This window comes from Coregonus lavaretus, assembly GCF_964263955.1.
Source record: "Coregonus lavaretus genome assembly, contig: HAP1_SCAFFOLD_1449, whole genome shotgun sequence".
Classification (NCBI taxonomy): Eukaryota; Metazoa; Chordata; class Actinopteri; order Salmoniformes; family Salmonidae; genus Coregonus; species Coregonus lavaretus.
Genome location: NW_028160959.1, coordinates 1 through 121,000, shown reverse-complemented (window position 1 = coordinate 121,000; position 121,000 = coordinate 1). Strand labels below are relative to the sequence as shown.

Genomic DNA, 121,000 nt, shown 5'->3' with positions numbered 1-121,000 from the left:
AGGAGACTGGAAAGAATATGGGCTGAACTATAAACTGAGAAGACTATGGGGAGAATATGGGCTGAACTATAAACTGAGAAGACTATGGGGAGAATATGGGCTGAACTATAAACTGAGGAGACTATGGGGAGAATATGGGCTGAACTATAAACTGAGGAGACTATGGGGAGAATATGGGCTGAACTATAAACTGAGGAGACTGGAAAGAATATGGGCTGAACTATAAACTGAGAAGACTATGGGGAGAATATGGGCTGAACTATAAACTGAGAAGACTATGGGGAGAATATGGGCTGAACTATAAACTGAGGAGACTATGGGGAGAATATGGGCTGAACTATAAACTGAGGAGACTATGGGGAGAATATGGGCTGAACTATAAACTGAGGAGACTGGAAAGAATATGGGCTGAACTATAAACTGAGAAGACTATGGGGAGAATATGGGCTGAACTATAAACTGAGAAGACTATGGGGAGAATATGGGCTGAACTATAAACTGAGGAGACTATGGGGAGAATATGGTCTGAACTATAAACTGAGGAGACTGGGGAGAATATGGGCTGAACTATAAACTGATGAGACTATGGGGAGAATATGGGCTGAACTATAAACTGAGAAAACTATGGGGAGAATATGGGCTGAACTATAAACTGAGGAGACTGGGGAGAATATGGGCTGAACTATAAACTGAGGAGACTGGGGAGAATATGGGCTGAACTATAAACTGAGGAGACTGGGGAGAATATGGGCTGAACTATAAACTGAGGAGACTGGGGAGAATATGGGCTGAACTATAAACTGAGGAGACTGGGGAGAATATGGGCTGAACTATAAACTGAGGAGACTGGGGAGAATATGGGCTGAACTATAAACTGAGGAGACTGGGGAGAATATGGGCTGAACTATAAACTGATGAGTCTATGGGGAGAATATGGGCTGAACTATAAACTGAGGAGACTGGGGAGAATATGGGCTGAACTATAAACTGAGGAGTCTATGGGGAGAATATGGGCTGAACTATAAACTGAGGAGACTGGGGAGAATATGGGCTGAACTATAAACTGAGGAGACTGGGGAGAATATGGGCTGAACTATAAACTGAGGAGACTGGGGAGAATATGGGCTGAACTATAAACTGAGGAGACTGGGGAGAATATGGGCTGAACTATAAACTGAGGAGACTGGGGAGAATATGGGCTGAACTATAAACTGAGGAGACTGGGGAGAATATGGGCTGAACTATAAACTGAGGAGACTATGGGGAGAATATGGGCTGAACTATAAACTGAGGAGACTATGGGGAGAATATGGGCTGAACTATAAACTGAGGACACTATGGGGAGAATATGGGCTGAACTATAAACTGAGGAGACTATGGGGAGAATATGGGCTGAACTATAAACTGATGAGACTGGGGAGAATATGGACTGAACTATAAACTGAGGAGACTATGGGGAGAATATGGGCTGAACTATAAACTGAGGAGACTGGGGAGAATATGGGCTGAACTATAAACTGAGGAGACTATGGGGAGAATATGGGCTGAACTATAAACTGAGGAGACTATGGGGAGAATATGGGCTGAACTATAAACTGAGGAGACTATGGGGAGAATATGGGCTGAACTATAAACTGAGGAGACTGGGGAGAATATGGGCTGAACTATAAACTGAGGAGACTGGGGAGAATATGGGCTGAACTATAAACTGAGGAGACTGGGGAGAATATGGGCTGAACTATAAACTGAGGAGACTGGGGAGAATATGGGCTGAACTATAAACTGAGGAGACTGGGGAGAATATGGGCTGAACTATAAACTGAGGAGACTGGGGAGAATATGGGCTGAACTATAAACTGATGAGTCTATGGGGAGAATATGGGCTGAACTATAAACTGAGGAGACTGGGGAGAATATGGGCTGAACTATAAACTGAGGAGTCTATGGGGAGAATATGGGCTGAACTATAAACTGAGGAGACTGGGGAGAATATGGGCTGAACTATAAACTGAGGAGACTGGGGAGAATATGGGCTGAACTATAAACTGAGGAGACTGGGGAGAATATGGGCTGAACTATAAACTGAGGAGACTGGGGAGAATATGGGCTGAACTATAAACTGAGGAGACTGGGGAGAATATGGGCTGAACTATAAACTGAGGAGACTGGGGAGAATATGGGCTGAACTATAAACTGAGGAGACTATGGGGAGAATATGGGCTGAACTATAAACTGAGGAGACTATGGGGAGAATATGGGCTGAACTATAAACTGAGGACACTATGGGGAGAATATGGGCTGAACTATAAACTGAGGAGACTATGGGGAGAATATGGGCTGAACTATAAACTGATGAGACTGGGGAGAATATGGACTGAACTATAAACTGAGGAGACTATGGGGAGAATATGGGCTGAACTATAAACTGAGGAGACTGGGGAGAATATGGGCTGAACTATAAACTGAGGAGACTATGGGGAGAATATGGGCTGAACTATAAACTGAGGAGACTATGGGGAGAATATGGGCTGAACTATAAACTGAGGAGACTATGGGGAGAATATGGGCTGAACTATAAACTGAGGAGACTGGGGAGAATATGGGCTGAACTATAAACTGATGAGACTGGGGAGAATATGGACTGAACTATAAACTGAGGAGACTGGGGAGAATATGGGCTGAACTATAAACTGAGGAGACTATGGGGAGAATATGGGCTAAACTATAAACTGAGGAGACTATGGGGAGAATATGGGCTGAACTATAAACTGAGGAGACTGGGGAGAATATGGGCTGAACTATAAACTGAGGAGACTGGGGAGAATATGGGCTGAACTATAAACTGAGGAGACTATGGGGAGAATATTTGGGTGAACTATAAACTGAGAAGACTATGGGGAGAATATGGGCTGAACTATAAACTGAGGAGACTATGGGGAGAATATGGGCTGAACTATAAACTGAGGAGACTATGGGGAGAATATGGGCTGAACTATAAACTGAGGAGACTGGAAAGAATATGGGCTGAACTATAAACTGAGAAGACTATGGGGAGAATATGGGCTGAACTATAAACTGAGAAGACTATGGGGAGAATATGGGCTGAACTATAAACGGAGGAGACTATGGGGAGAATATGGGCTGAACTATAAACTGAGGAGACTATGGGGAGAATATGGGCTGAACTATAAACTGAGGAGACTGGAAAGAATATGGGCTGAACTATAAACTGAGAAGACTATGGGGAGAATATGGGCTGAACTATAAACTGAGAAGACTATGGGGAGAATATGGGCTGAACTATAAACTGAGGAGACTATGGGGAGAATATGGGCTGAACTATAAACTGAGGAGACTGGGGAGAATATGGGCTGAACTATAAACTGATGAGACTATGGGGAGAATATGGGCTGAACTATAAACTGAGAAAACTATGGGGAGAATATGGGCTGAACTATAAACTGAGGAGACTGGGGAGAATATGGGCTGAACTATAAACTGAGGAGACTGGGGAGAATATGGGCTGAACTATAAACTGAGGAGACTGGGGAGAATATGGGCTGAACTATAAACTGAGGAGACTGGGGAGAATATGGGCTGAACTATAAACTGAGGAGACTGGGGAGAATATGGGCTGAACTATAAACTGAGGAGACTGGGGAGAATATGGGCTGAACTATAAACTGAGGAGACTGGGGAGAATATGGGCTGAACTATAAACTGATGAGTCTATGGGGAGAATATGGGCTGAACTATAAACTGAGGAGACTGGGGAGAATATGGGCTGAACTATAAACTGAGGAGTCTATGGGGAGAATATGGGCTGAACTATAAACTGAGGAGACTGGGGAGAATATGGGCTGAACTATAAACTGAGGAGACTGGGGAGAATATGGGCTGAACTATAAACTGAGGAGACTGGGGAGAATATGGGCTGAACTATAAACTGAGGAGACTGGGGAGAATATGGGCTGAACTATAAACTGAGGAGACTGGGGAGAATATGGGCTGAACTATAAACTGAGGAGACTGGGGAGAATATGGGCTGAACTATAAACTGAGGAGACTATGGGGAGAATATGGGCTGAACTATAAACTGAGGAGACTATGGGGAGAATATGGGCTGAACTATAAACTGAGGACACTATGGGGAGAATATGGGCTGAACTATAAACTGAGGAGACTATGGGGAGAATATGGGCTGAACTATAAACTGATGAGACTGGGGAGAATATGGACTGAACTATAAACTGAGGAGACTATGGGGAGAATATGGGCTGAACTATAAACTGAGGAGACTGGGGAGAATATGGGCTGAACTATAAACTGAGGAGACTATGGGGAGAATATGGGCTGAACTATAAACTGAGGAGACTGGGGAGAATATGGGCTGAACTATAAACTGAGGAGACTGGGGAGAATATGGGCTGAACTATAAACTGATGAGTCTATGGGGAGAATATGGGCTGAACTATAAACTGAGGAGACTGGGGAGAATATGGGCTGAACTATAAACTGATGAGACTGGGGAGAATATGGACTGAACTATAAACTGAGGAGACTGGGGAGAATATGGGCTGAACTATAAACTGAGGAGACTATGGGGAGAATATGGGCTAAACTATAAACTGAGGAGACTATGGGGAGAATATGGGCTGAACTATAAACTGAGGAGACTGGGGAGAATATGGGCTGAACTATAAACTGAGGAGACTGGGGAGAATATGGGCTGAACTATAAACTGAGGAGACTATGGGGAGAATATGGGCTGAACTATAAACTGAGAAGACTATGGGGAGAATATGGGCTGAACTATAAACTGAGGAGACTATGGGGAGAATATGGGCTGAACTATAAACTGAGGAGACTATGGGGAGAATATGGGCTGAACTATAAACTGAGGAGACTGGAAAGAATATGGGCTGAACTATAAACTGAGAAGACTATGGGGAGAATATGGGCTGAACTATAAACTGAGAAGACTATGGGGAGAATATGGGCTGAACTATAAACTGAGGAGACTATGGGGAGAATATGGGCTGAACTATAAACTGAGGAGACTATGGGGAGAATATGGGCTGAACTATAAACTGAGGAGACTGGAAAGAATATGGGCTGAACTATAAACTGAGAAGACTATGGGGAGAATATGGGCTGAACTATAAACTGAGAAGACTATGGGGAGAATATGGGCTGAACTATAAACTGAGGAGACTATGGGGAGAATATGGGCTGAACTATAAACTGAGGAGACTGGGGAGAATATGGGCTGAACTATAAACTGATGATACTATGGGGAGAATATGGGCTGAACTATAAACTGAGAAAACTATGGGGAGAATATGGGCTGAACTATAAACTGAGGAGACTGGGGAGAATATGGGCTGAACTATAAACTGAGGAGACTGGGGAGAATATGGGCTGAACTATAAACTGAGGAGACTGGGGAGAATATGGGCTGAACTATAAACTGAGGAGACTGGGGAGAATATGGGCTGAACTATAAACTGAGGAGACTGGGGAGAATATGGGCTGAACTATAAACTGAGGAGACTGGGGAGAATATGGGCTGAACTATAAACTGAGGAGACTGGGGAGAATATGGGCTGAACTATAAACTGATGAGTCTATGGGGAGAATATGGGCTGAACTATAAACTGAGGAGACTGGGGAGAATATGGGCTGAACTATAAACTGAGGAGTCTATGGGGAGAATATGGGCTGAACTATAAACTGAGGAGACTGGGGAGAATATGGGCTGAACTATAAACTGAGGAGACTGGGGAGAATATGGGCTGAACTATAAACTGAGGAGACTGGGGAGAATATGGGCTGAACTATAAACTGAGGAGACTGGGGAGAATATGGGCTGAACTATAAACTGAGGAGACTATGGGGAGAATATGGGCTGAACTATAAACTGAGGAGACTATGGGGAGAATATGGGCTGAACTATAAACTGAGGACACTATGGGGAGAATATGGGCTGAACTATAAACTGAGGAGACTATGGGGAGAATATGGGCTGAACTATAAACTGATGAGACTGGGGAGAATATGGACTGAACTATAAACTGAGGAGACTATGGGGAGAATATGGGCTGAACTATAAACTGAGGAGACTGGGGAGAATATGGGCTGAACTATAAACTGAGGAGACTATGGGGAGAATATGGGCTGAACTATAAACTGAGGAGACTGGGGAGAATATGGGCTGAACTATAAACTGAGGAGACTGGGGAGAATATGGGCTGAACTATAAACTGATGAGTCTATGGGGAGAATATGGGCTGAACTATAAACTGAGGAGACTGGGGAGAATATGGGCTGAACTATAAACTGAGGAGACTGGGGAGAATATGGGCTGAACTATAAACTGAGGAGACTGGGGAGAATATGGGCTGAACTATAAACTGAGGAGACTGGGGAGAATATGGGCTGAACTATAAACTGAGGAGACTGGGGAGAATATGGGCTGAACTATAAACTGAGGAGACTGGGGAGAATATGGGCTGAACTATAAACTGAGGAGACTGGGGAGAATATGGGCTGAACTATAAACTGAGGAGACTATGGGGAGAATATGGGCTGAACTATAAACTGAGGAGACTATGGGGAGAATATGGGCTGAACTATAAACTGAGGACACTATGGGGAGAATATGGGCTGAACTATAAACTGAGGAGACTATGGGGAGAATATGGGCTGAACTATAAACTGATGAGACTGGGGAGAATATGGACTGAACTATAAACTGAGGAGACTATGGGGAGAATATGGGCTGAACTATAAACTGAGGAGACTGGAAAGAATATGGGCTGAACTATAAACTGAGAAGACTATGGGGAGAATATGGGCTGAACTATAAACTGAGGAGACTGGAAAGAATATGGGCTGAACTATAAACTGAGAAGACTATGGGGAGAATATGGGCTGAACTATAAACTGAGAAGACTATGGGGAGAATATGGGCTGAACTATAAACTGAGGAGTCTATGGGGAGAATATGGGCTGAACTATAAACTGAGGAGACTGGGGAGAATATGGGCTGAACTATAAACTGAGGAGACTATGGGGAGAATATGGGCTGAACTATAAACTGAGGAGACTGGGGAGAATATGGGCTGAACTATAAACTGAGGAGACTATGGGGAGAATATGGGCTGAACTATAAACTGAGGAGACTGGGGAGAATATGGGCTGAACTATAAACTGAGGAGACTGGGGAGAATATGGGCTGAACTATAAACTGATGAGTCTATGGGGAGAATATGGGCTGAACTATAAACTGAGGAGACTGGGGAGAATATGGGCTGAACTATAAACTGATGAGACTGGGGAGAATATGGACTGAACTATAAACTGAGGAGACTGGGGAGAATATGGGCTGAACTATAAACTGAGGAGACTATGGGGAGAATATGGGCTAAACTATAAACTGAGGAGACTATGGGGAGAATATGGGCTGAACTATAAACTGAGGAGACTGGGGAGAATATGGGCTGAACTATAAACTGAGGAGACTGGGGAGAATATGGGCTGAACTATAAACTGAGGAGACTATGGGGAGAATATGGGCTGAACTATAAACTGAGAAGACTATGGGGAGAATATGGGCTGAACTATAAACTGAGGAGACTATGGGGAGAATATGGGCTGAACTATAAACTGAGGAGACTATGGGGAGAATATGGGCTGAACTATAAACTGAGGAGACTGGAAAGAATATGGGCTGAACTATAAACTGAGAAGACTATGGGGAGAATATGGGCTGAACTATAAACTGAGAAGACTATGGGGAGAATATGGGCTGAACTATAAACTGAGGAGACTATGGGGAGAATATGGGCTGAACTATAAACTGAGGAGACTATGGGGGGAATATGGGCTGAACTATAAACTGAGGAGACTGGAAAGAATATGGGCTGAACTATAAACTGAGAAGACTATGGGGAGAATATGGGCTGAACTATAAACTGAGAAGACTATGGGGAGAATATGGGCTGAACTATAAACTGAGGAGACTATGGGGAGAATATGGGCTGAACTATAAACTGAGGAGACTGGGGAGAATATGGGCTGAACTATAAACTGATGAGACTATGGGGAGAATATGGGCTGAACTATAAACTGAGAAAACTATGGGGAGAATATGGGCTGAACTATAAACTGAGGAGACTGGGGAGAATATGGGCTGAACTATAAACTGAGGAGACTGGGGAGAATATGGGCTGAACTATAAACTGAGGAGACTGGGGAGAATATGGGCTGAACTATAAACTGAGGAGACTGGGGAGAATATGGGCTGAACTATAAACTGAGGAGACTGGGGAGAATATGGGCTGAACTATAAACTGAGGAGACTGGGGAGAATATGGGCTGAACTATAAACTGAGGAGACTGGGGAGAATATGGGCTGAACTATAAACTGATGAGTCTATGGGGAGAATATGGGCTGAATTATAAACTGAGGAGACTGGGGAGAATATGGGCTGAACTATAAACTGAGGAGTCTATGGGGAGAATATGGGCTGAACTATAAACTGAGGAGACTGGGGAGAATATGGGCTGAACTATAAACTGAGGAGACTGGGGAGAATATGGGCTGAACTATAAACTGAGGAGACTGGGGAGAATATGGGCTGAACTATAAACTGAGGAGACTGGGGAGAATATGGGCTGAACTATAAACTGAGGAGACTGGGGAGAATATGGGCTGAACTATAAACTGAGGAGACTGGGGAGAATATGGGCTGAACTATAAACTGAGGAGACTATGGGGAGAATATGGGCTGAACTATAAACTGAGGAGACTATGGGGAGAATATGGGCTGAACTATAAACTGAGGACACTATGGGGAGAATATGGGCTGAACTATAAACTGAGGAGACTATGGGGAGAATATGGGCTGAACTATAAACTGATGAGACTGGGGAGAATATGGACTGAACTATAAACTGAGGAGACTATGGGGAGAATATGGGCTGAACTATAAACTGAGGAGACTGGGGAGAATATGGGCTGAACTATAAACTGAGGAGACTATGGGGAGAATATGGGCTGAACTATAAACTGAGGAGACTGGGGAGAATATGGGCTGAACTATAAACTGAGGAGACTGGGGAGAATATGGGCTGAACTATAAACTGATGAGTCTATGGGGAGAATATGGGCTGAACTATAAACTGAGGAGACTGGGGAAAATATGGGCTGAACTATAAACTGAGGAGTCTATGGGGAGAATATGGGCTGAACTATAAACTGAGGAGACTGGGGAGAATATGGGCTGAACTATAAACTGAGGAGACTGGGGAGAATATGGGCTGAACTATAAACTGAGGAGACTGGGGAGAATATGGGCTGAACTATAAACTGAGGAGACTGGGGAGAATATGGGCTGAACTATAAACTGAGGAGACTGGGGAGAATATGGGCTGAACTATAAACTGAGGAGACTGGGGAGAATATGGGCTGAACTATAAACTGAGGAGACTGGGGAGAATATGGGCTGAACTATAAACTGAGGAGACTATGGGGAGAATATGGGCTGAACTATAAACTGAGGAGACTATGGGGAGAATATGGGCTGAACTATAAACTGAGGACACTATGGGGAGAATATGGGCTGAACTATAAACTGAGGAGACTATGGGGAGAATATGGGCTGAACTATAAACTGATGAGACTGGGGAGAATATGGACTGAACTATAAACTGAGGAGACTATGGGGAGAATATGGGCTGAACTATAAACTGAGGAGACTGGAAAGAATATGGGCTGAACTATAAACTGAGAAGACTATGGGGAGAATATGGGCTGAACTATAAACTGAGGAGACTGGAAAGAATATGGGCTGAACTATAAACTGAGAAGACTATGGGGAGAATATGGGCTGAACTATAAACTGAGAAGACTATGGGGAGAATATGGGCTGAACTATAAACTGAGGAGTCTATGGGGAGAATATGGGCTGAACTATAAACTGAGGAGACTGGGGAGAATATGGGCTGAACTATAAACTGAGGAGACTGGGGAGAATATGGGCTGAACTATAAACTGAGGAGACTGGGGAGAATACGGGCTGAACTATAAACTGAGGAGACTGGGGAGAATATGGGCTGAACTATAAACTGAGGAGACTGGGGAGAATATGGGCTGAACTATAAACTGAGGAGACTGGGGAGAATATGGGCTGAACTATAAACTGAGGAGACTATGGGGAGAATATGGGCTGAACTATAAACTGATGAGACTGGGGAGAATATGGACTGAACTATAAACTGAGGAGACTATGGGGAGAATATGGGCTGAACTATAAACTGAGGAGACTGGGGAGAATATGGGCTGAACTATAAACTGAGGAGACTATGGGGAGAATATGGGCTGAACTATAAACTGAGGAGACTATGGGGAGAATATGGGCTGAACTATAAACTGAGGAGACTATGGGGAGAATATGGGCTGAACTATAAACTGAGGAGACTGGGGAGAATATGGGCTGAACTATAAACTGATGAGACTGGGGAGAATATGGACTGAACTATAAACTGAGGAGACTGGGGAGAATATGGGCTGAACTATAAACTGAGGAGACTGGGGAGAATATGGGCTGAACTATAAACTGAGGAGACTATGGGGAGAATATGGGCTGAACTATAAACTGAGAAGACTATGGGGAGAATATGGGCTGAACTATAAACTGAGGCGACTGGAAAGAATATGGGCTGAACTATAAACTGAGAAGACTATGGGGAGAATATGGGCTGAACTATAAACTGAGGAGACTGGAAAGAATATGGGCTGAACTATAAACTGAGAAGACTATGGGGAGAATATGGGCTGAACTATAAACTGAGAAGACTATGGGGAGAATATGGGCTGAACTATAAACTGAGGAGACTATGGGGAGAATATGGGCTGAACTATAAACTGAGGAGACTATGGGGAGAATATGGGCTGAACTATAAACTGAGGAGACTGGAAAGAATATGGGCTGAACTATAAACTGAGAAGACTATGGGGAGAATATGGGCTGAACTATAAACTGAGAAAACTATGGGGAGAATATGGGCTGAACTATAAACTGAGGAGACTATGGGGAGAATATGGTCTGAACTATAAACTGAGGAGACTGGGGAGAATATGGGCTGAACTATAAACTGATGAGACTATGGGGAGAATATGGGATGAACTATAAACTGAGAAAACTATGGGGAGAATATGGGCTGAACTATAAACTGAGGAGACTGGGGAGAATATGGGCTGAACTATAAACTGAGGAGACTGGGGAGAATATGGGCTGAACTATAAACTGAGGAGACTGGGGAGAATATGGGCTGAACTATAAACTGAGGAGACTGGGGAGAATATGGGCTGAACTATAAACTGAGGAGACTGGGGAGAATATGGGCTGAACTATAAACTGAGGAGACTGGGGAGAATATGGGCTGAACTATAAACTGAGGAGACTGGGGAGAATATGGGCTGAACTATAAACTGATGAGTCTATGGGGAGAATATGGGCTGAACTATAAACTGAGGAGACTGGGGAGAATATGGGCTGAACTATAAACTGAGGAGTCTATGGGGAGAATATGGGCTGAACTATAAACTGAGGAGACTGGGGAGAATATGGGCTGAACTATAAACTGAGGAGACTGGGGAGAATATGGGCTGAACTATAAACTGAGGAGACTGGGGAGAATATGGGCTGAACTATAAACTGAGGAGACTGGGGAGAATATGGGCTGAACTATAAACTGAGGAGACTGGGGAGAATATGGGCTGAACTATAAACTGAGGAGACTGGGGAGAATATGGGCTGAACTATAAACTGAGGAGACTATGGGGAGAATATGGGCTGAACTATAAACTGAGGAGACTATGGGGAGAATATGGGCTGAACTATAAACTGAGGACACTATGGGGAGAATATGGGCTGAACTATAAACTGAGGAGACTATGGGGAGAATATGGGCTGAACTATAAACTGATGAGACTGGGGAGAATATGGACTGAACTATAAACTGAGGAGACTATGGGGAGAATATGGGCTGAACTATAAACTGAGGAGACTGGGGAGAATATGGGCTGAACTATAAACTGAGGAGACTATGGGGAGAATATGGGCTGAACTATAAACTGAGGAGACTATGGGGAGAATATGGGCTGAACTATAAACTGAGGAGACTATGGGGAGAATATGGGCTGAACTATAAACTGAGGAGACTGGGGAGAATATGGGCTGAACTATAAACTGATGAGACTGGGGAGAATATGGACTGAACTATAAACTGAGGAGACTGGGGAGAATATGGGCTGAACTATAAACTGAGGAGACTATGGGGAGAATATGGGCTAAACTATAAACTGAGGAGACTATGGGGAGAATATGGGCTGAACTATAAACTGAGGAGACTGGGGAGAATATGGGCTGAACTATAAACTGAGGAGACTGGGGAGAATATGGGCTGAACTATAAACTGAGGAGACTATGGGGAGAATATGGGCTGAACTATAAACTGAGGAGACTATGGGGAGAATATGGGCTGAACTATAAACTGAGGAGACTGGGGAGAATATGGGCTGAACTATAAACTGAGGAGACTATGGGGAGAATATGGGCTAAACTATAAACTGAGGAGACTATGGGGAGAATATGGGCTGAACTATAAACTGAGGAGACTGGGGAGAATATGGGCTGAACTATAAACTGAGGAGACTGGGGAGAATATGGGCTGAACTATAAACTGAGGAGACTGGGGAGAATATGGGCTGAACTATAAACTGAGGAGACTATGGGGAGAATATGGGCTGAACTATAAACTGAGGAGACTGGGGAGAATATGGGCTGAACTATAAACTGAGGAGACTGGGGAGAATATGGGCTGAACTATAAACTGAGGAGACTGGGGAGAATATGGGCTGAACTATAAACTGAGGAGACTGGGGAGAATATGGGCTGAACTATAAACTGAGGAGACTGGGGAGAATATGGGCTGAACTATAAACTGAGGAGACTATGGGGAGAATATGGGCTGAACTATAAACTGAGGAGACTATGGGGAGAATATGGGCTGAACTATAAACTGAGGACACTATGGGGAGAATATGGGCTGAACTATAAACTGAGGAGACTATGGGGAGAATATGGGCTGAACTATAAACTGATGAGACTGGGGAGAATATGGACTGAACTATAAACTGAGGAGACTATGGGGAGAATATGGGCTGAACTATAAACTGAGGAGACTGGAAAGAATATGGGCTGAACTATAAACTGAGAAGACTATGGGAAAATATGGGCTGAACTATAAACTGAGGAGACTGGAAAGAATATGGGCTGAACTATAAACGGAGAAGACTATGGGGAGAATATGGGCTGAACTATAAACTGAGGAGTCTATGGGGAGAATATGGGCTGAACTATAAACTGAGGAGACTGGGGAGAATATGGGCTGAACTATAAACTGAGGAGACTGGGGAGAATATGGGCTGAACTATAAACTGAGGAGACTGGGGAGAATATGGGCTGAACTATAAACTGAGGAGACTGGGGAGAATATGGGCTGAACTATAAACTGAGGAGACTGGGGAGAATATGGGCTGAACTATAAACTGAGGAGACTGGGGAGAATATGGGCTGAACTATAAACTGAGGAGACTATGGGGAGAATATGGGCTGAACTATAAACTGATGAGACTGGGGAGAATATGGACTGAACTATAAACTGAGGAGACTATGGGGAGAATATGGGCTGAACTATAAAGTGAGGAGACTGGGGAGAATATGGGCTGAACTATAAACTGAGGAGACTATGGGGAGAATATGGGCTGAACTATAAATTGAGGAGACTATGGGGAGAATATGGGCTGAACTATAAACTGAGGAGACTATGGGGAGAATATGGGCTGAACTATAAACTGAGGAGACTGGGGAGAATATGGGCTGAACTATAAACTGATGAGACTGGGGAGAATATGGACTGAACTATAAACTGAGGAGACTGGGGAGAATATGGGCTGAACTATAAACTGAGGAGACTGGGGAGAATATGGGCTGAACTATAAACTGAGGAGACTATGGGGAGAATATGGGCTGAACTATAAACTGAGAAGACTATGGGGAGAATATGGGCTGAACTATAAACTGAGGAGACTGGAAAGAATATGGGCTGAACTATAAACTGAGAAGACTATGGGGAGAATATGGGCTGAACTATAAACTGAGGAGACTGGAAAGAATATGGGCTGAACTATAAACTGAGAAGACTATGGGGAGAATATGGGCTGAACTATAAACTGAGAAGACTATGGGGAGAATATGGGCTGAACTATAAACTGAGGAGACTATGGGGAGAATATGGGCTGAACTATAAACTGAGGAGACTGGGGAGAATATGGGCTGAACTATAAACTGAGGAGACTGGGGAGAATATGGGCTGAACTATAAACTGATGAGTCTATGGGGAGAATATGGGCTGAACTATAAACTGAGGAGACTGGGGAGAATATGGGCTGAACTATAAACTGAGGAGTCTATGGGGAGAATATGGGCTGAACTATAAACTGAGGAGACTGGGGAGAATATGGGCTGAACTATAAATTGAGGAGACTATGGGGAGAATATGGGCTGAACTATAAACTGAGGAGACTATGGGGAGAATATGGGCTGAACTATAAACTGAGGAGACTGGGGAGAATATGGGCTGAACTATAAACTGATGAGACTGGGGAGAATATGGACTGAACTATAAACTGAGGAGACTGGGGAGAATATGGGCTGAACTATAAACTGAGGAGACTGGGGAGAATATGGGCTGAACTATAAACTGAGGAGACTATGGGGAGAATATGGGCTGAACTATAAACTGAGAAGACTATGGGGAGAATATGGGCTGAACTATAAACTGAGGAGACTGGAAAGAATATGGGCTGAACTATAAACTGAGAAGACTATGGGGAGAATATGGGCTGAACTATAAACTGAGGAGACTGGAAAGAATATGGGCTGAACTATAAACTGAGAAGACTATGGGGAGAATATGGGCTGAACTATAAACTGAGAAGACTATGGGGAGAATATGGGCTGAACTATAAACTGAGGAGACTATGGGGAGAATATGGGCTGAACTATAAACTGAGGAGACTGGGGAGAATATGGGCTGAACTATAAACTGAGGAGACTGGGGAGAATATGGGCTGAACTATAAACTGATGAGTCTATGGGGAGAATATGGGCTGAACTATAAACTGAGGAGACTGGGGAGAATATGGGCTGAACTATAAACTGAGGAGTCTATGGGGAGAATATGGGCTGAACTATAAACTGAGGAGACTGGGGAGAATATGGGCTGAACTATAAACTGAGGAGACTGGGGAGAATATGGGCTGAACTATAAACTGAGGAGACTGGGGAGAATATGGGCTGAACTATAAACTGAGGAGACTATGGGGAGAATATGGGCTGAACTATAAACTGAGGAGACTGGGGAGAATATGGGCTGAACTATAAACTGAGGAGACTGGGGAGAATATGGGCTGAACTATAAACTGAGGAGACTATGGGGAGAATATGGGCTGAAATATAAACTGAAGAGACTATGGGGAGAATATGGGCTGAACTATAAACTGAGGACACTATGGGGAGAATATGGGCTGAACTATAAACTGAGGAGACTATGGGGAGAATATGGGCTGAACTATAAACTGATGAGACTGGGGAGAATATGGACTGAACTATAAACTGAGGAGACTATGGGGAGAATATGGGCTGAACTATAAACTGAGGAGACTGGGGAGAATATGGGCTGAACTATAAACTGAGGAGACTATGGGGAGAATATGGGCTGAACTATAAACTGAGGAGACTATGGGGAGAATATGGGCTGAACTATAAACTGAGGAGACTATGGGGAGAATATGGGCTGAACTATAAACTGAGGAGACTGGGGAGAATATGGGCTGAACTATAAACTGATGAGACTGGGGAGAATATGGACTGAACTATAAACTGAGGAGACTGGGGAGAATATGGGCTGAACTATAAACTGAGGAGACTATGGGGAGAATATGGGCTAAACTATAAACTGAGGAGACTATGGGGAGAATATGGGCTGAACTATAAACTGAGGAGACTGGGGAGAATATGGGCTGAACTATAAACTGAGGAGACTGGGGAGAATATGGGCTGAACTATAAACTGAGGAGACTATGGGGAGAATATGGGCTGAACTATAAACTGAGGAGACTATGGGGAGAATATGGGCTGAACTATAAACTGAGGAGACTGGGGAGAATATGGGCTGAACTATAAACTGAGGAGACTATGGGGAGAATATGGGCTAAACTATTAACTGAGGAGACTATGGGGAGAATATGGGCTGAACTATAAACTGAGGAGACTGGGGAGAATATGGGCTGAACTATAAACTGAGGAGACTGGGGAGAATATGGGCTGAACTATAAACTGAGGAGACTGGGGAGAATATGGGCTGAACTATAAACTGAGGAGACTATGGGGAGAATATGGGCTGAACTATAAACTGAGGAGACTATGGGGAGAATATGGGCTGAACTATAAACTGAGGAGACTATGGGGAGAATATGGGCTGAACTATAAACTGAGGAGACTGGGGAGAATATGGGCTGAACTATAAACTGAGGAGACTATGGGGAGAATATGGGCTGAACTATAAACTGAGGAGACTGGGGAGAATATGGGCTGAACTATAAACTGAGGAGACTGGGGAGAATATGGGCTGAACTATAAACTGAGGAGACTATGGGGAGAATATGGGCTGAACTATAAACTGAGGAGACTATGGGGAGAATATGGGCTGAACTATAAACTGAGGACACTATGGGGGGAATATGGGCTGAACTATAAACTGAGGAGACTATGGGGAGAATATGGGCTGAACTATAAACTGATGAGACTGGGGAGAATATGGACTGAACTATAAACTGAGGAGACTATGGGGAGAATATGGGCTGAACTATAAACTGAGGAGACTGGGGAGAATATGGGCTGAACTATAAACTGAGGAGACTATGGGGAGAATATGGGCTGAACTATAAACTGAGGAGACTATGGGGAGAATATGGGCTGAACTATAAACTGAGGAGACTATGGGGAGAATATGGGCTGAACTATAAACTGAGGAGACTGGGGAGAATATGGGCTGAACTATAAACTGATGAGACTGGGGAGAATATGGACTGAACTATAAACTGAGGAGACTGGGGAGAATATGGGCTGAACTATAAACTGAGGAGACTATGGGGAGAATATGGGCTAAACTATAAACTGAGGAGACTATGGGGAGAATATGGGCTGAACTATAAACTGAGGAGACTGGGGAGAATATGGGCTGAACTATAAACTGAGGAGACTGGGGAGAATATGGGCTGAACTATAAACTGAGGAGACTATGGGGAGAATATGGGCTGAACTATAAACTGAGGAGACTATGGGGAGAATATGGGCTGAACTATAAACTGAGGAGACTGGGGAGAATATGGGCTGAACTATAAACTGAGGAGACTATGGGGAGAATATGGGCTAAACTATAAACTGAGGAGACTATGGGGAGAATATGGGCTGAACTATAAACTGAGGAGACTGGGGAGAATATGGGCTGAACTATAAACTGAGGAGACTGGGGAGAATATGGGCTGAACTATAAACTGAGGAGACTGGGGAGAATATGGGCTGAACTATAAACTGAGGAGACTGGGGAGAATATGGGCTGAACTATAAACTGAGGAGACTGGGGAGAATATGGGCTGAACTATAAACTGAGGAGACTATGGGGAGAATATGGGCTGAACTATAAACTGAGGAGACTATGGGGAGAATATGGGCTGAACTATAAACTGAGGAGACTATGGGGAGAATATGGGCTAAACTATAAACTGAGGAGACTGGGGAGAATATGGGCTGAACTATAAACTGAGGAGACTGGGGAGAATATGGGCTGAACTATAAACTGAGGAGACTATGGGGAGAATATGGGCTGAACTATAAACTGAGGAGACTATGGGGAGAATATGGGCTGAACTATAAACTGAGGAGACTGGGGAGAATATGGGCTGAACTATAAACTGAGGAGACTATGGGGAGAATATGGGCTGAACTATAAACTGAGGAGACTGGGGAGAATATGGGCTGAACTATAAACTGAGGAGACTGGGGAGAATATGGGCTGAACTATAAACTGAGGAGACTGGGGAGAATATGGGCTGAACTATAAACTGAGGAGACTATGGGGAGAATATGGGCTGAACTATAAACTGAGGAGACTATGGGGAGAATATGGGCTGAACTATAAACTGAGGAGACTGGGGAGAATATGGGCTGAACTATAAACTGAGGAGACTATGGGGAGAATATGGGCTGAACTATAAACTGAGGAGACTATGGGGAGAATATGGGCTGAACTATAAACTGAGGAGACTGGGGAGAATATGGGCTGAACTATAAACTGAGGAGACTATGGGGAGAAAATGGAAGGATACGGCCGCCCCGTGGCATCACCAAGCAACCTAGACTGGTAGGGAGGAAGGATACGGCCGCCCCGTGGCATCACCAAGCAAACTAGACTGGTAGGGAGGAAGGATAGGGACGCTCCGTGGCATCACCAAGTATGTGGCTGCACATCGGACTGGCTGACTTACTGCAAATTGAGAAATTATGTGACTAAACTCAACAAAAAGAAGAAACTGTATTATGAAGCCAAGATCAATGATCTAAAGAATGATGGAAAAAAACTTGAGTACTTTAAATGAAATTATGGGCAGAAAGACTAATTCAACTCCATCTTTCATCGAATCAGAAGGCTTATTCATCACAAAACCATTTGATGTTGCCAATTATTTTAATGATTACTTCATTGGCAAAGTGGGCAAACTTAGGCAGGAAATGCCACCAATGAACAGTGAACCAACGTACTCATGTATAGAAAAACAATGAAAGAAAAGCATTGCAAGTTTGAATTTTGTAAAGTTAGTGTGTGAGGTGGAAAAATTATTGTTATCGATCAATAATGACAAACTTAGATGGAAAGCTACTGAGGATGGTAGCTGACTCTATAGCCACTCCTATCTATCATATCTTTAATCTGAGTCTAGAGGAAAGTCTTTGTCCTCAGGCCTGGAGGGAAGCCAAAGTAATTCTGCTACCCAAGAATAGTAAAGCTGCCTTTACTGGTTCTAACAGCAGACCTATCAGCTTGCTGCCAGCTCTTAGCAAACTGTTGGAAAAAATGGTGTTTGACCAAATACAATGCTATTTCTCTGTAAGCAAATTAACAACAGACTTTCAGCATGCTTATAGGGAAGGGCACTCAACATGTACTGCACTGACACAAATGACTGATGATTGGTTGAAATAAATTGATAATAAGAAGATTGTGGGAGCTGTACTGTTAGATTTCAGCGCAGCCTTTGATATTATTGACCATAACCTGTCCTGCAGGCTCTCGTTTAGTCTAATCTTGATTATTGTCCAGTCGTGTGATCCAGTGCTGCAAGGAAAGACCTAGTTAAGCTGCAGCTGGCCCAGAACAGAGCAACACGTCTTGCTCTTCATTGTAATCAGAGGGCTGATATAAATACTATGCATGCCAGTCTCTCTTGGCTAAGAGTTGAGGAGAGACTGACTGCATCACTTCTTCTTATAAGAAACATGAATGTGTTGAAAATCCCAAATTGTTTGCATAGTCAACTTACACACACACTTACCCCACCAGACATTACATTTCACATTTTCGTCATTTAGCAGATGCTCTTATCCAGAGCAACTTACAGTTAGTGAGTGCATACATTTTTATACTGGCCCCCCGTGGGAATTGAACCCACAACCATGGCGTTGCAAACCAAGTAAACTAAACTGGTGGGGAGGAGGACCCATACAGAATGGATGGTGTGTTATCCATAGAAGACCCAATGTATAATGATCCAGAATATGGTGATTAGCTAGATCCCCCAATGACCACCCAGCAGGGGGGGGTTAGGGATAGTGGGGGGCGCAAACCTCAGCCTGACCTTTCACCTCACAGAGAAGAGTTCATTCAGGGACAGAACATTGGGGGCATGATGTCACCTGACTAAACTGACAGATTGAAATAACAGACTTCTTTCAAAGGGTGGATGACAGAAATCCTAAATTGACCCAAATGGTCTTGAATGATCAGTCAACATTAAGACATATCCCCTTTATCAGACTGACAGACAATAGGAACAATCTACTATAGGCACTAGAACATCACTGCTCTTTATTCAGGTTTTCACACAAAAAGCCCATCTACTTTCTCCAGTACATTTATATAATTATACATATTACATTACTGCTGGACATTTACATGTTTGGTCATTTAGCAGGACATGAAAGTGGATTTGTACAACAAGCCCAACCAGTGTTCTAGTCTAACAAACTTTACATGACATCATGCAACATGGGCACTGATCTGACCAATAACAAGGAAATACAATACCTAACCCATGGGAATATCAACATGTAATACCTAACCCATGTGAATATCAACATGTAATACCTAACCCATGGGAATATCAACATGTAATACCTAACCCATGTGAATATCAACATGTAATACCTAACCCATGTGAATATCAACATGTAATACCTAACCCATGTGAATATCAACATGTAATACCTAACCCATGTGAATATCAACATGTAATACCTAACCCATGTGAATATCAACATGTAATACCTAACCCATGTGAATATCAACATGTAATACCTAACCCATGTGAATATCAACATGTAATACCTAACCCATGTGAATATCAACATGTAATACCTAACCCATGTGAATATCAACATGTAATACCTAACCCATGTGAATATCAACATGTAATACCTAACCCATGTGAATATCAACATGTAATACCTAACCCATGTGAATATAAACATGTAATACCTAACCCATGTGAATATCAACATGTAATACCTAACCCATGTGAATATAAACATGTAATACCTAACCCATGTGAATATAAACATGTAATACCTAACCCATGTGAATATAAACATGTAATACCTAACCCATGTGAATATAAACATGTAATACCTAACCCATGTGAATATAAACATGTAATACCTAACCCATGTGAATATCAACATGTAATACCTAACCCATGTGAATATAAACATGTAATACCTAACCCATGTGAATATCAACATGTAATACCTAACCCATGTGAATATAAACATGTAATACCTAACCCATGTGAATATAAACATGTAATACCTAACCCATGTGAATATCAACATGTAATACCTAACCCATGTGAATATCAACATGTAATACCTAACCCATGTGAATATCAACATGTAATACCTAACCCATGTGAATATCAACATGTAATACCTAACCCATGTGAATATAAACATGTAATACCTAACCCATGTGAATATCAACATGTAATACCTAACCCATGTGAATATAAACATGTAATACCTAACCCATGTGAATATAAACATGTAATACCTAACCCATGTGAATATCAACATGTAATACCTAACCCATGTGAATATCAACATGTACGTGGAGCCCTCAACACAGACCATTGTCAGACATACAATCTTTAATCTAAAACATAGTTGTTAGACAATCCAAAGATACCATAACATGCTTTTAAGTAAAGGTAGAAAATATCAATAGGATGTCCTCAGCTTCTTCAGACCAGCTTTATTCAAAACGCAAAAGGCTGTGATCAATGTAGTATTATACAACGGGTGGGTCGAATCCTGAATGCTGATTGGTTAAAACGGTCTACTCCACAAGTTACCACCGGCTAAATCTATTATGTTAAAATGCCTGTTTACTCGGTTCCATCTGACAACCCAATCCACTGCCTCCTCAGCCCAGCCAGGCAATTTATAAACTTCATCTCCACTATAAAAAGCATCTAGACATGATCTCAACAGCGGAGATTTGTATAAAACTGTCGGTCTCTCCGACATTTATTCAAATTCGATCTCCAGCTGTCCCATAGTAATGAACGTGTTGGGAGACGGGACGAGACAGGCAGGCAGCGTTTCTCAGCCAGTCGAAATCATGAATCAGCTGGCATACTTTTTATGGATATATTCAAACAAATGTCAAATCAAAACAGGTAAAAAGAAACAAAGTGCAGCTGGTTTGCATCTTTCCAGTGATTGTGTTAGCTGGGTAGTTGGTATACCAGGTGAAATCGCGCCTCATTAGCTAATTGTTATGGATGTATCCAAATAAATGTCACTAGAAAACAGTTTAAACAAACGCAAATGCAGCTACTGTTGTTATTCTGGCTGCACTGTTTGACGTGACTGTCAGTTAGCCGTAGTTGGCTAGCTAGCAAGCGAGGGATTAAATGTTGCCAGCCAGTATGGCAATGGAACATTTAGAATGAACGCCTGGGACGCATCCCATAGATACAGAACAAAAAGACTGAACGACTGGGTCGCGTCTCTGGTGACCGAACCGATAGAACGACCAGCCGGCTTTGGGTAGCAACTCTAGATTTGTGTCGGGACATTATCTTGTGGAAGGATGAAATAGTATGAATAAATTCATCAAAATAACATTTTTAATGAAAATACGCCAATGATTATTTGAATATGATGGTAACCCGTTGTATAAAAGTGACAATGCCCTCGAAGCCGGTGTTTGGAGGATATATTAGCATGGTTTGGCAGGCCTGAGAAGACACCCATGCCAATATATGAACCAAACACCGGCTTCGAGGGCATTTATCACATAAATGTAGTACTGTCATGTTTCCATTCACACAAATAGGACTCTTCAGTCAAGAACTACAATTATAGCCAGCCAGTCTTCAACATACTGTCACTGAAAAGGAGCTTGATGTTCCTGACGGTTCTCTGATGTGCTTATATTTAGAAAGATCTCTACTTTCAATAAAACATACAAAAAGGGCTATTAAGGACAAAGTCTAATATTAATATAATTTGTAATAACTTATCTTTAGGTAGGTGTGTGTGTTTTGTTCTTGGCGCAACCTTCAAAATGATTGAACCACCCAAGTAAAGAGTATTTTTGAGAAAAGGTCATTTTATAGCAATAGATATACCTGGACAATGTGCATCTAGTTTTAGTCAGAAGCCTTTCAAATCCTGATATAGATGGAGATATATACACAAATCCTTAATATAAAACACCTACCTACACCTCCCAATGATATGGAAGAACTAGTTAAAAATGTATTCAAATCAACATCAAGGCATCCATCTTCCTACAGAAAACGCAGTCAGAAATACTCAAATATCTCAGGCCGCGTCCCAAATGGCACCCTATTCCCTATATAGTGCACTACTTTAGACCAGAGAATGGCTCCTTATTCCCTATATAGTGCACTACTTTGACCACAGCCCATAGTGTACTATAACTATATAGTGCACTACTTTGACCACTGCCCATAGTGTACTATAACTATATAGTGCACTACTTTGACCAGAGCTCACAGGAAATAGGTTGGCATTTGGGACAGAACTTTACATTTTAGTCATTTAGCAGACGCTCTTATCCAGAGAGACTTACAGTTAAGTGAGTGCATACATTTTTCATACTGGCCCCCCGTGGGAATCGAACCCACAACCCTGGCGTGGCAAGCGCCATGCTCTACCAACTGAGCTACACGATCTTCAGAATGAAACAGACTCATGTTGATCAGTAATGTTCTAACAACACGATGTCATCATATACAACACGATGCCATCATATACAACATGATGTCATCATATCCAACATGCCATCATATACAAGGTCTCTTATGCATGGTTTGGGCTGAGGATTGGCAGACGAACGTTGCCACTCTGTAGACATGAGCCAATGGCAGACAGCCTTGCTCCTCAGTCTCCTCTTCGGCCACCAATCGCCTTCTCAGGAAGAGCAGGGGGAGGGGCAGCCCGCCGGGAGTGGGTTACAGGGTTTGGCGTGGCAGGGGTGAGATGGAGAGAGATGTAGGTATACCCTCCCCTGAGTGCAGGCTGTGAAGGAAGGAGGGAGGGAGGGAGGGAGGACAAGTATTGAAGCAGGTGGGGAAGAGGTGGCCTCCTGTCCTTGTCTCTCCTCAACAGGAGCAGTTCCCACAGCCCTTGACACTGTTCATGATCTCCTCCTGTAGTTTCTTCCTCTCCTGCTCCTTCTGGCTGAGTCTCTCTGGCTGCAGCGCCACTGGGCTGTTCCTACTGTTCAGTATCTTACTGTTCTGAGTGTTCCACAGGTCAGCGTACAGAGACCCTGGAGTAGCCAGCAGAGAGTGGTGGTCCCCTCGCTCTGCTATCTTCCCCTGGAGGGGAGAGGGGAGAGGGGAGAGGGGGGACAGATGGGGAGAGAGGGAGAAGGATGGGGGGGGGGGGGGGGGAGGAGGAGGAGGATTATGCTACTATAAAGTCTAGTTGAGTCAGACTAAAGTCCATGTAAAAAGGACTGACACAGAATTAAGTATTGAATGGGAGACATGGTAATATAAACTCTACAGTGATGAGGCAACGCTCCCTCTATGAAACCCCCCCTACCTCCCTGATGCGTCTACAGTGATGAGGCAACGCTCCCTCTATGAAACCCCCCCTACCTCCCTGATGCCTCTAGTGATGAGGCAACGCTCCCTCTATGAAACCCCCCCTACCTCCCTGATGCCTCTACAGTGATGAGGCAACGCTCCCTCTATGAAACCCCCCCTACCTCCCTGATGGCTCTACAGTGATGAGGCAACGCTCCCTCTATGAAACCCCCCCTACCTCCCTGATGCCTCTAGTGATGAGGCAACGCTCCCTCTATGAAACCCCCCCTACCTCCCTGATGGCTCTACAGTGATGAGGCAACGCTCCCTCTATGAAACCCCCCCTACCTCCCTGATGGCTCTACAGTGATGAGGCAACGCTCCCTCTATGAAACCCCCCCTACCTCCCTGATGCCTCTAGTGATGAGGCAACGCTCCCTCTATGAAACCCCCCCTACCTCCCTGATGGCTCTACAGTGATGAGGCAACGCTCCCTCTATGAAACCCCCCCTACCTCCCTGATGCCTCTACAGTGATGAGGCAACGCTCCCTCTATGAAACCCCCCCTACCTCCCTGATGGCTCTACAGTGATGAGGCAACGCTCCCTCTATGAAACCCCCCCTACCTCCCTGATGCCTCTACAGTGATGAGGCAACGCTCCCTCTATGAAACCCCCCCTACCTCCCTGATGCCTCTAGTGATGAGGCAACGCTCCCTCTATGAAACCCCCCCTACCTCCCTGATGCCTCTAGTGATGAGGCAACGCTCCCTCTATGAAACCCCCCCTACCTCCCTGATGGCTCTACAGTGATGAGGCAACGCTCCCTCTATGAAACCCCCCCTACCTCCCTGATGGCTCTACAGTGATGAGGCAACGCTCCCTCTATGAAACCCCCCCTACCTCCCCGATGCGTCTCGCACTACTGTTACTGTTCCCTACTGACACCCCCCCACTAATAAAAGTATCCCAACCCCCAGGGAGCTAGGCAGGCATGCACGTAACTATACCACGCCTATACCAGGCACGTAACTATACCACGCCTATACCAGGCACGTAACTATACCACGCCTATACCAGGCACGTAACTATACCACGCCTATACCAGGCACGTAACTATACCACGCCTATACCAGGCACGTAACTATACCACGCCTATACCAGGCACGTAACTATACCACACCTATACCAGGCACGTAACTATACCACGCCTATACCAGGCACGTAACTATACCACGCCTATACCAGGCACGTAACTATACCACGCCTATACCAGGCACGTAACTATACCACGCCTATACCAGGCACGTAACTATACCACGCCTATACCAGGCACGTAACTATACCACGCCTATACCAGGCACGTAACTATACCACGCCTATACCAGGCACGTAACTATACCACGCCTATACCAGGCACGTAACTATACCACGCCTATACCAGGCACGTAACTATACCACGCCTATACCAGGCACGTAACTATACCACGCCTATACCAGGCACGTAACTATACCACGCCTATACCAGGCACGTAACTATACCACGCCTATACCAGGCACGTAACTATACCACGCCTATACCAGGCACGTAACTATACCACGCCTATACCAGGCACGTAACTATACCACGCCTATACCAGGCACGTAACTATACCACGCCTATACCAGGCACGTAACTATACCACGCCTATACCAGGCACGTAACTATACCACGCCTATACCAGGCACGTAACTATACCACGCCTATACCAGGCACGTAACTATACCACGCCTATACCAGGCACGTAACTATACCACGCCTATACCAGGCACGTAACTATACCACGCCTATACCAGGCACGTAACTATACCACACCTATACCAGGCACGTAACTATACCACGCCTATACCAGGCACGTAACTATACCACGCCTATACCAGGCACGTAACTATACCACGCCTATACCAGGCACGTAACTATACCACGCCTATACCAGGCACGTAACTATACCACGCCTATACCAGGCACGTAACTATACCACGCCTATACCAGGCACGTAACTATACCACACCTATACCAGGCACGTAACTATACCACGCCTATACCAGGCACGTAACTGACTGTTTCTAACTCTGTGACTTAATGAGCCGACACCATGACAACACGGCATAACAGGCCTCCTCGCCACAACGACCTTCTGATCTCTCCATCTGACGCTCTGCCTACGTTCCTGGGGGAACATAGGAAACACCACCAACAGCTTTCAGAGCACTAAGACGCACCACACGTCAAGCAAACCAAACCCCCTCTCCTCTCTATCTATTCCTCAGTCCTCGCTCCTCTCCCTCAGTCCTCTCTCCTCTCCCTCAGTCCTCTCTCCTCTCCCTCTCTCCTCTCCATCTCTTTCTATTCCTCTCTCCATCTCCTTCTATTCCTCTCTCCATCTCCTATTCCTCAGTCCTCTCCATCTATTCCTCAGTCCTCTCCATCTAATCCTCAGTCCTCTCCATCTAATCCTCAGTCCTCTCCATCTAATCCTCAGTCCTCTCCATCTATTCCTCAGTCCTCTCCATCTAATCCTCAGTCCTCTCCATCTAATCCTCAGTCCTCTCCATCTAATCCTCAGTCCTCTCCATCTAATCCTCAGTCCTCTCCATCTAATCCTCAGTCCTCTCCATCTAATCCTCAGTCCTCTCCATCTATTCCTCAGTCCTCTCCATCTATTCCTCAGTCCTCTCCATCTATTCCTCAGTCTTCTCTATTCCTCAGTCTTCTCTATTCCTCAGTCCTCTCTATTCCTCAGTCCTCTCTATTCCTCAGTCCTCTCTATTCCTCAGTCCTCTCTACTCCTACCTAACTAGATTAATGTTGTAAGTGAGAACTCTTCCTCAATAGACGTAAGAGCCTAAAGGAGGTACATAACTAAACAGGGCCCGTTTCCCCATAGCCATGGTATTTAGGCTAAACAGGGCCCGGTTTCCCCATAGCCATGGTATTTAGGCTAAACAGGGCCCGGTTTCCCCATAGCCATGGTAATTAGGCTAAACAGGGCCCGGTTTCCCCATAGCCATGGTATTTAGGCTAAACAGGGCCCGGTTTCCCCATAGCCATGGTATTTAGGCTAAACAGGGCCCGGTTTCCCCATAGCCATGGTATTTAGGCTAAACAGGGCCCGGTTTCCCCATAGCCATGGTATTTAGGCTAAACAGGGCCCGGTTTCCCCATAGCCATGGCATTTAGGCTAAACAGGGCCCGGTTTCCCCATAGCCATGGCATTTAGGCTAAACAGGGCCCGGTTTCCCCATAGCCATGGCATTTAGGCTAAACAGGGCCCGGTTTCCCCATAGCCATGGCATTTAGGCTAAACAGGGCCCGGTTTCCCCATAGCCATGGCATTTAGGCTAAACAGGGCCCGGTTTCCCCATAGCCATGGTATTTAGGCTAAACAGGGCCCGGTTTCCCCATAGCCATGGTATTTAGGCTAAACAGGGCCCGGTTTCCCCATAGCCATGGTATTTAGGCTAAAAAGGGCCCGGTTTCCCCATAGCCATGGTATTTAGACTAAACAGGGCCCGGTTTCCCCATAGCCATGGTATTTAGACTAAACAGGGCCCGGTTTCCCCATAGCCATGATATTTAGGCTAAACAGGGCCCGGTTTCCCCATAGCCATGGTATTTAGACTAAACAGGGCCCTGTTTCCCCATAGCCATGGTATTTAGGCTAAACAGGGCCCGGTTTCCCCATAGCCATGGCATTTAGGCTAAACAGGGCCCGGTTTCCCCATAGCCATGGCATTTAGGCTAAACAGGGCCCGGTTTCCCCATAGCCATGGCATTTAGGCAAAACAGGGCCCGGTTTCCCCATAGCCATGGCATTTAGGCAAAACAGGGCCCGGTTTCCCCATAGCCATGGTATTTAGACTAAACAGGGCCCGGTTTCCCCATAGCCATGGTATTTAGACTAAACAGGGCCCGGTTTCCCCATAGCCATGGTATTTAGACTAAACAGGGCCCGGTTTCCCCATAGCCATGGTATTTAGACTAAACAGGGCCCAGTTTCCCCATAGCCATGGTATTTAGACTAAACAGGGCCCGGTTTCCCCATAGCCATGGTATTTAGACTAAACAGGGCCCGGTTTCCCCATAGCCATGGTATTTAAGCTTAGAAGTGTTTTAACGATGAATCTTTCCTAACGGCCAAAGATGTAACGTGTTTCCCAAAACACCACGCAGAGAGAAAGTTCGCCATATGCGTTGTGGCATTTTTCGATAGGATAGAGAGAAAAGGAACCACTGATCTCGGATCAGATTTCGCCATTCAAATCTTTCCATAACATAATTATTCCACAATACTGACGACAGATCAGGTCCTAGAGAGACATTAGGCCTACCACCGATAGCAGCTAATATTGAGGCAGCTTATTCTAATACCTAGCCTACCCTATAGGTATGTCCTAAATCATTGTGCACGTTACACATCATGAAATATATTTAGGCATAAAATGTATTTCAATATGATTTAAATATATAGGCCTATATAGCTATCCTTCAATCATCCTACAGTCATCTTGGTTTCCATTTCAAGCAGATTTTATTCCTCCGCTTGTTTGTAACAACTGCAAAGACATTGGGACTTTGTACGTAGACCTATTTGTAGTCAACTTTGTTCTGAAGTTATCAGCGGTCACATGGAGACAGATAAACATCTTGATTGTGTGTAAAGTGACACGAAGGGGCAAAAAAGCATCTAACGAGGCACTTAGCTGTTCTAGTGGTCTGAGACAGTCAGTAAATAACGAGTGTTTTCAGGTGCAACTTTACTAACGATGGTTTTAACGATGCTCCTACGATGGTTCTAAAGATGAACATAACATGCTTCTGGGAAACTACCACAGTATGTAGCCATTACACATCTCAGGCTGATACTGTGGAGGTCTCAGGCTGATACTGTGGAGGTCTCAGGCTGATACTGTGGAGGTCTCAGGCTGATACTGTGGAGGTCTCAGGCTGATACTGTGGAGGTCTCAGGCTGATACTGTGGAGGTCTCAGGCTGATACTGTGGAGGTCTCAGGCTGAAACTGTGGAGGTCTCAGGGTGATACTGTGGAGGTCTCAGGGTCTGTTCTGGTGGAGGGAAATTAAGCTAGTGCGCTAGACAAATGCACCAGGCCAGGGACATTTTGGCATGGCCCAGATTTGGGACCTGAATGTTATCCGAGGTAGAAGAAATCGTGGTCTGCTAGCCGAAATCCTTAAACACGTCTTCCAGTGATTTTTGAACTTTTCCTGTTGACAAGTGATATTCCAAAGTATGGAATTACAGTAAAGTAATACTCCTTGAAGTTTGCAGTTGTATCTAAAAAAACACTATTTTGCCACTTTATTTTACTTTTTACCTTTAGTGTGTGTACTTTACTGTATTTATACTTGGCATATTGCTTTTCAACAGGAAAAGTTTTAAAAAGACAAAAAGATCGCTGGAGGACATCTTTAAGCTCCCTCCCTGGACATATCACTATGAGAAGGTCTTCTTACCCTGGACATATCACTATGAGAAGATCTTCTTACCCTGGACATATCACTATGAGAAGGTCTTCTTACCCTGGACATATCACTATGAGAAGGTCTTCTTACCCTGGACATATCACTATGAGAAGGTCTTCTTACCCTGGACATATCACTATGAGAAGATCTTGTTACCCTGGACATATCACTATGAGAAGGTCTTGTTACCCTGGACATATCACTATGAGAAGATCTTGTTACCCTGGACATATCACTATGAGAAGGTCTTCTTACCCTGGACATATCACTATGAGAAGGTCTTCTTACCCTGGACATATCACTATGAGAAGGTCTTCTTACCCTGGACATATCACTATGAGAAGGTCTTCTTACCCTGGACATATCACTATGAGAAGGTCTTCTTACCCTGGACATATCACTATGAGAAGGTCTTCTTACCCTGGACATATCACTATGAGAAGGTCTTCTTACCTTGTTGAGTACGATGATCTCGTCTGCGTCTACGATGGTGGACAGTCTGTGAGCGATGAACACCGACGTCCGGTCCTGAACCAGACCCTTCATGGAACTAAGAATGTTCTAGAAGTACACAGAATCACCATGAAGTATTCAAAATAGTTCTAAACGTTTTACAACACAGGAACATCAAGTGTTAGAAATAGTTCTAGAATGTTGTAGATAAACAACACAGGAACATCAAGTGTTAGAAATAGTTCTAGAATGTTGTAGAGAAACAACACAGGAACATCAAGTGTTAGAAATAGTTCTAGAATGTTGTAGAGAAACAACACAGGAACATCAAGTGTTAGAAATAGTTCTAGAATGTTGTAGAGAAACAACACAGGAACATCAAGTGTTAGAAATAGTTCTAGAATGTTGTAGAGAAACAACACAGGAACATCAAGTGTTAGAAATAGTTCTAGAATGTTGTAGAGAAACAACACAGGAACATCAAGTGTTAGAAATAGTTCTAGAATGTTGTAGAGAAACAACACAGGAACATCAAGTATAGATGCGGTTCAGGAGTTAATGGAACACAGACATTCCATTGACTAGATTGGCGCGCATTCAACAAATCTGACCTAACAAAGTCGATATGTCAAATCCGTTATGATTTATGTATATAACAGGCCCACAATTTCGTTAATTAAGTCCGATGTGGATATATTTGGCTGTTACCGAGCATAACACGTAGAAGTGGTCCCTTTTCAGGTTTAGAAGAAGTGGCTGCTAAATGCTAACTCCCATTCGTATAAGCTGGTTAGCATAGCTAGCATACAGAAATCGGTGGTGGTAGTCAGTCTTTTTTAACTGTAATGCGGTTGATTGTTAACAATGGCTGAACATGTGTTGGTGTTGACATCCATACAAGCATTATACTCAGATTTTGACTTCAACAGTGTGAAATTCACAAACAATATCCTAATTTTGCTGAGGGCAATGAGGAGATTTGGGACCTTTCCGCCACACGTTTCCATGGCAATTCCATTGTATTGGTCGAGTTCGATTGACCTCTTTACCGCATGTATTAGAAATAGTTATAGAATGCTGTAGAGAAACAACACAGGAACATGAAGTATAAAAAACTTTACAATAAGAACGCAATAAAAATCGACATGTATAATATGACATGTGGTCTATTCTCTCCAAGTTCAGGGCAGTTACTCTTTCCATCCCCCTAACATCTACTGAGCTGACAGGTTGGTTGGTACACTGAGTTGAGCTGCAGAAGAGACAACAGGAGATTCTGAAGTGTGTGGGTTACCTCCTCAGTGATCGAGTCCAGTGAGGACGTAGCTTCATCATACAGCAGGATAGGAGGGTTCTTCAGTATGGCCCTGGCTATGGCCACACGCTGCTTCTCCCCACCTGAAACACACCAAGTACATCATGCAGTCTTGACACACCCGGCAACAGAGACAGCACAGGAAGTCAATAATGCAGTCTTGACACACCCGGCAACAGAGACAGCACAGGAAGTCAATAATGCAGTCTTGACACACCCGGCAACAGAGACAGCACAGGAAGTCAATAATGCAGTCTTGACACACCCGGCAACAGAGACAGAACAGGAAGTCAATAATGCAGTCTTGACACACCCGGCAACAGAGACAGCACAGGAAGTACATAATGGAGTCTTGACACACCCGGCAACAGAGACAGAACAGGAAGTCAATAATGCAGTCTTGACACACCCGGCAACAGACAGGACAGGAAGTCAATAATGCAGTCTTGACACACCCGGCAACAGACAGGACAGGAAGCATACACATATCTAGAGGCAGGTCAGACTGGTTGATATAAAACACCCCAGTAGTAACAGTAGAACAACAACTAGCTTCAGTCACGTCCTCATCAACACTAGATACCAGGCTGGAGCCCTCTCCTGGCCCTTCTCCACTAGACAACTAGCTTCAGTCACGTCATCATCAACACTAGATACCAGGCTGAAGCCCTCTCCTGGCCCTTCTCCACTAGACAACTAGCTTCAGTCACGTCATCATCAACACTAGATACCAGGCTGAAGCCCTCTCCTGGCCCTTCTCCACTAGATACCAGGTTGGAGCCCTCTCCTGGCCCTTCTCCACTAGATACCAGGCTGAAGCCCTCTCCTGGCCCTTCTCCACTAGATACCAGGTTGGAGCCCTCTCCTGGCCCTTCTCCACTAGATACCAGGCTGAAGCCCTCTCCTGGCCCTTCTCCACTAGATACCAGGTTGGAGCCCTCTCCTGGCCCTTCTCCACTAGATACCAGGCTGGAGCCCTCTCCTGGCCCTTCTCCACTAGATACCAGGCTGGAGCCCTCTCCTGGCCCTTCTCCACTAGACAACTAGCTTCAGTCACGTCCTCATCAACACTAGATACCAGGCTGAAGCCCTCTCCTGGCCCTTCTCCACTAGACAACTAGCTTCAGTCACATCATCATCAACACTAGATACCAGGCTGAAGCCCTCTCCTGGCCCTTCTCCACTAGACAACTAGCTTCAGTCACGTCCTCATCAACACTAGATACCAGGCTGAAGCCCTCTCCTGGCCCTTCTCCACTAGACAACTAGCTTCAGTCACGTCCTCATCAACACTAGATACCAGGCTGAAGCCCTCTCCTGGCCCTTCTCCACTAGACAACTAGCTTCAGTCACGTCCTCATCAACACTAGATACCAGGCTGAAGCCCTCTCCTGGCCCTTCTCCACTAGACAACTAGCTTCAGTCACGTCCTCATCAACACTAGATACCAGGCTGAAGCCCTCTCCTGGCCCTTCTCCACTAGACAACTAGCTTCAGTCACGTCCTCATCAACACTAGATACCAGGCTGGAGCCCTCTCCTGGCCCTTCTCCACTAGATACCAGGCTGAAGCCCTCTCCTGGCCCTTCTCCACTAGACAACTAGCTTCAGTCACGTCCTCATCAACACTAGATACCAGGCTGAAGCCCTCTCCTGGCCCTTCTCCACTAGACAACTAGCTTCAGTCACGTCATCATCAACACTAGATACCAGGCTGGAGCCCTCTCCTGGCCCTTCTCCACTAGACAACTAGCTTCAGTCACGTCCTCATCAACACTAGATACCAGGCTGAAGCCCTCTCCTGGCCCTTCTCCACTAGACAACTAGCTTCAGTCACATCCTCATCAACACTAGATACCAGGCTGAAGCCCTCTCCTGGCCCTTCTCCACTAGACAACTAGCTTCAGTCACGTCCTCATCAACACTAGATACCAGGCTGGAGCCCTCTCCTGGCCCTTCTCCACTAGACAACTAGCTTCAGTCACGTCCTCATCAACACTAGATACCAGGCTGAAGCCCTCTCCAGGCCCTTCTCCACTAGACAACTAGCTTCAGTCACGTCCTCATCAACACTAGATACCAGGCTGAAGCCCTCTCCTGGCCCTTCTCCACTAGACAACTAGCTTCAGTCACGTCCTCATCAACACTAGATACCAGGCTGGAGCCCTCTCCTGGCCCTTCTCCACTATACAAGCACTGTCGGTTTTCTCTAAAGCACTGGCTGTAATTCATTGTCTTTGAAAGGTGTTAGGAAGATTATCAAGGTTAAAGTTGAATCATTTTAAACAAAGATTATTATGGCTTTACAAGCAGTCTATTACCATGTTATCTGTCCAAAGACAGCGGTGCGCCAAGCATCTCTCCCCGTCCCTACCTGACAGTTTGAGTACCCTCTCCCCGACCCCTACCTGACAGTTTGAGTACCCTCTCCCCGACCCCTACCTGACAGTTTGAGTACCCTCTCCCCGACCCCTACCTGACAGTTTGAGTCCCCTCTCCCCGACCCCTACCTGACAGATTGAGTACCCTCTCCCCGACCCCTACCTGACAGATTGAGTACCCTCTCCCCGACCCCTACCTGACAGTTTGAGTCCCCTCTCCCCGACCCCTACCTGACAGATTGAGTCCCCTCTCCCCGACCCCTACCTGACAGTTTGAGTCCCCTCTCCCCGACCCCTACCTGACAGTTTGAGTACCCTCTCCCCGACCCCTACCTGACAGATTGAGTACCCTCTCCCCGACCCCTACCTGACAGTTTGAGTCCCCTCTCCCCGACCCCTACCTGACAGATTGAGTCCCCTCTCCCTGACCCCTACCTGACAGTTTGAGTCCCCTCTCCCCGTCCCTACCTGACAGTTTGAGTCCCCTCTCCCCGACCCCTACCTGACAGTTTGAGTCCCCTCTCCCTGACCCCTACCTGACAGTTTGAGTCCCCTCTCCCCGTCCCTACCTGACAGTTTGAGTCCCCTCTCCCCGACCCCTACCTGACAGTTTGAGTCCCCTCTCCCCGTCCCTACCTGACAGTTTGAGTCCCCTCTCCCCGACCCCTACCTGACAGTTTGAGTCCCCTCTCCCCGACCCCTACCTGACAGTTTGAGTCCCCTCTCCCCGACCCCTACCTGACAGATTGAGTACCCTCTCCCCGACCCCTACCTGACAGTTTGAGTCCCCTCTCCCTGACCCCTACCTGACAGTTTGAGTCCCCTCTCCCCGAACCCTACCTGACAGTTTGAGTCCCCTCTCCCCGTCCCTACCTGACAGTTTGAGTCCCCTCTCCCCGACCCCTACCTGACAGTTTGAGTCCCCTCTCCCCGACCCCTACCTGACAGATTGAGTCCCCTCTCCCCGACCCCTACCTGACAGTTTGAGTCCCCTCTCCCCGACCCCTACCTGACAGTTAGAGTCCCCTCTCCCCGACCCCTACCTGACAGTTTGAGTCCCCTCTCGCCGACCCCTACCTGACAGTTTGAGTCCCCTCTCCCCGACCCCTACCTGACAGTTTGAGTCCCCTCTCCCCTACCTGACAGTTTGAGTCCCCTCTCCCAGTCCCTACCTGACAGTTTGAGTCCCCTCTCCCCGTCCCCTACCTGACAGTTTGAGTCCCCTCTCCCTGACCCCTACCTGACAGTTTGAGTCCCCTCTCCCCGACCCCTACCTGACAGTTTGAGTCCCCTCTCCCCGACCTGACAGTTTGAGTCCCCTCTCCCCGACCCCTACCTGACAGTTTGAGTCCCCTCTCCCCGACCCCTACCTGACAGTTTGAGTCCCCTCTCCCCGACCCCTACCTGACAGTTTGAGTCCCCTCTCCCCGACCCCTACCTGACAGATTGAGTACCCTCTCCCCGACCCCTACCTGACAGTTTGAGTCCCCTCTCCCCGACCTGACAGTTTGAGTCCCCTCTCCCCGTCCCTACCTGACAGTTTGAGTCCCCTCTCCCGACCCCTACCTGACAGTTTGAGTCCCCTCTCCCCGTCCCTACCTGACAGTTTGAGTCCCCTCTCCCCGACCCCTACCTGACAGTTTGAGTCCCCTCTCCCCGTCCCTACCTGACAGTTTGAGTCCCCTCTCCCTGACCCCTACCTGACAGTTTGAGTCCCCTCTCCCCGACCCCTACCTGACAGTTTGAGTCCCCTCTCCCCGTCCCTACCTGACAGTTTGAGTCCCCTCTCCCTGACCCCTACCTGACAGTTTGAGTCCCCTCTCCCCTACCTGACAGTTTGAGTCCCCTCTCCCCTACCTGACAGTTTGAGTCCCCTCTCCCCGTCCCCTACCTGACAGTTTGAGTCCCCTCTCCCCTACCTGACAGTTTGAGTCCCCTCTCCCCGACCCCTACCTGACAGTTTGAGTCCCCTCTCCCCGTCCCTACCTGACAGTTTGAGTCCCCTCTCCCAGTCCCTACCTGACAGTTTGAGTCCCCTCTCCCCTACCTGACAGTTTGAGTCCCCTCTCCCTGACCCCTACCTGACAGTTTGAGTCCCCTCTCCCCGACCCCTACCTGACAGTTTGAGTCCCCTCTCCCCGACCCCTACCTGACAGTTTGAGTCCCCTCTCCCCGTCCCCTACCTGACAGTTTGAGTCCCCTCTCCCCTACCTGACAGTTTGAGTCCCCTCTCCCCGACCCCTACCTGACAGTTTGAGTCCCCTCTCCCAGTCCCTACCTGACAGTTTGAGTCCCCTCTCCCCTACCTGACAGTTTGAGTCCCCTCTCCCTGACCCCTACCTGACAGTTTGAGTCCCCTCTCCCTGACCCCTACCTGACAGTTTGAGTCCCCTCTCCCTGACCCCTACCTGACAGTTTGAGTCCCCTCTCCCCGACCCCTACCTGACAGTTTGAGTCCCCTCTCCCCTACCTGACAGTTTGAGTCCCCTCTCCCAGTCCCTACCTGACAGTTTGAGTACCCTCTCCCCGACCCCTACCTGACAGTTTGAGTCCCCTCTCCCCGTCCCCTACCTGACAGTTTGAGTCCCCTCTCCCCTACCTGACAGTTTGAGTCCCCTCTCCCCGACCCCTACCTGACAGTTTGAGTCCCCTCTCCCCGTCCCTACCTGACAGTTTGAGTCCCCTCTCCCAGTCCCTACCTGACAGTTTGAGTCCCCTCTCCCCTACCTGACAGTTTGAGTCCCCTCTCTCTGACCCCTACCTGACAGTTTGAGTCCCCTCTCCCCGACCCCTACCTGACAGTTTGAGTCCCCTCTCCCCGTCCCTACCTGACAGTTTGAGTCCCCTCTCCCCGACCCCTACCTGACAGTTTGAGTCCCCTCTCCCCGACAGTTTGAGTCCCCTCTCCCCGACCCCTACCTGACAGTTTGAGTCCCCTCTCCCCGACCCCTACCTGACAGTTTGAGTCCCCTCTCCCCGACCCCTACCTGACAGATTGAGTCCCCTCTCCCCGACCCCTACCTGACAGTTTGAGTCCCCTCTCCCCTACCTGACAGTTTGAGTCCCCTCTCCCCGTCCCTACCTGACAGTTTGAGTCCCCTCTCCCCGACCCCTACCTGACAGTTTGAGTCCCCTCTCCCCGACCCCTACCTGACAGATTGAGTACCCTCTCCCCCATCCCTACCTGACAGTTTGAGTACCCTCTCCCCGACCCCTACCTGACAGTTTGAGTCCCCTCTCCCCGACCCCTACCTGACAGTTTGAGTCCCCTCTCCCCGACCCCTACCTGACAGATTGAGTCCCCTCTCCCAGTCCCTACCTGACAGATTGAGTCCCCTCTCCCCGACCCCTACCTGACAGTTTGAGTCCCCTCTCCCAGTCCCTACCTGACAGTTTGAGTCCCCTCTCCCAGTCCCTACCTGACAGTTTGAGTCCCCTCTCCCCGTCCCCTACCTGACAGTTTGAGTCCCCTCTCCCCGACCCCTACCTGACAGATTGAGTCCCCTCTCCCCGACCCCTACCTGACAGTTTGAGTACCCTCTCCCCGACCCCTACCTGACAGTTTGAGTCCCCTCTCCCCGTCCCTACCTGACAGTTTGAGTCCCCTCTCCCCGACCCCTACCTGACAGTTTGAGTCCCCTCTCCCCGTCCCTACCTGACAGTTTGAGTACCCTCTCCCCGACCCCTACCTGACAGTTTGAGTCCCCTCTCCCCGACCCCTACCTGACAGTTTGAGTCCCCTCTCCCCGACCCCTACCTGACAGTTTGAGTCCCCTCTCCCCGACCCCTACCTGACAGTTTGAGTACCCTCTCCCCGACCCCTACCTGACAGTTGAGTCCCCTCTCCCCGACCTGACAGTTTGAGTCCCCTCTCCCCGACCCCTACCTGACAGTTTGAGTCCCCTCTCCCCGACCCCTACCTGACAGTTTGAGTCCCCTCTCCCCGACCTGACAGTTTGAGTCCCCTCTCCCCGTCCCTACCTGACAGTTTGAGTCCCCTCTCCCCGACCTGAGTGTCGTATCCATGTGGCATCCTGAGGATGGCGTCGTGTATCCCTGCCAGCCGTGCAACCTGGTAAACCTCCTCTGGCGTGGCGTTGATGTTCCCGTACTGAAGGTTGTAGAAGATGGTGTTATGGAAGAGCACTGCATCCTGGGTAGGAAGGAGGGGGGTGGGGAGAGGGGGGGAGAGTGAGAGACAGACAAAGACAGAGAGACAAGAGAGCGTAATGAGAGAAGAGAGTGTAGAGAGGAAACAGTACAGTCAAATCAATACCTTCAGCTCAACTTGAGGAGAGGAAACAGTACAGTCAAATCAATACCTTCAGCTCAACTTGAGGAGAGGAAACAGTACAGTCAAATCAATACCTTCAGCTCAACTTGAGGAGAGGAAACAGTACAGTCAAATCAATACCTTCAGCTCAACTTGAGGAGAGGAAACAGTACAGTCAAATCAATACCTTCAGCTCAACTTGAGGAGAGGAAACAGTACAGTCAAATCAATACCTTCAGCTCAACTTGAGGAGAGGAAACAGTACAGTCAAATCAATACCTTCAGCTCAACTTGAGGAGAGGAAACAGTACAGTCAAATCAATACCTTCAGCTCAACTTGAGGAGAGGAAACAGTAGTCAAATCAATACCTTCAGCTCAACTTGAGGAGAGGAAACAGTACAGTCAAATCAATACCTTCAGCTCAACTTGAGGAGAGGAAACAGTACAGTCAAATCAATACCTTCAGCTCAACTTGAGGAGAGGAAACAGTACAGTCAAATCAATACCTTCAGCTCAACTTGAGGAGAGGAAACAGTACAGTCAAATCAATACCTTCAGCTCAACTTGAGAGGAAACAGTACAGTCAAATCAATACCTTCAGCTCAACTTGAGGAGAGGAAACAGTAGTCAAATCAATACCTTCAGCTCAACTTGAGGAGAGGAAACAGTACAGTCAAATCAATACCTTCAGCTCAACTTGAGGAGAGGAAACAGTACAGTCAAATCAATACCTTCAGCTCAACTTGAGGAGAGGAAACAGTACAGTCAAATCAATACCTTCAGCTCAACTTGAGGAGAGGAAACATCAGGAGAGGACAAAATAAAGTGTAGAAACTTGTAGAAACACACTGAACAAAGAAACAAACTGTTCTTTCAACATCTGACGGAAATAACCTGTAGTTTCTATAGGTTTCCACTGTGCCCCCTTGTTATGAGAGTTTATTGTCCAAGTCAAATTAATACAGGATCAATAAGTTCAATCAAAATCAAGGTAGTTTACCTGTGGTACCACCCCTATGGCCCGTCGCAGACTGTCCAGTCCAACGTCTCTGATGTTCTGTCCAGCGATGTAGATGTTTCCCTTCTGGGGCTCGTAAAACCGGAACAACATGCGCACTATGGTGCTCTTCCTGAAACACAGAACCATTATTCCTATGGTGCTCTTCCTGAAACACAGAACCATAATTCCTATGGTGCTCTTCCTGAAACACAGAACCATTATTCCTATGGTGCTCTTCCTGAAACACAGAACCATTATTCCTATGGTGCTCTTCCTGAAACACAGAACCATAATTCCTATGGTGCTCTTCCTAAAACACAGAACCATAATTCCTATGGTGCTCTTCCTGAAACACCACCACAGAACCATTATTCCTATGGTGCTCTTCCTGAAACACCACAGAACCATTATTCCTATGGTGCTCTTCCTGAAACACCACAGAACCATTATTCCTATGGTGCTCGTCCTGAAACAACACAGAACCACTATTCCTATGGTGCTCGTCCTGAAACAACACAGAACCATTATTCCTATGGTGCTCGTCCTGAAACAACACAGAACCATTATTCCTATGGTGCTCGTCCTGAAACACCACAGAACCATTATTCCTATGGTGCTCGTCCTGAAACACCACAGAACCATTATTCCTATGGTGCTCGTCCTGAAACTACACAGAACCATTATTCCTATGGTGCTCTTCCTGAAACACAGAACCATTATTCCTATGGTGCTCTTCCTGAAACACAGAACCATTATTCCTATGGTGCTCGTCCTGAAACTACACAGAACCATTATTCCTATGGTGCTCTTCCTGAAACACAGAACCATTATTCCTATGGTGCTCTTCCTGAAACACCACAGAACCATTATTCCTATGGTGCTCGTCCTGAAACAACACAGAACCATTATTCCTATGGTGCTCTTCCTGAAACACAGAACCATTATTCCTATGGTGCTCGTCCTGAAACACAGAACCATTATTCCTATGGTGCTTGTCCTGAAACACAGAACCATTATTCCTATGGTGCTCTTCCTGAAACAACACAGAACCATTATTCCTATGGTGCTCTTCCTGAAACACCACAGAACCATTATTCCTATGGTGCTCGTCCTGAAACAACACAGAACCATTATTCCTATGGTGCTCTTCCTGAAACACAGAACCATTATTCCTATGGTGCTCGTCCTGAAACACAGAACCATTATTCCTATGGTGCTCTTCCTGAAACACAGAACCATTATTCCTATGGTGCTCTTCCTGAAACAACAGAACCATTATTCCTATGGTGTGTGAGGGAAAATGTTATGTTTGTGCTTTTCTAATAACCAATTCGACTGGGTTCATGCAAGTGACTGATTGATTGTGCCTGGGAGGAATCCTCACCATCAGTATAAGCAATTTGGCAGTATGCCCAGAACATTGCTTTGAGAACCGAAAGGGGTCTCTCAGTTTCAAGGTCTCAGCTTGAAGAGGAGAAGCCTCATGAGGCATTGGTCGGTCACATGCATGAACCAAACGTTAAATGATGAATAATGTAAATCATGCAAATCTAACTTGTCTGTGTAAGCAGTATAGAAGAGAACTAACGGGACTGCCCCGGCAGAGCTCCCGACCGACGTGTCCTATGGCGCATTAAGTTTGTTGGAACCTCTCCAGCTTGCTGATAATAAAGAATGATTCATTTAATATTGACTTCAGGTGTCCCTGGTGGTAATTTCCACAACAGGTGCTCTTCCAACAGAACCATCATTCCTATGGAGCTCTTCCTGAAACAACACAGAACCATCATTCCTATGGAGCTCTTCCTGAAACAACACAGAACCATCATTCCTATGGAGCTCTTCCTGAAACAACACAGAACCATCATTCCTATGGAGCTCTTCCTGAAACACAGAACCATTATTCCTATGGAGCTCTTCCTGAAACACAGAACCATCATTCCTATGGTGCTCTTCCTGAATGTGGAACCAATGACTTTTGGGAAATAGGACTGACATTAGAACTATAGTAGAGACTAAACTTGCAGTGCTAAGCTAAATAAGGTTTAAGGTTATAACCACAACCTGCAGATGTAACTGGAGTGGATTATTTTAATACAGGTCAGGACAATAAGAGGTACATTTCCACTAGAACAGATTAGTGAAGCAGCCGTCCAACTATTCACCGAGTAGAGCTGGTTTATACACAGACAGATGTCATACCCATTGACCACATTTACATGCATACCAATATCTCGTTCTTGATCGGGACACTCAAGTATTCCGTTTTTGAGTTGACGCATATAAAACATAATATCCTGTTTACAATAACCCCGAAAAAGCTTGTATCCCGGTTATGTGAAACCAGGATAAGATGCCTGGGATATGCTGATCTTAGACGGGATACTGTGGCATGTCAACATCTTATCCCCTTTACTGTTGTTTTTCACAGTCTGTGCAGGCTCAGTTGTGCATATCATTGGTGTTGTGTGATGTTTTCATCTCATTGTCAAACAAATCACTCCAAAAAATAGGCTACCTGTGCAGTTCCATCCACCATAATAACTAGGCTACCTGTGCAGTTCCATCCACATTAATAACTAGGCTACCTGTGCAGTTCCATCCACATTAATAACTAGGCTACCTGTGCAGTTCCATCCACATTAATAACTAGGCTACCTGTGCAGTTCCATCCACATTAATAACTAGGCTACCTGTGCAGTTCCATCCACATTAATAACTAGGCTACCTGTGCAGTTCCATCCACATTAATAACTAGGCTACCTGTGAAGTTCCATCCACATTAATAACTAGGCTACCTGTGCAGTTCCATCCACATTAATAAATAGGCTACCTGTGCAGTTCCATCCACATTAATAACTAGGCTACCTGTGCAGTTCCATCCACATTAATAACTAGGCTACCTGTGCAGTTCCATCCACATTAATAACTAGGCTACCTGTGCAGTTCCATCCACCATAATAACTAGGCTACCTGTGCAGTTCCATCCACATTAATAACTAGGCTACCTGTGCAGTTCCATCCACCGTAATAACTAGGCTACCTGTGCAGTTCCATCCACCATAATAACTAGGCTACCTGTGCAGTTCCATCCACCATAATAACTAGGCTACCTGTGCAGTTCCATCCACATTAATAACTAGGCTACCTGTGCAGTTCCATCCACCATAATAACTAGGCTACCTGTGCAGTTCCATCCACATTAATAACTAGGCTACCTGTGCAGTTCCATCCACATTAATAACTAGGCTACCTGTGCAGTTCCATCCACATTAATAACTAGGCTACCTGTGCAGTTCCATCCACCATAATAACTAGGCTACCTGTGCAGTTCCATCCACCATAATAACTAGGCTACCTGTGCAGTTCCATCCACATTAATAACTAGGCTACCTGTGCAGTTCCATCCACCATAATAACTAGGCTACCTGTGCAGTTCCATCCACCGTAATAACTAGGCTACCTGTGCAGTTCCATCCACATTAATAACTAGGCTACCTGTGCAGTTCCATCCACATTAATAACTAGGCTACCTGTGCAGTTCCATCCACCATAATAACTAGGCTACCTGTGCAGTTCCATCCACCATAATAACTAGGCTACCTGTGCAGTTCCATCCACATTAATAACTAGGCTACCTGTGCAGTTCCATCCACCATAATAACTAGGCTACCTGTGCAGTTCCATCCACCGTAATAACTAGGCTACCTGTGCAGTTCCATCCACCATAATAACTAGGCTACCTGTGCAGTTCCATCCACATTAATAACTAGGCTACCTGTGCAGTTCCATCCACATTAATAACTAGGCTACCTGTGCAGTTCCATCCACATTAATAACTAGGCTACCTGTGCAGTTCCATCCACATTAATAACTAGGCTACCTGTGCAGTTCCATCCACATTAATAACTAGGCTACCTGTGCAGTTCCATCCACATTAATAACTAGGCTACCTGTGCAGTTCCATCCACATTAATAACTAGGCTACCTGTGCAGTTCCATCCACATTAATAACTAGGCTACCTGTGCAGTTCCATCCACATTAATAACTAGGCTACCTGTGCAGTTCCATCCACATTAATAACTAGGCTACCTGTGCAGTTCCATCCACCATAATAACTAGGCTACCTGTGCAGTTCCATCCACCATAATAACTAGGCTACCTGTGCAGTTCCATCCACATTAATAACTAGGCTACCTGTGCAGTTCCATCCACCATAATAACTAGGCTACCTGTGCAGTTCCATCCACCATAATAACTAGGCTACCTGTGCAGTTCCATCCACATTAATAACTAGGCTACCTGTGCAGTTCCATCCACCATAATAACTAGGCTACCTGTGCAGTTCCATCCACATTAATAACTAGGCTACCTGTGCAGTTCCATCCACCATAATAACTAGGCTACCTGTGCAGTTCCATCCACCATAATAACTAGGCTACCTGTGCAGTTCCATCCACATTAATAACTAGGCTACCTGTGCAGTTCCATCCACCATAATAACTAGGCTACCTGTGCAGTTCCATCCACCGTAATAACTAGGCTACCTGTGCAGTTCCATCCACATTAATAACTAGGCTACCTGTGCAGTTCCATCCACCGTAATAACTAGGCTACCTGTGCAGTTCCATCCACCATAATAACTAGGCTACCTGTGCAGTTCCATCCACATTAATAACTAGGCTACCTGTGCAGTTCCATCCACCGTAATAACTAGGCTACCTGTGCAGTTCCATCCACCATAATAACTAGGCTACCTGTGCAGTTCCATCCACATTAATAACTAGGCTACCTGTGCAGTTCCATCCACATTAATAACTAGGCTACCTGTGCAGTTCCATCCACCATAATAACTAGGCTACCTGTGCAGTTCCATCCACATTAATAACTAGGCTACCTGTGCAGTTCCATCCACATTAATAACTAGGCTACCTGTGCAGTTCCATCCACCATAATAACTAGAATACCTGTGCAGTTCCATCCACCATAATAACTAGGCTACCTGTGCAGTTCCATCCACCATAATAACTAGGCTACCTGTGCAGTTCCATCCACCATAATAATTCCATCATTTATATTTCTGATACTCCGTACTGGGCCGTATAGCATTACTGGCTACTTTAGAAATGTTTCTGCTTAGAATTACTGACATATGGACAATTGGTAAGCCATATTATAATTTCTGACATTTGGAAGGCCATTTTCTGACATTTGGATAAGACATATTATAATTTCTGACCTTTGGTAAACCATATCATTTCTGACCTTTGGTAAACCATATTATCATTTCTGACATTTGGTAAACCATATTATCATTTCTGACATTTGGTAAACCATATTATCATTTCTGACATTTGGTAAACCATATGATCATTTCTGACCTTTGGTAAACCATATTATCATTTCTGACATTTGGTAAACCATATCATCATTTCTGACCTTTGGTAAACCATATTATCATTTCTGACATTTGGTAAACCATATTATCATTTCTGACATTTGGTAAACCATATCATCATTTCTGACCTTTGGTAAACCATATGATCATTTCTGACCTTTGGTAAACCATATGATCATTTCTGACCTTTGGTAAACCATATGATCATTTCTGACCTTTGGTAAACCATATGATCATTTCTGACCTTTGGTAAACCATATGATCATTTCTGACCTTTGGTAAACCATATGATCATTTCTGACCTTTGGTAAACCATATGATCATTTCTGACCTTTGGTAAACCATATTTTCATTTCTGACATTTGATAAGCCATATTGTAATTTCTGACCTTTGGTAGGCCACTTGTTTGTCAACTATAGTTAGATACTTGCAGCTTCTCCTCGGTCATAACTTGTTGCCCTATGAGACCAAATAAAGTAGTGCTCACCAGAACAATGTCTTACATTGATCAAATGAATGCATTAATCTAGTTAACACCGGTAAAGTTGTCTGTTTCGTTTAGGGACCGGGAGAAAACGCAATAAATCCAAAACAGTGGAAATATTGGTCCTTTGAAAAATGTCCAATGTCATCAGTTTGACCGGTTTTAAGGAAATTGAAAAGCTGAGAAAACTATTAAATATTTCTGATAAGACTTCAGTTCGTCTTGAGTGCATATTTTCTGTGGTTGAAATACTGTCTACTTGCATAACACGTGCCTTCGCATTTTCTCCAGAGAAGCTGAAAGGAAGAAATCCTATTTCTCCACTCCTGTTGCAGAGATAACATTTACATTTGTTGTATAATTTTACTGCAAGAAATGTATACTTCAGCAGGAGTTAATATGATATTAGGCTACATGTGAGAGGTTATAGGTCTACAGTCAGTGTCCATATTTCAGCTACTATTCCATTGAACCCATATGAACTTGAAATTAGGAATATTCTGTTTATTCAGGGGTACACGGATACTCGTGAACGGGACACCAAAGGTGCATGTAAACAGCTGATCCGAATTAGACCTTAAGCAGGATATGAGCTACTATCTGGAATACTGTGAGCATGTAGACGTGGTCAATCAGACAGAGTCCAGACCAGGATGTTACAGATGAATACTGTTGAATAGGGTTGCAAAACCCTGGTAACATTCCCAAAATTCCATGGTTCTCCAGAAATCCTGCTTGGACGATTCTGGATTTCCTGCTTATTCCCTCCCAATTCCGGGAACTTTGAGAAAGCTACCAGAATTTTCCAACCCTACTGTTGACCAGTGCACTTAATATTACCATTTCAGACAGGTCAAGGCCTTTCTAAACGAGTACCTACCCTGATCCGCTCCCTCCTACGATGGCCACCTTCTTCCCAGCCGGCACCTGGAAGGAGACCCCCTCTAGAACCTTCTGTCCTTCCAGGTACTCAAAGTAGACATCCTCAAACCTGATGGTGGCTTCTTGAGGGGTCACAGAGAGAGGAGGGGCCAGATCTCTCTCCTAGAGTAGAGAGACAGAGTTAGGATAGACTAGTTACTATATACTAACCCCTAACCTCTAACCCTCCTGGGGGGGTCACAAGGAGGGCAGGGGCCAGCTCCTTCTCATATAGACAGAGGAGAGACAGGAGAGGAACTGGACTAGAAGTATAGAACCTAACCCTTAGGAATACTGAGTGCAGCTAGTCAGTAATTGGTGTTCTATATAGATATCTTAGCTCTAGACCAGCACAAGGTGGGCTCTGAGCCAAAAGAAGTGCACTACATAGGGAATAGGGTGCAATTAGTGTGTGTTACCTTGATCTTGGTGTCAACACTGAGCAGTGTGAAGAGTGTATTCATGTCGATCAGGGCCTGACGTGTCTCTCTGTACACGGTGCCCAGGAAGTTAAGAGGCAGAGAGAGCTGGAACAGCAGACCGTTCACCATCACCAGGTCTCCTACTGTCATAGAGCCTGTCAACAACATCAACAACACACTGTCAAACTTCCACAGGTACTTCAAGAGATGGAATGTTGATTTTGTAACGTCAGTTGAGTTGGACTCAAACCAATCACAGCACAGATTAAATGGTTCTCTATCATTCTATTTCTGGGCCCTCTCCTCACATGCCATGATGCCCTTGGTAGGATTAGACTGACCTGCCATGATGCCCTTGGTAGGATTAGACTGACCTGTCATGATGCCCTTGGTAGGATTAGACTGACCTGTCATGGTGCCCTTGGTAGGATTAGACTGACCTGTCATGATGCCCTTGGTAGGATTAGACTGACCTGTCATGATGCCCTTGGTAGGATTAGACTGACCTGTCATGATGCCCTTGGTAGGATTAGACTGACCTGTCATGATGCCCTTGGTAGGATTAGACTGACCTGTCATGATGCCCTTGGTAGCCATCAACTTTAGTTAGGGTTAGTTAGGGTGTAGGGGTTAGGGTTAGTTAGGGTTAGTTAGGTTGTAGGGGTTAGGGTTAGACTGACCTGCCATGATCCCCTTGCTAGCTAGCACCATGATGCCAGTGAGGCCCACACTAAAGATGACACTCTGTCCAAAGTTGAGCATGGCCAGGGTAGAGGTGGTCTTCAGGGAGGAGGACTCGTAGGTCTTCAGATAACCATCATACTTCTCTGCTTCGTACTTCTCATTGTTGAAATACTGTAACAGAGAGAAGGAGGGAATTCTGATGTGCACTTTGAACATGTCAGAATAATTGTCCACATTTACTTTCCCTCAGCCAACAAGACAAGTAACGAACAGCAAAATCAGTAGCCTGTCAATCTACTATAGTAGAAACGTTTAGGCTACCTATTCTATTGGTCAGCTTGTTGAGAAAGAAACAGCCTATTCCAAACAGACTCTGGGACGATAAGGTAGCTTCGTGGTTAAGAGCGTTGTGCCAGTAACCGAAAGGTCGCTGGTTCTAATCCCTGAGCCAACTAGGTGAAAAATCTGTCGATGTGCCCTTGAGCAAGGCACTTAACCCTAATTGCTCCTGTAAGTCGCTCTGGATAAGAGCGTCTGCTAAATGACTAAAATGTAATAAATCCCAAATTCATCCAACCAGTAGGCCTAAGCTACATAAACCAGTAGGCCTAAGCTACATAAACCAGTAGGCCTAAGCTACATAAAAACAACTTTAAAAGCAATATGTCTGGATCAACAGATCAGAACGTTTCATTAAATTAATTATTTTCTCCAAATAACATGGACGATGAATATCTATCCATGTCATTGAGCAGCAGACTATTAAGGAGAAGGAAAGGAAAGATGGAGAAGGAGAGAGAGAGAAGAGAGAGGAGAGAGGAGGAGAGAGAGAAGAGAGGAGAGAGAGAGAAGAGAGGAGGAGAGAGAGAAGAGAGAGGAGAGAGGAGGAGAGAGAGAAGAGAGGAGATAGAAGGAGAGAGAGAGAAGAGAGGAGAGAGGAGGAGAGAGAGAAGAGAGGAGGAGAGAGAGAGAGAGAGAGAAGAGAGGAGGAGAGAGAGAAGAGAGAGGAGAGAGAAGAGGAGGAGAGAGAGAAGAGAGGAGATAGAAGGAGAGAGAGAGAGAAGAGAGGAGGAGAGAGAGACGGTCTCACCTTAACGGTCTCATAGTTGAGTAAAGAGTCAATAGCAGCATTTCCTGCCTCGTTGTCTGCCTTGTTCATCTCTATCCTGAAACGAGTCCTAGACAACAAGATGGACGCCAAGGTTACACAGTGGGGAAGAATTCACAGGAAAAAGGTAGCTTGTGCTTTTCTATACTGCTAGCTATAACTAAGCCAACCACATATATACCAACAGGTAGCTAAGGTGAAAGGTCATCTGTCAACCACCTAGTGGACTGTACCTCCACTGTGTGACAGCAATGGTGAAGGCTGCATACGCTCCCAGAGTACCCAGAGTCACCGCTGCAAATTCCACCCCGCATTTATAATACTGAGGAGAGAGACAGATACAGACAGAGACAGTCATTTTAATATTGCAGAAAAGAGGAAAACATCATGCTGAGTAAAGAAGGAGAAAGCCATAAAACTGGAGATGGATAAAGACATTATCAAGGCATCATTACAACGTCATTATCAGGAGAAGTCAACCAACCACGTTAGGGTTAGAACAGAACATCAGGAGAAGTCAACCAACCACGTTAGGGTTAGGGTTAGAACAGAACATCAGGAGAAGTCAACCAACCACGTTAGGGTTAGGGTTAGAACAGAACATCAGGAGAAGTCAACCAACCACGTTAGGGTTAGGGTTAGGGTTAACAACGTGCTACCAGAGCTAGAACAGAACAGAGCAGAACATCAGGAGAAGTCAACCAACCACGTCTGAATAACAAGACTCACTATTAGTCTTACCAGGTAGGTACAGTGGCTTGCCAAAGTATTCACCCCCCTTGGCATTTTTCCTATTTTGTTGCCTTACAACCTGGAATTAAAATTGATTTTTGGGGGGTTTGTATCATTTGATTTACACAACATGCCTACCACTTTGAAGATGCAAAATATTTTTTCTTGTGAAACAAACAAGAAATAAGAAAAAAAAAACAGAACTTGAGTGCGCATAACTATTCACCCCCCCAAAGTCAATACTTTGTAGAGCCACCTTTTGCAGCAATTACAGCTCAAGTCTCTTGGGGTATGTCTCTATAAGCTTGGCACATCGAGCCACTGGGATTGTTGCCCATTCTTCAAGGCAAACTGCTCCAGCTCCTTCAAGTTGGATGGGTTCCGCTTGTGTACAGCAATCTTTAAGTCATACCACAGATTCTCAATTGGATTGAGGTCTGGGCTTTGACTAGGCCATTCCAAGACATATAAATGTTTCCCTTTAAACCACTCAAGTGTTGCTTTAGCCTGGTTCAATGTTGTCAGTCTGGCCTGGTTCAATGTTGTCAGTCTGGCCTGGTTCAACAGCGTCAGTCTGGCCTGGTTCAACGGCGTCAGTCTGGCCTGGTTCAACGGCGTCAGTCTGGCCTGGTTCAGTCTGGCCTGGTTCAACGGCGTCAGTCTGGCCTGGTTCAACGGCGTCAGTCTGGCCTGGTTCAACGGCGTCAGTCTGGCCTGGTTCAACGGCGTCAGTCTGGCCTGGTTCAGTCTGGCCTGGTTCAACGGCGTCAGTCTGGCCTGGTTCAACGGCGTCAGTCTGGCCTGGTTCAACGGCGTCAGTCTGGCCTGGTTCAACGGCGTCAGTCTGGCCTGGTTCAACGGCGTCAGTCTGGCCTGGTTCAACGGCGTCAGTCTGGCCTGGTTCAACGGCGTCAGTCTGGCCTGGTTCAATGGCGTCAGTCTGGCCTGGTTCAACGGCGTCAGTCTGGCCTGGTTCAACGGCGTCAGTCTGGCCTGGTTCAACGGCGTCAGTCTGGCCTGGTTCAACGGCGTCAGTCTGGCCTGGTTCAACGGCGTCAGTCTGGCCTGGTTCAGTCTGGCCTGGTTCAACGGCGTCAGTCTGGCCTGGTTCAACGGCGTCAGTCTGGCCTGGTTCAATGGCGTCTGAACTAGTTATGACATTATTACTGTGAAGAGGATAACAACTCCAGGTTCCTTTCCATGAAAATTAGACAATAAGGCTGTTTTCTCGTCTCCTGACTCCGTTGCATTGTTCTCAACACCAATATGCTGGTTAACTTTGCTATTATGCACATAACAACATGGTCTAGCAAAAGGCGCCAATTATCCAGCGCACTGATGTTTCAGAATCACTGACAGCGATATTTTTATTAGTGTTGCACCATTGTTCTCATCTAATATAACCATGTAAAATTTCAGTAGCAGATGTCTTAGAGTGATGGACTGTGCCATCCCCACGGCCTCCACAATGGATCAGTCCACTCAGACAGGCTCCAATCAGACAGCCGTCTTGTACACCATACATTTTTTTAAAATCTCGGTCGACCAACAGTCTATCGACCTAACAATCGACCAGTCGACTAAATGGGGTCTGGCCCTCTGCCCTCCCCATAATATCTGGCCCTCTGCCCTCCCTAAATCATGGCATTGAACGGTCCAGCAGACTTTTAGCCCTCCATAACTGGCTACGAGACTATTGCAGCTCTGTGGGTGTAACATTTATTGACAATTTTGATACCTTCTGGAAACAAAGCTCGTATTATAAGGAGGATGGGATCCACCCAAATCATTTGGGTTCCTGGATCCTTTCACAGCATTATAAGGCTGTGTTGAGATAATGACTTATCAATGACCGAAGACCAGCTCATTTAATCCCTACCATTGTGCCGCTGAGTTGTCATAATGATTCAGCAAATGTACATTATCCTAAGGGTGTTGGAAGACAATGTAAGTAACCTAATTTATGTCCCTCTTACTGCCCTGAATGCCTCTACTGATTTGACAGCTATTGTATGCAGCAATACGAACCAGAGTGATGCTGTTATCACTGAGGTGGTGTGCCCTAGCAGGAAGTCCACTGTGTGCAGCTCATCCTGCACTAACATAAATAACCAGAGCTAAGCTTCCCAGTAAAGCAAGAAAAATAATCAAGCATCACAGAAAAGGGTTTAAAAATAGCCCCCGTTAACATATGTAGCTTAAGAAACAAGGTTCATGAAATCAATCATTTGCTAGTAACAGATGACATTCATATTCTGACTATCTCTGAAACTCACTTAGACAATACCTTTGATGATACAGTGGAAGCAATACATGGTTATAAGATCTACAGAAAAGCCCAATTGGGGCAGTGTTGCGGTCTATATTCAGAACCACATTCCTGTAAAGCTTAGAGAGAATCTCATGTTAAATACTGTTGAAGTAATATGGCTACAGGTTCACCTGCCTCACCTAAAGCCCATTCTGGTGGGAAGCTGCTATAGACCACCAAGTGCTAACAGTCAGTATCTGGATAACGTGTGAAATGCTTGATAATGTATGACATATCAACAGAGAAGGATATTTTCTGGGTGATTTAAATATTGACTGGCTCTCATCAAGCTGCCCACTCAAGAAAAAACTTCAAACTGTGGCCAGTGCCTGCAACCTGGTTCAGGTTATCAATCAACATTCCAGGGTTGTTACAAACAGTACAGGAATGAAATCAACATGTATTGATCATTTCTTTACTAATGCTGCAGAAATTTGCTTTAAAGCAGTATCCAAATCCATCGGATGTAGTGATCACAATATAGTAGCCATATCTAGGAAAACCAAAGTTCCCAAGGCTGGGCCTAATATAGTGTATAAGAGGTCATACAATACGTTGTGTAGTGATTCCTGTGTTGTTGACGTAAAGAATATTTGTTGGTCCGTGGTGTGTAATGACAAGCAACCAGACGCTGCACTTGACACATTTATGAAATTGCTTCTCTCAGTTACTAATAAGCATGCACTCGTTAAGAACATGACTGCAAAAACTGTTAAATCCCAGTGGATTGATGAGGAATTGAAAAATTGTATGGTTGAGAGGGATGAGGCAAAAGAGATGGCAAATAGGTCTGGCACACAACCGATTGGCAAACTTATTGCAAATTGAGAAATCATGTGACTAAACTGAATAAAAAGAAGAAGAAACTACACTATGAAACAAAGATAAATGACAAAGAATGATAGTAAAAAGCTTTGGAGCACCTTAAATGACATTTAGGGGAAAAAGGCAAACTCAGCTCCATCATTCATTGAATCAGATGGCTCATTCATCACAAAACCCACTGATATTGCCAACTACTTTAATGATTTTTTTTATTGGCAAGATTAGCAAACTTAGGCATGATATGCCAGCAACAAACACTGACACTACACATCCAAGTATATCTGACCAAATTATTAAAGACAAGCATTGTAATTTTGAATTCTGTAAAGTAAGTTTGGAAGAGGTGAAAAAATTGTTATTGTCGATCAACAATGACAAGCCACCGGGGTCTGACAACTTTGATGGAAAATTACTGAGGATAATAGCTGACGATATTGCCACTCCTATTTGCCATATCTTCAATTTAAGCCTACTAGAAAGTGTGCGCCCTCAGGCCTGGAGGGAAGCAAAAGTCATTCTGCTACCTAAGAATAGTAAAGCCCCCTTTACTGGCTCAAATAGCCGACCAAACAGCCTGTTACCAACCCTTAGTAAACTTTAGGGGAAAATGGTGTTTGACCAGATAAAATGCTATTTCACAGAAAAACAAATTGACAACAGACTTTCAGCAGGCTTATAGGGAAGGACATTCAACAAGCACAGCACTTACAGAAATGACTGATGATTGGCTGAGAGAAATTGATGATAAAAAGATTGTGGGGGCTGTTTTGTTAGACTTCTGTGCGGCTTTTGACATTATCGATCATAGTCTGTTAATGGAAAAACTTATGTATTATGGCTTTACACCCCCTGCTATATTGTGGATAAAGAGTTACATGTCTAACAGAACACAGACGTTGTTTATAATGGAAGCCTCTCCAACAAAATCCAGGTAGAATCAGGAATTCCCCAGGGCAGCTGTCTAGGCCCCTTACTATTTTAAATGTTTACTAATGACAAGCCAGTGTGTATGTATGTGGATGACTCAACACTATACACGTCAGCTACCTCAGCAACTGAAATGACTGCAACACTTAACAAAGAGCTGCAGTTAGTTTCAGAATGGAATAAGTTAGTCCTAAATATTTCCAAAACTAAAAGCATTGTATTTGGGACAAATCATTCACTAAACCCTAAACCTCAACTAAATCTTGTAATGAATAATGAGGTAATTGAGCAAGTTGAGGAGACTAAACTGCTTGGAGTAACCTTGGATTGTAAACTGTCATGGTCAAAACATATTGATACAACAGTAGCTAAGATGGGAAGAAGTCTGTCCATAATAAAGCGCTGCTCTGCCTTCTTAACAACACTATCAACAAGGCAGGTCCTACAAGCCCTAGTTTTGTCGCATCTGGACTACTGTTCAGTCGTGTGGTCAGGTGCCACAAAGAGGGACTTAGGAAAATTGCAATCGTCTCAAAACAGGGCAGCACGGCTGGCCCTTGGATTTACACAGAGAGCAAACATTAATAATATGCATGTCAATCTCTCTTGGCTCAAAGCGGAGGAGAGATTGATTTCATCACTACTTGTATTTGTGAGAGGTATTGACATGTTGAATGAACCGAGCTGTCTGTTTAAACTACTAGCACACAGCTCAGACACCAACAAGACATGCCACCAGAGGTCTCTTCACACTCCCCAAGTCAAGAACAGACAATGGGAGGCGCACAATACTACATAGAGCCATGACTACATGAAACTCTATTCCACATCAAGTATCTCATGACAGCAGTGAAATTAGATTTAAAAAACGGATAAAAATACACCTTATGGAACAGCGGGGACTGTGAAGCAACACAAACATAGACACATGCATACACACACGATAACATACTCACTATACACACACGTACACACGGATTTTGTGTTGTAGATATGTGGTAGTATAGTAGAGGCCTGAGGGAACACACTTAATATGTTGTGAAATCTGTTATGAATGTATTGTAATGTTTTAAAATGTATAACTGCCTTAATTTTGCTGGACCCCAGGAAGAGTAGCTGCTGCCTTGGCAGGAACTAATGGGGATCCATAATAAACCCCAGGAAGAGTAGCTGCTGCCTTGGCAGGAACTAATGGGGATCCATAATAAACCCCAGGAAGAGTAGCTGCTGCCTTGGCAGGAACTAATGGGGATCCATAATAAACCCCAGGAAGAGTAGCTGCTGCCTTGGCAGGAACTAATGGGGATCCATAATAAACCCAAATACCATACACAATAGTGTAGCCTATGGATCTGTGGAGGCAGGGTGACTCTACCCACCAGGATAGCAGAGACCAGCCCCATCTCCAACACTGTGGGTCCCAGGTTGAAGACAATAGCAGAGAGGACGAAGGAGATGCCCCTGGTGCCCCTGTCAATAGCCTTAGACAGCGCCCCCGTCTGGCGGGACAGGTGGAAGCCCAGGTCCAGGCTGTGGAGATGCAGGAACACGTTCTTGGCGATGCGGCGGATGGAATTCTGGGCCACCTTCCCGAACACGGCGTTACGCAGCTCGTTGAAGAGGGCCGAACCGGCACGGGACACACCGTCTGGGAGAAGAGAAAGAGGATTTCATCAGGGCTTTGGCTGCATCGGGGCGGAGCTCAGCGGAGACAAGGACCAGCCAGCCTTTGTAGTAATCATAGACAGTAACATTGATATCCATTGATTTGCTTTCATCTCAAGGCAGCAGAGGCTATAGTGTGTAGCTAGCTGCTAGGGTGTAGTGAGGGTGAGAGACTAGCTAACATTGTTCATTAGAGCTGTTTTCATCAGCAGTCGGAGCCAGAGTTAGGGTTGACTGAGTTCATTAGAGCTGTTTTCATCAGCAGTCGGCGGCAGGGTTAAAGGATGGAGGCACTCTGTGCTGACAGGAAGGACTGTTCACCCAAACCCTGACCTCTAGTCTATTCAAAGAGAGCTTGACATCAACAACTATTCACAAGACACAGAGCAGACAGGAGGAGAGAGATGGGGACACATCGCTAACAATAGGTTTGATATACTTGCTGTTTAATGGTTCCCTACCCCAGACAGATTCAATAGTAACTCCTGGACTGTGACAAAGATATTCAAAGAAAATTAATTGTGCTTTTCTGGTTTGTGGTGGGACTTACAACCAATAAGAACAGCAGTTGCCATGGTAGCCACGGTGTTGGGGGCATCGCTCAGGTTCAACATGTGTCCTGAGAGTCCATTCAGCTCGTCCACAGCATACTTAAACATGAAGGGTACCATCACGTTGGTCATCTAGAGAGCAAGAGAGAGAGAGAGAGGGGGATGAGGAGGAGGGAGAGAGATAGAGAACAGAGAGAGAGAGATAGAGAACAGAGAGAGAGAGAGAGAGAGAGAGAGAGAGAGAGAGAGAGAGAGAGAGAGAGTGAGGGGGGGATGAGGAGGAGGGAGAGCAAAAGATGGCGAGAGACAGGAGAGAGTTCATTTCATTTCCACTCTTCTGATGGTAGAAGGGTTAGGGTTAGGGTTCTTCTGATGGTAGAAGCTTGTGGGGAGATCCCTAAAAAAAAAGGGGGGGGGGGGGATCAACATTACACAACTAAGCTAACAGTTACAGAAATCAGGAAGGCAGACAGGCTCTATATACCTCTATATCTACAGTGCATTCTGAAGGTATTCAGACCCCTTGACTTTTTCCACATTTTGTTACGTTACAGCCTTATTCTAAAATGAATTAAATAAAATTGTTTTACTAATCTACAAACAATACCCCATAATGACAACGCGATAATGGGTTTTTAGAAATTTTTGCCAACGTATTAAAAATCTAAAACAGTAATACCTTATTTACGTAAGTATTCAGACCCTTTGTTTTGAGACTCGAAATTGAGCTCAGGTGCATCCTGTTTCCAATGATCATCCTTGAGATGTTTCTACAACTTGATTGGAGTCCACACCTGTGGTAAATTCAATTGGTTGGAGGTTGGACATGATTTGGAAAGGCACACACCTGTCTATATAAGGTCCCACTGTTGACAGTGCATGTCAGAGCAAAACCCAAGCCATGAGGTCAAAGGAATTGTCCGTAGAGTTCCGAGACAGGATTGTGTCGAGGCACAAATCTGGTGATGGATACCAAAACATTTCTACAGCATTGAAGGTCCCCAAGAACACAGTGGCCTCCATCATTCTTAAATGGAATAAGTTTGGAACCACCAAGACTCTTCCTAGAGCTGGCCGCCCGGCCAAAGTGAGCAATTGGGGGAGAAGGGCCTTGGTCAGGGAGGTGACCAAGAACCCAATGGTCTCTCTGACAGAGCTCCAGAGTTCCTCTGTGGAGATGGGAGAACCTTCCAGAAGGACAACCATCTCTGCAGCACACCACCAATCAGGCCTTTATAGAAGAGTGGCCAGAAGGAATCCACTCCTCAGTAAAAGGCACATGACAGCCCGCTTGGAGTTCGCCAAAAGGCACCTAAAGGACTCTGACCATGAGAAACCAGATTCTCTGGTCTGATGAAACCAAGATTGAACTCTTTGGCCTGAATGCCAAGCGTCATGTCTGGAGGAAACCTGGCACCATCCCTACGGTGAAGCATGGTGGTGGCAGCATCATGCTGTGGGGATGTTTTTCAGCGGCAGGGACTGGGAGACTAGTCAGGATCGAGGCAAAGATGAACAGAGCAAAGTACAGAGAGATCCTTGATGAAAACCTGCTCCAGAGCGCTCAGGACCTCAGACTGGGGTGAAGGTTCAACTTCCAACAGGATAACGACCCTAAGCACACAGCCAAGACAACGCAGGAGTGGCTTCGGGACAAGTCTCTGAATGTCCTTGAGAGGCCCAGCCAGAGCCCGGACTTGAACCCGATAGAACATCTTTGGAGAGACCTGAAAATAGCTGTGCAGCGACGCTCCCCATCCAACCTGACAAAGCTTGAGATGATCTGCAGAGAAGAATGGGAGACACTCCCCAAATACAGGTGTGCCAAGCTTGTATTTGTGGTCTTCTGTAGCTCAATTGGTAGAGCATGGCGCTTGAAACGCCAGGGTAGTGGGTTCGATCCCCGGGACCACCCATACGTAAAAATGTGTGCACACATGACTGTAAGTTGCTTTGGATAAAAGCGTCTGCTAAATGGCATTTTAATTAATATTAATTGTAGCGTCATACCCAAGAAGACTCGAGGCTGTAATCGCTGCCAAAGGTGCTTCAGTAAAGTAATGTGAAACATTTCAGGAGTGATTAGTGTGAGAACAGCTGGGTCTCCTACACAGAGCTGTGTCTACAACCTCCCCAAGAGGAACCTCGGCCTCTCTGATGCTGGGATTTACTACTGTGCTGTGGCCTCATGTTGGGAGATACTGTTTGGACATGGCACCAAGCTGAACATTCATGGTAAATATGTTATGCTTGTATATTAACAATATAGAAATATGACCCTTAGTTATTACACTGTATTAGCCAATACTATGTGGAAATATAAAGGGTTTAATTCTTTCAGGTGGTGACATTCATGTGGCGACTGAAGCGGTTATGAGGGTCCTTGTAATATTTCTCTTCAGACTGTCAATAAATAAATGAATCTTGATTGAAACAAAATGCCAGAATTACACAGTAGTTATAGTCTGATATGTAAACATACTCAAGCGACTGATGGGAGGTATTTCACAGCCGATGCTTTATGAGAGCGAACAGACGCGAACTGGCTGAGTCAATTCAGTGGCTAGCTTTGCACTTGGCTAGCTAACAGTAGCTGCTAGGGGTAAGTCATAACCTACATTTGTGTTTTGTTTTTACATATTGGTAGCTAGAGTCGTTCTAGGAATTCGGGACATGGGTGACTAGTTAACGTTAGCTTGGCTCTCTGTGTGTTCGTGCCGTGAAAGGAGGGGTTTCTTCTTTGTCTGAAAGCAATGGCTAGCTAGTATGCTAACTATTCTAGCTAACTAACTGGCTGAATAAGTTGACGACGGACTCGCTCATGCTGTCGGGAATAACTCACAACGTTAGACACGGACACGAATGATCTGCTTGGCGTGTTGACACACTGGTGGTTTGTTGTGGCCGAGTATTGGTGCTAAACCGTGTTGTTGGAGTCCGGCATGCTAGCTGGCGGTGGCATCTTATGACTAGGTGCCCTGGACGATTTTCACGGAAGAATACTGTACCAAGTTAGCTAGCTGAATAAACGAAGTTAGTCTATTCCTAGAAAACATTGAACCGCTGTAGTTTACAACAATTATAGTTTCTGAGGTGGAAGTTGGGAGAGTTATATTTGGGTGTTGTGGTGAGGGAGGCCCCGCTCTCTTCTTTCCCAGATGTTTAGTTCATTTCATTCCGATCTCCTTTGCATTATTGTCGCCATTTTCTGTAGCCTGTCAACTATGCCTCTGTCTATCCCTGTTCTCTCCTCTCCGCACAGGCTATACAAACGCCTCACACCGCGTGGCTGCTGCCTCTCTAACCTGGTGGTCCCTGCACGCACCACCCACGTGGAGTTCCAGGTCTCAGGCAGCCTCTGGAACTGCCGTTCTGCTGCCAACAAGGCTGAGTTCATCTCAGCCTATGCTACCCTCCAGTCCCTCGACTTCTTGGCGCTGACAGAAACATGGATTACCACTAAAAACACTGCTACTCCTACTGCTCTCTCCTCGTCTGACCATGTGTTCTCGCATACCCCGAGAGCATCTGGTCAGCGGGGTGGTGGAACAGGAATCCTCATCTCTCCCAAGTGGACATTCTCTATTTTTCCCCTGACACATTTGTCTATCTCCTCATTTCAATTCCATGCTGTCACAGTCACTAGCCCATTTAAGCTTAACATCCTTGTCATCTATCGCCCTCCAGGTTCTCTTGGAGAGTTCATCAATGAGCTTGACGCCTTGATAAGTTCCTTTCCTGAGGATGGCCTCACAGTTCTGGGGGACTTCAACCTCCCTACGTCTACCTTTGACTCATTTCTCTCTGCCTCCTCCTTTCCACTCCTCTCCTCTCTTGACCTCACCCTCTCACCGTCCCCCCCTACTCACAAGGCAGGCAATACGCTTGACCTCATCTTTACTAGATGCTGTTCTTCTACTAATCTCACTGCAACTCCCCTCCATGTCTCCGACCACTACTTTGTATCCTTTTCTCTCTCGCTCTCCTCCAATACTACTCACTCTGCCCCTACTCAGATGGTAATGCGCCGTCGCAACCTTCGCTCTCTCTCCCGCTACTCTCTCCTCTTCCATCCTATCATCTCTTCCCTCTGCTCAATCCTTCTCCCTCCAATCTCCTGATTCTGCCTCCTCAACCCTCCTCTCCTCTCCTCCCTTTCTGCATCCTTTGACTCTCTATGTTCCCTATCCTCCCGGCCGGCTCGGTCCTCCCCTCCAGCTCCGTGGCTTGATGACTCATTGCGAGCTCACAGAACAGGGCTCCGGGCAGCCGAGCGAAAATGGAGGAAAACTAGACTCCCTGCGGACCTGGCATCTTTTCACTCCCTCCTCTCTACATTTTCTTCATCTGTTTCTGCTGCTAAGGCAACTTTCTACCACTCTAAATTCCAAGCATCTGCCTCTAACCCTAGGAAGCTCTTTGCCACCTTCTCCTCCCTGCTGAATCCTCCTCCCCCTCCGTCTCTGTGGATGACTTCGTCAACCATTTTGAAAAGGTTGACGACATCCGATCCTCATTTTTTAAGTCAAATGACACTGCTGGTCCTGCTCACACTGCCCTACCCTATGCTTTGACTTCTTTCTCCCCTCTCTCTCCAGATAAAATCTTGTTGTTGGGCGGCCGGCCGTCACAAGTCGCCTGCTCGCTTGACCCTATCCCCTCCTCTCTTCTCCAGACCATCTCCGGTGACCTTCTCCCTTACCTCAGCTCGCTGATCAACTCATCCTTGACCGCTGGCTATGTCCCTTCCGTCTTCAAGAGAGCGAGAGTTGCACCCCTTCTCAAAAATCCAACACTCGATCCCTCTGATGTCAACAACTACAGACCAGTATCCCTTCTTTCTTTTCTCTCCAAAACACTTGAGTGTGCCGTCTTTAGCCAACTCTCTTGCTATCTCTCTCAGAATGACCTTCTTGATCCAAACCAGTCAGGTTTCAAGACTGTTCATTCAACTGAGACTGCTCTTCTCTGTGTCACGGAGGCTCTCCACACTGCTAAAGCTAACTCTCTCTCCTCTGTTCTTGTCCTTCTAGACCTGTCTGCTGCCTTTGATACTGTGAACCATCAGATCCTCCTCTCCACCCTCTCCGAGCTGGGCATCTCCGGCGCGGCTCACTCTTGGATTGCGTCCTACCTGACCGGTCGCTCCTACCAAGTGGCGTGGCGAGAAGCTGTCTCCGCACCACGTGCTCTCACCACTGGTGTCCCCCAGGGCTCAGTTCTAGGCCCTCTCCTATTCTCGCTATACACCAAGTCACTTGGCTCTGTCATATCCTCACATGGACTCTCCCATCATTGCTACGCAGACGACACACAACTAATCTTCTCCTTTCCCCCTTCTGATAACCAGGTGGCGAATCGCATCTCTGCATGTTTGGCTGACATATCAGTGTGGATGACGGATCACCACCTCAACCTGAACCTCGGCAAGACGGAGCTGCTCTTCCTCCCGGGGAAGGACTGCCCGTTCCATGATCTCGCCATCACGGTTGACAACTCCATTGTGTCCTCCTCCCAGAGTGCGAAGAGCCTTGGCGTGACCCTGGACAACACCCTGTCGTTCTCCGCTAACATCAAGGCGGTGACCCGATCCTGTAGGTTCATGCTCTACAACATTCGGAGAGTACGACCCTGCCTTACACAGGAAGCGGCACAGGTCCTAATCCAGGCACTTGTCATCTCCCGTCTGGATTACTGCAACTCGCTGTTGGCTGGGCTCCCTGCCTGTGCCATTAAACCCCTACAACTCATCCAGAATGCCGCAGCCCGTCTGGTGTTCAACCTTCCCATGTTCTCTCACGTCACCCCGCTCCTCCGCACACTCCACTGGCTTCCAGTTGAAGCGCGCATCTGCTACAAGACCATGGTGCTTGCCTACGGAGCTGTGAGGGGAACGGCACCTCCGTACCTTCAGGCTCTGATCAGTCCCTACGCCCAAACGAGGGCATTGCGTTCATCCACCTCTGGCCTGCTGGCTCCCCTACCTCTGCGGAAGCACAGTTCCCGCTCAGCCCAGTCAAAACTGTTCGCTGCTCTGGCACCCCAATGGTGGAACAAGGTCCCTCACGACGCCAGGACAGGGGAGTCACTCCAGACCCATATCCATCCTGCCCTGCCTTTCAAAAGTTTTTGAAAACCAAGTCAACAAACAGATCACCGACCATTTCGAATCCCACCGTACCTTCTCCGCTATGCAATCCGGTTTCCGAGCTGGTCATGGGTGCACTTCAGCCACGCTCAAGGTCCTAAACGATATTATAACCGCGATCGATAATAGACAGTACTGTGCAGCCGTTTTCATTGACCTGGCCAAGGCTTTCGACTCTGTCAACCACCGCATTCTTATTGGCAGACTAAATAGCCTTGGTTTCTCAAATGACTGCCTCGCCTGGTTCACCAACTACTTCTCAGATAGAGTTCAATGTGTCAAATCGGAGGGCCTGTTGTCTGGACCTATGGCAGTCTCTATGGGGGTGCCACAGGGTTCAATTCTTGGGCCGACTCTTTTCTCTGTGTATATCAATGACGTCGCTCTTGCTGCTGGTGACTCTCAGATCCACCTCTACGCAGACGACACCATTTTGTATACATCTGGTCCTTCATTGGACACTGTGTTAACAAACCTCCAAACGAGCTTCAATTCCATACAACACTCCTTCAGTAGCCTCCAACTGCTCTTAAACACTAGTAAAACTAAATGCATACTCTTCAACCGAACGCTGCTTGCACCCGCATACCCGACTAGAATCACTACTCTCGACGGGTCTGACCTAGAGTATGTGGACAACTACAAATATCTAGGTGTCTGGTTAGACTGTAAACTCTCCTTCCAGACTCACATTAAGAATCTCCAATCCAAAGTTAAATCTAGAATCGGTTTCCTATTTCGCAACAAAGCCTCCTTCACTCATGCTGCCAAACATGCCCTCGTAAAACTGACTATCCTACCGATCCTTGACTTCGGCGATGTCATTTACAAAATAGCCTCCAACACTACTCAGCAAATTGGATGTAGTCTATCACAGTGCCATCAGTTTTGTCTCCAAAGCCCCATATAATACCCACCACTGTGACCTGTACGCTCTTGTTGGCTGGTCCTCACTACATATTCGTCGCCAAACCCACTGGCTCCAGGCCATCTATAAATCACTGCTAGGCAAATCCCCGCCTTATCTTAGCTCATTGGTCACCATAGCAACACCCACCCGTAGTCTGCGCTCCAGCGGGTATATCTCACTGGTCATCCCCAAAGCCAACACCTCCTTTGGCCGCAATTCCTTCCAGTTCTCTGCTGCCAATGACTGGAACAAATTGCAAAAATCTCTGAAGCTGGAGACACTTATCTCCCTCACTAACTTTAAGCATCAGTTGTCAGAGCACCTTACCGATCACTGCACCTGTACACAGCCCATCTGAAATTAGCCCGCCCAACTACCTCATCCCTATATTGTTATTTATTTTGCTCATTTGTACCCCAGTATCTCTATTTGCACATCATCTCTTGCACATCTATCATTCCAGTGTTAATACTACATTGTAATTATTTTGCACTATAGCCTATTTTATTGCCTTACCTCCATAACTTGCTAAATTTGCACACTGTATATTATATGTATTTCTGTTGTATTTTTGACTTTGTTTTGTTTTACCCCATATGTAACTCTGTGTTGTTGTTTTTATCGCACTGCTTTGCTTTATCTTGGCCAGGTCGCAGTTGTAAATGAGAACTTGTTCTCAACTGGTTTACCTGGTTAAATAAAGGTGAAATAAAAAATAAAACAAATAAAGAAGAAAACAAATATTCAAATATAATAATAATAAATAAATTAAATATAAAAATAAATAATAAAAAATAACATTGTAAAGTGGTTATCCCACTGGCTATCATAAGGTGAATGCACCAATTTGTAAGTCGCTCTGGATAAGAGCTTCTGCTAAATGACGTAAATGTTAATGAAACATCCTGGGATTTTTTAAAATAAATATGCAAAAATATCTGAAAACCTGTTTTTGCTTTGTCACTATGGGGAATTGTGTGTATATTGATTAGGGAAAAAACCATTTAATCCATTTTAGAATAAGGCTGTAACGTAAAAAACTGTGGAAAAAGTCAAGCGGTCTGAATACTTTCCGAATGCACTGTATATGAGTGACTGTCAAAGCTGGGATCGAGAGACTGAAAAACAGCCATCACATTAGAGGCTGCTGCCTATAGACAGACTATATTTATTATTATTTATTAGAAATCACTTTAAGAAATGTCAAACTAGTCACTTTAATAATGTTTACATATCTTGCACTACTCATCTCATATGTATTTACTGTATTCTATTCTAGAATATTCTACTGTATCTTAGTCCACGCTGCTCTGACATCGCTCGTCCATATATGTATATATTCTTAATTTCACTCCTTATTGAGTATATGTTAGAAAATTGTTAGATATTACTTGTTAGATATTACTGCACTGTCGGAGCTAGAAACACAAGCATTTCGCTACACCCGCTATAACATCTGCTAAACACGTGTATGTGACCAATACACCACCTCCTGCTGTTATGTTGGGTACCTACGGTCTAAAAAATATATGTTACGAAATATACACTGCTCAAAAAAATAAAGGGAACACTTAAACAACACATCCTAGATCTGAATGAATGAAATAATATTAAATACTTTTTTCTTTACATAGTTGAATAGGCTGACAACAAAATCACACAAAAATTATCAATGGAAATCAAATGTATCAACCCATGGAGGTCTGGATTTGGAGTCACCCTCAAAATTTAAGTGGAAAACCACACTACAGGCTGATCCAACTTTGATGTAATGTCCTTAAAACAAGTCAAAATGAGGCTCAGTAGTGTGTGTGGCCTCCACGTGCCTGTATGACCTCCCTACAACGCCTGGGCATGCTCCTGATGAGGTGGCGGATGGTCTCCTGAGGGATCTCCTCCCAGACCTGGACTAAAGCATCCGCCAACTCCTGGACAGTCTGTGGTGCAACGTGGCGTTGGTGGATGGAGCGAGACATGATGTCCCAGATGTGCTCAATTGGATTCAGGTCTGGGGAACGGGCGGGCCAGTCCATAGCATCAATGCCTTCCTCTTGCAGGAACTGCTGACACACTCCAGCCACATGAGGTCTAGCATTGTCTTGCATTAGGAGGAACCCAGGGCCAACCGCACCAGCATATGGTCTCACAAGGGGTCTGAGGATCTCATCTCGGTACCTAATGGCAGTCAGGCTACCTCTGGCGAGCACATGGAGGGCTGTGCGGCCCCCCATAGAAATGCCACCCCACACCATGACTGACCCACTGCCAAACCGGTCATGCTGGATGATGTTGCAGGCAGCAGAACGTTCTCCACGGCGTCTCCAGACTCTGTCATGTCTGTCACATGTGCTCAGTGTGAACCTGCTTTCATCTGTGAAAAGCACAGGGCGCCAGTGGCGAATTTGCCAATCTTGGTGTTCTCTGGCAAATGCCAAACGTCCTGCACGGTGTTGGGCTGTAAGCACAACCACCACCTGTGGACGTCGGGCCCTCATACCACCCTCATGGAGTCTGTTTCTGACCGTTTGAGCAGACACATGCACATTTGTGGCCTGCTGGAGGTCATTTTGCAGGGCTCTGGCAGTGCTCCTCCTGCTCCTCCTTGCACAAAGGCGGAGATAGCAGTCCTGCTGCTGGGTTGTTGCCCTCCTACGGCCTACTCCACGTCTCCTGATGTACTGGCCTGTCTCCTGGTAGCGCCTCCATGCTCTGGACACTACGCTGACAGACACAGCAAACCTTCTTGCCACAGCTCGCATTGATGTGCCATCCTGGATGAGCTGCACTACCTGAGCCACTTGTGTGGGTTGTAGACTCCGTCTCATGCTACCACTAGAGTGAAAGCAACGCCAGCATTCAAAAGTGACCAAAACATCAGCCAAGAAGCATAGGAACTGAGAAGTGGTCTGAGGTCACCACCTGCAAAACCACTTCTTTATTGGGGGTGTCTTGCTAATTGCCTATCATTTCCACCTGTTGTCTATTCCATTTGCACAACAGCATGTGACATTTATTGTCAATCAGTGTTGCTTCCTAAGTGGACAGTTTGATTTCACAGAAGTGTGATTGACTTGGAGTTACATTGTGTTGTTTAAGTGTTCCCTTTATTTTTTTGAGCAGTGTATATTTGAAACAATTCAATGACATTGCTAAAATAAAGGTTTAAGGAAATAGTCAGGCACCACATTACTACAAGACGAAACAGCTCAATCAAGCATGATGGTCTTGTAAGTATAAAAGCAAAACTTGCTTTCATATAATAAAAAATAATTTTAAAAACTTGAAGGATTGGCAATGTCTTAGTGTGGGAAGACATTGTGACTCCTCCTCTAAGAGTATGAATTATATTATATACCTACCTGCTTACACATTGTTGAGGATCATGGAGGGGACTATGGTGATGAATGCTGAGCTGTAGTGAATGAACAGCATTCTTACATAGCGGCTTGCGAAATTATTCACCCCGCTTGGTATTTTTCCTATTTTGTTGCCTTACAACCTGGAATTTAAATAGATTTTTGGGGGGGTTTGTATCATTTCATTTCCACAACATGCCTACCACTTTGAAGATGAAAAATGTTTTATTGTGAAACAAACAAGAAATAAAGACAAAGGAAAGAGAACTTGAGCATGCGTGACTATTCACCCCCCCAAAGTCAATACTTTGTAGAGCCACCTTTTGCAGCAATTACAGCTGCATGTATCTATAAGCTTGGCACATCTAGCCACTGGGATTTATGCCCATTCTTCAAGGCAAAACTGCTCCAGCTCCTTCAAGTTGGATGGGTTCCGCTGGTGTACAGCAATCTTTAAGTCATACCACATATTCTCAATTGGATTGAGGTCTGGGGTTTGACTAGGCCATTCCAAGACATTTAAATGTTTCTTAAACCACTTGAGTGTTGCTTTAGCAGTATGCTTAGGGTAATTGTCCTGCTGGAAGGTGAACCTCCGTCCCAGTCTCAAATCTCTGGAAGACTGAAACAGGTTTCCCTCAAGAATTTCACTGTATTTAGCGCCATCCACCATTCCTTCAATTCTGACCAGTTTCCCAGTCCCTGCTGATTTAAAAATCATCCCCACAGCATGATGCTGCCACCACCATGCTTCACTGTGGGGATGGTGTTCTCGGGGTGATGAGAGGTGTTGGGTTTGCGCCAGACATAGCGTTTTCTTGATGGCCAAAAAGCTCAATTTTAGTCTCATCTGACCAGAGTACCTTCTTCCATATGTTTGGGGAGTCTCCCACATGCCTTTTGGTGAACACCAAACGTGTTTGCTTATTTTTTTTCTTTAAGCAATGGCTTTTTTTCTGGCCACTCTTCCGTAAAGCCCAGCTCTGTGGAGTGTACGGCTTAAAGTGGTCCTATGGACAGATACTCCAATCTCCGCTGTGGAGCTTTGCAGCTCCTTCAGGGTTATCTTTGGTCTCTTTGTTGCCTCTCTGATTAATGCCCTCCTTGCCTGGTCTGTGAGTTTGGTGGGCGGTCCTCTCTTGGCAGGTTTGTGGTGGTGCCATATTCTTTCCATTTTTTAATAATGGATTTAATGGTGCTCCGTGGGATGTTCAAAGTTTCTGATATTTTTTTTATAACCCAACCCTGATCTGTACTTCTCCACAACTTTGTCCCTGACCTGTTTGGAGAGCTCCTTGGTCTTCATGGTGCCGCTTGCTTGGTGGTGTCCCTTTTCTTAGTGGTGTTGCAGACTGTGGGGCCTTTCAGAACAGATATATATATATATATATATATTGACACTTAGATTGCACACAGGTGGACTATATTTAACGAATGATGTGAATTCTGAAGGTAATTACTTTTTGCAAGGCACTGTAGGTATTCCTTTGGCCAAGTTAGTGAGGGCAGTGTGAAGTGCAGTAGAGATCGCTTTATCTGTGGATCTGTTGGGGCAGTATGTAAGTAAGCCCTGCCACATTCGATGAGCATCAGAGGCGGTGTAATAGGATTCGATCTTAGTCCTGTATTGACGCTTTGCCTGTTTGATGGCTCGTCTTTCTAAAATCGGGCACACAACAATATAGCCCAATAGTCAATGAATGAACAACACTTTACATTTTCCAGCTTTAACGCTCTTAAACTGGGGGCCGAGTGTGCTCCTGGAACTAAAATGACCCTCTGCTGCCTGGACAACAGAAACAGCCAAAACATGACCCAACTTCTGCTACGAGACTGGTACGATGGATGGGGTCTTTTACAATTATAAAAGGTGAAAATAATCCTTGTTTAAACACACCTTGCCAATCTAGACATGGCATCTGGTGAAATAGACAGAGGTTGAGATAGAGACATCTGGTCAGCGAGACGGGGATACTCTGTGCTAGCCCTCAGGCCGATACAGATACCTACACTAAAACAAGCTTGAAAACCAGACAGACAACACCGTAATAGAGGATTTAAGGAGAATATAAGGATTACAATGCAAAGATCGGAGGAGCGGTCAATGTGTCATGCTGTGTTGTATCAGGATATGATCATGTGACTTGTTGTTCAGGGTGTAAATTAGAGAGTCAATGAGGAAACACAGATGTAATATGAACTGAATGTTATGTTGTAGCCTCAAAATAGTAGGCTTGGGCGGTATACTGACAGTATGATTTTAAATACCGTACAAAAAAATCTTAGTAACCTTCTAGTTTATAAGCAGTTGCTGTGGCATGACCTCAAGAGAGCGGTTCACAATAGAAAATCCCAAGAATATTGCTGAACTAAAACAGTTTTGTAATAATAATAATAATAATAATAATAATAATAATAATAATAATAATAAGCCATTTAGCAGACGCTTTTATCCAAAGCGACTTACAGTCATGTGCGCATACATTTTTGTGTATGGGTGGTCCCGGGGATCGAACCCACTACCTTGGCGTTACAAGCGCCGTGCTCTACCAGCTGAGCAATTGTCCATAATTGGAATTGTCCAAAATTCCTCCTGACCGTTGTGCAGGTCTGATCCGCAACTACAGAATACATTTGGTTGAGGTTATTGCTGCCAAAGGAGGGTCAACCAGTTATTAAATCCAAGGGTTCACATACTTTTTCCCACCCTGCACGGTGAATGTTTACAGGGTGTGTTCAAGCAGACTGTGTTTTGTCTATTGTTGAGACTTAGATGATCAGATAAAATTTTATGACCAATTTATGCAGAAATCCAGGTAATTCCAAAGGGTTCACATACTTTTTCTTGCCACTGTACCTTAATTAGGTAAGTATTCACCCGAGTCAATACGTATTAGAAACACCATTGGCAGCGATTCCAGCTGTGAGTCTTAGGTGAGTCTCTAAAAGCGTTCCACAGCTGGATTGTACAATATCTGCCCACTATTCTTCAAGCTCTGCCAAGATGTTAGGGATCATGGGCTAGACAGCAATGTTCAAGTCTTACCATATATTTTCAATCAGATTTAAGTCAAAACTGTAATTTGGCCACTCAGGAACATTCACTGTCTTCTTGGTAAGCAACTCCAGTGTAGATGTGGCTTTGTGTTGTAGGTTATTGTCCGGCTGAAAGGTGAATTCCTCTCCCAGTGTCTGGTGTAAAGCAGGCTTTGCTCTGGGTAAAGCAGACTGAAGCAGGCTTTGCTCTAGGATTTTGCCTGTGCTTAGCTCCATCCCATTTTCATCCTGAAAAACTCCCCAGTCTTCGCCGATGTCAAGCATACCCATACCATGAAGCAGCCACCACCATGGTTGAAAATAAGGAGGCAGTTACTCAGTGATGTGTTGTGTTGGATTTGCCCCAAACATAAGTGTATTAATTTGCTGTGTTTTGTTGCAGTATTACTTTAGTGCCTTGTTGCGTACAGGATGCATGTTTTTGAATATTCTTTATTCATTTAGATCATTCATGTGGAATCACCACAATATTGTTGATCCATCCTCAGTTCTCTCCCATCACAGCCAATGAAATCTGTAGCCATTTTAAAAATCACCAATGGCCTCATGATGACATCCCTAAGCAGTTTCCTTCCTGTCCTGCAGCTCAGTTCAGAAGGTCGAGTGCATCTGATGTGTCCGAGGTGGCTTACAGGGTTTTCCTGGTCGGCTATACAGACAATATTTCAGCTGGGTACTAGCGCCCCTAGTCAGAAAAAAGCCTGCAGAGCCCTCTCCCGCTAGAATTAACCTAACATAGCAGGCGTAAAAGAAAAACCTGAGCGGAGTTCCCACATCCGGTTTTCAGCGTGCCGTTTCCCCCAGAAAACTAGAAGAATCCGGTTGTTGGCAACTCCGATAAGGGTGCGCTAGATTGAATTATAACACTTTTTCTATTTGGCTCCAAAAACAGTTTAATACATCATCCACAGCGTCATTATTAACTTGACCATGCTTAAAGAGATATTCAATGTCTGATTTGTTATTGTTAACCATCTACCAATCACTGCCCTTCTTTATGAGGGTTTCTAAAAGCTCCCTGGTCTTTGTAGTTGAATCTGTGCTTGAAATTCAATACTTGACTGAGGGACCTTAAAGATGCTGTATGTACGGGGGACAGAGCCCTATTATTTCACACAGAGTGAGTCCATATAATTTAAGTGATTTGTTAAGCCACATTTTACTCCTGAACTACATTTTAATTATTTAATTGTTATTCATTTGTAGAAATGTGTAGAATTTTATTTTCACTTTAACATTATGGAGTATTGTGTAAATCAATTACAAAAAAAATGACAAATATATTTCAATCCCACATCGTAACGCAACAAAATGTGAAAGGTGTTTGAGGTGTAGGCTTTCTACCTTGGCTCCAGCCAGCAGCCCCAGGGCGATGGCTACTCTAGCCCGTAGATCAGGCCGGTCCTTGGGCCACACGTAGGACAACATGTTAGACAGGATGGTCCTGGAATTCACCTCCTTCAACTGCCACCAGGACACAACAAGGAAAAAAACACTGTTAGATGACATAACATTGCTTATTCACATGGCTCAGGTTGGAAGAGCATGGAGGTTGCAAAGACAGGGATTGTGGGTTCGATTCCCGCTGGGGCCTCCCACACACGAAAAATGTATGCACACATGACTATAAGTCGCAACGGATAAAAGTGCCTGCTAAATGGCATCAATGATTATTTATATGTTTTCCTCCTAACTGTGACCACGTATCCTCTAACTTGACAAGACGTTGGAAAAAGCTTCACTTGTCCAAAACACAGACAAATAATACTCAGAGGAAACATGTGCCTGAAGCAGTAGCTCATGTATTTTAACCATTGATGACGAAGGCTGCTTTTATAACAATATGGCAAGACATTGTGTACTGCTTGTCCAATATCATCCTGTAGTTCTCTTTCACCAATTGGTTTGACAGACAGGGAAGAGAAAACTAGAGGCCCCTGGCCTGTGGCTGCTGCCCAGCCCCCAGGGGACACACTGACACCTGATGCTTGTTGTGGGGGTGTGTGTAAACCCAGAGGATGGGGATCAGACCGGCCATCTGTCTCCAGGTGGACACGGAGAGCCTGCCTGACACTACATCTCCCAGGGGGCCGTGGGGCTGGGCAGCAGCAGCCCATAGAGATAGAAAGAGGGCTCTAGATGGACATTGTCATCAAGGGCTTCCGCTATTTTAAAGCAGTCATCCGAGTGGGGATTCCAATGGGATGGGAGCGTTCAGCCAATGATCAGAGCTTTGTCTTCAAGTAGCGTTGCCTATGATTTGTAAATGGCTTTAAGCAATCTCTGCCATCTAGTGGCCACAATAAATGAATGACAACATTTGGTTCAGGACACCAGCACTGCAGGTGCCGGTAAATAATCAATTTTAGCTTTGCACTTAATAACAAAATAGACTACTTTAAAATGGAGATAGCCTCGAAGGTGCTGCCCATGTCGCAGACGCCATAATGACATAGATACAAAGATGAGTCCTCTATATATCTCTATGCTACAGACCTGACTCCAGTAATACCAAGAGAGCCTCTCCGACATCACATCCCCCAGGGGGCCGTGGGGCTGCCAGCCAAGCTGAGGGGGCAGCACAACATGGCTGTCATCTCATCTGAGGAGCCAAGATGGTTGTTTACCTGCTCTGTCAGCCAGCTGCCACAGGGGCCTGGACTGGCGACTGGCTAGGGGGGTCTGACTCTGGGGGGTCTGAGCAGCAACACCAAGCTGATTATAGTAATATATATATATAAATAATAATAATAATAATAATAATAATAATAATAATGTGTATACCGAAACTTCTGTACTTTCTATACAAAAAATAATGGTTTGGTACTAGAATTTTTGTTATGTTCAGTACTTCTGTCAAACGCATCTGACGTGATTGAAAGGGTCAAGACTGTCGATCAGATCTCCACTTCCGCATCCATTACTACTGTCTGGCTGCATGTACAGTGGGGAAAAAAAGTATTTAGTCAGCCACCAATTTTGTGCAAGTTCTCCCACTTAAAAAGATGAGAGAGGCCTGTAATTTATCATCATAGGTACACGTCAACTAGATTTTCTATGGGGTTGAGATCTGGAGACTGGCTAGGCCACTCCAGGACCTTGAAATGCTTCTTACGAAGCCACTCCTTCATTGCCCGGGCGGTGTGTTTGGGATCATTGTCATGCTGAAAGACCCAGCCACGTTTCATCTTCAATGCCCTTACTGATGGAAGGAGGTTTTAACTCAAAATCTCACGATACATGGCCCCATTCATTCTTTCCTTTACACGGATCAGTCGTCCTGGTCCCTTTGCAGAAAAACAGCCCCAAAGCATGATGTTTCCACCCCCATGCTTCACAGTAGGTATGGTGTTCTTTGGATGCAACTCAGCATTCTTTGTCCTCCAAACACGACGAGTTGAGTTTTTACCAAAAAGTTCTATTTTGGTTTCATCTGACCATATGACATTCTCCCAATCCTCTTCTGGATCATCCAAATGCACTCTAGCAAACTTCAGACGGGCCTGGACATGTACTGGCTTAAGCAGGGGGACACGTCTGGCACTGCAGGATTTGAGTCCCTGGCGGCGTAGTGTGTTACTGATGGTAGGCTTTGTTACTTTGGTCCCAGCTCTCTGCAGGTCATTCACTAGGTCCCCCCGTGTGGTTCTGGGATTTTTGCTCACCGTTCTTGTGATCATTTTGACCCCACGGGGTGAGATCTTGCGTGGAGCCCCAGATCGAGGGAGATTATCAGTGGTCTTGTATTTCTTCCATTTCATAATAATTGCTCCCACAGTTGATTTCTTTAAACCAAGCTGCTTACCTATTGCAGATTCAGTCTTCCCAGCCTGGTGCAGGTCTACAATTTTGTTTCTGGTGTCCTTTGACAGCTCTTTGGTCTTGGCCATAGTGGAGTTTGGAGTGTGACTGTTTGAGGTTGTGGACAGGTGTCTTTTATACTGATAACAAGTTCAAACAGGTGCCATTAATACAGGTAACGAGTTGAGGACAGAGGAGCCTCTTAAAGAAGAAGTTACAGGTCTGTGAGAGCCAGAAATCTTGCTTGTTTGTAGGTGACCAAATACTTATTTTCCACCATCATTTGCAAATAAATTCATTAAAAATCCTACAATGTGATTTTCTGGAAATATTTTTCTCAATTTGTCTGTCATAGTTGACGTGTACCTATGATGAAAATTACAGGCCTCTCTCATCTTTTTAAGTGGGAGAACTTGCACAATTGGTGGCTGACTAAATACTTTTTCCCCCACTGTATATACATACATATCCCTCTGGTCCTATCCTGCCCTCTGGTCCTATCCAGCCCTCTGGTCCTATCCTGCCCTCTGGTCCTATCCTGCCCTCTGGTCCTATCCTGCCCTCTGGTCCTATCCTGCCCTCTGGTCCTATCCTGCCCTCTGGTCCTATCCTGCCCTCTGGTCCTATCCTGCCCTCTGGTCCTATCCTGCCCTCTGGTCCTATCCTGCCCTCTGGTCCTATCCTGCCCTCTGGTCCTATCCTGCCCTCTGGTCCTATCCTGCCCTCTGGTCCTATTCTGCCCTCTGGTCCGCTGTGAAATTATTTATACTTTTACTTTTGATACTTAAATATATTTAAAACCAAAAACTTTTACTCAAGTAGTATTTTGCTTGGTGACTTCCATTTGAGTCATTTTCTATTAAGGTATCTTTAAATTTTACTCAAGTATGATAATTGGGTACTTTTTCCACCACTGCTTTAAAACACAGGAGCTCAGAAAATATGACAATCGGTTGTTTTGAATTAATTAACACAATTAGTTGGCTATGAAAATAAAGGTGACCCTTTCCCTGCAGAATTGAGTTAGGAACAAAATTAATGATCAACTATTTTCTCTCTGTTTACATGCTGATCGTGGAGCAAATGTTTTTTGTATGTTCTGTTTTCTGTGAATTAACCAATGATATCAGGCCACACCTGGCCATGATTACAGACAACTGTGTGTGTCCTTTGACACTATATAAACTAGTGACCCTCAGTGTTTGTCATTATACCCTGATGAAGACAGCTTGTCTGTGGAAACGTTGGTTATTAAATGATTGCATCTGAGCTCCTAGAGTGTGAGACGTGGAGCTAATAAAAGAAAATGCTTCTGTTATAAGACGTTTGGAAGTACTATTTTTCTTACCACATTTTTGGGGTCTGCGTTAAGTCTTCCACCTGCATTACCGTGCCAACATGTCCGCTCTGTCACCTGCAAATGCTGTGAGCAAGCACAGACATACACACACCATTACAACTAGTGTCTTGAGAGTTCATATTCAAGCGTAATCGTTTCTGATACCGTAAATGGCATAGGCTCCAATAACAATCTAAATGTACCTTTGCAGCTTCCAGTATACGTCTGCTGTTGTCACTCCTGTTGACTGTCCATGTGGCTGTCCTCAGGTTGGGGCTCAGCTACAGAACAGTAGAGGAGAACAGCGGGGAGGAGAACAGTAGAGGAGAACAGCGGGGAGGAGAACAGTAGAGGAGAACAGCGGGGAGGAGAACAGTAGAGGAGAACAGTAGAGGAGAACAGCGGGGAGGAGAACAGTAGAGGAGAACAGCGGGGAGGAGAACAGTAGAGGAGAATAGCGGGGAGGAGAACAGCGGGGAGGAGAACAGTAGAGGAGAACAGCGGGGAGGAGAACAGCGGGGAGGAGCTTGTTTCAGTAAACATTTACAGATCCAGACGGAACAGAAACAGAACCATTCCTTGTTGAAAGATTCCCCTCAGGGCTGAGAGATAAAACAGTGGGACAAATAGCATGTTAGTTCAAACACAGCCCGTTTCAGTTGAGGTCAGATAATATTTAACAGATCGTCTTTAGGAGACCGAGGTTAGGTGTTTGAGAACATAATAACTAAGACTATAGAGGTTAGGTGTTTGAGAACATAATAACTAAGACTATAGAGGTTAGGTGTTTGAGAACATAATAACTAAGACTATAGAGGTTAGGTGTTTGAGAACATAATAACTAAGACTATAGAGGTTAGGTGTTTGAGAACATAATAACTAAGACTATAGAGGTTAGGTGTTTGAGAACATAACTAAGACTATAGAGGTTAGGTGTTTGAGAACATAATAACTAAGACTATAGAGGTTAGGTGTTTGTGAACATAATAACTAAGACTATAGAGGTTAGGTGTTTGAGAACATAATAACTAAGACTATAGAGGTTAGGTGTTTGAGAACATAATAACTAAGACTATAGAGGTTAGGTGTTTGAGAACATAATAACTAAGACTATAGAGTTGATGACCTGTGGGTCGTTCCATGTCATTACAGCCATGACACCCACCATATCAGATTGTTCCGAAATCCTTTCTGTAGTTAGAAACAGATCAAATTCCTACAACATTTTTGTTGTAATATAATTTGGATTTGAGAAATTACGCTAATTGATTACACCCATATTGGCCATTTTAATTCATAGGATTCATATAATATTCAATACATATTTAGTACCTAACATCTGATTTGGACCAAACTTTTTTTCTAACAATGAGTAAGACATGAGGAATCCAAAGAAATGGTCAAAAGCCAGTTACGGACCCCCCATACCATCCCACCCCAACAACCCGTACCAGTTCTGTCTAACAAGTAGTATGGCGCTGCGGCTCGGAGTATTGTTTCTTCATCCTATGTAAGCACCCTCTAATTATTATTTATTAAATTGGTTGTTGATCATTGCTAAACCATTTAAGTCTTGCCATACATTTAAAAAGTAGATTTAGGTCAAAACTATAACTAGTGCACTCAGGAACATTTGCTCTCTTCTTGGTGAGCAACGCCAGCGTAGATTTGGCCTTGTGTTTTAGGTTATTGTCCTGCTGAAAGATGAATTCATCTCCCAGTGTCTGGAATGAAGCAGACAACCAGGTTTTCCTCTAGTCTCCCAGTGTCTGGAATGAAGCAGACTGAACCAGGTTTTCCTCTAGGATTTTGCCTGTGGTTACCTCCATTCCGTTTCTTATTTTTTTATCCTAAAAAAACTCCAGTCTTTAACAATTACAAGCATACCCATAACATGATGCAGCCACCACTATGCTATGGAGTGGTAGTCAGTAATGTGTTGTATTGGATTTGCCCCAAACATAACTCTGTATGCAGGACAAAAAGTGAATTGCTTTGTCACATGTCTTTGTAGTATTACTTCAGTTCCAAGTTGCACAGGATGCATGTTTTGTTCTGTACAGGCTTCTTTTTCATTCCGTCAATTAGGTTAGTATTATGGAGTAACTACAATGTTAATCCATACTCAGTTTTCTCCTATCACAGCCATTAAACTTTGCAACTGTTTTAAAGTCACCATTGGCCTCATGGTGAAATCCCTGAGCGTTTTCCTTCCTCTCCGTCAACTAAGTTAAGAAGGGCGCCTGTATCTTTGTAGTGACTGGGTGTATTGATACACCATCTAAAGTGTAATTAATAACTTCACCATGCTCAAAGGGATAGTAAATGTCTGCTTTTTAATTTATTTATACCCATTTACCAATAGCTGCCCTTCTTTGCAAGGCGTTGGAAAACCTACCTGGTCTTTGTGGTTGAATCTGTGTTTGAAATTCACTGCTCGACTGAGGGACCTTACAGATAATTGTATGTGTGGGGTACAGAGACGATGTAGTCATTCAAAAATCATGTTAAACACTATTATTGCACACGGAGTGAGTCCATGTAACTTATTATGTGACTTGTTAAGCAAATTTGTACTCCTGAAGTTATTTAGGCCAAAACAAAGGGGTTGAATACTTACTGACTCAAGACATTTCCGCTTTTCATTTACTATTTTTCCAACTTGCATCAAGGCAAAGTGTGGAACAGCAGTCATAAAAAATGTGATATTTTGAAAACAGAGCCCAAGACAAGACCATGCATTTTTTATCCACATGTCATCTCTTCCCTACCCTCACTCCCCTCTGTTTGGTAGCAGGAATAGGGTCTTACATTGAAAGTAGGCCCATCTCCATAATGATACCAATAGAAAATAATAGCGGCAGGTAGCTTAGTGGGTAAGAGCGTTGTGCCAGTAACCGAAAGGTCACTGGTTCTAATCCCTGAGCCGACTAGGTGAAAAATCTGTCAATGTGCCCTTGAGCAAGGCACTTAACCCTTATTGCTCCTGTAAGTCGCTCTGGATAAGAGCGTCTGCTAAATGACAACAACAAAAAAATTAGCAATCTATATTTCCAAAAGCATGTGAGTCTCGTGTTCATATTTCACCACATCAAGGCTTTTGTAGCGGTCTATACGTGATCGAGCAAAATAAGGCTTACACTTCATTTAGGCTACATTATAGCATCCTAAATGTTTCTGATCAGTGATTGATCAGCGAACAAATAGATTAGCTAAACCACCTCCACTTAGCATATTTTCCCAGCCAGAGAATTAACCAAATATACAGACTGAGATTCAGTGAAACAAAATCATGTTGATCAAGACAAGTCAAAGGCTTTTGGTCGGGATTAGGCTACTATGCTACTAAGATACTAAGCTACTAAGATACTAGGCTACTAAGCTACTAAGCTACTAAGCTACTAAAATACTAGGCTACTAAGATACTAGGCTACTAAAATACTAGGCTACTAAGATACTAGGCTACTAGGCTACTAAGCTACTAGGCTACTAAGCTACTAGGCTACTAAGCTACTAGGCTACTAAGATACTAGGCTACTAAGCTACTAGGCTACTAAGATACTAAGCTACTAGGCTACCAAGCTACCAAGATACTAGGCTACTAGGCTACTAAAATACTAGGCTACTAAGATACTAGGCAACTAGGCTACTAAGCTACTAAGATACTAGGCTACTAGGCTACTAAGCTACTAAGCTACTAGGCTACTAAGCTACTAGGCTACTAAGATACTAGGCTACTAAGCTACTAGGCTACTAAGATACTAAGCTACTAGGCTACCAAGCTACTAAGATACTAGGCTACTAGGCTACTAAAATACTAGGCTACTAAGCTACTAAGATACTAGGCTACTAGGCTACTAAGCTACTAGGCTACTAAGATACTAAGCTACTAGGCTACCAAGCTACTAAGCTACTAAGATACTAGGCTACCAGGCTACTAAGATACTAGGCTACTAGGCTACTAAGCTACTAAGATACTAGGCTACTAGGCTACTAAGCTACTAGGCTACTAAGATACTAAGCTACTAGGCTACCAAGCTACTAAGATACTAGGCTACTAGGCTACTAAGATACTAGGCTACTAGGCTACTAAGCTACTAGGCTACTAAGATACTAGGCTACTAAGCTACTAGGCTACTAAGATACTAAGCTACTAGGCTACTAAGCTACTAAGATACTAGGCTACTAAGCTACTAAGATACTAAGCTACTAAGCTACTAGGCTACTAAGCTACTAGGCTACTAAGATACTAGGCTACTAAGCTACTAGGCTACTAAGATACTAAGCTACTAGGCTACCAAGCTACTAAGATACTAGGCTACTAGGCTACTAAAATACTAGGCTACTAAGCTACTAAGATACTAGGCTACTAGGCTACTAAGCTACTAGGCTACTAAGATACTAAGCTACTAGGCTACCAAGCTACTAAGATACTAGGCTACCAGGCTACTAAGATACTAGGCTACTAGGCTACTAAGCTACTAAGATACTAGGCTACTAGGCTACTAAGCTACTAGGCTACTAAGATACTAAGCTACTAGGCTACCAAGCTACTAAGATACTAGGCTACTAGGCTACTAAGATACTAGGCTACTAGGCTACTAAGCTACTAGGCTACTAAGATACTAGGCTACTAAGCTACTAGGCTACTAAGATACTAAGCTACTAGGCTACTAAGCTACTAAGATACTAAGCTACTAAGATACTAAGCTACTAGGCTACTAGGCTACTAAGCTACTAAGCTACTAAGATACTAAGCTACTAGGCTACTAAGCTACTAGGCTACTAAGATACTAGGCAACTAGGCTACTAAGCTACTAAGATACTAGGCTACTAGGCTACTAGGCTACTAAGCTACTAAGCTACTAGGCTACTAAGCTACTAGGCTACTAAGCTACTAGGCTACTAGGCTACTAAGATACTAGGCTACTAGGCTACTAAGCTACTAAGCTACTAGGCTACTAGGCTACTAGGCTACTAGGCTACTAAGCTACTAAGCTACTAGGCTACTAAGCTACTAGGCTACTAAGCTACTAGGCTACTAAGCTACTAGGCTACTAAGCTACTAGGCTACTAAAATACTAGGCTACTAAGCTACTAGGCTACTAAGCTACTAAGATACTAGGCTACTAGGCTACTAAGCTACTAGGCTACTAAGCTACTAGGCTACTAAGCTACTAAGATACTAGGCTACTAGGCTACTAAGCTACTAAGCTACTAGGCTACTAGGCTACTAAGCTACTAAGCTACTAGGCTACTAAGCTACTAGGCTACTAAGCTACTAGGCTACTAAAATACTAGGCTACTAAGCTACTAGGCTACTAAGCTACTAAGATACTAGGCTACTAGGCTACTAAGATAGTAGGCTACTAAGCTACTAGGCTACTAAGCTACTAGGCTACTAGGCTACTAAGATACTAGGCTACTAAGCTACTAGGCTACTAAGATACTAGGCTACTAAGATACTAGGCTACTAAGCTACTAAGATACTAGGCTACTAGGCTACTAAGATAGTAGGCTACTAAGCTACTAGGCTACTAAGCTACTAGGCTACTAGGCTACTAAGATACTAGGCTACTAAGCTACTAGGCTACTAAGATACTAGGCTACTAAGATACTAGGCTACTAAGATACTAGGCTACTAAGATACTAGGCTACTAAGATACTAGGCTACTAAGCTACTAAGATACTAGGCTACTAGGCTACTAAGCTACTAGGCTACTAGGCTACTAAGCTACTAAGCTACTAAGCTACTAGGCTACTAAGATACTAGGCTACTAAGATACTAAGCTACTAAGCTACTAAGATACTAGGCTACTAAGATACTAGGCTACTAGGCTACTAGGCTACTAGGCTACTAGGCTACTAAGATACTAGGCTACTAAGATACTAGGCTACTAAGATACTAGGCTACTAAGATACTAGGCTACTAAGATACTAGGCTACTAAGCTACTAAGATACTAGGCTACTAGGCTACTAAGCTACTAGGCTACTAGGCTACTAAGCTACTAAGCTACTAAGCTACTAGGCTACTAAGATACTAGGCTACTAAGATACTAAGCTACTAAGCTACTAAGATACTAGGCTACTAAGATACTAGGCTACTAGGCTACTAGGCTACTAGGCTACTAGGCTACTAAGATACTAGGCTACTAAGATACTAGGCTACTAAGATACTAGGCTACTAGGCTACTAAGCTACTAAGATACTAGGCTACTAGGCTACTAAGCTACTAGGCTACTAGGCTACTAAGATACTAGGCTACTAAGCTACTAGGCTACTAAGATACTAGGCTACTAGGCTACTAAGCTACTAGGCTACTAGGCTACTAAGATACTAGGCTACTAAGCTACTAGGCTACTAAGATACTAAGCTACTAAGATACTAGGCTACTAAGATACTAGGCTACTAAAATACTAGGCTACTAAGCTACTAGGCTACTAAGCTACTAGGCTACTAAGATACTAGGCTACTAAGATACTAGGCTACTAAGCTACTAGGCTACTAAGCTACTAGGCTACTAAGCTACTAGGCTACTAAAATACTAGGCTACTAAGCTACTAGGCTACTAAGCTACTAAGATACTAGGCTACTAGGCTACTAAGCTACTAGGCTACTAAGCTACTAGGCTACTAAGCTACTAGGCTACTAGGCTACTAAGCTACTAAGCTACTAGGCTACTAGGCTACTAAGCTACTAAGCTACTAGGCTACTAAGCTACTAGGCTACTAAGCTACTAGGCTACTAAAATACTAGGCTACTAAGCTACTAGGCTACTAAGCTACTAAGATACTAGGCTACTAGGCTACTAAGATAGTAGGCTACTAAGCTACTAGGCTACTAAGCTACTAGGCTACTAGGCTACTAAGCTACTAGGCTACTAAGATACTAGGCTACTAAGATACTAGGCTACTAAGCTACTAAGATACTAGGCTACTAGGCTACTAAGATAGTAGGCTACTAAGCTACTAGGCTACTAAGCTACTAGGCTACTAGGCTACTAAGATACTAGGCTACTAAGCTACTAGGCTACTAAGATACTAGGCTACTAAGATACTAGGCTACTAAGATACTAGGCTACTAAGATACTAGGCTACTAAGATACTAGGCTACTAAGCTACTAGGCTACTAAGCTACTAGGCTACTAGGCTACTAAGATACTAGGCTACTAAGCTACTAGGCTACTAAGCTACTAGGCTACTAAGATACTAGGCTACTAAGATACTAGGCTACTAAGCTACTAGGCTACTAAGATACTAGGCTACTAAGCTACTAAGATACTAGGCTACTAGGCTACTAAGCTACTAGGCTACTAGGCTACTAAGCTACTAAGCTACTAAGCTACTAGGCTACTAAGATACTAGGCTACTAAGATACTAGGCTACTAGGCTACTAAGCTACTAAGATACTAGGCTACTAAGATACTAGGCTACTAGGCTACTAGGCTACTAAGCTACTAGGCTACTAGGCTACTAGGCTACTAAGATACTAGGCTACTAAGATACTAGGCTACTAAGATACTAGGCTACTAGGCTACTAAGCTACTAAGATACTAGGCTACTAGGCTACTAAGCTACTAGGCTACTAGGCTACTAAGATACTAGGCTACTAAGCTACTAGGCTACTAAGATACTAGGCTACTAGGCTACTAAGCTACTAGGCTACTAGGCTACTAGGATACTAGGCTACTAAGCTACTAGGCTACTAAGATACTAAGCTACTAAGATACTAGGCTACTAAGATACTAGGCTACTAAAATACTAGGCTACTAAGCTACTAGGCTACTAAGCTACTAGGCTACTAAGATACTAGGCTACTAAGATACTAGGCTACTAAGCTACTAGGCTACTAAGCTACTAGGCTACTAAGATACTAGGCTACTAAGATACTAGGCTACTAAGCTACTAAGCTACTAGGCTACTAAGATACTAGGCTACTAAGATACTAGGCTACTAAGCTACTAGGCTAATAAGCTACTAGGCTACTAAGATACTAGGCTACTAAGATACTAGGCTACTAAGATACTAGGCTACTAAGATACTAGGCTACTAAGCTACTAGGCTACTAGGCTACTAAGATACTAGGCTACTAAAATACTAAGCAACAGCGAGTGAAGATCAAAATAATCCAGTTGTTTAGCAACATAACATGCTGAGATTTATTCCTGATTATTATTTGACCATGCTTGTCACTTATGAACATTTTTGAACATCTTGGCATGGTTCTGTTATAATCTCCACCCGGCACAGCCAGAAGAGGACTGGCCACCCCTCATAGCCTGGTTCCTCTCTAGGTTTCTTCCTAGGTTTTCGCCTTTCTAGGGAGTTTTTCCTAGCCACCGTGCTTCTACACCTGCATTACTAGCTGTTTGGGGTTTTAGGCTGGGTTTCTGTACAGCACTTCGAGATATTAGCTGATGTAAGAAGGGCTATATAAAATAAAATTGATTGATTGATTGAACAAATGTTCTGATCCAACTAGACAAGATGATCATGACTCACCTCAACTTAGTTAACATTTCCACAGCCTATTTGTAGCCTAACCAATATCCAAACGGTGATTCAGTGAAAATAAAAATCGGACATTAATTGTCTCAAAGCAGTGTGAAACGGTGCTGAAATAGTTGACCACACGCGGGTAGGCTATTGCTTCAAATGTATTATAACAAAATGGATGACTTTGGGAGTCTCAGTAAGCAACAATGTGATACCTTCAATTGCATTAGTCTACTTGATTCCAATATTTCCATCATTCAGTGATATTTATTCCCACAGCAATGATTTACCATCCAGTTGTAGTTAGAGAATATGGATGTGGTGGGTTATGTGAAGAGACATGCCTCCCAAAGTTCACAGCTGGCGCTGCCTAGAAACCACAAAGAGCTTAAGCGCGTAGTGCTCTCCAACTCATCTCTGGACCTCCAAGCCAGTTCCACTGCATTGTTCCCCTCTAATCAGGGTCCAACTCATCTCTGGACCTCCAAGCCAGTTCCACTGCATTGTTCCCCTCTAATCAGGGTCCAACTCATCTCTGGACCTCCAAGCCAGTTCCACTGCATTGTTCCCCTCTAATCAGGGTCCAACTCATCTCTGGACCTCCAAGCCAGTTCCACTGCATTGTTTCATTGTTCCCCTCTAATCAGGGTCCAACTCATCTCTGGACCTCCAAGCCAGTTCCACTGCATTGTTTCCCTCTAATCAGGGTCCAACTCATCTCTGGACCTCCAAGCCAGTTCCACTGCATTGTTCCCCTCTAATCAGGGTCCAACTCATCTCTGGACCTCCAAGCCAGTTCCACTGCATTGTTTCATTGTTCCCCTCTAATCAGGGTCCAACTCATCTCTGGACCTCCAAGCCAGTTCCACTGCATTGTTTCATTGTTCCCCTCTAATCAGGGTCCAACTCATCTCTGGACCTCCAAGCCAGTTCCACTGCATTGTTCCCCTCTAATCAGGGTCCAACTCATCTCTGGACCTCCAAGCCAGTTCCACTGCATTGTTTCATTGTTCCCCTCTAATCAGGGTCCAACTCATCTCTGGACCTCCAAGCCAGTTCCACTGCATTGTTTCATTGTTCCCCTCTAATCAGGGTCCAACTCATCTCTGGACCTCCAAGCCAGTTCCACTGCATTGTTCCCCTCTAATCAGGGTCCAACTCATCTCTGGACCTCCAAGCCAGTTCCACTGCATTGTTTCATTGTTCCCCTCTAATCTGATTTAGACCTGGGGCAGCAGGTGTGTGTAATTAATGATCAGGTAGAACAGAAAACCATCGGGCTCCGGACCTCGTAGGGTCAGAGTTTAATTATTTATATTATTAATGCCCCTTGCGTAGTGCATGCCAATGCCACCTCAGCATTTCCTACTAAGCAGTAGGCAGAACTCTACCGCAATCATGACTAGGTCGGTTTGGCGGAAATAAAAGTAGCGGCTTTGTCGTCTGCAATATCTTTCATATATAAAATGTTAAGCGGAAAAAACGAATTGGTTTGAAAGGTGTACAAGTAGCATTGAGTTACACAACCAATTCGTAGATACTTTAGGGTGATATGAAAATGCTAATATAGGTACCTTGTCGATAGACTGCTTACAGGAAAGCAACGTCATTTTGTAATTTGATGAACTATCCCTTTAGCATTGAGGGAGGAGGGGGTCTTCAAACTTTTATCACCATCAACTTTTAATAGCAGGAACAGCACCACCTAGTGGTCAGAACCTGGTATTATCAGGATGTAGGATGGGACATAAACCTAACAACTTCAATGACTATTGGGACAACTTCACTTATGTGTATTAAAATAGTACAAAGTTTAGTATTTGGTCCCATATTCATAGCACGCAATGACTACATCAAGCTTGTGACTACAAATTTGTTGATGCATTTGAGGTTTGTTTTGGTTGTGTTAAGATTATTTTGTGCCCAATAGAAATGAATGGTAAATAACGTATTGTGTCATTTTGGAGTCACTTTTATTGTAAATAAGAATAGAACGTTTCTAAACACATCTACATTAATGTGGATGTTACCATGGTTACGGTAATCCTGAATAAATTGTGAATAATGATGAGTGAGAAAGTCACAGATATCTCACTGCAGCACTTTAGCACAGATACCTGGGATAGGATAAAGTATTCCTTCTAACCCCCCCCCCCCCCCCAAATTGTAAAGTGGTTATCCCACTGGCTATAGGGTGAACGCACCAATTTGTGAGTCGCTCTGGCTAAGAGCGTCTGCTAAATGACGTTAATGTGCCCTTGAGCAAGGCACTTAACCCTAATTGCTCCTGTAAGTCGCTCTGGTTAAGAGCGTCTGCTAAATGACTAAAATGTAAATGTAATACAGTTGAAGTCGGAAGTTTACATACACTTAGGTTGGAGTCATTAAAACTTGTTTTTCAACTACTCCACAAGTTTCTTGTTAACAAACTATAGTTTTGGCAAGTCGGTTAGGACATCTACTTTGTGCATGACACAAGTAATTTTTCCAACAATTGTTTAGAAGCTTCTGATAGGCTAATTGACATAATTTGAGTAAATTGGAGGTGTACCTGTGGATGTATTTCAAGGCCTACCTTAAACGCAGTGCCTCTTCGCTTGACATCATGGGAAAATCAAAAGAAATCAGCCAAGACCTCCGAAAAAAATTTGTAGACCTCCACAAGTCTGGTACATCCTTGGGAGAAATTTCCAAACGCCTGAAGGTACCACGTTCATCTGTACAAACAATAGTACGCAAGTATAAACACCATGGGAGCACGCAGCCGTCATACCGCTCAGGAAGGAGATGCGTTCTGTCTCCTAGAGATGAACGTACTTTGGTGCGAAAAGTGCAAATCAATCCCAGAACAGCAGCAAAGGACCTCGTGAAGATGCTGGAGGAAACAGGAACAAAAGTATCTATATCCACAGTAAAACGAGTCCTATATCGACATAACCTGAAAGGCCGCTCAGCAAGGAAGAAGCCACTGCTCCAAAACCACCATAAAAAAGGCAGACTACGGTTTGCAACTGCACATGGGGACAAAGATCGTACTTTTTGGAGAAAAGTTATCTGGTCTGATGAAACAAAAATATAACTGTTTGGCCATAATGACCATCGTTATGTTTTGAGGAAAAAGGGGAACGCTTGCAAGCCGAAGAACACCATCCCAACCTTGAAGCATGGGGGTGGCAGCATCATGCTGTGGGGGTGCTTTGCCGCAGGAGTGACTGGTGCACTTCACAAAATAGATGGCATCATGAGGAAGGAAAATAATGTGGTTATATTGAAGTCAGGAAGTTTAAGCTTGGTCGCAAATGGGTCTTCCAAATGGACAATGACCCCAAGCATACTTCCAAAGTTGTGGCAAAATGGCTTAAGGACAACAAAGTCAAGGTATTGGAGTGGCCATCACAAAGCCCTGACCTCAATCCTATAGAAAATGTGTGGGCAGAACTGAAAAAGCGTGTGCGAGCAAGGAGGCCTACAAACCTGACTCCGTTACATCAGCTCTGTCAGGAGGAATGGGCCAAAATTCACCCACCTTATTGTGGGAAGCTTGTGGAAGGCTACCCGAAACGTTTGACCCAAGTTAAACAATTTAAAGGCAATGCTACTAAATACTAATTGAGTGTATTTAAACTTCTGACCCACTGGGAATGTGATGAAAGAAATAAAAGCTGAAATAAATCATTCTCTCTACTATTATTCTGACATTTCACATTCTTAAAATAAAGCAGTGATCCTAACTGACCTGAGACAGGGAATTTTTAGTAGGATTAAATGTCAGGAATTGTGAAAAACTGAGTTTAAATGTTTTTGCTAAGGTGTATGTAAACTTCTGACTTCAACTGTACATACAGCTATGGTGCCTCCATCCTACTAAACTACACTGTAGCAGTTACAGATCCATACAGCTATGGTGCCTCCATCCTACTAAACTACACTGTAGCAGTTACAGATCCATACAGCTATGGAGCCTCCATCCTACTAAACTACACTGTAGCAGTTACAGATCCATACAGCTATGGTGCCTCCATCCTACTAAACTACACTGTAGCAGTTACAGATCCATACAGCTATGGGGCCTCCATCCTACTAAACTACACTGTAGCAGTTACAGATCCATACAGCTATGGAGCCTCCATCCTACTAAACTACACTGTAGCAGTTACAGATCCATACAGCTATGGGGCCTCCATCCTACTAAACTACACTGTAGCAGTTACAGATCCATACAGCTATGGTGCCTCCATCCTACTAAACTACACTGTAGCAGTTACAGATCCATACAGCTATGGGGCCTCCATCCTACTAAACTACACTGTAGCAGTTACAGATCCATACAGCTATGGGGCCTCCATCCTACTAAACTACACTGTAGCAGTTACAGATCCATACAGCTATGGGGCCTCCATCCTACTAAACTACACTGTAGCAGTTACAGATCCATACAGCTATGGTGCCTCCATCCTACTAAACTACACTGTAGCAGTTACAGATCCATACAGCTATGGGGCCTCCATCCTACTAAACTACACTGTAGCAGTTACAGATCCATACAGCTATGGGGCCTCCATCCTACTAAACTACACCGTAGCAGTTACAGATCCATACAGCTATGGGGCCTCCATCCTACTAAACTACACTGTAGCAGTTACAGATCCATACAGCTATGGAGCCTCCATCCTACTAAACTACACTGTAGCAGTTACAGATCCATACAGCTATGGGGCCTCCATCCTACTAAACTACACTGTAGCAGTTACAGATCCATACAGCTATGGGGCCTCCATCCTACTAAACTACACTGTAGCAGTTACAGATCCATACAGCTATGGAGCCTCCATCCTACTACACTGTAGCAGTTACAGATCCATACAGCTATGGTGCCTCCATCCTACTAAACTACACTGTAGCAGTTACAGATCCATACAGCTATGGGGCCTCCATCCTACTAAACTACACTGCAGTTACAGATCCATACAGCTATGGGGCCTCCATCCTACTAAACTACACAGCAGTTACAGATCCATACAGCTATGGAGCCTCCATCCTACTAAACTACACTGTAGCAGTTACAGATCCATACAGCTATGGAGCCTCCATCCTACTAAACTACACTGTAGCAGTTACAGATCCATACAGCTATGGTGCCTCCATCCTACTAAACTACACTGTAGCAGTTACAGATCCATACAGCTATGGTGCCTCCATCCTACTAAACTACACTGTAGCAGTTACAGATCCATACAGCTATGGAGCCTCCATCCTACTAAACTACACTGTAGCAGTTACAGATCCATACAGCTATGGTGCCTCCATCCTACTAAACTACACAGCAGTTACAGATCCATACAGCTATGGGGCCTCCATCCTACTAAACTACACTGTAGCAGTTACAGATCCATACAGCTATGGTGCCTCCATCCTACTGAACTACACAGCAGTTACAGATCCATACAGCTATGGTGCCTCCATCCTACTAAACTACACAGCAGTTACAGATCCATACAGCTATGGGGCCTCCATCCTACTAAACTACACAGCAGTTACAGATCCATACAGCTATGGTGCCTCCATCCTACTAAACTACACAGCAGTTACAGATCCATACAGCTATGGCGCCTCCATCCTACTAAACTACACTGTAGCAGTTACAGATCCATACAGCTATGGGGCCTCCATCCTACTAAACTACACTGTAGCAGTTACAGATCCATACAGCTATGGGGCCTCCATCCTACTAAACTACACTGTAGCAGTTACAGATCCATACAGCTATGGAGCCTCCATCCTACTAAACTACACTGTAGCAGTTACAGATCCATACAGCTATGGGGCCTCCATCCTACTAAACTACACTGTAGCAGTTACAGATCCATACAGCTATGGAGCCTCCATCCTACTAAACTACACTGTAGCAGTTCCAGATCCATACAGCTATGGGGCCTCCATCCTACTAAACTGTAGCAGTTACAGATCCATACAGCTATGGTGCCTCCATCCTACTAAACTGTAGCAGTTACAGATCCATACAGCTATGGAGCCTCCATCCTACTAAACTACACTGTAGCAGTTACAGATCCATACAGCTATGGGGCCTCCATCCTACTAAACTACACAGCAGTTACAGATCCACACAGCTATGGAGCCTCCATCCTACTAAACTACACTGTAGCAGTTACAGATCCATACAGCTATGGGGCCTCCATCCTACTAAACTACACTGTAGCAGTTACAGATCCATACAGCTATGGGGCCTCCATCCTACTAAACTACACTGTAGCAGTTACAGATCCATACAGCTATGGAGCCTCCATCCTACTAAACTACACTGTAGCAGTTACAGATCCATACAGCTATGGGGCCTCCATCCTACTAAACTACACTGTAGCAGTTACAGATACATACAGCTATGGAGCCTCCATCCTACTAAACTACACTGTAGCAGTTACAGATCCATACAGCTATGGGGCCTCCATCCTACTAAACTACACTGTAGCAGTTACAGATCCATACAGCTATGGTGCCTCCATCCTACTAAACTACACTGTAGCAGTTACAGATCCATACAGCTATGGGGCCTCCATCCTACTAAACTACACTGTAGCAGTTACAGATCCATACAGCTATGGGGCCTCCATCCTACTAAACTACACCCTAGCAGTTACAGATCCATACAGCTATGGGGCCTCCATCCTACTAAACTACACTGTAGCAGTTACAGATCCATACAGCTATGGAGCCTCCATCCTACTAAACTACACTGTAGCAGTTACAGATCCATACAGCTATGGGGCCTCCATCCTACTAAACTACACTGTAGCAGTTACAGATCCATACAGCTATGGGGCCTCCATCCTACTAAACTACACTGTAGCAGTTACAGATCCATACAGCTATGGAGCCTCCATCCTACTACACTGTAGCAGTTACAGATCCATACAGCTATGGTGCCTCCATCCTACTAAACTACACTGTAGCAGTTACAGATCCATACAGCTATGGGGCCTCCATCCTACTAAACTACACAGCAGTTACAGATCCATACAGCTATGGTGCCTCCATCCTACTAAACTACACTGTAGCAGTTACAGATCCATACAGCTATGGAGCCTCCATCCTACTAAACTACACTGTAGCAGTTACAGATCCATACAGCTATGGGCCCTCCATCCTACTAAACTACACTTCCGCTACGCTTCCCGAGTTCCGCTTACACACAAGAGTTCAGAGCCATGCTAGATAGCTAATTAGCACAGATGGTTGCCTCGTCCTCTGTCTGTTTTCCGTAAACAAGCGCTGTGACATGGAGACATGGTCGTGTGGGAAGCCTAACATGGCATTTATCCATTGAATCAGTTCTCGCTAATATGGAAGATAAGGTCCTTTTGCTTCCAAAACCATACCACGAACAATGCATGTTAATGTTCAGACCGAGTGTCGGGGATCTTAAAATTCCCCCCTACAGAAGACGCCTTCGTCCAATGACTTATAAATAATAAATAAATATGACTTATGGAACTGAGAGTCATGATCAAGGGCTAGAACAAACCCTGTGTCAGGATCAAATTGAGACAGTGCTGGAGGTGGAAAATATTTTTACTATAGATTAGATTTTAGGCATCAAGAGCTAGCTATGTGCCAGAACACCCAGGATCATGGCAACTTTTATATCCGTTTTATATCACCACAGTGACGTCCAACAACAGTGAGTAAAGCGTGTCATCATACCAGTAGTATTAGCTGGTTTACAAGCAGTTACACCTGGGGTGTAATCATTAGTCCAAACAGTTGCATAACGGAACGTTTCTAGAGTTCCTATTGGACAAATTCAGGTAGGTCCCTCCCCGTTTCGTTTCGCTTCCGTTTAAGAAAGGTTTTGCAACACAATCGGCCCTAATGAATACGCCAATGGTGTCTGCCGAGTGCAGCCAATATCAGTCGGTCCAAGGGTGGGCTGCCCAGTCTTATCTCACGGGACATACTGTGTACTGACACTTTCCTCTGTCCGTTCCAAAGTAGGCATGTAGCCTAGCGGTTAAGAGCGTTGGGCCGAATCCCTGAACCGACTAGGTTTCAAATCTGTCGATGTGCCCTTCAGCAAGGCACTTAACCCTAATTACTCCTTTAGCTTCTGCTAAATGACAAAAGGTCAACACGCTACTCACTCACTGGGGCCCACAACCTATATATCTCGGTGCCCACAATTAACCAAACTAGCTACGTATGAGGTGTAACTTTAGTTAGTTAGTAATGTGTCGAAATAACTTTCACCTCAACTTGCCGGCTACGTCCTGTAGCAGGCAAAGCTACTTAACGTTAGCTAGCAAAACATCGACAGCCATGGCAATCTTGTGAAAGCATGCACCACAAGCTTGGTTAACTTAGCTGTTCTGGTAACTGACACATATTACTTTAATATAACTTGTCAAACACACACGGCCATCCCAACCTGGCTAGCTAACTTTATAACATTTTGATGTGTCCTCGTCAGCTTGTGTCGAAAGTGTGACTCTCAGAACAGTGTCCTTCTCCACCCTCACCAAATAAGTCCGTTGCTTCCCATTCGGTGTGTTACCTCCTCTCCAAACATGATAAAAACGTGTCTGTTGAAGTAAAATAACACATTTTCTTGTTTGCGAGCGGAATCCGCCTACCAGCGGGACCAACATCGGCGCCATCTTGTCGAATAACGGCGGGTTTCGATCATCAACCAAGTTACGTTATTTCCGATTACAACGAACTTTGGCCCCGTCGTCATTCATTACTTTTTTAAGGAATAAAATCATAATAGCTATCTATGTGGTTATTTCGCAACATTTGGCTCATTATATGCCTAATTAAATAACATAACGTTTATTTCGACGTTTTGCTTGCAATTTAGGTTTTACTCTTCTTGATTGGATAGGATTTCTAAACAATGACGTGCTTGTGACCTTCCTAGGTGTTGTTATTTCCTGAAACCGGGCCGAGGTGCTGAAGTCACCCACATTGCGACGCGTGTGGCTCATTGTCAGCAAATAGCTACCTTTATTCGGTTTCAACAATATACAGTGAGTACAGAAAACATGCCCTGCCACAACCAGCCGTTAAATAACGTTACTACCGGCCAAGAACTGAATTTAACTAAGCATGTTCGGTTCGCCGCGAGCAGTAACAACAGCAGCGGCGTTCCGGTGGCGGCGGTACCGAGTTCTGAAGCGGTAGATGATGTAAATAAACAGTGTGTGAACGGGCCGAATGGTGGTGGGCTCGGCACAGACGTTTTAAACCTTGGACCTCAACTGAAACTGCTTCCTCTCAACAGCCAGATACTAGAATTACAGACCATCATCAGAGACAAGTGAGTGTTTGTCTTGGTGATCATGTGTGTGTGCGCTTACTCAACTCAGAGGTGGGAGGAAGAGACTGTCGCATCAACAGGGCACATTATGTTTGTTCGTGTTTTGCAGGACAACCAGCAGAGGGGATTTTGTGTTCTGTGCTGACCGACTGGTAAGATTATTTTAGAAGTCATCAGCTAGCTAGAAACTACAGTAGTTAATTGCATGATGAGTTGAACTGTTGATCTTAATCCTCAGATCAGACTGGTGGTGGAAGAAGGACTGAACCAGCTGCCCTACTCAGAGTGCACTGTGACCACTCCTACAGGTACTGACCCCTACCCCCGACCCCTACCCCCTACCCCCTACTCAGAGTGCACTGTGACCACTCCTACAGGTAATGACCCCTACTCCCTACTCCCTACCCCCTACCCCCGACCCCTACTCCGACCCCCGACCCCCTACTCAGAGTGCACTGTGACCACTCCTACAGGTAATGACCCCTACTCCCTACTCCCTACCCCCGACCCCTACTCCGACCCCCGACCCCCTACTCAGAGTGCACTGTGACCACTCCTACAGGTAATGACCCCTACTCCCTACCCCCTACTCCCTACCCCCGACCCCTACTCCGACCCCCGACCCCCTACTCAGAGTGCACTGTGACCACTCCTACAGGTACTGACCCCTACCCCCGACCCCTACTCCCTACCCCCGACCCCTACTCCCTACCCCGACCCCCTACTCAGAGTGCACTTTGACCACTCCTACAGGTACTGACCTTGCTTCATCAGCGCTTCACACACTACTTTGCAATGAGCTGGAGGCAGTATGCATTTTGAAAACATATACTTAATTGTTTGAAACCTGAACGTTTTAATACATATAATGAGGCATGTCTTACCTTGTCATGAAACCGCTTGCATGTGCAGTCTCCTTTTGACAATGGTGTTTTCCTGCTGTTTGCGTTATGGAATGAACATTCGCGCGTAGCCTTCTGCCTTGTGTGCTTATAATGGGAATAGATAATAGCTGATCAACATTTTAATCTAAACGTTCTGATCTGTTGATTCAGACATATTGCTTTTAAAGTTGTTTTTATGTAGCTTAGGCCTACTGTTTTATGTAGCTTAGGCCTACTGGTTGGATGAATTTGGGATTTATTACATTTTAGTCATTTAGCAGACGCTCTTATCCAGAGCGACTTACAGGAGCAATTAGGGTTAAGTGCCTTGCTCAAGGGCACATCGACAGATCTTTCACCTAGTTGGCTCAGCGATTAGAACCAGCGACCTTTCGGTTGCTGGCACAACACTCTTAACCACTAAGCTACCTTATCGTCCCACAGTCTGTTTGGAATAGGCTGTTTCTTTCTCAACAAGCTGACCAATAGAATAGGTAGCCTAAACGTTTCTACTATAGTAGATTGACAGGCTACTGATTTTGCTGTTCGTTACTTGTCTTGTTGGCTGAGGGAAAGTAAATGTGGACAATTATTCTGACATGTTCAAAGTGCACATCAGAATTTGGTAAGAAGGACCTCATATCTCTGTTAATATGAATTACCATATTCTAAATGATTTCTGTCATTCTGAGAACTGTGGGTGGACGCCCTAATCAGGTTAGTCCCAATGCATACGGGTCCGGTACATGCACTGTGAATACTCCACCAGGTTAGTCCCAATGCATATGGGTCCGGTACATGCACTGTGAATACTCCACCAGGTTAGTCCCAATGCATACGGGTCCGGTACATGCACTGTGAATACTCCACCAGGTTAGTCCCAATGCATACGGGTCCGGTACATGCACTGTGAATACTCCACCAGGTTAGTCCCAATGCATATGGGTCCGGTACATGCACTGTGAATACTCCACCAGGTTAGTCCCAATGCATACGGGTCCGGTACATGCACTGTGAATACTCCACCAGGTTAGTCCCAATGCATATGGGTCCGGTACATGCACTGTGAATACTCCACCAGGTTAGTCCCAATGCATATGGGTCCGGTACATGCACTGTGAATACTCCACCAGGTTAGTCCCTTACTATAACATTGCATTTACGTCATTTAGCAGACGCTCTTATCCAGAGCGACTTACAAATTGGTTCATTCACCTTATAGCCAGTGGGACAACCACTTTACAATTATTATTATTATTATTTGGGGGGGGGTTAGAAGGATTACTTTATCCTATCCCAGGTATTCCTTAAAGAGGTGGGGTTTCAAATGTCTCCGGAAGGTGGTGAGTGACTCCGCTGTCCTGGCGTCGTGAGGGAGCTTGTTCCACCATTGGGGTGCCAGAGCAGCGAACAGTTTTGACTGGGCTGAGCGGGAACTGTGCTTCCGTAGAGGAAGGGGGGCCAGCAGGCCAGAGGTGGATGAACGCAATGCCCTCGTTTGGGCGTAGGGACTGATCAGAGCCTGAAGGTACGGAGGTGCCGTTCCCCTCACAGCTCCGTAGGCAAGCACCATGGTCTTGTAACAGATGCGAGCTTCAACTGGAAGCCAGTGGAGTGTGCGGAGGAGCGGGGTGACGTGAGAGAACTTGGGAAGGTTGAACACCAGACGGGCTGCGGCATTCTGGATGAGTTGTAGGGGTTTAATGGCACAGGCAGGGAGCCCAGCCAACAGCGAGTTGCAGTAATCCAGACAGGAGATGATAACCCCTACCCCCTATCCCCTACCCCCTACCCCCTACTGTGACCACTCCTACAGGCACTGACCCCTAACTCCTACTCCCTATCTCCTAACCCCTACTTTGAGTGCATTGTGACCCCTAGCCTCTACATGCTGACCCCTAGCCTCTACATGCTGACCTCTAGCCTCTACATGCTGACCCCTAGCCTCTACATGCTGACCCCTCTACATGCTGACCCCTGACCCCTAGCCTCTACATGCTGACCCCTAGCCTCTACATGCTGACCCCTAGCCTCTACATGCTGACCCCTAGCCTCTACATGCTGACCCCTGACCCCTAGCCTCTACATGCTGACCCCTAGCCTCTACATGCTGACCCCTAGCCTCTACATGCTGACCCCTGACCCCTAGCCTCTACATGCTGACCCCTAGCCTCTACATGCTGACCCCTAGCCTCTACATGCTGACCCCTGACCCCTAGCCTCTACATGCTGACCCCTAGCCTCTACATGCTGACCCCTAGCCTCTACATGCAGACCCCTAGCCTCTACATGCTGACCCCTAGCCTCTACATGCTGACCCCTAGCCTCTACATGCAGACCCCTAGCCTCTAAATGCTGACCCCTGACCCCTAGCCTCTACATGCTGACCCCTAGCCTCTACATGCTGATCCCTAGCCTCTACATGCTGACCCCTAGCCTCTACATGCTGACCCCTAGCCTCTACATGCTGACCCCTAGCCTCTACATGCTGACCCCTGACCCCTAGCCTCTACATGCTGACCCCTAGCCTCTACATGCTGACCCCTGACCCCTAGCCTCTACATGCTGACCCCTAGCCTCTACATGCTGACCCCTAGCCTCTACATGCAGACCCCTAGCCTCTACATGCTGACCCCTAGCCTCTACATGCTGACCCCTAGCCTCTACATGCAGACCCCTAGCCTCTAAATGCTGACCCCTGACCCCTAGCCTCTACATGCTGACCCCTAGCCTCTACATGCTGATCTCTAGTCTCTACATGCTGACCCCTAGCCTCTACATGCTGACCCCTAGCCTCTACATGCTGACCCCTAGCCTCTAAATGCTGACCCCTGACCCCTAGCCTCTACATGCTGACCCCTAGCCTCTACATGCTGATCTCTAGTCTCTACATGCTGACCCCTGACCCCTAGCCTCTACATGCTGACCCCTGACCCCTAGGCTCTACATGCTGACCCCTAGTCTCTACATGCTGACCCCTGACCCCTAGCCTCTACATGCTGACCCCTAGCCTCTACATGCTGACCCCTAGCCTCTACATGCTGACCCCTAGCCTCTACATGCTGACCCCTGACCCCTAGCCTCTACATGCTGACCCCTAGCCTCTACATGCTGACCCCTGACCCCTAACCTCTACATGCTGACCCCTAGCCTCTACATGCTGACCCCTGACCCCTAGCCTCTACATGCTGACCCCTAGCCTCTACATGCTGACCCCTAGCCTCTACATGCTGACCCCTAGCCTCTACATGCTGACCCCTAGCCTCTACATGCTGACCCCTAGCCTCTACATGCTGACCCCTAGCCTCTACATGCTGACCCCTAGTCTCTACATGCTGACCCCTAGCCTCTACATGCTGACCCCTAGCCTCTACATGCTGACCCCTAGCCTATACATGCTGACCCCTAGCCTCTACATGCTGACCCCTAGCCTCTACATGCTGACCCCTAGCCTCTACATGCTGACCCCTGACCCCTAACCTCTACATGCTGACCCCTAGCCTCTACATGCTGACCCCTAGCCTCTACATGCTGATCCCTGACCCCTAGCCTCTACATGCTGATCCCTAGCCTCTACATGCTGATCCCTGACCCCTAGCCTCTACATGCTGACCCCTAGCCTCTACATGCTGACCCCTAGCCTCTACATGCTGACCCCTAGCCTCTACATGCTGACCCCTAACCTCTACATGCTGACTCCTAGCCTCTACATGCTGACCCCTCTACATGCTGACCCCTAGCCTCTACATGCTGACCCCTAGCCTCTACATGCTGACCCCTAACCTCTACATGCTGACCCCTAGCCTCTACATGCTGACCCCTCTACATGCTGACCCCTAGCCTCTACATGCTGACCCATAGCCTCTACATGCTGACCCCTAACCTCTACATGCTGACCCCTAGCCTCTACATGCTGACCCCTAGCCTCTACATGCTGACCCCTGACCCCTAGCCTCTACATGCTGACCCCTAGCCTCTACATGCTGACCCCTAGCCTCTACATGCTGACCCCTAGCCTCTACATGCTGACCCCTGACCCCTAGCCTCTACATGCTGACCCCTAGCCTCTACATGCTGACCCCTAGTCTCTACATGCTGACCCCTGACCCCTAGCCTCTACATGCTGATCCCTAGCCTCTACATGCTGACCCCTGACCCCTAGCCTCTACATGCTGATCCCTAGCCTCTACATGCTGACCCCTGACCCCTAGCCTCTACACACCTACATGCTGCTGCTTCTGATGATAACATTCAGCTTCATCTCTCTCCAGGACACATGTATGAAGGTGTAAAGTTTGAAAGAGGTAACTGTGGAGTCAGCATCATGAGGAGTGGTGAGTCAAAGACAAGCAACCTTTATGGTATCCTCTCTACTGAAACAGATGATGTTCTGCTTCTTTCAAGTTCTTTCACATAACTAACCTCTGCAGGGACCTGTGTCTGTCCATCCTTCAGGTGAGGCCATGGAGCAGGGTCTGAGGGACTGCTGTAGGTCCATCCGCATCGGGAAGATCCTGATCCAGAGTGATGAAGAGACCCAGGAGGCTAAGGTCTACTATGCTAAGTTCCCCCCAGACATAAACAGGAGGAAGGTGCTGCTCATGTACCCCATACTGAGTAAGTAAAAACATCCTGCTCTGTCAAAGGGGAAGATATTACAGATGTCTTGAATGTTAGGGGCATTTCTCCTAATCTTGGAGTATTTTTAGCCAAGCAAATAGTGAAAATGGTGAAAAAGTGTCCTGTTGTTAACATGTCGTCATTAACTTTAGACAAATACAGTCAGCTGATCAAATTCAGTCAGTCAGTCAGTCAGTCCACCCCCTCATTGCCCCAGAAGGTTATGACAGCTTCTGGTCCCATAACAGACAAAAATGACATTTGTGGTGGTTTTAATAACCGTTTGCCCTCAGCTGGCCCACCTACTTGAAATAATGGTTTCTGAAAATACCTCAAGTTCCACTAGAGGGAGTCCTTTATTCACCTCTAAACATACAACAGAGAACCACTAGAGGGAGTCCTTTATTCACCTCTAAACATACAACAGAGAACCACTAGAGGGAGTCCTTTATTCACCTCTAAACATACAACAGAGAATGATGCCCCTCTAGGCACTCCCAAAAAAATAATTTCAACCATTTTATGTCAATGATGTACTAAGTGCCTTGAGCTGATCTGCTTGATCCCTTTTTACTGTAGATTTAACATTGCTTCTGGTGCCTCTGGTCTCTACCGCCCAATCCCTACGCTCTGGTCTCTACCGCCCAATCCCTACGCTCTGGTCTCTACCGTCCAATCCCTACGCTCTGGTCTCTACCGCCCAATCCCTACGCTCTGGTCTCTACCGCCCAATCCCTACGCTCTGGTCTCTACCGCCCAATCCCTACGCTCTGGTCTCTACCGCCCAATCCCTACGCTCTGGTCTCTACCGCCCAATCCCTACGCTCTGGTCTCTACCGCCCAATCCCTACGCTCTGGTCTCTACCGCCCAATCCCTACGCTCTGGTCTCTACCGCCCAATCCCTACGCTCTGGTCTCTACCGTCCAATCCCTACGCTCTGGTCTCTACCGCCCAATCCCTACGCTCTGGTCTCTACCGCCCAATCCCTACGCTCTGGTCTCTACCGCCCAATCCCTACGCTCTGGTCTCTACCGCCCAATCCCTACGCTCTGGTCTCTACCGCCCAATCCCTACGCTCTGGTCTCTACCGCCCAATCCCTACGCTCTGGTCTCTACCGCCCAATCCCTACGCTCTGGTCTCTACCGTCCAATCCCTACGCTCTGGTCTCTACCGTCCAATCCCTACGCTCTGGTCTCTACCGTCCAATTTCTAAACTCTCTTGCCTTGCAAACATATTAGAATCACTGGCAAACTCTCAGCTAATAACTTTTTAAACTTCGAATTATATTCTTAAAGTGCAACAGTCTAGTTTTAGACCTGCACATACAGTGCATTCGGAAAGTATTCAGACCGCTTGACTTTTCCCACATTTTGTTACATTACAGCCTTATTCTAAGATGGATTAAATAGTTTTTTCCCCCTCATCAAACAACACACAATACCCCATAATGACAAAGCAAAAACAGGTTTTTAGAAATTGTTTCAAATGTATAAAAAAAAACCCTGAAATATCACATTTACATAAGTATTCAGACCCTTTACTCAGTACTTTGTTGAAGCACCTTTGGCAGCGATTACAGCCTTGAGTCTTCTTGGGTATGACGCTACAAGCTTAGCACACCTGTATTTGGGGAGTTTCTCCCATTCATCTCTGCAGATCCTCTCAAGCTCTGTCAGGTTGGAAGGGGAGCGTCGCTGCACAGCTATTTTCAGGTCTCTCCAGAGATGTTCGATCGGGTTCAAGTCCGGGCTCTGGCAGGGCCACTCCATAAGAGCGGCACTACAGTCTGAAGGCAGCCATGGTTTGGTTCAGTGAGAAACATGCAATCAACTTGCTCTAACATTTAAAAGTGCCATATTCTCTGCCTAGAGGGAACCAATGGAATAGCAACCTAATTATTAACGTTACAACCACGTTTTCTGACAGTCTCCAATCTATCAGAATGGTAGATGAGTTTGTATAAACTCACTAGAAGGCTGAGTTAAAGGAACATAAATGAGGTTACTCACAATAAGCATAGTGCCATTTCTACAGGAGTTGATATGGTTTCCGAGTCCTCTGTTGGTTATTCTGACAGGGAGGACTGGAGCGCTACCAGAACCTGTCCATCAGTCTCTAAAACAGTTTGATGTTGCTGGAAATAATCCTGGAACCCCCTGCGGTTAGGGAGAATCCCGTCTCTTGTATGCTGTTTTCTAATTCTCATAGAAATATTTCAGATGGCTTATACATTTATTCATTGGATATCTGGGCTTTTGGATTGATAATAATTAGACTTTTAAACAACATATGGATGAGCTAGTTAAAAAGCCAAGATTTAAAGTAGGCTTATTTATAGAAATAGATCTTGCTTCTCCCTGAACAGCAGGAAGCAGATTGTACAGTCAACTTTCCTGCCAGTTCTTGACTATGGTGACTCCATTTACCAGAATGCCGCAGCCAGTATTATTAAACCATTGGATGCCGTCTACCGTAGCGCCCTTTGCTTTGTCTCAGGTGACGGTTTTAATCCTCATCACTGCATCAGAAGGTTGGCTGGACCTCTCTAAAGTCCCATAGATCACTTCATTACTCCCTATTTATTTACAAATCTCTGCTATACAAGCTTCCAACATATTCAACTTCTCTGTTAAAGTAGAAAAATACAAGGCACCAAACCTGCTCACAGTTAACTCTTGAGGTCCCTCGTGTCTCTACCAACCTAGGTAAATCAGCCTTTAGTTTTAACACCCCCCATGTTTGGTATCATTTACAAACCTCATTACATCTTGAATCCCTGGTGCCAATAGGGCACTTTAGAACGCTAATGAGGAATGAACTCACTGAGGTTTGCGTGTGTTTTGGTTGATTGTGATAATATGTGTTGTTGAAACTTAGTGTATCTTGTGGTTTCTTTTTTGCTGTTTTATTGATTATCATGTTGATTTGGGAATTGTTTGTTCTCAGGGCACCATTGAGAATGAGACCCTGGTCTCGATTGGGCTCCCCTGAATAAATAAAAGTTACATTTAAAAGTCAGTCAGCCAGTCAACCAGTTGAACACTTTGCTTTCGGTTGGAAAACAGCACGGGGGGTGCGGGGTTTGTGAAAATGACCTTTTCCTCCTCATCTCTGTATGGTTCAGTCCCCTTCATTCAGCCTCCGTCTAGAATTACAGTCCTCTAGGCTAAATTAGTTAGTACTGCTGCTAGATCCAGACATCATGATGACCAGTACTGATGCTAGATCCAGACATCATGCTACCAGATATACAGTGGGGGAAAAAAGTATTTAGTCAGCCACCAATTGTGCAAGTTCTCCCACTTAAAAAGATGAGAGAGGCCTGTAATTTTCATCATAGGTACACGTCAACTATGACAGACAAATTGAGAAAAAAAAATCCAGAAAATCACATTGTAGGATTTTTAATGAATTTATTTGCAAATGATGGTGGAAAATAAGTATTTGGTCACCTACAAACAAGCAAGATTTCTGGCTCTCACAGACCTGTAACTTCTTCTTTAAGAGGCTCCTCTGTCCTCCACTCGTTACCTGTATTAATGGCACCTGTTTGAACTTGTTATCAGTATAAAAGACACCTGTCCACAACCTCAAACAGTCACACTCCAAACTCCACTATGGCCAAGACCAAAGAGCTGTCAAAGGACACCAGAAACAAAATGGTAGACCTGCACCAGGCTGGGAAGACTGAATCTGCAATAGGTAAGCAGCTTGGTTTGAAGAAATCAACTGTGGGAGCAATTATTAGGAAATGGAAGACATACAAGACCACTGATAATCTCCCTCGATCTGGGGCTCCACACAAGATCTCACCCCGTGGGGTCAAAATGATCACAAGAACGGTGAGCAAAAATCCCAGAACCACACGGGGGGACCTAGTGAATGACCTGCAGAGAGCTGGGACCAAAGTAACAAAGCCTACCATCAGTAACACACTACGCCGCCAGGGACTCAAATCCTGCAGTGCCAGACGTGTCCCCCTGCTTAAGCCAGTACATGTCCAGGCCCGTCTGAAGTTTGCTAGAGTGCATTTGGATGATCCAGAAGAGGATTGGGAGAATGTCATATGGTCAGATGAAACCAAAATAGAACTTTTTAGTAAAAACTCAACTCGTTGTGTTTGGAGGACAAAGAATGCTGAGTTGCATCCAAAGAACACCATACCTACTGTGAAGCATGGGGGTGGAAACATCATGTTTTGGGGCTGTATTTCTGCAAAGGGACCAGGACGACTGATCCGTGTAAAGGAAAGAATGAATGGGGCCATGTATCGTGAGATTTTGAGTGAAAACCTCCTTCCATCAGCAAGGGCATTGAAGATGAAACGTGGCTGGGTCTTTCAGCATGACAATGATCCCAAACACACCGCCCGGGCAACGAAGGAGTGGCTTCGTAAGAAGCATTTCAAGGTCCTGGAGTGGCCTAGCCAGTCTCCAGATCTCAACCCCATAGAAAATCTTTGGAGGGAGTTGAAAGTCCGTGTTGCCCAGCGACAGCCCCAAAACATCACTGCTCTAGAGGAGATCTGCATGGAGGAATGGGCCAAAATACCAGCAACAGTGTGTGAAAACCTTGTGAAGACTTACAGAAAACGTTTGACCTGTGTCATTGCCAACAAAGGGTATATAACAAAGTATTGAGAAACTTTTGTTATTGACCAAATACTTATTTTCCACCATAAATTTGCAAATAAATTCATAAAAAATCCTACAATGTGGTTTTCTGGAGAAAAAAAAATTCTCATTTTGTCTGTCATAGTTGACGTGTACCTATGATGAAAATTACAGGCCTCTCTCATCTTTTTAAGTGGGAGAACTTGCACAATTGGTGGCTGACTAAATCCTTTTTTCCCCCCACTGTAGATGTAGATCAGACATGGTGTTATAATGGCCACACGGTAACGACCTACTTCTGTCTGTCACCATGCCAACCAGCAGGTCACTTGCAAGCCACAGGACTAGGCATTAGCTCAGGGAGCTTACACGCCAGGGTTGTGGGTTCGATTCCCACGGGGGCCAGTATGAAAAAGATTATGTATGCACTCACTAACTGTAAGTCGCTCTGGATAAGAGCGTCTGCTAAATGACTAAAATGTAACAAGTCTTCAGGTCTCAGACAAGGTTACTCATCATGCAAACAACGTGTGTGTGTGTCCAGGTACAGGTAACACGGTGATCGAGGCGGTGCAGGTGTTGATAGAACATGGACTCCAACCCAAACACATCATCCTCCTCTCTCTCTTCTCCACCCCACACGGTAGGTAACACTCTCCTCCTCTCCATCCCTCCTCCTCTCCATCTCTCCTCCTCTCCTCCTCTCCATCCCTCCTCCTCTCCATCCCTCCTCCTCTCCATCCCTCCTCCTCTCCATCCCTCCTCCTCTCCATCCCTCCTCCTCTCCATCCCTCCTCCTCTCCATCTCTCCTCCTCTCCTCCTCTCCTCCTCTCCTCCTCTCCTCCTCTCCATCCCTCCTCCTCTCCATCCCTCCTCCTCTCCATCCCTCCTCCTCTCCTCCTCTCCATCCCTCCTCCTCTCCTCCTCTCCATCCCTCCTCCTCCTCTCCATCCCTCCTCCTCTCCTCCTCTCCATCCCTCCTCCTCTCCTCCTCTCCATCCCTCCTCCTCTCCTCCTCTCCATCCCTCCTCCTCTCCATCCCTCCTCCTCTCCTCCTCTCCATCCCTCCTCCTCTCCTCCTCTCCATCCCTCCTCCTCTCCATCCCTCCTCCTCTCCTCCTCTCCATCCCTCCTCCTCTCCTCCTCTCCATCCCTCCTCCTCTCCTCCTCTCCATCCCTCCTCCTCTCCTCCTCTCCATCTCTCCTCCTCTCCATCCCTCCTCCTCTCCATCCCTCCTCCTCTCCTCCTCTCCATCCCTCCTCCTCTCCATCCCTCCTCCTCTCCATCCCTCCTCCTCTCCTCCTCTCCATCCCTCCTCCTCTCTATCCCTCCTCCTCTCCATCCCTCCTCCTCTCCTCTCCTCCTCTCCATCCCTCCTCCTCTCCTCCTCTCCATCCCTCCTCCTCTCCTCCTCTCCATCCCTCCTCCTCTCCATCCCTCCTCCTCTCCATCCCTCCTCCTCTCCTCCTCTCCATCCCTCCTCCTCTCCTCCTCTCCATCCCTCCTCCTCTCCTCCTCTCCATCCCTCCTCCTCTCCTCCTCTCCTCCTCTCCATCCCTCCTCCTCTCCATCCCTCCTCCTCTCCTCCTCTCCTCCTCTCCTCCTCTCCATCCCTCCTCCTCTCCATCTCTCCTCCTCTCTATCCCTCCTCCTCTCCTCCTCTTCATCCCTCCTCCTCTCCTCCTCTCCATCCCTCCTCCTCTCCATCTCTCCTCCTCTCTATCCCTCCTCCTCTCCTCCTCTCCTCCCCTCCTCCTCTCCACCCTCCTCCTCTCTATCCCTCCTCCTCTCCATCCCTCCTCCTCTCCATCCCTCCTCCTCTCCTCCTCTTCATCCCTCCTCCTCTCCTCCTCTCCATCCCTCCTCCTCTCCTCTCCTCCTCTCCATCCCTCCTCCTCTCCTCTCCATCTCTCCATCCCTCCACTGTCTCTCACTATAACCCCTCCTTTCTCTACTCCTCTCTCTAGGAGCCAAGGCCATCCTCCAAGAGTTCCCAGACATCACCCTGCTCACCACAGAGCTGCACCCCGTCGCCCCCACTCACTTTGGACAGAAGTACTTCGGCACAGAATGACAAACCCACACCAGACAAGACCACACCAGACAAGACCACACCAGACAAGACCACACCACACATCCCTAAGACAGTCAGATAATCACTGTGATCATTTTTTACAAACGCTAAACTGTTTAGATGTGATGCTAGTGACAGTCATATAACACCATTATCTACAGTATGTGTTATTATCTGATGTGATGCTAGTGTACATCTCCCACTGTCCCTCCCCCTCTACTCTCTCTCTCCCACTGTCCCTCCCCCTCTACTCTCTCCCTCCCACTGTTCCTCCCCCTCTACTCTCTCTCTCCCACTGTTCCTCCCCCTCTACTCTCTCCCACTGTTCCTCCCCCTCTACTCTCTCTCTCTCTCCCACTGTTCCTCCCCCTCTACCCTCTCCCACTGTTCCTCCCCCTCTACTCTCTCTCTCCCACTGTTCCTCCCCCTCTATTCTCTCCCACTGTTCCTCCCCCTCTACTCTCTCCCACTGTTCCTCCCCCTCTACTCTCTCCCACTGTTCCTCCCCCTCTACTCTCTCCCTCCCACTGTTCCTCCCCCTCTACTCTCTCCCTCCCACTGTTCCTCCCCCTCTACTCTCTCCCTCCCACTGTTCCTCCCCCTCTACTCTCTCCCTCCCACTGTTCCTCCCCCTCTACTCTCTCCCACTGTTCCTCCCCCTCTACTCTCTCCCTCCCACTGTTCCTCCCCCTCTACTCTCTCCCTCCCACTGTTCCTCCCCCTCTACTCTCTCCCTCCCACTGTTCCTCCCCCTCTACTCTCTCTCTCCCACTGTTCCTCCCCCTCTACTCTCTCCCACTGTTCCTCCCCCTCTACTCTCTCCCACTGTCCCTCCCCCTCTACTCTCTCCCTCCCACTGTTCCTCCCCCTCTACTCTCTCCCTCCCACTGTTCCTCCCCCTCTACTCTCTCCCACTGTTCCTCCCCCTCTACTCTCTCCCACTGTTCCTCCCCCTCTACTCTCTCCCTCCCACTGTTCCTCCCCCTCTACTCTCTCCCTCCCACTGTTCCTCCCCCTCTACCCTCTCCCACTGTTCCTCCCCCTCTACCCTCTCCCACCGTCCCTCCCCCTCTACTCTCTCTCTCCCTCCCACTGTTCCTCCCCCTCTACTCTCTCCCTCCCACTGTTCCTCCCCCTCTACTCTCTCCCTCCCACTGTTCCTCCCCCTCTACTCTCTCTCTCCCACTGTTCCTCCCCCTCTACTCTCTCCCTCCCACTGTTCCTCCCCCTCTACTCTCTCCCACTGTCCCTCCCCCTCTACTCTCTCCCACTGTTCCTCCTCCTCTACTCTCTCCCACTGTTCCTCCCCCTCTACTCTCTCTCTCCCACTGTTCCTCCCCCTCTACTCTCTCTCTCCCACCGTCCCTCCCCCTCTACTCTCTCTCTCCCTCCCACTGTTCCTCCCCCTCTACTCTCTCTCCCACTGTGCCTCCCCTCCTCTCCTTCTCTCCCACTGTTCCTCCCCCTCTACTCTCTCTCCCACTGTTCCTCTCCTTCTCTCCCACTGTTCCTAATGCCCCCCTCTCTCCAAAATGTCCTTCACATGGTCAGTAACTATTCTGACAGATTGTCGAAATACTGCCCAAAACATTGCCTTAATGTTGCTGCAGAAACATCTTGACCTCAAAGTGAATGTATTGATTAACTACTTAGGTACAGGGATAATGAAGGATTCAGAGCTCTATTCAATCTGGATCACTGAAACAGGTACAGGGATAATGAAGGATTCAGAGCTCTATTCAATCTGGATCACTGAAACAGGTACAGGGATAATGAAGGATTCAGAGCTCTATTCAATCTGGATCACTGAAACAGAGGGTGCAATCTCCGCCAACATGGGAACATTGCCTTTAAATTTCAATGAGGCATTAGTGCTGAACTTCCGCGATACGGATTGAATAGAGCCCTTACGCCAACAGTTTAGATATGAAACCTTGTATCGGTTTATTTGACAGATTTATCCACAATCATGTGTGTACGACTCAGGTAAACAGAGAGTGATTGTGTTGATTTATTTTACTCCTGTTGGAATGATGAATAAAACAGGAACCAGAAGTGATCAGGCGTAAAAGTTAATTTCAGTATCAGTCAGTATGATGATCAGCAACATAGTACTGTACATGGATCAGTCAGTATGATGATCAGCAACATAGTACTGTACATGGATCAGTCAGTATGATGATCAGCAACATAGTACTGTACATGGATCAGTCAGTATGATGATCAGCAACATAGTACTGTACATGGATCAGTCAGTATGATGATCAGCAACATAGTACTGTACATGGATCAGTCAGTATGATGATCAGCAACATAGTACTGTACATGGATCAGTCAGTATGATGATCAGCAACATAGTACTGTACATGGATCAGTCAGTATGATGATCAGCAACATAGTACTGTACATGGATCAGTCAGTATGATGATCAGCAACATAGTACTGTACATGGATCTGTTGGAGTCGGTCAGATTAACACCAGTTAACTCCTGAGCCAAACACCACCACCTCTCACAGTGGTGGGAAGAAACACCACCACCTCTCACAGTGGTGGGAAGAAACACCACCTCCTCTCACAGTGATGGGAAGAAACACCACCTCCTCTCACAGTGGTGGGAAGAAACACCACCACCTCTCACAGTGATGGGAAGAAACACCACCACCTCTCACAGTGGTGGGAAGAAACACCACCACCTCTCACAGTGATGGGAAGAAACACCACCACCTCTCACAGTGATGGGAAGAAACACCACCACCTCTCACAGTGGTGGGAAGAAACACCACCTCCTCTCACAGTGGTGGGAAGAAACACCACCACCTCTCACAGTGGTGGGAAGAAACACCACCACCTCTCACAGTGATGGGAAGAAACACCACCACCTCTCACAGTGGTGGGAAGAAACACCACCTCCTCTCACAGTGATGGGAAGAAACACCACCACCTCTCACAGTGGTGGGAAGAAACACCACCACCTCTCACAGTGGTGGGAAGAAACACCACCACCTCTCACAGTGGTGGGAAGAAACACCACCACCTCTCACAGTGGTGGGAAGAAACACCACCACCTCTCACAGTGGTGGGAAGAAACACCACCACCTCTCACAGTGGTGGGAAGAAACACCACCACCTCTCACAGTGGTGGGAAGAAACACCACCACCTCTCACAGTGGTGGGAAGAAACACCACCTCCTCTCACAGTGGTGGGAAGAAACACCACCACCTCTCACAGTGGTGGGAAGAAACACCACCACCTCTCACAGTGGTGGGAAGAAACACCACCACCTCTCACAGTGGTGGGAAGAAACACCACCACCTCTCACAGTGGTGGGAAGAAACACCACCTCCTCTCACAGTGATGGGAAGAAACACCACCACCTCTCACAGTGGTGGGAAGAAGTAACAGCAGTTAACTCCTGAGCCAAACACCACCTCCTCTCACAGTGATGGGAAGAAACACCACCTCCTCTCACGGTGATGGGAAGAAGTAACAGCAGTTAACTCCTGAGCCAAACACCACCTCCTCTCACAGTGATGGGAAGAAGTAACAGCAGTTAACTCCTGAGCCAAACACCACCTCCTCTCACGGTGATGGGAAGAAGTAACAGCAGTTAACTCCTGAGCCAAACACCACCTCCTCTCACGGTGATGGGAAGAAGTAACAGCAGTTAACTCCTGAGCCAAACACCACCTCCTCTCACAGTGGTGGGAAGAAACACCACCACCTCTCACAGTGGTGGGAAGAAGACATGACACTCAACATCATGATGGTCCATCCGCTCTTCTCTCTCCCACACAGTCACATACAACAATCAAACACTGAATCATTCACACAACTCATATATACAGATATGATTGTAAATTAACATTGACAGAATAAGGAACATTTTGATGAATAGAAGATATGAAATAATCTCTTTATCAATAACTTGTTTTGTCTGTACAGAGTAAATGGCTCGTCTTAGTTGTTAACAACAGCCATATTGAATTATTTGATCATGATGTTAAACCAATGTAAGTCCACATTTAAGGGCTGGTTTCCTGGACAAAGATTAAGCGGAGTCCGGACTAAACTGCTCTTTCAAGGTAGATTCCCATTGACCTTGGATCAAGGTGATTGACCTTTCCCATTGACCTTGGATCAAGGTGATTGACCTTTCCCATTGACCTTGGATCAAGGTGATTGACCTTTACCATTGACCTTGGATCAAGGTGATTGACCTTTCCCATTGATCTTGGATCAAAGGTGATTGACCTTTCCCATTGACCTTGGATCAAGGTGATTGACCTTTCCCATTGACCTTGGATCTTTGTCCAGGACTAGGGTTAATATGTGTCTGGGAAACAGGAAGAGAGCTGTTTTATATATAATTTGTAATTAAGAACATCTATAAAAATAAAACACTAAATATTCTCACAGTAGCATTCAGACGACCTACCTCTACCAGCCAATGGTGAGGACCTGCCCCGATACCTCCGCTCTGTAATTCACTAGGGGCCGTGTGTATCATCTCAGAGTGGGAGCGATACCTCCGCTCTGTAATTCACTAGGGGCCGTGTGTATCATCTCAGAGTGGGAGCGATACCTCCACTCTGTAATTCACTAGGGGCCGTGTGTATCATCTCAGAGTGGGAGCGATACCTCCGCTCTGTAATTCACTAGGGGCCGTGTGTATCATCTCAGAGTGGGAGCGATACCTCCGCTCTGTAATTCACTAGGGGCCGTGTGTATCATCTCAGAGTGGGAGCGATACCTCCGCTCTGTAATTCACTAGGGGCCGTGTGTATCATCTCAGAGTGGGAGCGATACCTCCGCTCTGTAATTCACTAGGGGCCGTATGTATCATCTCAGAGTGGGAGCGATACCTCCGCTCTGTAATTCACTAGGGGCCGTGTGTATCATCTCAGAGTGGGAGCGATACCTCCGCTCTGTAATTCACTAGGGGCCGTGTGTATCATCTCAGAGTGGGAGCGATACCTCCGCTCTGTAATTCACTAGGGGCCGTGTGTATCATCTCAGAGTGGGAGCGATACCTCCGCTCTGTAATTCACTAGGGGCCGTATGTATCATCTCAGAGTGGGAGCGATACCTCCGCTCTGTAATTCACTAGGGGCCGTGTGTATCATCTCAGAGTGGGAGCGATACCTCCGCTCTGTAATTCACTAGGGGCCGTGTGTATCATCTCAGTGGGAGCGATACCTCCGCTCTGTAATTCACTAGGGGCCGTGTGTATCATCTCAGAGTGGGAGCGATACCTCCGCCCTGTAATTCACTAGGGGCCGTGTGTATCATCTCAGAGTGGGAGCGATACCTCCGCTCTGTAATTCACTAGGGGCCGTGTGTATCATCTCAGAGTGGGAGCGATACCTCCGCTCTGTAATTCACTAGGGGCCGTGTGTATCATCTCAGAGTGGGAGCGATACCTCCGCTCTGTAATTCACTAGGGGCCGTGTGTATCATCTCAGAGTGGGAGCGATACCTCCGCTCTGTAATTCACTAGGGGCCGTGTGTATCATCTCAGAGTGGGAGCGATACCTCCGCCCTGTAATTCACTAGGGGCCGTGTGTATCATCTCAGAGTGGGAGCGATACCTCCGCTCTGTAATTCACTAGGGGCCGTATGTATCATCTCAGAGTGGGAGCGATACCTCCGCTCTAATTCACTAGGGGCCGTGTGTATCATCTCAGAGTGGGAGCGATACCTCCGCTCTGTAATTCACTAGGGGCCGTATGTATCATCTCAGAGTGGGAGCGATACCTCCGCTCTGTAATTCACTAGGGGCCGTATGTATCATCTCAGAGTGGGAGCGATACCTCCGCTCTGTAATTCACTAGGGGCCGTATGTATCATCTCAGAGTGGGAGCGATACCTCCGCTCTGTAATTCACTAGGGGCCGTATGTATCATCTCAGAGTGGGAGCGATACCTCCGCTCTGTAATTCACTAGGGGCCGTATGGATCATCTCAGAGTGGGAGCGATACCTCCGCTCTGTAATTCACTAGGGGCCGTATGGATCATCTCAGAGTGGGAGCGATACCTCCGCTCTGTAATTCACTAGGGGCCGTATGTATCATCTCAGAGTGGGAGCGATACCTCCGCTCTGTAATTCACTAGGGGCCGTATGGATCATCTCAGAGTGGGAGCGATACCTCCGCTCTGTAATTCACTAGGGGCCGTATGTATCATCTCAGAGTGGGAGCGATACCTCCGCTCTGTAATTCACTAGGGGCCGTGTGTATCATCTCAGAGTGGGAGCGATACCTCCGCTCTGTAATTCACTAGGGGCCGTATGGATCATCTCAGAGTGGGAGCGATACCTCCGCTCTGTAATTCACTAGGGGCCGTATGTATCATCTCAGAGTGGGAGCGATACCTCCGCCCTGTAATTCACTAGGGGCCGTATGTATCATCTCAGAGTGGGAGCGATACCTCCGCTCTGTAATTCACTAGGGGCCGTATGGATCATCTCAGAGTGGGAGCGATACCTCCGCTCTGTAATTCACTAGGGGCCGTATGTATCATCTCAGAGTGGGAGCGATACCTCCGCCCTGTAATTCACTAGGGGCCGTATGTATCATCTCAGAGTGGGAGCGATACCTCCGCTCTGTAATTCACTAGGGGCCGTATGGATCATCTCAGAGTGGGAGCGATACCTCCGCTCTGTAATTCACTAGGGGCCGTGTGTATCATCTCAGAGTGGGAGCGATACCTCCGCTCTGTAATTCACTAGGGGCCGTATGGATCATCTCAGAGTGGGAGCGATACCTCCGCTCTGTAATTCACTAGGGGCCGTATGGATCATCTCAGAGTGGGAGCGATACCTCCGCTCTGTAATTCACTAGGGGCCGTGTGTATCATCTCAGAGTGGGAGCGATACCTCCGCTCTGTAATTCACTAGGGGCCGTGTGGATCATCTCAGAGTGGGAGCGATACCTCCGCTCTGTAATTCACTAGGGGCCGTATGTATCATCTCAGAGTGGGAGCGATACCTCCGCTCTGTAATTCACTAGGGGCCGTATGTATCATCTCAGAGTGGGAGCGATACCTCCGCTCTGTAATTCACTAGGGGCCGTGTGTATCATCTCAGAGTGGGAGCGATACCTCCGCTCTGTAATTCACTAGGGGCCGTGTGGATCATCTCAGAGTGGGAGTGCTGATCTAAGGTCAGTTCTGCCTTTTAGAACATACGATTACATGGACAGGAGCCTGATCCTAGATCCCACTCTGAAAGGCTTGATACAGACGGCACCTACCTTTATAACTTTATCCCTGTCCAGACACGGCCCTTAGCCCCTACCTAAGGCTGTATCCCAAATGGCACCCTATTCCCTATAGAGGGCTCACACGTTGACCAGGGCCCTATGGGTAATAGGGTGCAACCAAGGACTGACTGCCTAAGCTAAGGAGTAGGAACTAGGGTCTGTTTCTTGACAGGGCAGCATCTTTACAATACAAAGGAATGACAGGGCAGCATCTTTACAATACAAAGGCATGACAGGGCAGCATCTTTACAATACAAAGGAATGACAAGGCAGCATCTTTACAATACAAAGGAATGACAGGGCAGCATCTTTACAATACAAAGGAATGACAGGGCAGCATCTTTACAATACAAAGGAACGACAGGGCAGCATCTTTACAATACAAAGGAATGACAAGGCAGCATCTTTACAATACAAAGGAATGACAGGGCAGCATCTTTACAATACAAAGGAATGACAGGGCAGCATCTTTACAATACAAAGGAATGACAGGGCAGCATCTTTACAATACAAAGGAATGACAGGGCAGCATCTTTACAATACAAAGGAATGACAGGGCAGCATCTTTACAATACAAAGGAATGACAGGGCAGCATATTTACAATACAAAGGAACGACAGGGCAGCATCTTTACAATACAAAGGAATGACAAGGCAGCATCTTTACAATACAAAGGAATGACAGGGCAGCATCTTTACAATACAAAGGAATGACAGGGCAGCATCTTTACAATACAAAGGAATGACAGGGCAGCATCTTTACAATACAAAGGAATGACAGGACAGCATCTTTACAATACAAAGGAATGACAGGGCAGCATCTTTACAATACAAAGGAATTACAGGGCAGCATCTTTACAATACAAAGGAATGACAGGGCAGCATCTTTACAATACAAAGGAACGACATGGCAGCATCTTTACACACAAAGGAATGACAGGGTAGAATCTTTACAATACAAAGGAATGACAGGGCAGCATCTTTACACACAAAGGAATGACAGGGCTGCATCTTTACAATACAAAGGAATGAAAGGGCAGCATATTTACAATACAAAGGAATGACAGGGCAGCATCTTTACAATACAAACGAACGACAGGGCAGCATCTTTACACACAAAGGAATGACAGGGCAGCATCTTTACAATACAAAGGAATGAAAGGGTAGCATCTTTACAATACAAAGGAACGACAGGGCAGCATCTTTACAATACAAAGGAATGACAGGGCAGCATCTTTACAATACAAAGGCATGACAGGGCAGCATCTTTACAATACAAAGGAATGACAGGGAAGCATCTTTACAATACAAAGGAATGACAGGGCAGCATCTTTACAATACAAATGAATGACAGGGCAGCATCTTTACAATACAAAGGAATGACAGGGCAGCATATTTACACACAAAGGAATGACAGGGCAGCATCTTTACAATACAGAGGAATGACAGGGCAGCATCTTTACAATACAATGAATGACAGGGCAGCATCTTTACACACACAGGAATGACAGGGCAGCATCTTTACAATACAAAGGAATGACAGGGCAGTATCTTTACAGTACAAAGGAATGACAGGGCAGCATCTTTACAATACAAAGGAATGACAGGGCAGCATCTTTACACACAAAGGAATGACAGGGCAGCATCTTTACACACAAAGGAATGACAGGGCTGCGTCTTTACAATACAAAGGAATGACAGGGCAGCATCTTTACAATACAAGGGAATGACAGGGCAGCATCTTTACACACAAAGGAATGACAGGGCAGCATCTTTACACACAAAGGAATGACAGGGCTGCATCTTTACAATACAAAGGAATGACAGGGCAGCATCTTTACACACAAAGGAATGACAGGGCTGCATCTTTACAATACAAAGGAAAGAAAGGGCAGCATCTTTACAATACAAAGGAACGACAGGGCAGCATCTTTACACACAAAGTAATGACAGGGCTGCATCTTTACAATACAAAGGAAAGAAAGGGCAGCATCATTACAATACAAAGGAATGACAGGTGCATGACCCTAAGATGGCAACAAATACATGAAGTGGTTTTAATGAGCTTTCTCCATTCTGACTGGGCCTTATGGACCCTGGTCAACAGTAGTACACTGCATAGGGAATACTAATACAGTACATTTGTAGAGAGCCTTTCATTTAAAGACGTAAATCACAAAGCTATTTACATTGACAACAACCATTAAAAGGAAAATATTTAATAAACAAGCAAAAAAACAGGCGAGAAATGAAAAGCTAGCTAGCAGGCTAGAACTATACAATATACATCATAATACAGGAGAGAGGTAGAGAGACAGAGACAACAGAAGTAGAGAGACAACAGAGGTAGAGAGACAACAGAAGTAGAGAGACAACATAAGTAGAGAGACAACATAAGTAGAGAGACAGAGACAACAGAAGTAGAGAGACAGAGACAACAGAAGTAGAGAGACAACAGAAGTAGAGAGACAGAGACAACAGAAGTAGAGAGACAGAGACAACAGAAGTAGAGAGACAGAGAGACAACAGAAGTAGAGAGACAGAGACAACAGAAGTAGAGAGACAGAGACAACAGAAGTAGAGAGACAGAGACAACAGAAGTAGAGAGACAACAGAAGTAGAGAGACAGAGACAACAGAAGTAGAGAGACAACAGAAGTAGAGAGACAACATAAGTAAGAGAGACAGAGACAACAGAAGTAGAGAGACAACAGAAGTAGAGAGACAGAGACAACAGAAGTAGAGAGACAGAGAGACAACAGAAGTAGAGAGACAACAGAAGTAGAGAGACAACAGAAGTAGAGAGACAACAGAAGTAGAGAGACAACAGAAGTAGAGAGACAGAGACAACAGAAGTAGAGAGACAGAGAGACAACAGAAGTAGAGAGACAACAGAAGTAGAGAGACAACAGAAGTAGAGAGACAACAGAAGTAGAGAGACAACAGAAGTAGAGAGACAACATAAGTAGAGAGACAGAGACAACAGAAGTAGAGAGACAACAGAAGTAGAGAGACAGAGACAACAGAAGTAGAGAGACAGAGACAACAGAAGTAGAGAGACAGAGAGACAACAGAAGTAGAGAGACAGAGACAACAGAAGTAGAGAGACAACAGAAGTAGAGAGACAACAGAAGTAGAGAGACAACAGAAGTAGAGAGACAGAGACAACAGAAGTAGAGAGACAACAGAAGTAGAGAGACAACAGAAGTAGAGAGACAAGACAACAGAAGTAGAGAGACAACAGAAGTAGAGAGACAGAGACAACAGAAGTAGAGAGACAACAGAAGTAGAGAGACAGAGACAACAGAAGTAGAGAGACAACAGAAGTAGAGAGACAACAGAAGTAGAGAGACAACAGAAGTAGAGAGACAACAGAAGTAGAGAGACAGAGACAACAGAAGTAGAGAGACAACAGAAGTAGAGAGACAGAGACAACAGAAGTAGAGAGACAACAGAAGTAGAGAGACAACAGAAGTAGAGAGACAGAGAGACAACAGAAGTGGAGAGACAGAGAGACAACAGAAGTGGAGAGACAACAGAAGTAGAGAGACAACAGAAGTAGAGAGACAACAGAAGTAGAGAGACAACAGAAGTAGAGAGACAGAGACAACAGAAGTAGAGAGACAGAGAGACAACAGAAGTAGAGAGACAACAGAAGTAGAGAGACAACAGAAGTAGAGAGACAACAGAAGTAGAGAGACAACATAAGTAGAGAGACAGAGACAACAGAAGTAGAGAGACAACAGAAGTAGAGAGACAGAGACAACAGAAGTAGAGAGACAACAGAAGTAGAGAGACAGAGACAACAGAAGTAGAGAGACAACAGAAGTAGAGAGACAACAGAAGTAGAGAGACAGAGACAACAGAAGTAGAGAGACAGAGAGACAACAGAAGTAGAGAGACAACAGAAGTAGAGAGACAACAGAAGTAGAGAGACAACAGAAGTAGAGAGACAGAGACAACAGAAGTAGAGAGACAGAGACAACAGAAGTAGAGAGACAGAGACAACAGAAGTAGAGAGACAGAGAGACAACAGAAGTAGAGAGACAGAGACAACAGAAGTAGAGAGACAACAGAAGTAGAGAGACAACAGAAGTAGAGAGACAGAGAGACAACAGAAGTAGAGAGACAGAGACAACAGAAGTAGAGAGACAGAGACAACAGAAGTAGAGAGACAGAGACAACAGAAGTAGAGAGACAACAGAAGTAGAGAGACAGAGACAACAGAAGTAGAGAGACAACAGAAGTAGAGAGACAACATAAGTAAGAGAGACAGAGACAACAGAAGTAGAGAGACAACAGAAGTAGAGAGACAGAGACAACAGAAGTAGAGAGACAGAGAGACAACAGAAGTAGAGAGACAACAGAAGTAGAGAGACAACAGAAGTAGAGAGACAACAGAAGTAGAGAGACAACATAAGTAGAGAGACAGAGACAACAGAAGTAGAGAGACAGAGACAACAGAAGTAGAGAGACAGAGAGACAACAGAAGTAGAGAGACAGAGACAACAGAAGTAGAGAGACAACAGAAGTAGAGAGACAACAGAAGTAGAGAGACAGAGACAACAGAAGTAGAGAGACAACAGAAGTAGAGAGACAACAGAAGTAGAGAGACGAGACAACAGAAGTAGAGAGACAACAGAAGTAGAGAGACAGAGACAACAGAAGTAGAGAGACAACAGAAGTAGAGAGATAGAGACAACAGAAGTAGAGAGACAACAGAAGTAGAGAGACAACAGAAGTAGAGAGACAGAGAGACAACAGAAGTGGAGAGACAGAGAGACAACAGAAGTGGAGAGACAACAGAAGTAGAGAGACAACAGAAGTAGAGAGACAGAGACAACAGAAGTAGAGAGACAACAGAAGTAGAGAGACAACAGAAGTAGAGAGACAACAGAAGTAGAGAGACAGAGACAACAGAAGTAGAGAGACAGAGAGACAACAGAAGTAGAGAGACAACAGAAGTAGAGAGACAACAGAAGTAGAGAGACAGAGACAACAGAAGTAGAGAGACAGAGACAACAGAAGTAGAGAGACAACAGAAGTAGAGAGACAGAGACAACAGAAGTAGAGAGACAGAGACAACAGAAGTAGAGAGACAACAGAAGTAGAGAGACAACAGAAGTAGAGAGACAACAGAAGTAGAGAGACAGAGACAACAGAAGTAGAGAGACAGAGACAACAGAAGTAGAGAGACAGAGACAACAGAAGTAGAGAGACAACAGAAGTAGAGAGACAGAGAGACAACAGAAGTAGAGAGACAGAGACAACAGAAGTAGAGAGACAACAGAAGTAGAGAGACAACAGAAGTAGAGAGACAGAGAGACAACAGAAGTAGAGAGACAGAGACAACAGAAGTAGAGAGACAGAGACAACAGAAGTAGAGAGACAGAGACAACAGAAGTAGAGAGACAACAGAAGTAGAGAGACAGAGACAACAGAAGTAGAGAGACAACAGAAGTAGAGAGACAACATAAGTAAGAGAGACAGAGACAACAGAAGTAGAGAGACAACAGAAGTAGAGAGACAGAGACAACAGAAGTAGAGAGACAGAGAGACAACAGAAGTAGAGAGACAACAGAAGTAGAGAGACAACAGAAGTAGAGAGACAACAGAAGTAGAGAGACAACATAAGTAGAGAGACAGAGACAACAGAAGTAGAGAGACAGAGACAACAGAAGTAGAGAGACAACAGAAGTAGAGAGACAGAGACAACAGAAGTAGAGAGACAGAGACAACAGAAGTAGAGAGACAGAGAGACAACAGAAGTAGAGAGACAGAGACAACAGAAGTAGAGAGACAACAGAAGTAGAGAGACAACAGAAGTAGAGAGACAGAGACAACAGAAGTAGAGAGACAACAGAAGTAGAGAGACAACAGAAGTAGAGAGACGAGACAACAGAAGTAGAGAGACAACAGAAGTAGAGAGACAGAGACAACAGAAGTAGAGAGACAACAGAAGTAGAGAGATAGAGACAACAGAAGTAGAGAGACAGAGAGACAACAGAAGTAGAGAGACAACAGAAGTAGAGAGACAACAGAAGTAGAGAGACAACAGAAGTAGAGAGACAGAGAGACAACAGAAGTAGAGAGACAGAGACAACAGAAGTAGAGAGACAACAGAAGTAGAGAGACAACAGAAGTAGAGAGACAGAGAGACAACAGAAGTAGAGAGACAGAGACAACAGAAGTAGAGAGACAGAGACAACAGAAGTAGAGAGACAGAGACAACAGAAGTAGAGAGACAACAGAAGTAGAGAGACAGAGACAACAGAAGTAGAGAGACAACAGAAGTAGAGAGACAACATAAGTAAGAGAGACAGAGACAACAGAAGTAGAGAGACAACAGAAGTAGAGAGACAGAGACAACAGAAGTAGAGAGACAGAGAGACAACAGAAGTAGAGAGACAACAGAAGTAGAGAGACAACAGAAGTAGAGAGACAACAGAAGTAGAGAGACAACATAAGTAGAGAGACAGAGACAACAGAAGTAGAGAGACAGAGACAACAGAAGTAGAGAGACAGAGAGACAACAGAAGTAGAGAGACAGAGACAACAGAAGTAGAGAGACAACAGAAGTAGAGAGACAACAGAAGTAGAGAGACAGAGACAACAGAAGTAGAGAGACAACAGAAGTAGAGAGACAACAGAAGTAGAGAGACGAGACAACAGAAGTAGAGAGACAACAGAAGTAGAGAGACAGAGACAACAGAAGTAGAGAGACAACAGAAGTAGAGAGATAGAGACAACAGAAGTAGAGAGACAACAGAAGTAGAGAGACAACAGAAGTAGAGAGACAGAGAGACAACAGAAGTGGAGAGACAGAGAGACAACAGAAGTGGAGAGACAACAGAAGTAGAGAGACAACAGAAGTAGAGAGACAGAGACAACAGAAGTAGAGAGACAACAGAAGTAGAGAGACAACAGAAGTAGAGAGACAACAGAAGTAGAGAGACAGAGACAACAGAAGTAGAGAGACAGAGAGACAACAGAAGTAGAGAGACAACAGAAGTAGAGAGACAACAGAAGTAGAGAGACAGAGACAACAGAAGTAGAGAGACAGAGACAACAGAAGTAGAGAGACAACAGAAGTAGAGAGACAGAGACAACAGAAGTAGAGAGACAGAGACAACAGAAGTAGAGAGACAACAGAAGTAGAGAGACAACAGAAGTAGAGAGACAACAGAAGTAGAGAGACAGAGACAACAGAAGTAGAGAGACAGAGACAACAGAAGTAGAGAGACAGAGACAACAGAAGTAGAGAGACAACAGAAGTAGAGAGACAGAGAGACAACAGAAGTAGAGAGACAGAGACAACAGAAGTAGAGAGACAACAGAAGTAGAGAGACAACAGAAGTAGAGAGACAGAGAGACAACAGAAGTAGAGAGACAGAGACAACAGAAGTAGAGAGACAGAGACAACAGAAGTAGAGAGACAGAGACAACAGAAGTAGAGAGACAACAGAAGTAGAGAGACAGAGACAACAGAAGTAGAGAGACAACAGAAGTAGAGAGACAACATAAGTAAGAGAGACAGAGACAACAGAAGTAGAGAGACAACAGAAGTAGAGAGACAGAGACAACAGAAGTAGAGAGACAGAGAGACAACAGAAGTAGAGAGACAACAGAAGTAGAGAGACAACAGAAGTAGAGAGACAACAGAAGTAGAGAGACAGAGAGACAACAGAAGTAGAGAGACAGAGACAACAGAAGTAGAGAGACAGAGACAACAGAAGTAGAGAGACAGAGACAACAGAAGTAGAGAGACAACAGAAGTAGAGAGACAGAGACAACAGAAGTAGAGAGACAACAGAAGTAGAGAGACAACATAAGTAAGAGAGACAGAGACAACAGAAGTAGAGAGACAACAGAAGTAGAGAGACAGAGACAACAGAAGTAGAGAGACAGAGAGACAACAGAAGTAGAGAGACAACAGAAGTAGAGAGACAACAGAAGTAGAGAGACAACAGAAGTAGAGAGACAACATAAGTAGAGAGACAGAGACAACAGAAGTAGAGAGACAGAGACAACAGAAGTAGAGAGACAGAGAGACAACAGAAGTAGAGAGACAGAGACAACAGAAGTAGAGAGACAACAGAAGTAGAGAGACAACAGAAGTAGAGAGACAGAGACAACAGAAGTAGAGAGACAACAGAAGTAGAGAGACAACAGAAGTAGAGAGACGAGACAACAGAAGTAGAGAGACAACAGAAGTAGAGAGACAGAGACAACAGAAGTAGAGAGACAACAGAAGTAGAGAGATAGAGACAACAGAAGTAGAGAGACAACAGAAGTAGAGAGACAACAGAAGTAGAGAGACAGAGAGACAACAGAAGTGGAGAGACAGAGAGACAACAGAAGTGGAGAGACAACAGAAGTAGAGAGACAACAGAAGTAGAGAGACAGAGACAACAGAAGTAGAGAGACAACAGAAGTAGAGAGACAACAGAAGTAGAGAGACAACAGAAGTAGAGAGACAGAGACAACAGAAGTAGAGAGACAGAGAGACAACAGAAGTAGAGAGACAACAGAAGTAGAGAGACAACAGAAGTAGAGAGACAGAGACAACAGAAGTAGAGAGACAGAGACAACAGAAGTAGAGAGACAACAGAAGTAGAGAGACAGAGACAACAGAAGTAGAGAGACAGAGACAACAGAAGTAGAGAGACAACAGAAGTAGAGAGACAACAGAAGTAGAGAGACAACAGAAGTAGAGAGACAGAGACAACAGAAGTAGAGAGACAGAGACAACAGAAGTAGAGAGACAGAGACAACAGAAGTAGAGAGACAACAGAAGTAGAGAGACAGAGAGACAACAGAAGTAGAGAGACAGAGACAACAGAAGTAGAGAGACAACAGAAGTAGAGAGACAACAGAAGTAGAGAGACAGAGAGACAACAGAAGTAGAGAGACAGAGACAACAGAAGTAGAGAGACAGAGACAACAGAAGTAGAGAGACAGAGACAACAGAAGTAGAGAGACAACAGAAGTAGAGAGACAGAGACAACAGAAGTAGAGAGACAACAGAAGTAGAGAGACAACATAAGTAAGAGAGACAGAGACAACAGAAGTAGAGAGACAACAGAAGTAGAGAGACAGAGACAACAGAAGTAGAGAGACAGAGAGACAACAGAAGTAGAGAGACAACAGAAGTAGAGAGACAACAGAAGTAGAGAGACAACAGAAGTAGAGAGACAACAGAAGTAGAGAGACAGAGACAACAGAAGTAGAGAGACAGAGACAACAGAAGTAGAGAGACAACAGAAGTAGAGAGACAGAGACAACAGAAGTAGAGAGACAGAGACAACAGAAGTAGAGAGCCAGAGAGACAACAGAAGTAGAGAGACAGAGACAACAGAAGTAGAGAGACAACAGAAGTAGAGAGACAACAGAAGTAGAGAGACAGAGACAACAGAAGTAGAGAGACAACAGAAGTAGAGAGACAACAGAAGTAGAGAGACGAGACAACAGAAGTAGAGAGACAACAGAAGTAGAGAGACAGAGACAACAGAAGTAGAGAGACAACAGAAGTAGAGAGATAGAGACAACAGAAGTAGAGAGACAGAGACAACAGAAGTAGAGAGACAACAGAAGTAGAGA

The 121,000-nt window shown here is 45.4% G+C and overlaps 2 protein-coding genes across 6 annotated transcripts; one reads left to right on the top strand and one right to left on the bottom strand.

Moving 5' to 3' along the window:
• Positions 1-20,251: 20,251 nt before the first annotated feature.
• Positions 20,252-91,307, bottom strand: abcb7 (ATP-binding cassette, sub-family B (MDR/TAP), member 7). Of its 5 annotated transcripts, XR_014612255.1 has the most exons (18): positions 91,146-91,307; positions 74,322-74,399; positions 74,128-74,202; positions 70,323-70,442; positions 55,507-55,639; positions 54,671-54,939; positions 48,730-48,818; positions 48,479-48,566; positions 47,385-47,559; positions 46,702-46,859; positions 46,242-46,405; positions 39,478-39,607; positions 38,185-38,356; positions 31,803-31,906; positions 30,509-30,616; positions 23,734-24,319; positions 20,434-20,496; positions 20,252-20,352 (listed from the first exon to the last, which is right to left on the bottom strand). XR_014612255.1 is itself a non-coding variant. In XM_084195773.1 (16 exons), the coding sequence occupies exons 1-16, from the start codon at positions 91,281-91,283 to the stop codon at positions 24,101-24,103; spliced, it is 2,220 nt and encodes a 739-aa protein (XP_084051899.1). In that variant the 5' UTR covers positions 91,284-91,287; the 3' UTR covers positions 20,252-24,100. The 5 variants fall into 5 exon arrangements, 1 of the variants encoding a protein (XP_084051899.1); XR_014612254.1 differs by having other exon boundaries at positions 20,252-20,496; XR_014612256.1 differs by having other exon boundaries at positions 20,252-21,396; positions 21,427-24,319; positions 91,146-91,287.
• Positions 91,308-91,554: 247 nt separating this feature from the next.
• LOC311121260 (uracil phosphoribosyltransferase homolog) lies at positions 91,555-106,200 on the top strand. The gene is made up of 7 exons (XM_084195772.1): positions 91,555-91,945; positions 92,055-92,097; positions 92,184-92,253; positions 97,101-97,163; positions 97,285-97,446; positions 102,610-102,708; positions 104,035-106,200. The coding sequence occupies exons 1-7, from the start codon at positions 91,671-91,673 to the stop codon at positions 104,139-104,141; spliced, it is 819 nt and encodes a 272-aa protein (XP_084051898.1). The 5' UTR covers positions 91,555-91,670; the 3' UTR covers positions 104,142-106,200.
• Positions 106,201-121,000: the final 14,800 nt, after the last annotated feature.

What these genes read in the sequence shown, in the direction of transcription:
- LOC311121260 (XM_084195772.1), top strand. Translation starts at nt 91,671, where the DNA reads ATGCCCTGCCACAACCAGCCGTTAAATAACGTTACTACCGGCCAAGAA. An exon ending in TGTTCTGTGCTGACCGACTG is followed by an intron (nt 92,098 to 92,183) that starts GTAAGATTATTT and finishes CTTAATCCTCAG; the next exon opens with ATCAGACTGGTGGTGGAAGA. An exon ending in TCTCTTCTCCACCCCACACG is followed by an intron (nt 102,709 to 104,034) that starts GTAGGTAACACT and finishes TCCTCTCTCTAG; the next exon opens with GAGCCAAGGCCATCCTCCAA.
- abcb7 (XM_084195773.1), bottom strand. Translation starts at nt 91,283, where the DNA reads ATGGCGCCGATGTTGGTCCCGCTGGTAGGCGGATTCCGCTCGCAAACA. An exon ending in GTATACTGGAAGCTGCAAAG is followed by an intron (nt 74,203 to 74,321) that starts GTACATTTAGAT and finishes GCTTGCTCACAG; the next exon opens with CATTTGCAGGTGACAGAGCG. An exon ending in AGATCATCGTACTCAACAAG is followed by an intron (nt 24,320 to 30,508) that starts GTAAGAAGACCT and finishes TCTCCCCTCCAG; the next exon opens with GGGAAGATAGCAGAGCGAGG.